The following is a 123,830-nucleotide window of genomic DNA, read 5'->3' on the forward strand; positions in this document are numbered from 1 at the left end:
GATGGAGAAGAGCAGCGCCTCGCCGGTGGCCGCCACCCCCGCCAGCATCAACGCGACGCCCGACAAGCCCAAAACGGCGGCGGAACACCGGAAGGTAAGGGCGGGGCGGGCCGTGCTGCGCCGCTCCGGGCCGGGCCGGGCCGGGCCGGGCGCTGACCGCCGCCTCTCTTGCAGTCCTCCAAACCCATCATGGAGAAGCGGCGGCGGGCGCGCATCAACGAGAGCCTGGGGCAGCTGAAGACGCTGATCCTGGACGCGCTAAAGAAGGATGTAAGCGGCGGGGGGGGCATGGGGCGGGGGGCGCGGGGCAGTCCGGCGGGGCCGTGCCGGTGTGAGCCCCGCCTGTGCCCGCAGAGCTCGCGGCACTCCAAGCTGGAGAAGGCCGACATCCTGGAGATGACCGTCAAGCACCTGCGAAGCCTGCAGCGGGCGCAGATGACCGGTGAGCGGCGGGGGGGTGGCGGTGGTGCTGGGGCTCCGTGCTCTGCTATGTTGACCCGGGTGCAGGCACGCACCGTGCTTCCCACTTGCGTCCTTGGCGCTGGGTTGGAGCCCTCAGTCAGTGGGCGTGGGGGGCGGTGGTCCGGGGTGGCTGCTCTGTCCTGCGAGGTCTCTGCTGCATGCCTGAGACCTCGGTGTTGGGATGCACCGTGCTCTCTGCCGGGATCCTCAGTGCCCGGGAGCATCCTCCCTGCTCTCAGGGCTGTGGGAGGTGCCACCAGTGGGCAACTCGTTGTGTCCCCGCTGACCGCCCTGTGACTCTCACCCCACAGCTGCGCTGAGCACAGACCCTACAGTGCTGGGCAAGTACCGCGCAGGCTTCAGCGAGTGCATGAATGAAGTGACTCGGTTCCTCTCCACCTGCGAAGGTGTCAACACTGAGGTGCGCACCCGGCTCCTGGGCCACCTGGCCAGCTGCATGACCCAGATCAACGCCATCAACTACCCCGTGCCGCCTCCGCCGCTGCCACCGCCACCCGCAGCCTTCGGGCCACCCCTGGTGCCGCCAGGTGGAGGCGCAGGGCCGCTCCCAGCTGTACCCTGCAAGCCAGGTTCTGATGCAGCCAAGGTTTACGGTGGCTTCCAGCTGCTGCCTGCCTCTGACGGGCAGTTCGCCTTCCTCATCCCCAGCGCTGCTTTCGCTCCCGGCGGGGCTGTGCTGCCCCTCTATGGCGGTCCACCCACGGCTGCCACTGCCGCCTCGCCCCCTGGCCCCTCACCCGGCACCGCTGACTCAGTCTGGAGGCCCTGGTGAGGGTGCCAGGCACCGGACTGGACTGAGCACCGCACCCCGTGCTGCTGGCACGGTTGTACATAGGTTATACGTTCATATTGGATTGTGCCTTTGTACCATAGCACTCCCTCCAACAGTGTTTCGTGTTTTACACGAGATCTTTTTTCTCCCCTTCCTTTCCCTTCCTTATGTGACACCAAAGATCGGGATTTTTTTTTTTTTTTTTTTTTTTTTTAATACTCTTAAAATAAAAGAGTCTCTTCTGTTTTGGAAGGCTTTTGGAGATACCTGGAGTGCTGGCTGTGTGCTTAGAGGGAGCCCAAGGATTGTGCTGCTGTGGGGCTGGAGCTGTATGGCAGACCTGGCCCCCTTTGTGTGTTGGGAAATTGCCTGGCCCTTTCCCTGCCCTGGGCAGATGTAATTCCTGCTTCCCTGGGAGCAGCCTGGCTTGATCTGACCTGCTAGAAGTGTTGTGTTTGCAGACCTGCTGTGTGTTCTGAGGGAGGCACCTCTCAGCTGCTCACATGCAATGAGACAGATTGAGCATGGAGCCTCCTGCCCAGACCCCAGGGGCCTGTCCCTGGTGTAAATCACCAATGCCTGCAGCCCGGTGATTTACAGGAGAGTGCCTGCCAGCGTCTCGTGTTACAACTGTGGGACAGGCCGGACGCAGTGCTGTGTCTCTGGGCTGACAGGCTGGAGCAGGCGGTGCTGGGTACCACCTCCACCTGGAGCTGGAGGCACGGAGCACGAGTCAGGCTGTACCAGATGATTAATGCTCTGCATGTGGTTTTGATAAAGTTGGGCATTTCCTCTGCTTTAATATGGAAAACATATGTCAGGGGGAGCGAGATGGGGCTGTGTGGGCTGCCTGCCTCTCTAACTGTGAGCTGCAGCTGACCCTCCTGACTTGGTCATGCCCCATTTCCAGGCAAGATGTGAGCCTAGATAGGGGCAAGTGGTGGTCTCGGGTTACAGCTCACATCGCCCTTCCTAACAAGTCCTCACTCAGAACGGGCAGCTTTAAACCGTGCCAGGATCCATCAGGGATTTCTTCCAAATCCCCTACAGAAGCGTGTGGGGTTCTGCCTGCCTCAGCCAGGTGCTAAGCTGCATCCAGGTGTTGGGGAAATGCAAGCTGCTGTAGAGTGTGAGAGCAGACAGGGTCTGAGGCCTCCCCTCTCTGCATCTTCCTGATGTGAGAGTACTTCTTAGGGTGAATTTTGGAGGGGGAGAGGAGATGTCTGCAATAGTCTCCACAGGGCTTACAGATGAGGATGTGCTTGGTGATGGCTGTCTTCTGAAAGCAGCTGCAGAGGATGATCTCCCAGGCATGCGGGTGACGATCAGCATTCTTCTCTCCTTTTTGTATGTAGATTTCCCTGTATCTCCCAATGCCTTTGCTTTTACTACTGCTTTCACTGTGGTATCCAGCAGCCGGGCTTTATGTGCCAGCTCTGTGTATCTGGGGCTGCCTGCCCCGGTGTCACCTCTGCACTGCTGCTGGTGACATGGCAGGACCAAGCCTGCTGTGCTCTCAAGGGGCCACTTGCAGGACCTGCCTGCTCGGGATTCGTGTTGCCTGGTGCTGGTGGGAGCTGCATGCATCACCTATAGCAGCTGTGGGTACTCCAGCTGAGCAGGGCCCTCTCCTGCTGGGGAAGCACATAAAGAGGAGACTCTATGGTAGGCTGATGGGACAGCCTATTAGTATAGATCTGGGAATGAAAGAAAAGACGAACTGATCTGCTAATGGGAGTTCAGATTGCAGATAGTGTATTTGCTGTATGCTGGGCTCTGGCTTCACTAAAGCTTTGTATTTGCTCAGCCCCACAGCCTGTTGACATGAGAGATCTGCTTGAGTTTGTGCGATTTGAAGGGATCAGAGCTATTCCCAGGAGCTGTGCTCTTGATGCTAATTCACTTAAACCCTGGCAAATTTGGATGACAAATGTGGGCTGGGGGGTCTGTGGGCCTTTATGCGCAGGAGCTGCCCTTTGGGTACAGCCAACGCCTTCACCCTGGGGATGAAGTGTGTAGGAAGCCCCGTGCCTGGCCCCGTCCCGCACTGGCGATGGCATGCGGGCTGCTGGTGTTGCACACCTGCCTATGGCCCCTGCCGTGCCCCGCTCACCTCCCTGCCTGCCGCAGCCCTGTGCTCCACCGGGCGCTGCCGCCCGCCCGGGAAACCTGTCATTAAAGTCAATTAACTTTTCCCACACTCCTCGCAAGCGGTGTGCAACCCCTCCTCGCTTCCTCCTTGGCTCTTAAGTGCTACCATATGGCACGGGCCCCGGCCCCCCCGCGCCCGCCCTGCCTTTGATTCCAGTCAGACAGCCAGAGCTTTATGATTTAAGCCGAGAGAGCCCTCGTACCAAGCCCTGGGCCGCGCTGCGGCCAAGGTGGTTTTTTTAGCAGGCAAGGCTGTTTTCTGGCAGGAAATGAATAGCTCCCAGATGAGCTCAGGAACCTGAGAGGTCGTGAGAAAAGAGCGAACCCCCGGCGCGGTGGCGGGCTGCCAGGCGGCAGGGAGGGAGGGAGCACACCCGCGGCACACGAACCCGCTCCGGCCCCTGCTGCCGGCAGCCGCCGCGGCCCCATGCCGGCCGCCCGCCTTCTCGCACTGCCGAATGGCCTCGGGCCTCGGCCGCGCTTGTGCTAGGGACCGCCGGCTCTGGGCCTCGGGCTGGAGTCCAGGCTTGCGGCCCCAGGGGCGGCAGAGCCGCGACCTGGCCTGGCGGCACGGCGAGGGTTGAGGGGATGAGGGATGGTGGGGGTCGGGGTGCAGCTGGCTGGGATCCACCATGAGGGAGTGGGTGCTCGGGGCTGGGACGTGGCAGCCCCATGGATCCCAGCTGGGGTGCACAGCCCTATGGAGCGGCTGGCATCTGGGACTCCACAGCCCCATTCAGCAGCCTGCTCCTTCCCAGCCCCCTCGCCATCACTCAGGAAGCCTGCAGTTTCGGCTTACCCCAGCACCTGCCCTTGGTAGGTGGGTGCCCTAGGGTAGGGTGGGGAATGGGACCTGTGATTTACAGGGGTGACATGTGTTTTACTTAAAACAACTCAAACAAAAGCAAGGTTTGTTTTGTGGAGCGCAGACTTCCTGGTGGGGTCAGCCCAGACAAATGACTCCACTCTGTTTCATTAAACATTTGTGGCCAGCCACACCATCAGCTGGTGCTAGGGGCTGTGTTCCCAGCTGAGCTGGGACATGGGGGAAGCTATGCAGCTGGAGGTAAGGGTGTCTGTCCTCATACTCCTGCAGCAGGGAGCCAGGTCAGGATGGTGTTTCAGGAGGATGGAGTTGCTCCTCTGAACTGTCCTGCTCACAGATGAGGCTGGGACAGCTTGGCTGTGTGACAGGGACACGCAGTGCCCTGGTGCTGGAACAGGGCTGCCCCATAGGTCTCCCACCCCCAACAAACACCATCTGACTCAGATGCTGCTGCCAGAACCTTACGCAAAGTCAGCCCTGGGCCAGCCACAGAGCAGGAGCTCCGCAGGGTCCTTCCACCCAGTAGGACCTGGGGCAGAGCTACCAGGTCTCAGGGTAAATACTGCCTTGTTATGCGTAGGGTGCACTCATACCCTTTCTGAGGACAACCAGCATTTGTTTGGTGCTTTTGGCTTCCATGAGCTGACGAAGTTGGAGGGCTGTCGGCAATGACTTGGGGCTGCAGAAGCTTTTCCTGCTCCAGAAGATGGGCTGCAGTCCTACTCTCTGGAAAACATTATGGGTTCTTGAAACTGTAAAACAATTTGGCTGGTCTCTCTCCTGCTGACGTTGGAAATCTGGACAGTGTTTGTACCAAGAGAGGCAGCAGGATGTGAGGACACATGCTGAATCCTGCAGCTATGTGCCGTGCCTGGCTCTGCTCCACAGCCTTGCTGCAGCCCTGGCTCCTTGGCAGCACCGGCGCACACTGGTGCCAGAGGGGAGGCCCGTGTGGGCCAGAGCCTGCTGCCGCTTCACACCACCTTCCTTTCTCCCACAGACAAGCTCACTCCTTGCTGTGGAGTTCTGCACATCCCTTCCCCCAGGGCTGCCTGCTCCCGGCTCCTCCTGAGCTGTCATTGTGCTGGGAACAGCAGGGCTGGCAGCAGCACAGCCCAGGCTGGTGTTTCTGAGCGGGCTCCAAGCAGCTGTTAGCACTCGCAGGCGGTGCTGGCACGGGCTGGCTCCCTGCTGGGCCCAGCTGTGTGGGCAGGGGATGCAGGGACAGCCCCAGCAGGACTGGGTCCCCGTGGCCTCTGGAAGCTGAGTTCATCCCATGCTGCATGGAGCTGCCAGCGCTGGATTGTTGCCTTTTCAGGAGCACAATGAGGTTTATCTGGAGGTGCCTCAGCCCCGGCAGGCTGCGCACATTGTGTTTGCTCAGCCAGCGGCACGGCCGGAGCGAGGCCGGGTCACTGTGTGCCGCTCCCTGCCCAGCAGCCCCCTCCTCACAGGAGGCCTTGTGCAGTGAGCGAGGGCTCCTCATCGCTCTGGAGGAGCCCACAAGCTGAGTCACCACCACCAGCACCACCACCGACATCTTGCCAAGGGATGGTTTGCAGCCAGCCCCTCATGGCCAGCCACATCCCTGTCCATAGTGGCCACACGTGGGTCACCGGTGCCAGGCTGCAGACGGACGTGTGGTAACCTGCTCCTTGCCCTCCCTCCCGGCTGCCTGCAGCATTCCCATGCAGGGAGGCTGAGCACACAGCAGTGTGTTCCGCTTATCAAGAAGATCAAGAGGCGGCTTGATTACAGCCAGAAGGGCCTGGCTGCATGAGTACCATGGCAGAAATAACAGGGCAGGTACTTCAGAGCTCTTTAATCTAGCAGGGAGAAGCAAAACATGAGCTGGTTGCTGCACATCTCTCGCAGCCTGGGTGATTAGCTCCCCAAGGAGAGGCAGGAAAGCAGAATGCTCTCCCATGGGCACCGTATTCTCCTCTGAAGCATCACCTGCAGCAGTGTATTTTACCTTAAATTTTCACCTTGCTCCAAAACGCTCTATTTTATGAGCACACACATCCTGATGTGAACACCGCTATCTTAGGGGTCAAACTGGCCCCATTGTCCCCCCACACCTGGCTGCAGGGATCTTTATCCCACTGCGCAGCAGAGCTCCAGTGTCCTGCTGGCAGAAATTTATCTATCTGCAAATTTCCTCTCATTGAGAACAGCTGGGGGGGCTGTGGGACATGGACTGATATGAGAACTTGATTAGGGTCGGGGCAGGCAGCATAGGGAGACGGAGGTGGCTAGCAGGGAGCAATGCTCCAGCCCTTAACCTCTCCTCGGGAGCCCGCAAATTATATCTGTTAATGGATCAGCCCCCTGGTATCCTACAAATAAGTCATCTGGCTAAGTGCGTGGCAGGCATCTGTTACATTTTCATCACATTTAATTTATCTTGTGATGAGCGTTAACTCAACGAGTCCCAGGAACAGCAGGTAAAGAGCCACACCGGCATAGCTGGGCAGAAGACTCTGGCTGCAGAACAGTTCTGAAGAGCACAGAGAAACATTTTTTCCTGCTTCCCTATGGAAATGGATAACCCTCTATGGAATAAGGCTGGGAGCCTTTGTGTGTGAGGGACAAAACACCCCAGAGCAGTGATATAGTTCTAAAGTCCCTTCCCAAAGCCCCATGGCTCTGTGAAGGACGTGTCAGCCTCTCCTGCTGCCTCTGGGCACGCACAGAACTGTTCCTTCATACCATAGCACTGCACTGGTCACCGCACCATGTCACTGCAGTGTCACCTTGCCTGCCCTGCAGGCAGTGGCCAGGAAGGCAATGCTGCCATGGGGCTGGGGCACGCCGGGCAGCTCCCTCGGTGCCAGGAGTGATTTACGCAGTGCACCCGGCAGCAGAGTCAATTAAGGTCACATTTCTGTGTCGCTAAACAACAGGCGGCTCTGGGTTCGGTCCCACTGAAAAGAAAACAAAAGCCACCCCTTGAAATGGGGTCTTTGAGGAGGTTCAAAGGAGCACAGCACAAAGGGCGGGCTTTGTGGTCACCCCTCATCCCGCGCCGCTTCCAGGGCCCTTCCCGACCAGAGACACTGCTAATGTGGCAAGTGGGAGTTTTTAATTGTCCGGCACAAACAATGCTGGCATATTTAGGCCGGCCTCATTACAGAACCATCCAAAACACTTGAGAAGCATTCCCACCACTTAGCATAAATAGCAGAAACGCTCTTTCACAAACGGAGCAGGTCCCATCTGCTCCCAGTCCATCCTCACCTTGACTCCCAGTGGCACATCCTTGCCCACCACCACTGCTGGCCCCACTGCTGACACTATTGCTGGTCCCATTGCTTCTGCTACTCCTGGCCCCACTGCTGATCCCACTGCTGGTCTTCCTGCCGACCCACTGTTGACCCCATTGCTGGCTCCATTCTTGACCACTGCGATCCTACAGCCCAATCAGTGCACGCAGTCTGTGCCCTCAGCCTTGCCAGTCTCCCCACAGTGCCTCCACCCTGCACACATCCCTAGGACGCAGGCATGGGGGGATCCTGTTTATCTGGGGTGGGCCCTGGCAAGGAGCCCCATCAGCACACAAGGATCAAAGTGCAGTGGCTCCTGGTTGATACCTGATCCTGAAGCTGGACGGGAGCTGGGAGGCTGCCGGGTGCCTCCTGCTTGCATGGCAGTTCGGCTCTCCCTCTTCCCCTCTGCCTCCCTCTGCTTGGAGCCAGCACACTCCCCACGCCTCACAGTTTATTAAAAATCCGAGGTACCTTGGAAGAGACAACACAATGGTGAACTCAATACAGCTGCCTTGTATTAATGGACTGCCCCTTTTGATTTTCGAGTGGAACTTTTGGCAGAACACCAGCGTCAAAAAGGGAAAATGGCTGTAAAACTCAGCAAAAGGGGGGGATAAAAAGGGGCTTTGATCAGAAGGGCTTGAAGGTGAACGGCGGCGGTGCTGGCGGTGTGCTGGGGGCGAAGTGCGGTGCTGCAGAGGGAGCAGGGCTGAGGGCTGAACGGGTTCAAAGGGCTCCGAGTGAGAAGCAGCACCGGAGGATTATTCACTTTCTATATTTTCACTCCTGCAGCACACATGGGAATCTAATTGGCCGGGACGAGAAATATAGCCAGACAGCTTACAAGCAGGCTGGAGAAGACAGAAAAATATTTGCAGCTGCAAGCCATTAAAGGCAAACCCAGCCTCGCTCCTCCACTTTAATTACCCTTCTGTACGCTTTCCTCTGCGTACCAGTGCTAACGTCAGTTCAAAAACCTTTCTGATCTTAAAAGGCCGAGCGCAGCACCTCGCTGCTCCTAGTGCTGGGCTGAACACAGCAGCAAGGCACAGCACGACAAGGCACAGCACGGCATTCCCTGTGCCAAAGCCACTGCATGGGGTGCTCTGGGCTCCACGAGTGCCTGGCGCACTGATGCCAGCACGGCCAGAGCTGCCTGCATTGAGCAGCAAAGAGGGATTTTCTGTTCTTGAATAGCAGCGTGCTGCTCCCAGTCCTGTTGCTGCTCATTTCCCTTTCCGCCAGCAGCAGTGGCACCACAGCTGTTATTGCAGGTGCCTGCTTGTGGCTCAACACCACTCTGCTGTAACCAAGAGTGGGACTTGCTCTGCGCTGCTCCTTGTCAGTGCTGTGAGCTGACTTTGCAGCATTTTTAATCCAACTACAAACATGGGAGGGATGCAAGTTGGCTGAATGGGGCAGTTCTCCTTGGTTATTCTCAACCTTCGGTGCAACCCCTCTGCAAATGCACCAACAGGAGAAAGGGATGCTTGGGTCTGGGGAGATATTACAGTTGGGCTTAAAGCCCAACTGCATCCCTGTAGATGAGGGACACAGAGTGCAGGGATCTGCAGGAGCAGTGGAGCTCACCCGGCTCAGCCGCACTCAGCCACTTCCCGGCCCCGCTGAACCCGGGGCTGGGGATCCAGATTGGAACCACATTGAAGCACATTTGCAACGAATTAGGCCGGCAGCCAGCAGTGCTTGCTTGGCCGTGTGTGCAGCCAATCTTTGGGGATTGTCAGCTCCTCCCAGGTTTCCACAGCGGATGTTCCCCGGCCAGAGTGCAGCTGGGCTTTGTGCGGAGCCCAGGAGGAGGGAAGTGCGGGTGGGGATGCACTGAGCTAGAGGGAGGCATGGAATGGGGGTGTCACCTCTCCCCTCAAGGTGCATCCAATGTGAAATTGCTTCTGGGGGTAGCTGAGAGCAGGGCTGCCAAGAGGTGGTGGGTCAGGGGCAGTGGGTCTGGGCACAGGACTGCTGTGGGTGTCCAAGGCAAGGAGCAGTGCTGGCAACTTGCGTGACAACCTGCCAGGAAAACTGTTCAGATCCTAATTCACATTGTGTTTGTATCGTGTTCTCTTCCAGCTTAAAGAGGGAATATGGGAACCTTGTGAGGGGTTGTGTGCTGGTTTGCTGGTTGCTTTCCTGGTCACGCACATCGCCTTAGGAAATGATGCCACAGTGACAGACACTAGTTCTAAAAATAGCTCCACCCCATTTCCATTGCCATTTTTTCTAATAACATATTCCCACTTCAATAATAATGCTTAGTGATTAGTGGTGGGTGCATATTAAACCAATGGCAGAGCAGGAAATTGGGCAGCTTCCTAAACACTGCAGCGTCACGTTCCTGCCTGCTGTGCCATGCTGTGCTGTGCTGTGCCATGCCTTGTCATACCATGCCATGCCATGCAATGCTGACAGCAGGCACATGAAGGGGACACCGCTTGCCCTGCTCAGCTCGGCCACCCCAGCCCTCAGACCAGAAGCTTTTCACCAATCCAGCCCCAGCCATGCCCAAGGGACACCCTGGGTGCAGCTGGAGCCCTGCTGCACGCACAGCCATGACATGGTGCTCAGCCATGGCTGCTTGCTGGGGGCCCCAGCAGCACTGCGGCTCTGTGATAAGGCCATGTCTGCTGTGAAATGACCTCGTGTTTCATGAGCAGGGATATTTATGAAATGACAGACAGCTGTGCTAATCTCTCTCTGGCAAGCAAGGCTCGCCCTGCTCTCTGGGGAGATGCCAGCAGGGCAGTGCCTGGGCATAGCCAGGGCAGGCAGGCAGTGGGGGCAGCTGGCAAACTCTTCTGCTGCACTGAGGCTCAATGCCCAGACCCCAAACCCACATGCTCAGTGGCGAGGCTGCAGTACTGGCCACAGCCCCACTCTGTGATGCCCACACATTACTGCTGCACCGAGGGAATGGAGAGGGCTGCAGCCACCTGAGCAGTTCCATCTGGGGGGTCTGAGCCACCCCTGGCGTGGCACAGCCCCCGGCTCACTGCCACTCACAGCCACTCAGCAGCAGCCTTCCCAAAACGGCTCCCCTAGGGTTTTTATCACCCGCATAGTGCTGGCGAGGGGAGGGAGGCCACCACCGGGGAACATCTGGGCTCCATTGCTCATTGTCTGGCAATTAATGTCAGCGCTGAAGACAGAAGGGACGTCAGATATTAAATAAACACGACCGCACTCTGCAGACCAAAACAATCCCACCGGGGGGAAGCGCACATGCGCACGCACCAGTGCTGCTGCGGCACAGCACGACCGGACTGCTGGCTGCACACGTGTGTGCACAGCCCTGCACGCTCACAGACTCCCACACAGCTCGGGTTTCACTGCGAGTGGGGCCAGCGGGACAAAAAAAAAAAACACCTCCTTTTCCTTTCTTTTTTTTTTAACTTTGTGTTATTTTTTGTTTTCCAGCAGGCAAATTGCAGCTGCAAGTGCAGAGACCTTAGGGCTGTGCCTGTGGGGGGCTCTGTGCATCCAGCCAGTGAACGATGGGGACGCGATGGTTCCCCCAACCCACCAGGCTGCCTAAAGGCTGCTCCCATGGTGCTCCCCACATTCTGCTCCTGCATGGATGCGGATGCGTTAGCTCAGGGTTGGACTGGTCTGGGCTCTGGGAGCTTTTGTTTCCCTGCAGAAGCCCCTCTCTCCTTTGCCCTCAGACCCTTTTCATATGAAGGTCAATGGGCTGATGATTAAGCAGGAAAAGGGCATGAAGAATCAACCAAATTAAATCTTGTGTGCAAACAGGTGGGTGTGAAATTTCACTCAATGGACGGTGTTAGCGGGGACCCCTAGGATCCTGATTTCCCAGGGGAAGGCTGGGCAGCCTGAGGGGGATTTGCTACAAAAACCCCAGACACGGGAGAATAGAAAAAGCCTTCTCAAAAACCAATATTGACAAGGTCCCTGTGTTTGCACCCTGGCTTTCCCTGGGAGCACAATGGGAGGTGATTGTTCCGGGCGCAGCGGGGAGGGGACGCGGGGAGCTCAAAGGTGAGCAGCCCCCCCAGCCCCCCAGTCCCAGCCCCTCTGCTTAATCCTCTGCTTGCCAGAGCTTTGAAGTCGCCAGAGGTCGAATATGGGATGGAAATCACGTTAGCCGCGCTGGGTGATCACAACGCACTGTGACACAATGCTGCGTCCCTCCGGCGCCGCGCACCCAGTGGGCACCAGGACGCACCAGGATCCGCCGGCACAGGCTGGGACACACTGGGACTCATTGGGACATGGCGGCTCAGCCCACACTTGTGGCACTCAGCATAGTGCCTCCAGCACCAGCACATAAGGAATGACAAGGAGCAGCGTGATAGAAGGAGGCTCATCCCTGGGATTAATTAGCCAAGGCTGCAGTGCAGAGCGATGTAAAACATGAGTCCTTTGCTGTGGTGTGGGGCACCGGGGCCGTCCCGCAGCGCTGCACATCTTGTAGGCATTAGCGTCACGTCGTAGCAGCCTTCACAGAAGGATGTGGGGTTTATGGGGTTGTAAAGTGCCTTGTTCCTGGTGTAGGAGCGGCACTGCTGTGTAGAAACGCTCTCTTGGTGCATGAGGCTCAGGGAGGAGACATGGGGCTTGGAGGTTCTGCTGTCACTCATAGGACGGCATGTTTGTAGTTGCCCTTCTGCACCCCAGCACATGACACACAGCATTGCATCGCTATTGCCTGTTCGAGGTCAGAAGAAAGATGGGGAAGGTGATTTTGTGGTGCAACAGAAATGTTTAACCATAGATTCAGAGAGCTGAACTGGTTGTGTCATGGAGTCTGCTTCCCATGTAGCCGGTGTCTCACGACGTGAAATATCAGCGTGGCACATGGAAAATAACCTAGCATAGTTCTGATACAGCTGTATGGGATCAACATGCTTAGAGATCTCCATCAGACCCAAACACTGTCCTTCAGTTTGTCATTCCCACGATTATTCAATAGACGTGAACCTGTTACCTTCAACTCTTTGCCTTCAGTGGAACGGCTTTCCAAATGGAGAACCACACCACCAGGAGATGTCCGGGAAGGCATTTCCCACTGCAGTCCCAACAAGCCTCCTTATGAGAAGACGTTGCCATGGTGCAGAATGCTCCCCAGCTGCAGCTCCTGAGCATCTGTGGGCTCAGAGCCACCACGGCTCTCCTCGCCTGGGGCTGGTGAGGTGGGCACCCATTCCACTGCATGGCATGGCGTGGCATGATGCAGCATGGCACAGTACAGCATGACATGGCATGGCACAGCACGGCATGATGCAGCATGGCACAGCACAGCATGACATGGCATGGCACAGCACAGCCATTGCACAGCCACATTCTGCATAGTTTTTCCCTTCCAAGCAGCCTTCTGAGAACACATCTGCTGTGCCCCTATCCTGCACCGGAGCTGAAGATCTAAATAAAGAACTTTTGTCTTTTTATTAAGCATTTTAGGAAACGTGACTATTACATTCATATTATATTTCCCTGTTTTGTACAAACACGTTGAAGTCAGCACTAAGAGGATTACGTTTATGGCGCACCAATCTCTGCCCAAATGGGCTGACTAAAAAAACTCTTGTTAAACAGTATTTTCTCTAATGCCTGTTGCTTTTCTTCCCTGCCACAGTGCTCCGACATCCATGCAGGCTCCCTAAATCCACCCTCCTCGTGAGCTTTCAGATCAGGACTCTTCCTCCCTCCACCCCCTCCGGATCCTTTAATACAGCTGAAGATGAACATTAGCGCTTGGTTCAACTGCACTGGAAAGGGAAAGGGCAGATTCATCAAAATCTTTATACCTCCATAGAAAAATGTAGCCTTTTGCCTTTCCTCGAGTGAATGCCTTTTCTAGAGGGTATTCATTAGGGCTTGGGTCTGTTTTTGCAGACAGCTCCACAGATGTTGACATTTTTTTTCTTTGCTGGGTTAAGACGCCTTCTATAGGCTTTCATTCTTCATTTGTTACTTCTTTATTATCGGGGGGGGAGAAAGGGGGGGGTTACCCTATTTTTTTCCCTTCTTCCTTTCTTCCCAAGGAGTTGACTCTGCTCTCTGAAGAGAGCAGTGCTCGCAGCCTCATTATGCTCCTGGCCCTTTCTCAGTGCTGCAGGGCCATTGTGGTGAGCAGCAGGTAGCGGTGGCACCGCAGGGTCAGTGCTGCTTTGTGTGCCCACAATGGGAAGAGTCGGGCGCATGGCCGTACCTGGGCTCCTGTGCCCAGGTGCTGGGGAAGGGTTTGTGGAGAACCATTGCCCAGCATAGGGGAGGAAATAATGCTGGAATGAAATAAAGGAGGGAATGATGTGTTGGGACTGCTGGGTATGGCTGGGTATCTCACCCTGTGGTGACACCACTGCCTGCAAACTGAGCTGGGAGGTGCCGTCATCACAGTTCCCAAAGGAAGCGTGCTGTGTTTCTGGAGATGTTTGCCCCAAAATATTGCCAGGAGGGATGCAAGCATCGGTAAAGGCATCATAGCCCAAGTGGCACTTCAGGGCTGGAACTAAGGAGCACAGAGGTAATGGTCCCAGCCACTCACAGATGGGCTCATTGTGTCGCTGTGCATTATCTTGGGGAAAAGAATAGCTCCAGCTCTGAGAGCCTCCTGCCCCTTCCCACACTGTCCCAAATGACAGCCGCAGGTCTGCAGAGCTGCATGGGGCAGCAGCGATCTTTATCCAGCCACGCAGCAGAGCCCCAGCGTCCTGCTGGCAGAAATTTGTCTGCAAATTCCCCCACATTGAAAGCAGCCTCAGACACGGGCCGGGGCGAGGACTTGATTAGGGCTGGGGCAGGCAGCGTGAGGAGCAGTGCTCCAGCCCTTAACCTCTCCTTGGGAGCCCACGGAGCTGATGCTGTCGCTGCTTCTGGGGCTCTGTAAGAGCACAGCAGCTTAGCTCTGGTCGCGCTGGAGCAGAGCTGTGAGCATTGGGGTTTACAGCCCAGAAAATCCGGGCTCCAAAGGGCTCACCCCCATGGGGGAAGGAGGCGTTCCGCCCTGCCCAGGGCCACTTTTATGCCATTGTGCCTTTTCAGCGTTGCATTAAGGCGGCCAAAGAAGGGGGATTTTTAATGGTTCCGCGGGAACAAAGCGGGAACATTGGGCCCAACTTCATTACAGAATCATCTGAAACGCTTGAGGAGTGTTTCCCACTAATTATCATAAATAGCCGAAAAAAATCTTTCACTCCCAAAGCAGGTTCCATCTGCCCCGCCGTGTTTTCTCACCTCCACTTCAAACAGCGCTGCTGTGCCCCCGCACAAAGGGGAGACCCCATCCCTGCTCCCCTCGCACACGGGCACTCTGAAGAAATACAAACAGGCCGCAGATTAACGTCACTCCTTTGCACCTTAAACAAACAGGCAGCTTCCGCCCCTCCGGGAGAGCCTCAAGAAGATGTGCTGAGCTCGCCGTGCCCTAAGCGCACACGCAGCTCCTGTGCCCAGCCATCAGAGGTGCCTGGGAAGGCACGGTCCTGCTGGGATGTTACAGGGCACAGGAGGGTGGCTGTAGGGGTGCTGCTGTCAGACCCACGGACCTGTGGGCAAACACCTCCGGCTTGACCCCATCTTCATGGATAACGATAATTAATAGGGGAGCAGACATGCCTTGTGTCTCCGAAGACCTTTTAAGATGTGATTATGTTGTGCTAATCTCACCTCCAAGCACTTCCATGTTTAGGCTGCACCAGGCCATTAAATATCGCCAAACCCAAGGAGCCCCCCTGCCATCTTGAGCAGCCGGCCCTGCTTTCAAACCCTCTAAATCAAGCACAGAGCAGAGCCCATATGGGCTGCCAGGAAATAGGCTCCCTTCCCTCATCTGCGTCTCATTAGCACAGTGCCAGGCTCCGGGGCTGCACGCTCTGTCCCGCACAGATGTGCTGCCCCGCACTTGCCTCCTGTATTTCACAGCCGTCGTCGGGACTTCAAGGAGCAGCTGAGGAGCAGTAACACTGCACAGGCTCAGCAAAGCGGATATCCAAGTCCCTAGTGCACAGCCACAGGTATGTGCCCTAATGCAAAGCGCCAGCCCCTGCTTTGCTCTGGCACAGTGTCAGCAAGAAGCTGCCCCGGGGTCTGGAAAACAAGATGTACAATTGCATCTCCATTTTTTCACCAGGCTGCTGCCCGCAGGACAGTGTGCAGTCCTGTTGCTGCCCCATCCTCTGACCACTCGCACCAGCTGGTTACCCTGTGCTGCTGGTGGGCACTGAAGTGACAGTGAGGACAGCCCTGGCATGAAAACATCGCTTTGGTTGTGCGCAGTAGAGCTGCCGGGGAGGCTTTAATATTTGTGAGGATGAAACTGAGAGTGCAGGGAAGAGGTCAGAGCGTTGTGTACCACTGTTGGCACGTCCCATGGAGCTGGGCAGAGAAGCAGCTGGGATGCCTCGCACCACACGGGCACCTGCCAGCAATGGAGAGATTCAGCAGGATCCCTACCGGCCTCCAGCCCGTGCCCTGAGGTGTGCACCCCGTGGCAGACCCATGGAGGGCCCCAGCTGGCCCTGGAGAGGGGTCTGCAGTACCTCGGCGCGATGTCTTCTGGCCCTGGCGGTCCCGGACGGCAATGGATAAGTTGTGGCAGCCACTGCCTGTGTCGGGATGCCACCTAGTGTCGCTTGGCAGAAGAAGGTGTCACCGGGCCGCGACACCCCGCTCATTCCCCAGGCTCACAGCATCTCCAGGCGCCTCCTGGGCGGGAATCTAAAACCTCTCGGATCCTGCGATGCCCGCCCCTAGGGGACTGTACCACTGCGATGCGCCTCTGCAGCCCGGCCTGGGTGTGTGGCATCCAGCACTTGGACACTCAGCAGCCTCACTGGTGGCACTGGGGGATCGTGGCCTTGGGCAGCATGGTAGAGGAGAAGGGTGAGCTTCACCCCCAGCAGCATTGCACACACCTGCAGCACCAGCACTGCCAGCCCGAGGGCAAGGGAGATGCGGCAGTGCCGTGGGTTGGCCCACGGGGAGAAATCTCTATGGTGGTGCCCACCTGGAGCCATGGATGGGGAGACTGGCTGGGGACTTGTGTGGCCTTGCAGTGGAGGAACATTGGATGCTGGTCTCTCTGTGAGTGCTGGAAGAGCAGGAGGCACTTGTCGTGTGATTGCTGTCCACATGGTGGTTGGAATTGGTGATGTGGTGGGAGCTAGAGTGGATAGTGCACGCTCTGGGTTGGTGATGGAGAACTTGGGCAACACTACTGGTGATGGGGAGATTATAGACATCTTGGGTAGCGTGGATGGTAATGAGGAAATCACGGAGGTCTTGGGAAGCCCAGTTGATGATGAGATGGTAATGGAGATTTTGGGCAGCGCGGATGGTGATGGGGCAGTAATGGAAGTCTTAGGCAGCACAGCTGGTGATGGAGTGGTAGTGGAAATTTTGGACAGCGTTGTTGGTGATGGGGTGGTGATAGAGGCTTTGTACAGTGATGGAGCAGTGGTAGAAATCTTGAGCAGTATGGTTGATGGTGATATGGTGATGGAGGCTTTTGAGAGCATGGTTGGTGAAGGAGCAGTGATGAAGTTCTCTGTCGGTGTGGTTGGCAACATGAAGGAGGTGGCCATAGGCAATGGCATGGTTGGCAGTGCCATAATGGGAAAGGCCACTGATGACAGTACAGCCTGTGCTGCAGTGGGCACGTCTTCAGGTGGCAGCGAGGGTGGCATCCCTTGTGATGATGTGGAGCTGAGAAGTAGGGATGGGATGAAAGAAACCGAAGGAGGCAGAGTAGCTGGGCAAATTAGCTGGTTTTCCCTCAGTGATATCACTGCTTGCCCCGCCAGGTGAGGTGGAGTCTTACAGGACACTTGGGAGGACAGTTTAACTTTCTCACTGTTGCCCTGGATCCAGCTGTGCAGGTAACAGAGATTACAGTCACATCTCCATGGGTTTCCACTCAGATACAGTGAGCTGAGCCTCTTCAGGGGGTCCAAGAGTCCTCGGGGGATACTCTCTAGCTGGTTCATTCGGAGATTGAGAGTTTTCAGATTTGGGAGAGGAGCAAAGACCTCATGATCCAGAGCAGAGAGCTGGTTTGTGTCCAGCTGGAGGTCCGAGAGCTTGTTGAGCCCAGTGAAGACCCCCCTTGGCAGGGCTGCTAGCTGGTTGTGGGACAAGATGAGTTTGCCAAGAGATGTGAGGTTGACAAAGATGCCATCGGGAAGTGTGGCTAAACTGTTCCTGCCCAGGTCCAGCTCCCAGAGGTGTGGCATGGTGTCAAAAAGGCAGCAGGGGAGCTGTGTAATCTGGTTTGAACCTAGAGTCAGCAGCTTCAGCCTGTTTAAACCAAAGAAGCTGTGGGGTGGGAGAACCCTGATGAGGTTGTTGTCCAGGAGGAGTTTTTCCAGGTAGGTCAGGTTCCTCAGGAGAGTAGGTGGCAGCACTCTGAGCCTGTTCCTCTGCAGGCTGAGCTCCAGCAGCCCCCGCTGAGCATCCAGCAGCCCCTCTGGCAGGTCCTGCAGCTCGTTCTCATACAGCCGGAGGACTTGCAGCTGGGGCAGTTTGCTGAAGACATCTCCAGGCAGAACGGTGATCCTGTTTCTAGCCAGATCCAAAAATGTCAGATTGGCAAGAGAATCAAAAATACCTTCTGGAAGAGAAGGGATCGCATTGATGTGCAGGGACAGCTCTCCCAAATTCTCCAGCCCTTCAAAGAGGCCTTTGGGGATGCGTCTGATGTGGCTGTCTCTCAGCTCCAGCCTCTGCAAGTTTGGAAGGTTCTGGAAAGTGCCCAGAGCTAGTTCTTCTAAGGAGGCACCAGAGATCTCCAAATCCCTCAGTTTCTCCAAACCATCAAAGGCCCCAGATTCAACTGTCTTGATATTGTTGTTAATGAATAAAATCTTGGTCAGGTTGGGCATGTACCTGAAGGCGCCTTTCCTTATGGCAGTGATGCTGGTTTGCACAAAGATCATCTCAGAAATGAAGGACTTTGCAATCTTTGGGATCTCCTTGACATCATTTTTGGACCCTCTGTAGACCTCCTGGTAATCTTTGGGCATTTCATATGGATCTGCACCCAGGGTTTGACTTTGGCATTTGTGGGGATGGAAGCAGAGGAAGAAAAGGAAAAGGAAATGCTGCTTCATCATCCTGGAAAAAGGGTTCCAAAAGTTGGTTATGAAGAACAACAAAATGCGAGTCCACAGTTCATGAGCTGTTCACACTGTCGTTCAGCAATCAGCAACCCTTCTATTCACGTATCACAGCAATAGAAGGAAGAGACCAACGCTTAGCAGGGCAATAGCTCACCCACACAACAGCAGCAAACACTTGCAAACCTTCACAAGCAAAGCTTCAGAGATCAGAAGTGGTCCCAGGATCAGGGACACAGGGAAATAGATCCCAGAACCGCCTTTCCCAGCACATTTTCAAGCATTTCACGTCACTTACCTGAGTGCTCCCAGACAAGTCCAGCTGTCAGCACGCTGCGCTGTGCAGGGAGTGAGGCACAGGACAAAGGGTCCCATCACCTGGGGGGATCTCCTTATCCGTGGCCAGGCACGGGGCCTGGCTTTGGGGCTGCCGGGGGAGATAAGGCCCAGCACAGTGCGGGGAGCAGCCCAGGCACCCCGGCGAGGATGCAGCCTGCTCCCAGGCGTTATCTGCCTGCACCACTTGGCCATTCACATCCAGGGAAAGCCAAACTTCTCTAGACCGGCAAGGTTTTCCTTCCTCAAGAAGCAGCTGATGTAGCTTAACGGCACTGCTCCAAAGCCTTTTGTTTCACCAATAGCAAGGATGAGAGCTGTGGCCCTGCCGGGCAGATACACAGACAGCCAGCACTGGGTGTCCTGGCAGCTGGCTGTGGGCTGGTGTTGGCCGAGAGCATGAAGAGGGGCCCTGCTGGGGACACCTGGGGCTGCTGGCAGGTGTGGAGGAGCTTGTGGAGGAAATGCCCTGTTTGATTCGGGGAATTGCTTGAAATGACAAGCAACGAAATGCTTCCTAGGACGAACTGCAGTTAAACATTTCTTTTTTTGTTTTCACTTGCTCTTATTTACGTTCAGCTAGTGCTTCGCCTGGCTCTGTTTCCAGGCAAATGGCAAAGCACACCGCGTTCTCCCACGTGTCTCACCGCGTTCCAGTGCCGACCCCGTGAGGCTCGCGCTCCACGCACGGTTCCAGGACCGGGACGAGAGCAGCCTGCACAGCCGGGCGGGCGCCGCTGTCCCCGGGCCGTCCCTTCGCTGCCGGTGCCCGGATCGCCCCGGCCCGTCGGCCACGAGGTGGAGCCGCAGCACCGCACGGCACGGTACGGCCGCAGCGCCGTCGGGGCGAAGGGCTCAGCTGGGACCGGGCACCCGGCCGCCGCCGGCAGCAGCACCCGGCAGCAGCGCCCGCGTGTGTTTGGGCAGCGGGACATCGGGGCACCCAGGCACGTCCCCACGCGATAGCAGCCGCTTTACGTGCATCTTTCCACCCTCTCTTGTGGGAAATGGCTGCACACGGGTAATTAATATCTACTTTTTAATGATATTTGAAATACACGAGGAGAGTGTGGCTGGGCTGGGCGAATAAATGCTGGTAGCAGTCCCGCTCCTGAGACTGGTGACCACGGTGGGGGCATCAGAGCAGAACACGTCGTCATTCCCCAGGCTGAAATCGCTGCACCAACCCGCTGAGCACGAAGCAGAGTGCCGTGCCCTAAGGCGCAGCAGGGACACCAGGTGACACATCCTTCTCTCCATCCCGCACCGTGACCAGGATGCTGACCCGCAGCGTGCCGCAGGAGGAGCGCAGCACCCAGTCACCCTGGTACTTGGGCCCCAGCCGTGCTGTCTCCCCAGGAGGAGGAGGAGGAAGGCGAAGGCTGAGCTGCTGGCAGCTCGTGGCATTGCAGGATATATGCAGGGTGCCCTCGGGGTCGCTGTAGATGCACTGCCCTGGTGTGCCCTCCCCAGGCGTCTGGTCCCGGCCCTGGTGGCGAGCACACACCTGCGGCCGGAGGGTCACCTCCAGGAGGGGCTGTCCCATGAGGGCAGCAGGGCCGGTGCAGGAGGCTTGCAGGTGGATTAGGGGCTCGGCAAACACCTGCAGCCAGCTCAGCAGGTAGGCGAGGCGGCAGTCACACACCCAGGGGTTGCTCTCCAGCCCCACGCGCACCAGCTCCTCGTTGGTATCGAAGAAGCCCGTGGGCAGGTGGGACAGGCGGTTGTGCTCCAGTCCCAGTGATGTCAGGCGGGGCAGCTCATCCAGCAGCCCAGCAGGCAGCACGGAGAGGTTGTTGCGGCCCAGCTGCAGTGCTGTCAGCTCTGCCAGCCCATGGAAGGCCTCAGCAGGAAGGTGGGACAGGGCGTTGTGCTCCAGCGCCAGGCTCTGCAACGCCGATAGGTTGGCAAAGAGGCCCCTGGGCAGCGTCTGCAGGTGGTTGCGGGCCAGCGAGAGGTGCAGGAGGTTTGGGGTGCCCTGGAGGAGGGCAGCAGGCAGCTGGGCCAGGCGGTTCCCCTCCAGACTGAGGGAGGTAAGGTTGGTGAGGCCAGAGAAGGTGGCAGGGGCCAGGCTGCCCAGGGCGTTGTGTTGCAGCTGCAGCCGCCGCAACCTCGCCAGCCCAGTAAAGGCACCAGGTGGCAGCTCCACCAGCAGGTTGCCATCCAGGTGCAGCTCGGCCAGCTGGGTTAGTGTTACAAAGGCAAGGGGTGGCAGCCGTGCCAGCATGTTGTTGCTCAACTTCAGGACATGCAGAGCAGTGAGAGGGGCCAGTAGTCCCTCAGGCAGCTCAGCCAGCACATTCTGAGAGAGGTCCAAGGCCTGGAGATGTTGCAGGGGGTGGAAGATGTCATGGGGCAGTGCCTTAATCCTGTTTCCCTGCAGGCGCAGGTCCTGCAGGCTGCCCACAGAGGTGAAGAGCTCCGGGTGCAGAGAGCAGAAGGCATTGGAGCTGAGGGACAGCAGGGTGAGGCTGGGCAGCCCCTTCAGCAACTCTGGGCTGATGGATGGCAGCGGGTTTCCCGACACCTCCAGCTCTGCCAGGCCGGGCAGCCTGCGGAAGGCGCCGGGCTCCAGCTCCTGGATGTTATTGTTGATGAACACCAGTTTGGTGAGGGCAGTGCTGGGGCCCAGCACACCGCTCCGGATGTGGCTCAGGGCCGTCTCCACAAAGAAGAGCTGTGTGGCATTGCCAGGCAGGCCCGCTGGGATCTCCCTCATCCTCTCCTCTGAGCAGAAGACGCTGGCACGGCCATAGCACTGGCAGGGAAGGGGGCAGGGCGAGGGCAGCCCCCAGACCAGCAGGGCCCCCAGTCCCAGCACGGCAGGGAGCAGCTCGCTGCACTGCAGGAGGAGCGTGGCCTCAGCCCCTGCTGCAGGGTGGCTGGGCCCGCTGCGCTCGGCTGAGTGGTAGTGTTCCTAATTGCTCATCCAACACTTCCTTTTGAAATAACGTTCTGGAGCCTGAGCTCCTGCTAAGGGCACATGCCTGCACACGTGCAAGGGCTGAGCTGGAACACCCCATGGTGCTGTGCTCATGGTGAGCAGCACAGTGCTGCGATGGGGATCCTGCCACACCACGGTGGCATCCACATGGAGATGCCTGCAGCTGGGGGGGTTCTGGCCTTATGGCAGTGCTGCAGGGCAGTGTTGGGCCCAGCCTTCCCTCCCAACACCCGAAGTGGTTCCAGCACTCCCTACCTGCCCTACACCCCTGTCCTCAGTCCCACAGCCTACAGCTGCCACTTACCGAGAGCGGCATCACAGGGACAACCACCGCAGGGAGCACACAGCCTGTTGCGAGGAGTGAAACTCTCCAAGAAGGGAAGATGTGTCCTGGGGCGGATGTGGAGGCAGCTGACAACATGTTCCTGCTGGGGTGGAGCTGCCCCTTTCCGCTTATCAGCAACAACAACCCGTGTCCTTGGAGCACTCCAAAAAACAGCCCAGCCCCTGGGAGCAGAGGTGAATCCACATGGGGTGCAAGGGCAGCAGCCACAGGCAGGCATCCCAGGGGGAATCACAGCCATGGCCCCAGCCATGCCCTGGGGTTGTGGCACTGGGTCCACACCAAACACAGTGTGCCTGCATGCAGCAGCCCAACAGGAGTGTCCTTGGGCTCTATTGGTCTCATTGAGGCATGAGACTGTCAAGAGTTCCTTGCCCAGGAGAGAGGACCAGCACAGAGAGGAAGAAGAGCAACACCCTAGTGAAGGGGAACACCTCAGGGCCATTGTGCTATGGTTCAGAGGGCAGGGCCATTAGTGAAGGAACCCTTGGAAGACCTGCTCTGTGCAGCATTGTGTCAGGAAGCTTGCCAAGGTCTCAATGAGTCCTCCAAGATCTGTCATGCTGCAGTGGAATGGCTAAGCCCTCCCTCACCCCAGCCCAGCTGGGCTGTGCAGCCATGATACACTCACCCTGTCCCAGCAGCCTGCATGGGCTTATTCTCACCATGAAAAAATCACTTGAGAGAGGCAATAATTGAAAGCTCCTCTCCCTGCTGGCTTGTACCAAGGGTGCCTCTCACCACAGAGAAGCAGACAAACAGCTCTTGGATTTGGACAACCGTGCTTTAATGGTCACAGAGCAGTACCGAACGGCCCCGAGGCACAGTCCTGTTTGCAGCTGTCGTGCAGGTCTCAGCCCAGAAGAGCATCCATCCCATCACATACACACAACTGCATTGTTGCTTGTGCCAGCATTGGCTCCTGGAGCACCACAAGCAGCACCATGCATTGAGACTCTTGTCCCATAGTGCCATAGCCCATACGGCCCAGTGCCAAACATGGAGCTGTGCCTGTGCCTTGCTGGCTGGAGAAGGCACAGTAGCTGCTGGGGCAGTGCAGTCCCATCTGCCCATAGCTGGACCTCAGGGCTTTGCCCGCCTGCCCTATGCCAGCAGCAGCATTCAGGCTGGGAGCAGGCAACAGGAGCAGGCACAGAGCAGGCACTCTCAGGGCTGGGAATAGGGAGAGGAGTGGGTGCAGCTGTTCTGGGCAGGGCTGCAGTTGGTGGATGCCCAGGGCATACGTAGTCCCATAGTGCTGTTGGCATGGGAAACACAGGCGTGTGAGGACAAGGACTCTGCTGGAGGCAGAGGAAGATGCTCCACTCTTGCCACGCTGCCTGCAGGCAGGGAGGGCAGCGTGGACGCGGCCAAGTCACTGGGGTGTGCCACCATGGAGCACACCAGGCTCCGAGCCAAGCAGAGGCAGCCCAGCCCTGCAGGGCTAAGCTGCAAAGGCACACACAGCCCTGCTTGGGATGAGGCTGTGTGCTTAGATCCTGGCCCCGCGTGATGGCTTCACACCTCAGCACAGGCTGTGGCTGAGGGCATGGGGTTGGGGGCAACTCAAGGAAATGATGTGAGGTGAGGGAGGGGGAGTCCCAGTGCTCTGTGGCCAGGCTGCTGCTCCCTGCTCTGCTACTTGGCACCCTGTACTCTGGCTCCTGGCCCCAGGAAGGGATTGAGTACAGAGGCAGGAGGGGCTGGGGACAGGGGAGCCAAGGGGGCATCCATAGTTGACACCCTGTTTGCAGAGCAGGGGCACGGTGAAGCAGAGCAGCACAGGAGACTTGGCACATGGTGTGATGCTGTCCATCCAGCTCTGGGTCACTACTGCCCCCGGGGCTCATGGAGGATCAGGCTTCATTGGGTGCTTTCATCCTCATCAGCACCACATGGCTCTTCTTTCTGCAGCCGTACACCACCAGTGCCACGAGGGCACAGAGCAGGGCCACGCACACCAGCACGATGACGGCCCCAACCACCGCGCTCTGCGTGCGCGTCAGCCCCCACCACCCCCTGCCTTCCACCTCCTCTTCCTCCTCCCGAGACACAGGGGTGGCCGGCAGCGTGGTGGGGGACCCCGACGGCAACGCTTCCTGGGAGGGGCGGGCAGGCAGCGGGCTGCTGGGCCGGGCAGTGGGTAGCTGGTCCTGCTGCAGCTCGGCAATGGGTGTTCCCCGCAGCGGGGCCGGCTGGGCGCACACGGGGGGGGTCTCACCCACCTTGCTGGGGTTCGCCTCCAGCCAGGCACGCAGGGGCAGGATGGCCTGATCACAACGCCACGAGTTGTTGTGCAGCTTCACCTCCCGCACGGCAGACAGCGGGGAGAAGATGCCTGCGGGCAGGCTCTCCAAAGTGTTGGCGTGCAGCTGGATGTGCTGCAGCCTCGGAGTGGCAGCGAAGAGGCCGCGGGGCAGCGTCTGCAGGCGGTTGTTCTGCAGGGAGATGTTCTGCAGCTTGGGCATTCCCCCCAGCACCCCAGCATCCAGCCGGCGCAGGGCGTTGGAGTGCAGCGAGAGCTCGAGCAGCTCACCCAACCCACGGAAAGCCCCCGGAGCCAGCGATCGGAGCTGGTTCTTGCTGAGCACCAGGAGTTGCAGCTGGGTGAGATTGCTGAAGACTGCGGCGGGGAGAGCGGCCAGCTCGTTCTCATAGAGCCACAGCTCCCGCAGGTTGGGCATGGGGCCGAAGGCGGCCGGGGAGATGTCGTGCAGGCGGTTGACGTGCAGGGTGATCTTGGAGAGGGCACGCAGCGGCAGGAAGATGCCGGCGGGCAGGGCAGTGAGGAGGTTGTTGGAGAGGTAGAGCTTCTGCAGGTTCCCGTTGTGCACGAAGAGCTCCGGGGACAGCGTCTCCAGCTGGTTCTGGTGCAGGCCCAGCTCCTGCAGCTCGGGCAGCGCATCAAAGGCGCCCACCGGGATGTGCCGCAGCCGGTTCTCATAGAGCCGCAGCACCTGCAGCTGGGGCAGCCGCTCAAAGGCGCGGGGCGGCAGGCGGTCGAGGTTGTTGCGGGCCAGGTTGAGCTTGGTGAGGCTGGCGAGCTGGTCGAACAGCCCCTCCGTCAGCTCCCGGAGATTGTTCCCGTGCAGCTGCAGCTCCTTCAGGTTGCTCAGGTGAGCGAAGTGGTCGGGCTCCACGCGGAGCAGCTGGTTGCTGGAGAGGAGCAGTGACTCCAGCTTGCCCAGGGGCTGAAAGACCTGCACCGGGAGCTCCTGCAGCTTGTTGCTGGCCAGGCTGAGGTAGCGCAGGTCGGGCAGGTGCTGGAAGGCGTCGGGGCTGACGTGCCGCAGGTCGTTCTTCTCGATGCGCAGCCCGATGAGCAGGGAGGCGTTGCCGAAGGATGCCTCGCCCAGCTCGGTGATGCGCGTGTTGACGATCTGCAGGGTCACCGCATTGGCGGGGATGGGGCTGGGGACAGCGGTGATGCCGGCGCCAGAGCACTCCACCTGGGCAGTGCGGACGCACTGGCACTGCTCCGGGCACTGCCCGCGGACGGGGTGGAAGCCCAGCAGCAGCAGCAGCAGCCACCAACCTCCCTGCTCCATGGGGCCTGCGGAGAAAAGAAAGTAGGAGGCTCACCGCCCACCTCGGGATGGGTGCTGCCTTCCCAGGGCTGGACACACTCCTCCCCAGGAGTTCTGGGCCAGGCAGGGCAGAGCCGGCTGCGGCGTCTCGCTGTCACACCACAGCTATTAGTGGCATCCCTGGCGTGCCCCGCTCCTCCAGCAGCTGGGAGTGTGGTTTCCTGTTTTGCAGTGAGCTTGGTGAGCTGGTCTTGGTGCTGCTAGCCTGCCAGCATCCCCAAAAGGTGGAGAGCCCCAAACCAGCAGTCACCAGCACCAGAAGAGCCCAGGGCTGCCACAGGAGCTACCGGAGGAAAAGTGCTTTGCTATGCCATCATCTATCTGCACATACCAAGGACATTCTCCTCTCCATCCTGCTCTGGAAGCCCACCCATAGGTACAGCAGCAGTCTGTGCCTGGCTGGCAGCTCCCAGTGGCACATGGCAGGAGGAAACCTGCGCTTCCCAGGCACAAAGCAGGGCTCAGCCAGGCACGGCTGGGAGCTCACAGAGCGCAGGGAAGCGCCTGTTGCTGGAGGGGAGGGAGGAGCCCTCTGCAACCAGCACGGCTTATGGCTCACATATGGAAACAATCTGCATCCCAGAACAGTTTTGTTTATAGCAAGCAGCTTATAAACTCCACCAAATGCTTTGCACATCAAAAGCACAGCTCATGTCACTCCCTGTAAGTGAGCTCGTGGAGCATCCAACTGGAGGGCAGTTCAGGAAAGACAGCTGAAAGCAATTTACCTCCCTTTCTCTTTTAAGGGACAAAAGCTTGCAGACCAAGGGGTTGAACACCCAACCCCTCAGCATCCGAGTGATTCTAACCTCAGCCCCCCTAAATTTCTGCCCCTCCTTTCACATTCTTTATGGGTTATCGTTTAAGAAACTTTGCCCCCCTAACTCAGTTTGTTGAACCCTTGTAGGATAAATACCTCCAACTCACCAAAAGGTGCTCAGTGTGCACACCAGCCAGCCATGCTCCCACCCCGCGGTGATGTTCTGGGGGCTCCCAGGGGCCTGAGGGCCGCGTTGGGGATGGGGAGGTTACAGCAGAAGGGAGACTTACCCATGTCCTGCAGCCGTGAGCGCTGAGCGAGCACAGCTCCGTGCTGGCAGGAGCGCCGAGTGCGGTTCACACTTCCCCTCCCAGTATATAACCCGTCCAAATCAATGAATCAGCACAGGGGCAGCGGCGGGGTTACGGAAATCACTGCAGCAGAGCGGCTTCCAGCTCGCACTTCCTCAGCAAACAGAGTGATTGACTGGGAGATGGAGTGGCTGGTTTCTTGCTTGTGAACCCTCTCGATTGAAGACAAGCAGTCGGCCCTGAGAACACGCTGTGCACGTCAGCCAGCACGCTGCGTGCAGCTCAGCCCTGCAGCCCCCAGCACGCAGCCAGGGATCGTGACTCCTTGGGGCACCAGCTCTACTTTTCCTTTGGCCCCACCACCAGCCTGGTTGCCTCATGCCCACCTCTCCCAGGCAGCCTGGTCCAGCAGCAGCCACAAGCAGAGGTTTAGGAGATACGACCATGGGAAAACCAACACATATGGAGCCTTGTTCTGAGCCAGCAGCAGCCCTGTGCTAACCACGGGGCAGCGGGACTTCCCAGCTGCCTCTAATCCCGTCTCAGCCCACCCACATTTCCGCAGCAGCTCAGGTCCCAGACACCCTAATGAGCTGCCTGAGATGGGAACAGCACAGTGTTGCCTCTGAACACACTCCTTAGCACAGCACGGGTGCTGGGTGCAGCATCACTTGTTCTCTGCCACTCTGTGCAGCATGCCACGCTGGCAGGGCTGGTGGCACGCAGGGGAAGGGGACCCTGCAGGCTGCAGAGATGGAGAGGGCAGTTTGCAGCTTGACTTGGACCATGAGAAGAGCGTGGGAGCGAGACCTTTCCAGCAGCTACTGCCACATCACATCTAGAGGGTGTTCCCAGGGGGATGAGGTTGGGGCCTGGCTGCTGTGGGACGTTTTGGGGAGTGCGGGTCCCCTCCATGCCAGGGAAGCACCCAGCCACAATCTACCCTCACAGCATCCTCTGCTGCTTGGCTGCCCATGCCCAGGAGAAAAGCTGGGATGGAAAACAGGCATTTTGAAAACACTGTCCGCAACTGCTTTACTTCACATGCTGTTGATGCAGCAGTTTTTCCCAGTGATGCCATTCCCAAAATAGACTCCCTGCTTCCATGAGTGATGCACTGGGAGGTCAGGCAGCGGCTGGGAACTGCCCTGCACCCTGGTACTGAGTGGGACTGGCCGGCCCTTATCAGCCCTTGTCTGCCAGATCTGGCTGCCCACTGCCAGCACTGCTGGGCTGCTGCCCACTCTGAGTCACCCTCCAGGCACACGGCTTTCAGTGAGGCACATAGAAATCAAAACCCAGTGTGGCTGGAAAAGCACCACTCCAGACCCGGGCCGACAGAGGAATGTCACACTCAGCATCTTCCAAGCAGCGTGGTCCCAGCAGGGGCAGATGCAGCACATGGGGCTGGGGCAGAATGTGACTGCACCCCCCAAACCGTTTTGGCAGGAAGGGTGCTGCAGGGCATGGTGCACAGGGACCAGCCCTAGGGCATTCCTGCAGGGACAGCATGGGCAGGGGCTGGCATCACTGTGCACTCCCTGACTACAGGCAAGGGAGAGGAGCAGAGACAGGAAGGGAAGGGGCGCTCGCACCCTGGCACCCCCAAGTCCCAGTGATGTGGTGTCACCATGTTTTGCCTCACGGTCCAGAACTGGGACAGTCCCGGCTGCATCCGTGCTGGCCCCATCCCAACACATTCACACAGCTGGGGTAGCAAAGCTGGGTGGCTCTGAATCACCAAGGGACTCGAGACAGCTTGGAAAAACACAAATCACTGCTAAACTTAGCAGCTTGTGGGCTTGGCCGGAGGAGAGCATTACTCATCTCCCTACCAGCTGAGTGCACCGCGCTCACCCACACAGCACTGGCAGCCCCACCACTGTGCCCCCCCTGCCCTGGGGTCCCCCTGGGCTGCAGAGGGATGCAGGGATGTGCTCCTGACAAGCAGAACCTATAGGAACCTCCTGCTCTGAGGTGCATTTGGTGGAGGGAGTGGACACCCTCACACTCCCTGCTCTCTACAGTGCAGGTCTGGGACAACCCCAGGTATTTTTGACTCCTGCAAACTGCCCTCCCTGCTCTGAGAAGCACCCATTTCTCACAGGGGCTTGGAGTGGGGCCAAACCCAGCTGTGTGAAGGAAGGGTGAGCAGGGTGGAGAGAAGCAGAGATCACAGAATCATAGAACTATTTGAGTTAGAAAGGATTCTTAAGTGCCATCTGGTTCAACCCCCTGCACTGAACAGGGACTCTTACAGCTCCATCAGGTGCTCAGAGCCCCGTCCAGCCTGACCTTGGGTGTCTCCATGGTTGGGGCAACCTTTTTGGGCAACCTGTGCCAGTGCCTCACCACCCTTAGTGTGAACAGCTTCTTCCTTACATCTAGTCAAAACCTCCCCTCCTTTAGTTTGAAACCATTTCCTCTTGTCCTATTCAGACAGCAGCCCTGCTGACAGTGCATCATGCCAGGAGGGATGTTCTCTTGAGGCAGAGAACTGCAGGTCCTCAACACACAGGAGCAGGTTGATATAAAGGAGCAGGAGAAGAGCAGTGGGGATGAAGAATATTTCTGCAGACTGAGATTTTTTGGGTGCAAGGTGGAAGAAACTGGGCATTAGCGCTGTTGCCTGAAAACAGTTTTTGAAAAGCCATCAAGAACAGGAGGTGCTGGCACAAAAACCACACAGGTTATTGCCAAGTTAAGCTGCAGGAGCTGAAAGTAAAGCTGTGAAAGTCCACAGAGGAGAAAGCTAAACTGATGGTGTAGTGGAAATGCGGAGTCATGGCCTGAAGCACTGATTGAGCACCTGGTGGGAAGGCAGGGCCAACCCAGGGAGGTCAGGTGCATGCAATGTACCTGAATGATGGAAGGGGAGGAGCCAGGATGCACCCCTTCCCAGACCTCATTTAAGGGTTGGCAGTGGAGGTGAGAGTGTCTCTTACTTGGGATTCCTGCCTACCTGATGCTTTCCAGAGGTAAGCAGTTCTTTTCCTTTGGTTCTGTGTCTGTTGTGTTTGGGCATGTTCTCATTTGCTGTAGCTGAAGACTTTCCTGCTCTGCTCTTACTGTGGTACTTTCCATCCCGTTATAGCGTTACAGATGGACTCCAGGACATAGAGACTTACAGTTGCTCTGGGAGGCATAGGATTCTGGCAGGGGCCCAAAAGGAGATACAAATAGCATTACAGAGAAAATCAAAAACCTGTGCACGAATGTGAGCCAGCTTATCTCACTCATCATCCCCAACCTGGAACTCCAGCATATCCTCTTGGAGTTGAATCAGGTGGATGATGTCTTGCAGATGATACTGGAGAAAGAACATATGTTGCAACCGTCATCTCTCTCCTGCCTGTGTCTTTTGCACAGTATCATTGAAAAATAATTGGTATCTAAAAGAATTAGTTTTTTTAAATGTCTAAAAAAAAGAGAAAATATCCTCCCCTGATCTGTCTTGGGTCTGGTGCTCTTCAAAGACCTGGACTGGGGGACTGAGTGTATCCTTAGCCAGTTTGTTGATGGTACCAAGCTGAGTGGTGCAGCTGACACAGAAGAAGGGAGGAATGCCATCCAGAGGGAGCCAGAGGAGGGCTGTGAAAATGACCAAAAGGCTGGAGCATCTTCCTCTATGCAGGGAGGAGGAGGGAGCTAGGAAGGTTCAGCTTGGGAGAGAAGGCTACAGGGAGATCTCACTACAGCCTTCTAATACCTGAGAGGAGCTTGTAAGCAGGAAGGGAATCAACTTATTACACTTTTGAAAGTGACTGGACAAGACGGAATGTTTTAGTTTTTTGTTTTTTTTTTTTTTTTTTTTAACTAAAAGAGGGGAGATTTAGATTAAATACTAGGAAGAAATTCATTACTCAGAGGGTGGCGAGGCTGTTGGTGCTCCATCCCTGGAGCTGCCTGAGGCCAGGGTGGGTGGGACAAGCAGCCCATGGTGGTGGTTGGGGCTGGGTGGGCTTGAAGGTCTCTTCCAACCCAAGTCATTCTGATACTGAGGGCTGAGCAGCAGGATATATAGGCTGGAGTGTGGCAAGGAGTGGCCTCCCATTTGAGAGGCACCTGCAGCCCTCTCCCTAACCCCCACCTGCCCTTTGTGAGAGCTCCTACCCAGGGCCAGGCACTCAGGCCCCACAACCAGTTCAGCTTGAGCTTGGAGGGGCAGGGCTGCTCACAGCTATGGACAGCTTATCTGCATCTGCCCCAGGAGTTGGGATCCTGCCTCCAGAGAACTCATGGGCACTGCAGGGAGGGTATAGCCAGGAAACAGATCCCTCCAGGACAGTACACAGAAGGGCTGCCCCCTGAGCAGGACTCAAAGCCAACATTTCTGCATACAAACTCCAGTGGGGCTGGCTGAGCTGGTAGAGATGCACACCACTGCTCCCGGCTGCTCTGAGTGATAGCAGCAGGGCTTGGCCTGGGCCCAGGGCAGTGCTAGCCTGGAAGGAATGCAGGGACTGCAGCCAAATCCTCTGTGAGCAGCAACAACCAAAGCGGAAAGAACTTGTCCGAGTGGGGTGCGGGTGCTGCAAGCTGGGGCAGGACAGGCTGGAGCAGGGCTGAGGGGAAAGCTCATTCTGCACCAGCCCCTTCCCCAACCCAACCTGGGAAGAAGGCTGTGGAGCTACTCCCTGGCTCCAGGCTCTTATCTTCTGAGAGAAACAAAGGCACAAAACACAAGGATCCTTCAGCAGCAATTGCTCAAGGGGGGCCCAACCTGGTGCCAGCATCCCCAGGTGCAGCTGAGATGACCCTTCTCTGCAGCAAAGCAGGGCTGTGGCAGTGCATCCCACAGTGAGGCTGTGTGAAGGCTCATCTGCTCAGGAACACCCAGCAAGGGATGCAAATTCAGGTTTTGATTGAGAAAATTGAGACAGTTCTGAAATCCCTAGGAAATGCTGCATGCTGATAGCACAGCTGCTGAATCAGCTGCCCCGGGTGAGATGTTCTGTCCCTGGGCAGGGGGAGAAACTCAGGCAACTCCCATAACATCATCAAGAGGATCCCATGCTTCTGCCTCTCAGCCAGTTCCCACACCAGAGCACTCTGCTGGAGGTCCTGTGGTCAAAGCCTCACAGCACATTTGCTGCCACCCAGTTGCTCCTTGCCCCTGGGACAGGGAGGAGCAGGATGTGAGATGCAGCTCCTGAGGGTGCCAGAGGGCTGGGATGAGAGTTACAACTGTGCTCCAAGTTAGCAGTGATGATGGTAATGCGTCAAGCTTCCAAACAAGCTGCATACAGTGAGACTCATCAGTCACCACTGCAGGTGGTAACAAAGGTCCTCAAACAGCTGCTATCTCAGAGGTGAGGTGAGAAGAGCAGAGGACACTAAGGGACACAGGCGCAGCACACAGGGTTGGTGGCTTGCAAAGCGCAGGCAGGGACCCAGCAGGAGGAAAAAGCAGAATGCAGGCAGACGTGGCTTGCACCTACTCCCAGTCCAGGATGTGATCAGCCACCCCACCATCTCCCAGGGGAGGTTTAGATGGGACGTGAGGAAAAAGCAGCAGGGCTGGGGAAAACCTTGCCATGTGCTTTTCCTGAGGAGCCCTCACTGCTGGGAAGGCTTGTCGTGTTTTTCCCAAGTAGCCCTTGTTGCTGCCTGCCACCTGCTGCATCTGTGTGACGCTGAGCTGGAGAACCCCTTCCCCAGGGTGAACAGAGGTGGGATCTAAGTAAGGATTTCCTCTGATTTTCCGGGCTGGAGATTTCCAGAAAGGACTGAGCTATGCTGGGCAACAAGCAATGAATCAGAGGCAGAACAAAACATGACATCTCCATCAGAGGGAAGAAAGGAAGACTCTATGAAACACCCCATTGCTCCAGCCCTTTGTTGTCTGCTGACTTCACTTCCCCAGTCTGGCTCAGGAGTGGGGAAAGCCCGATGACAGCATGCAGAGACAGATCACCGTCCTCCTTGTGCCTCACTGTATGCAGCAATGTGCCAAAGCCCCCACGTGCCAGAGTGCAGCAATTGCAGCTAGTGAGCCACGGGAGACACGCCAAGGCAGAGCTGGCCTGGTTTTGGGCTGGGACAGCCAATGGAAGGTTCAATAGACAGCAGCTGCTATTTACCTGCTGCTCTGCACCCAGCCCGCACACCAGATCGGACATGCAGAGAGCCAGCTGGAAGTCAATACTACTGCTATATGCCAACCAGACTGTTGCTTTCTTAGGAATCAGCGTGCATTCAAGCGTGAGCCCCTTTCCTCAGAGCCGCACCAAGGGAGGCAAGGACCAGTGCAGCCATACAGTGTCCTCACTCACCTACTCACCCCTGCCTGCTGTACACAGATGTGTGCGTGGCACTTACATGACAGCCCTGTGGCTGGCAGGCACTGAGTGGTCAGTACAATTGTCCAACAAGAACTAAATTTGTGCTAAGTGCCTCCTCGCAAGCGCTGACAATAACCCAGAGCCACCACTTGTAAAGCACTCATGTTCTTTCTGTGCTTGTCATTTAGCTACACTGCAATAAACTGGTGTTTCTGTTCATGAATACCATCCAGCTTGCTCCTCCTTTAGAGATGGCTCTAGCTACTGCCTGGCTCACTAAAGTTTAGTAGACCTCACAAGCAAGATGGTGGTTATTTAATGCTACAGAGGCCCACTGCCTTCTTTCACAGCCTACAAGCAGTTTATTCTCATTGCCTAGAGCTGCATACAACAGAGGACAAGCTACAAACTTGCTGCAAATGCCAATGTTCTTAACCTCAGGCCTGTTGAGCACCTTCTTCAGGCTGCCCAGGAGTATCCCTGCTTCAAAAAACCAGGCTCCGAAAGGACTCTGAGGGCACTGGGTCTCACACCCAGGAAGCCACACGCAGAGGCTCATTAATCCAGTCCCAGCTTCTGAGCAAAAGGGAAGAGCTTTCAAGAACGAGTCACACGGTTAAGATAAAACTAAAAAGTGAGAGCTACCAAAGGAGTATTCACCCCAAATGAGTCTACGTGCAAACAAGGATATTCATCTCACTCAAAATATTTGTAAGTACTAAGACCAAAAGTCTCACTATTACCTAGAGTCTGCCTTTGTGTATCAGGGGCTTGAAAAGGCTGGAAGTTGGGGAGCAAGCCTAGGTAACGAGAACAGTATACTGACACTGAATCTGCCTTTCTCACACCTGCATGCTGGTAACTCCAACGAAGCACAGCTCAGTTCCATGCTGAAACTGGGGACAAGGCCAGCAGCTGCCTGGTCAGCTTCCAAACAGGCAGTGGCACCTGCTGACACTCAGCCACAATGCTGCAGAGCCCTGGGTATCTGCATGGCACACCACTTTCAAGCCACACTGCAACACAGGGCAAGTTGTCCCATGCTTTTAACATCACTGACAAAATTTAGGGATGAAAGCATTTACTACAAAGCTGAAGCGTCAGGAATGTGACAAAGTTTCAAAAAGAAACAATAGAATTCATCACAAGTGTACGTTTAGACCAGCATCTATCTTTCCTCTAAGATAGAGGAAGACTGTATCAGCTTTGTATGGTTGACATTACCTTCTTCCTCACACATCCTGCACCGGGGCAGAGAATAGAAGGCAAAAACAAAGACACTTGCATCATACCGTTCCCCCCCGTCACTTCCACTCCCCCTTCCCTCTCCTGCTCTTTTTAAAAGCTATTTTCCACCATGTCCTCCCAAGGATACTGTTTGTTTTCTCAATAAGGACACAAAACACTGCAGGCAATGTGAGGCATAATAATATTTGGAGTGCTCCAGGCAACCTTTAAACAACAGTTAAAGCTGTGCTCCCGTGTAAACCTCCCTGTGCTGTCTGCATGTTTTCCTCACCCACAGAGAGCTCCCTCTCACAAGCCATCACATGGAGGGGCCACATCCACGGCTGTGGTGTGAGCACAGCAGCCAGGGCAGGGCAGCAGTGCAATGCAGGAAGGCGGCAGCACACTGACTGAAGTGCAGAGCTGTGTGTGGAGGTGGACGTGGATTTTCTTTCGGCTCCCCATCTGTGTTTTGCACACCAAGTGCCATCGCAGTGTGCAGTGACTGCAGTCACTTTTGGCAAACGTAGATAAAAGCACATTTTCGTTATACTGTAGAGACAAAGTGTTCATGGTCCCTGCTATGGAGAACCAAGCCAACTGTCCAAAATGCTTTCATTGCAACGCTTCTAATCCTTTCTTTACAAATTTTATGAGAACTACAGGCTGTGCAGGAACATGTCTGGAGTGCAAGAGTTGCCTGGTTTTAACCACCACATACAGACTGAGCAGAATGATGACAATCTGGAGTGCTAAAATCAAACTGTGAAGGCACAAGAATAGCTGACAACAAACAATTCTGGTATTAAAATAGGGCTGGGTACTCCTGTAAGCAGGTAATTCGTCCCACTGGGCAAGAGTAGTCAGAACTGTTCTTCTGCCGCTGTTGGTTTCTATGATGTTGGGAGAAGTTTGGGTTGGAACATCTAAGAAATGAGAGCCAGAGCCTTCAATATCTTCAATGTGTGAATAGGTAAAACCTGGAGCTGCTCTTACAACTGGAACCGATGTAGGTGTGCCGGTATCTATGTCAGACACTGCTGGTACAGTTGTCTCCCAAGATGATTTCAAGTGCTCCATCATAAGAGAAGTCGAAGTCTGGGAATAAGTTGACTTGAACATCTGGTATGTAATGGCTGTGGTTGGCAGGCACTTCAGATGGTGATCTGTTAGAGCCAGAAGAGAAATGTTCCTTAATGAGAGTGGGCTGTCACACATTAGAGACTGTGCTTCTTTTACGACCTCTGTGCTCCTCTGGAGCCACTCTCGGAAGCCAAGAATTTGGCAATCACATTTCCAAGGGTTGTCATCAAGGTAGACTTCTTGCAGCTCAGGTAAAGTGGTAAATAGATCTTCAGGAAGAGACCGCAGCTCAGTACTATTGAGGTAAACTTTCTGGAGGTGCTTGAGATTATGGAAGAGGCTTCCTGGGAGAACTTGAAGCTTGGAACTGAAAAGGGAAACGTTCTGCAGTTTCTGAAGGCTCTGGAAGATGCCCTCTGGCAGACTGGAAATATTATTTGTATGCAGAGAAAGGCCGCGCAGTTCTCTCAGACCGCTGAACACATGCTCAGGAAGAACACTAAGCTCCGGATTAAAACTCAGCACAAGAAGCTCCAAATTTGTCAAGTTACTGAATACAAAATCTGGTATCGTTGAGAGCTTTGTGTGATACAGCCACAGGCTACCAAGATTCCTCATTTCTCCAAACAACACTTCTGGAAGAGACTTCAGTGGGTTCCCATATAAGGTCAGTTTAGACAGATCACGCAAGTGCAGAAAGAGCCCAGGGGGCAAAATCTCAAGCTTGTTTCTGGAGAGCGTTAGGCTTCTAAGTTTATGAAGGTGATGAAATACATCAGGGGCAATAGACTGAATGTCATTGGAATGCAGAAAGAGTTCCAGCAGCTCCCTCAGGCTATCAAATATACCAGACTCTATTGAAGAGAGCCTGTTAAAGTACAACATCAGCTTCTCAAGCTTAGTTAATGCACTAAATATATTTCTAGGCAGAACTGCCAAAGAATTTCTTGACAAATTCAGTACTTTGAGTTTGGCAAGTTTCTTCAGCACACCACTGGGAAGTGTTCTGAGTTGGTTTTTGTTCAAGAAAAGCTCCTCCAAACTGCTTAGTCTGTCAAACAGATTCTCTTGGATGGATTTCAGCCTGTTATTTTCAATGATCAGTTGCTGAAGTTGTACTGTGTCATTGAACACTTCTGGAGGAAGTTCAACCAGATTGTTATCTAGCAGTTTGAGGGCTTTCAGCCTTCTCAAGCCTTTAAATGCCAGTGGTGAAATCAGAGCGATGTTGTTTGAAGACAAGATGAGATGCTGCAGTTCTCCCATCCCAGCAAAAACATCCCGCACGTACGTTACGTTAGTGTCTGTTATGTGAATTTTTGTCATATTGCAAGGAAGATTTAATGATTCCAGGTCTTTTATGTGAGGACCAGAGCACTGAATCGCATTTTTGAAAGAGCAGTCGCATTTCTCAGGACAAACAGATGCCTCCAGCTGGAAGAAAAGCTTGATCACTACTGACAAACGAATCACCAACATTCTTGCTGAAGCACCAGAAACATCAGCTGTTACAAGAGATGAGAGAGTGTCAGGATTTGATCACAGGTAGCTAGAAACATAGCAGACAAAGCTGTAGGAATACACCATAAAATCTGAAATTTCTCTTGGCTTGAAAACCAACTTCAAAATCTACTGCTGCTGACTGCAAATGTTTCGAAGGAGTTCAGCTTACACTGAGAAGTACAGATAAAGCTCTTCTGTAAATCAAGTACTCCTTGTTAATATTTGTACTAGCCAAGGATGACTAAAGCATATGAGAATCACAATGAAACTGCTTAAATAGTCAAAGGACGTATTTATTTGAACTGAAAGGTATCATTGCTAAGTTGTACAGAGAAAGTCTTAAAAGATCAGACAGCCCTGCACCAATAATATTTTTATTGTTGGTTATCTAAAAGTATAGTTTCAGCATGCAAAAATAGATAACGGAGGTAAAAAGGGCATCCTACAACTCTTGCAATATTATATGGTCAAATTCAACACACCGCACAGCTCTGTAAAACCATTTCTCAGCACTTGGAAGCGATTGCTGCTTGGAAAAGCTCAAGAACACACATGGAGCAACAGGCTGTTTTTGAAAAAAATACACAAGAGCTTATCTAACAAAGGACGGCAATAAGCCTCTGATAATCAGCAAGTCTCACTTGAACAACTTCACAGTACTCCACATTACCAGAAGTATTATAAATGATGAAAGGAAAGGAATGAAGTGTTATGACCTCAGCTAGAAAGCTGGATGAATAAAGGTAGGTCAGCATGAAACACAGTCAAAACTCTGAAAGTTGCATCAATTCCCGAACAGGAAAGCAATCATTAAACCATTGTAGCTGTAATGATAATATTTGAAAGACCGAGTCAAACAGAAACCCTTCACAGTTTACATTTACTTCCTTAGTGAAATCAACAAGTCCAAGTACATTAGAAACCTGAACATCAAGGAACTGGCTGAAGCACAGGAGAAGCAGCAGCTGAGATTGCCACAGACAGGACTGGAATTGCTGTAACTATGTCAGTCTTCAGCACTAAGACCACCACGATGGGAGAACACCATCCCAGCATACCCACATTTATTGCTGCTTTTTAAGGGATGGGGATGAAGCTCACTCAGACGAACCCGACAGACAGACCTGGGTACAAACCTGATCCCTTAAAAAGGAGTAAGTAGGGCTGAAAGGGGACAGTGGTCTCAAATTCTCATGTGCTTCTCTTGTGCCTGAACTGATGACAAGAGCATAAAACTATCGATCAAAACCAGCTGCTGTGTCAAAGAAAAACTAACAGGGAGAATTAAAAAAAATAGATTCTTGGTTTGGTTCGGGGAACTGAAGGCTGGTAAAATTAGCATCTCTTCCTAGAGAAGGAAAGCAAATGGCACGTGGCGTTATCAACCGGCAACGTGGTGCTGCAAAGCTCGCTCTCACTGGGCTTTCCAGACCTCTTTGAATGACACAGTAAGTCAGGAAAAAAAAGCCTCAAGATACCAAACTTCCAAAGTTCTCTTTATGTCAAACAAGAAGCTGCCATACAATCTGGGAATCTTATCTCGCCTCCTAATTGCCATCATTCATAACTGCATTCATGGTTGCTAACTTTCTTGTTTATCCTCAAATTAATTTGGAAACATGCAAGAAAGCAGTTTTGAACTGTGCCTTAGAAACTTCTCCGCTTTTTAGAGGATCTTAGAAGCACAGCAGGCAATCAGGCTTCACCATGACTCTGCTCTTGAAATGGAAAGTGAAACAGCAAAATGCATCCTCTAGATAACAATGCTTCACTCACATCTGCTAACTGCTGTGAACAGCAAATGAACGTTTCAAGCTTCAGAGCAGATTTTGCCTACAACAAGCTGTGGAAGCAACTAGTTTGCACAGGTTGTATGAAACTCCTAAAGGAGAAGTTGAGATCATTCAGGAAACAGGAGAAAATCTGAAGTCTCAACAAATCCAACAACACAAGGTACGTCTGACAGCACAACATGTACCTTAACCAACACAATACAAATTTGGTTAGTCAGAAATCTGAATTTCTGAATGAATTAGGATTGGAAAGAATTTTCAAACTTGTTAGACACTTCACAGCAGTCTACTAAACAGATGCATTAAATTCTGTAGGAAGAAATGCAGCCATTTCAAACAATCAAATGCAATTGATATGTACCTTCACAAGGCTGCTTTTTTACCTTCACAGGATTGGAGTCAAAGCAATGCGAGGAATGCTTTGGCTAAGCAGACCGGAGCTGATCCATTGGGCTTCTGTTCTTCCTTCGGGTCTTCTACACTCACAGACCAACAAAACCTAAAGCCTGAAAGATTCTGAAGAGAGAAAAGCTGTAAGTTACCAAAATCTTCACTTGAAAGTTTTTGAAATTAAGTCCTTTGTTAACCAAGCATTTGAAACACCTTGTCTTCTAACTGGAAATAACATGCACTGTCAATAAATGTTCAAACACAGCATGAGCTGCAAGGTGGAAAAGATGCCTTCACTGCAGCATGGTTTTTCTGAAGATGACTGTGACAACAGCAACAGCTCACAACTAGGAGAATTCATGCAAGAATCTTTTTCAGATAATGCATCTCACACTGCAAAGGCCACAAAGACCATTTGGATAGAGGGTGGGAATGAATCTCTCACCTCCCAGGTCTGGCTTTTAAGTGGCTTTCATAAGCCACCAGGTGAAAGTGAGATGTTACCCTGACCCAGGCAGCAGCACTGTCACACACACCACCAGCACGTGGACGCTTACTGCGCTGCTCCCAGCTTCAAGAACATGAAGGATCTGAATAGGAAAATTCGTGACATCAGCAGGAGTTAAACCTACATTCTTTGGCACCCCCTGCATTAGATTTAATTGTATAACGAGTGATTAAAAAGAATTTCATGAAACTAATGAAAAGAGTTAAAATATCTGTTTGCTTTAATTTTATTTTCAAAGAGTTTCAGTCACAAAAATGATTTACAAGACTATTTACAATTCTATTATACAATTATTTATGTATGCCTCTTGACAGGGTACCATTCTAGAGCAGCAATACATATTTTAAATACAAAGATGCAGAATCATTTCAGGTTTAAAAACAAAAAGGAGGCTGAGCTTCTAGAGAGTGCTGTAATGATGATTCTTTTAATCTGTATTAGGACTGAGGAATTCATGATGAGTTGAGTAATTTCCAGCTCACGTAATTATCAAAGAAGATGCAGTTTGTTGAAAATAGATCTAAAAACCTGAAGCTTTACTGTATAAAATCAACATATTCAAGACTTAAAAACTGTCAAAACCCCCCAGCTTTCCCTTAGACATACAAAAACCTAAGTTTACAATTCAGAATTTCATGGGAGAAATCCTACAGAACTTCAGCTCTTGCAATGATGACCAACATGAGCAGTAAACACTTGCAGCATAAGAAAAAGGACTCCACATCTGCTTACTACGGTACTGTATCCACACACGCAGTGCAGGAGTGTTCCCCCAGTTCGGGGTGCCTGCTCAGCGCAATCTTCACAAAGGAAAAAAATAAATAGAATTAAAAATTCAACAACTTCTTAAAAGTGCAACAGTAAAAGTTCCCAATTTAAAGTTACAATGAATGTGGACAGCCAGTTCTGTGGGTGTTTGAACTGCTTCTACTTGAGCGTTGGTCGCAGCATTTTCTTTCTACAGTAGATTTAGCTCTATATTATGTGAAACTAGTGACTGCTAATGAAGTCCAAAGGGAAGAAAACAAACCTTTAAAAATAACCCTGAGGGATATACAATTTAATGATCTTGCGATGTAATTCTAAAAAGTAACATTTATTACTTAGCAATTGCTCGTCTGGGTAGACCAGTCCTTTAAGTATGTGTATAAATTATATTTAAAAATCAGTTTATTTACAAATCCTAATACATCAAAGTAAAATACGTACAGATTAAAGTCTACATACACAAATAATTTAATAATAAATCAAACTCCTCAACATAAGGCCCAAATATACAGCAGGAAGAAAATGTCTACTAAATGTCTATTGGAGCTCACTAAATTGGTCTGTTTGTCCAAATTTAGACTTCCAAGATGAACACTAGAAGAGATTTTTCACTACAACATGGATTTCATCTTACATCAGAGCAGTTGCATGCATTTCTGAAAACCAGAAAAACTAAACTGCTCAAAATGAGAAAAATTATAGGTGGCCAAATTCAGCTCTTGGGCAGAAAGGCATTGATCCCAGTAATTGTAGAGGATGCAAAAGCTTATTTTGTGGCTGCCATTACAACAAGAGAAGTTCTAGGAAAAGCTGATTTATTATCCTGGACTAGATGGCAGAAGCAAATAGGTCAGAGCTCAAGCATGCAACCTCAAGAACATTCACTGATTCTGAATGCAAACCTTGAAGAAACTAGCTTCCATTTGCAAAATGTTCAAGTGCAACAGGTTCGTGACCCATTAACCACTCAGTTAAGTAGAGAACACATGGCAATTTTGGTTTTATTAATAAGAGCTCCCTAGCATGTTCTCTGGAAACAAGAATAAGTCATTCCCTCCTCACCCCCTACGTACACCTAACAAATTAGAATAATGATTGAAATGTTAGCTTCATAAACCAAATAAGCTGAGAGAAATCAGCAGATCAGAGAAAGCATGAAGCAAAAGCATATCAAAGGGAACGACTTCTTATTCTTTCACTTCTGATGGAACAACCAATCTAAAATGATCACGGAAACGGAGCACAGCAGCGTTGAAGGGCTCCCAGGTCCAAGATGCAAAGCTTCACAACAGCTGTAAGCTAAAACAGATTTCTTTAAATTCGAATGCTACTTACACAGCTTAGAATTATTCTTCATCGATTACTCCGTGCTGCAGATTTCATAAAATCAGCACTGTCAAAAACTGGCCAACTGACTTAGGTTCATGATCAATGAGTTTGTCCATGATCTCAGACCCCTTAAAGCTACCAATGCTGTGCGATGTTTGTGACACTGAGAAGCCAGGAAAATAAGACTTTTACATCGCTCTGTTGAATGAACGCTAAGAAAACCACTTCCCCCTTATTCTCACTCCACCCCCAAAAACAAACAAAAATATCAGGAAAAGAGTTGACAGCTGGACTGGCGGATAGCACAGAAGCATATTTATGAGCAGTGCTAATAGCTGAAACCCCCAAGTTCCAGCAAAAGTCTTCCAAACCATTTAGCACCACTAAAAATTCCCCATTGGCACAGCACATTCAACACTGCAGAAACTGTGATGTGAGCAGTGGGGGGATGCTGCCTATGCTGCCCTACAGCACAGCACGGGGAAATTAGGGACAACCTGAATAAAAAAATCAATTTATTAGAATAATTCTGGAATCATCTCCACAGGAATTTTAAAAAATCAAATCAGAATGCACATAATTCAAACTAATGCCAGCCAGTGCGGGATAGCCAGGGCCTTCCTTCTATTCTCCCCACAAGTCCTCTAAAGGACACGAGTTCCTTCTCTAAAGCATGATGACTTCTCTGGATCTGAGATCCCTTCTCAAAGGAAGGAGTACGAATCAGTTGGTTTCACCTGGTCAGAACAGACTGATCAAAGTCAGTATTGTTATCATCTTCTCAAAGACACCATAGATTTCTCTGAAAGTTCAGCAAGCTGAAGATGGTTTGGAGAGAAGTACTTTGTCCATTATTCGAATAAACAACAACAAAATAAACCATGCCTACTTCTACATTCTCGCAGATCTATTTTTCTAGTGGTCTTGTGTTTTGACACCACCTACTGGCAAAGTGATGCATCGCCAGACCAAGTGCTTAAGCAGCATTATTAGTGACACAAGGTTTTGTTTTCTTGGTGTTTTTTTTTTTTTAAATGATATCCATTATAAGCTTCATAGCTCTGCAGATTTTAACTCATCTATTTTCTCTTAATTTTGTCTCATAATAATAATCATATAGTGCTTAAGCTACTTTAAGTCACTAACAGCCTCTTTGAAACACACGCACAAATCCAAGCATGGGCACGTGAAAAGATTCCTCCCTCCCACTACACCCAATTGCAGCAACAGCTCTGGCCTTACTACTTCAAGATAATAGGAAAACTATTTAAGATTTACAAATAAAACATGGTCCACAAAGTGATAATCCAGCCCATCTGCTGGAAAAAACAAGGTCTGTGGAGAAATGCATAGCTAAGGACACTAAAATATGAGACAGCAGTGTTAGATTCTCTGAAAACTTTGAGAGTATGGAAAATGCCTCCTCCTCTGAACTCCACTGAAGTCCTTCTCAAGGATTAGCGAGGAAAGCAGCTAAGAACCCACTCAAAAGGAACATGCTTTCTTCTTGAGCACAGAGCATATTGCTTCTGCAGCATCCCCAATTCCTGCTGTGGTAGACTAAAAAACTAAACTTCAAATCCAAACATTTACAGCTGGAAACACTCCTTACCAGCAGGGACAAACTTAGAGGTACACACAACAAAACTTTAGCACCCCTTGGGGCACAAAGCTTTTCAGCAGTGAATGTTAGAAAACAAAACAAATAAGGGTATGACAAAGTAATTACATGCCTCTAGTGCTATCATGAAACCATTACATCATAGGCCTTACAATTAACACGTGTCCCTGTAAGGAAATCAGAACAATGATTGAGATACTTCAGGCAAACAAAAGGAACCTCTTCAACTGCCCTGCAGTTTAACTCTTCCAATACGTCTCATTAAGGAATAATGAGTTTGAAAGAAGGGGGAAGGAAACAATCATTTTTGTTCTGCCTAAGGTAGCCTACATTTTTAAAATGTACAGCCATAAAATGTCAGGCTCTGAACTTTGGATTCAGAGAGATGAAACAGCTGGAAAAATCGGGATTACTTAAAGTTTAGGATACCGCAATTTCAAATAAAGCCTGAAAGTTACATTCTTCTCAGTTCTCCTAAAGACACATGCCATAAGGTCCACCGTTATGTTAAAGTGATGATTTGATATGAGCCATTCTCTTGGGATGGTACTTTAGCTTCTGTTGTTGTTCTGGGTTTTGGTGGCCATTCTGGATCAACCAGCAGTTCCTGAGCTAGATGCATATACTTGGCTTTTGGTGCCTTCTCTCTATAACCAAACAGGGAAGAAAGGAAACAGACTCCACAATGATCCACAGCCTCCTGCAGAAGGGAACAGATTTTAAAATTAGAATACCATATAAGAATTAATGTAACAACACAGTAGATCACTAAACAAAAAGCTGCTAATTTTCTTGTGTGATTGCTAGACCTAGAAAGTACAGAACAGAAGCTCTTCTGTCAAGTCATCTCTTCTACACTACAGCAGCAATGATATGTTAAGCACGTTAAGAAAAAACAATTGTTCTACATTATAGTAACATTTAAGGTTCACAGCAGCTTTCATGCATATCTTATAACAGTTTTAATAAACAGGGGTATAACGATAACTATTTAATGATGCCACCATTGAAGAATAAGAGTCTGTAAAATTTAGTAAAATTACTAAAGATTCTCCAGACACTTTTTGACAATTACTTGTTTAATTGAAGGCATCCAGCCAGCCACAAGAGGCAGAATTTAACTTGCTGATACTGGGAGACCTAACAGTGCATTCAACAGTGGGAAAAAAAGTCCTACAGACAGGTAAAATAGCTGCAGAAACAGACAAAATTACCGAACTTAAGTTTTCTGTCCTGTTTTTCACCTTCTAGTTCTAAACATACATAACTTAAGTAGCTGGAGAAAAGAAATTCTACATTCTCAAGGCTCAATTCCTCTCACTTCTCAGTATCTAGAGTCTGTATGGATTACTTTTCTATGGAGATATATTCTAGATGGTTTTCTTCATGCTCTCAATGACTATAAATTGGTGAACTGAATCTGAGTCTTAAGGCACAACCTCCATTCTTCAGTGAGCACACAGCAATTTGTTCTTGAAGAGCCCCGGAAGGGCAAATGCACTCCTGAAGTGAATTCTTTAAATAAAATTTAATGCTGAAAATAAACCACTTGTTCTTAGCAAGTACAACCAGCTAAAAGCAGGAAGTCAGAGGCTTAACACAGAAAAAGCCAGTTTCTACAGGATTCACACACATTTCCTTTGTGTATTAATGACAAAGGGGCAGACTTGACTAAAACTCACAGTCAACTGAAAAGCAGCTTTTTTTCCCCTCAAGCCTACTAAACCACCTGTAGTAGGGATAATGGACTTCTATCTACTATTTTTTCTTCAATTTTTGCAAGCTATCAATTACTGTTCTAAAATCATCAAAAACAAACTAGTAAAGAGCTGGATTATGCTCAGAGTCAGCAGCGCTGCTGCCAAGCAAATCAAGACACTCCCAGACCTATCATGCTTATCTATGACAATGCCAATGAAATTTGCTAATAAGCAAACTGAAGATAAAATGGGAATAGGCTTAAAAGCAATTCGCTGGGTTTGCTTCTCAGCTCTTGCACAAAGAGCTGAGTTCTGTGTCAACAAGGAGAGAAATGCAAAACCAGAAGCCTTTCCTTCTAAAACTCGGGTTAGAGAAATCTAAACAGTCTTAAGCTTAAGATAAGGCAACAGACACTTATAGATCATAAAAAAGACAAAACTGAGTTAATCTGCATGCACTCAAATGAAGACAGCAAAATACTAGTCTCCAACCTGAGGCGGCTGGGGTATGGTGAGGCGATAGTCTCCTTGTTTGTCTCGACTGAACACAACCTTCCAAAGGATCATATCAAGGAGGACATTCTGTGAGACATTGCAGTGAGTAGGAAGAGTTAAGAAACTAATGATCACTGATTATTAGTGTGCACATTACAAATAAAACCTGAAATACTGTGTTAGACATCATTCGGTGCCAAGCAAAACGGAGAGCTTATGTTATCTGTCAGTACTTAAGTGATAAACATTTTCATTTCTGTGCTCAGAGGAAATTTAAGAATATGAACACATACTTTAAATCATCAATAAGTAGCAATGACCAAAACGGCATGCACTGATACAAACAAAAACACACGTTCTTTATGTGTTTCAACACCAAAAAAAACAAAACACACCCTGTGAAGCACCGCAGACTTTACTGCTTGAAGCCATTTTGCTTCAAACCACCTTAAACACTGGAACATCTCAGCACTGTAACAGGCTGCCCAAGTGGTTGGGGACTCTCCTTCACTGCAGATACGGAAGACCCACCTGACACCTATCTGTGCAGCCTGCTCAGGGGCCTGCTTTGCAAGGGGGTTGGACTAGATCTCTAGAGATCCCTTCCAGCCCCTACAATTCTGTGATTCTGTAAACATCTCAGCATACTTCATGCTGTAGCTGTGCTTTGTCTGTCTGCTTTAAACACCAGTGGCATGCACAGAAAAGCTTCCAGAGGCTGCCAAATCTGAGCCACCAGCAGGAGCTGTTTCAGATTTTGGAACAGAGGGCAGAAACTGAGCATTCTATTCTGTACATCTAATTATTCCCATACAACCAATCTCAGCTATGAAGGTGTGAACCATGGCATTCAAGGCCTTCAGTCTATGACTCTCTGATCTCTAAATAGAATCTGTGTTTAACAGTTGCCTAAATTCTGCCATTGAAAAAAGGGAGCTGACTAATTGGACTTTTGTAACGGATTTTAATGCCTGGTACAAAGAATGTGCAACACTCTGCACATCTAGTCTGGCATCCACATGGAAGGAGCCGAAGTTTCACAAAGCGTTTCAGAAAACAGGTTTGGTAGAAACACATTTGGAAATCATTCCTGCTTTGGAAACAATTAAACTACACAGGATCAGAGAGAAGAGCATCAAATAGGAAGCGTGATAAGAGAAGAAAGATCCAGTCTTTCCCTGTATCTCATCACGATGAAGCATTTACAGGGCAGTTACCAAGGAATTAGTGTTAGCAGAACAAAGAACAAGTGTCTAAAGAAACTATTCAGCCAACAGTGAAAGTGGAATAAATAGGCTTAGAAAGTCAGATGCAACACTTCCAAATAATGTCAAGAAAACTAAATTCCATGATTCTATTCCACCACTACAGCACGTAGTAACAGCAAGAAAAATAGAAAAATCAATTTTAAAGGAATGTGACACATCATCTTAAGAAGTTGTTCTGCTAACAACAGTAACTAGAAAAGATACCAACTAAAACTTGCAGAGGAAGAAGAGGAGATGGGTTTCGCAATACTTGGGGAAAGCAAATGCTTTACAGGAAATACATTGCTTAGGTCATGTTTACTAGAAGCTCAGAGGTTTACAGACTGATGTGGCAACTGACAAAGCCCAGGAGAAGAGCCTTATGAACGTTTTTCCTCAAGAGACACACACTATGTGGAGGAACACACTGTGAAAAATCACTCTTTCTACCTGAACTTTTGTGAAACATCTACAGACCTACAGAAGTTGGAAAGATCTTCTGCAGAACAAAGCTTTTTTCAGCTGCAAGGTAAGTAAGGTAATTTATTTCCTTTCATTAACTTTATCATTGGGCTGAAAACTAACTACAAGTTATTTCTATCTACTGACACAAAGCTCAGGTGATTACCACCTATGTGAAAACAATGAAATCTATATTCCAGTAGGAGGGAATATAATAATATACCTTGCAATTTATATTTGGAACAACATTCTGAACTCAAAGACTTGATAAAGTATCCCAAGAACTTTAGTTGATGTTACTTTTAATGTTGTGATACTTGTAATGTTGTGAATAGAAGGGAAAACTTAGTCAACCAGAAAGAAAATTCATTCCAGAAAGAATAAATCAGAAAGAATATTATTAAGAATATTATTAAGAAAATTACAATTAATAATTAGTCATCTTCAGAGGCCAAAGCAGTATGATCCCAGCAAACATTATTCTAGTTACCTTGATAGCAATCCCTCACACAGTAATGGAAAAACTGACTAGAAGCTGCAGAAAATGCTTTGCAGTAAAAATGGATAATTGCAGTGGGTAAGATAGTGTTTAAAGGTTTTTTCATCTTGCAGAAGAAAAATAATGACTACTGGCTGCAACCAAAAACCAAATGTGTTCAGGTTGGAAATAATGCGTCATTTCAACAGGAAGAACTGACCACAGGAGTAAATGACTGGCTAAGAATTCAGGCTATCTAGCAGATGTGCCTCTGTTAACACAGATTCTTAGAAACTACAGAAGGGTACCTGGATGAAGGACAGGCCGATTTTCCGATCACGTTAACTATAGAGTCAGAGCAGAGGAGGTAAAAAACATCCAGAACTACTGATGCTGGACAAGCTCGGGACTGAAAAGAGCAGATCTGCTCAAACATCTCTACTTTTGCACTTAGATCAGATTATGCAGTTAAACAGATAGACCTGCACTATTCTGAGCAGTAAGATGCACGTATGATGCCACTGAATGAAGATGGGCTTCCTGAAGGATTTTATACAGCAGTGATATGTTATTCTGAGATCCTTTAACAACACAAATAAATATGGAGCATTCTGTCCTATGAAATAGTTGAAATAATTTTTTCAACTTTTCACTTTCCCCTCCTCACCTCTTTTCTTTTTTTTTTTTTAATTTTCTTTTCTTTTGTTTTTTTTTTTTGAATCAGATGGGTTTTAAAGTTATGCTTTTAACACAGAGAACATTTGACACATTAAGTCCAGCCTAGAAGGACATTTTTAGAAAAGCAAATTTAAAAATCATTGCTCCACTTCCACTGGCATGCTGTGGAACCTAAACAAACCTAAACCAAACCTACAGCCTAGGAGAAACACTCAACAGTAAGTATTTTCCATGTGAGTTTCTTACCTCCATCAGCACGGATACAATTGCATTGACAATAACAATGATGAGAATTCTCAGGCGCCACTCATATGGCACACATACGAGCTGTGAGAAGAATTGGCAAGACATTAACACCACATACATGAAGTAGTGAAAACGTGAACTCAAAACTGGCTCCAAGTTATAGATTCATGCATACATGTAAACAAATACACAAGTGCATATGCACATAAAGTTGGATGTAATTAATTCTAATACTTATTGCAAAATCCTGCTTCTCATGCTTGTTATCTCTCTGAGAACATTTTAAGGTCTTTCATCACTCCTTCGGTTGAACATTCAACATAAAGTTTTAACAAGAAAGGAGGACACTAATTTAAGCATTTCACTTGTGCCTCTATACACAGGTTTCAAGGAAACAACCTCCCCTGTCCATAATCATAAGTTAAAACTCTGAAGGGTCAAGTTTCCCCAAGAGGCAGCCAGCTGTCCCAGGAAGTACAGACACATCTGCTGAATCTTACCTCAAAAGACATGTCAATAAGTTCAGAGGGATGCAACATGATGAAAAATAAGAAGACATAGAGAACTATCACAGAAGTAACAAAGAGAACTGTAAAAGAAAAAAGAAAAAAAAAGTATTTTATGTACTTTAATCAAACCATCCCTCAATCAGAGTTTTAGAGAGGTGTGTATCACAGGTTTATTAATCTCTGGAAATATTACTGACCTATAATCTTCTCCCAGGTATATTTTTGCAATACAAGCTGTGCTACATGCTCTTTATGAGTCATAAACAGATAGAGCAAGAAGACTGAAGTATTTACTTGCTGGATTGATTTAGAAACCTTAAGTCCACCAAGCCAGAATGTTTTAAAAGGAAATATACAGCAAGCTGTCAACTAAGCAACATTACTTTATCTCCTCCTTATTTGTGTAACATACATATATAGGTGTACAGACTTACAGAGCCTTGTATCTGTGTCCATACTTATAAACTCAGAGCCAAAAGCAAATAAAAACTCTTGTTACTAGGTCACAAATAAGCACCCAACTTTCTACTGAGCATTTTTTCAGTTTTCTACTACCGAGCTTTAAACAGAGTGATGAGTTCAAATTTCTGCAGACTAACCAAGTAATAATCTACTACAATGTACCAGGTATGTCCTCGAAAATAATTTAACAGTACCAAATAAATGCAGCAAACAAACATGCCAACAAATTTAAGATTAGGTTAGTGTAAAAAGCAAGGAGTTCAGTCATAACAACCCACCAGAAATGCCACGAGTCAATGAGAAAACTTCACTCAGTGCAATAGCTGACTGAAGTGAACTGGATTTTTCAATCACGTCCTCTTTTGAAGTTTATTTTACATAATTTACTTTGAAGACATAGATATTCTAGTCTTACAGAAACAAAATAATTATTAACACAAATTTCTCCATACACAGCTTGATACTTCCCTATTTCTGACTATGATTATCAGAGGATGATTGTACTATGTTCTCCTAGTTACTGCTGCTGAACTGGATGTGGAATTGGAAGCAAGCCATGGATGAGTACGTGCAAAGAAAGTGACATGGATTTTTTTTCTTAACTACATATAATGTGATACCTTAAAATATGTAACTGTATATAGTAAGAAAGGACTTACAATTTTTGTAGCATGGTTGTCTAAAGGGCTTTCCTTTTGAAAAGACAATTGCAACTATGAGGTACTGAAAGCTGGATATAAAAAACAAAGTTGTGTTTTCATAATTTTTAATGTTATGTTCATCATCAAGAGTCTCGTTCCCACCGTGTGCAGAGCTGATGTTTGTGGCATCCAATATATTACATGCACTGCAACATAAACATTTAAGACTGAGTTAAGAAGAAAAGCCAAAGAAGGCTGAATCCTACTTGTTAGCAGGAATAATGAAAGAAATCACCACAGTAGGTTAAAAAAGCATATCCTGAAAACCTACTATAGATAGTAAGAATTAGCTCAAGCCTGACGCAGGGAGGCAGCAATTGTGAATTCTGTGCTTCAATTTCTTTTGTGCTTTCAGCAAGTAAAATCCCTTCATGAACTGCTTAGGGACTGTCACTTTATACAAACTTGGGAGACAGGTAAGAAAATACGGCAAAGTAACAAAATATGAAATTGCTTTCATTTTCAGAAATATAATTTACTTGAACTCAGACAGGAAAACAAAATTTTGTAAGTATAAATGAGTCAAAATAGGCCTCAACCATGAACTTCTAACTTTGATCTCAGACGTCCCATACCTGAAGAATCTTCAGACCCTGCAGTCTGGCTCTGACCCAAATCTGCATTTCAGTCATTGGACAGCATCTATATATTAGGTACATGCTTTTAGGTACATTAGGTACTAATGGCCAGCAACAGAAAAGCTGCAGTTACAAAATGGTGGATAAAAGCAACAGCATTACCGGCGATTCCTTTTCGATTGATACCAAATCCTTTAAAATATCACTGAAACACTTACTCAGATTCCGGTGTCCAACGTTCAAACCAGGGCTGCTGCTTGACCCAAAGAAACCCAACAGTTTGGAAAACAAGGCAGATGATGATCTGAGACAAAACGGAGCACAGAAGTGGACCTGAGATAAGGCCTGATGGAGGCCTTTGCGCAACTAGCTCCTTCCAAGCAGGGTTCAGGCTCACTGCAAAAGGGAAAAAAATATACACCATCTATTGCATCATTATGATTTTCAAGAGTTATCCTGTTCATACTCTGTGGAACTGAAATGGCTTCCTCATGACATCTCACACTTTACACTTGGAAAATTCACCTCCATAGTCCCAAACTGCAAACGTGAAACCACCCAACCAAGATTGTACCACCTCACATGAATGCCACAGTGCCATTTGTAAGCTGGTTACCCCTTGCAGCACTGGGCAGCTGGGGGCAACACAGAAACCATGTGACAAGTAACCGGCAGTGTGCCCAGACTAATTCCAGATAGGGCAACTGTAAGGTTCTACAGCACATTTCCCATTTATCTGGTGCAAGCACTTGTTAACTAGCTTCCTCAGTTGTAGTCCTCCATTACTTCAAAGAAGCAGCTTCACTGAGCTTGAAAAATAGAATTCTAGTGTTAAGCAGTAAACTGAGTGCTAGGGTCACAGGTGAAATGAAGTACTTCATTAGATGATAGTTTGATAGATACACACTTTCTTGACAGAAGTTCAACTAATAAGACAAGAAGTCAAAACATTTGAGAAAGATCATGCTGGAACAAATACTGTTTTGATTCCAACAACACTTTCCTTACATCACTCCAGATTTCTGACTTCCTGTATTGTGAAGAACTGCCTTTCTAAGCTTACGCCCATGACCTGCTTCTTGCACAAGGACATATCACAAACTACAGGTGAATCTGATTCAGTACAATGGTTATTGTTATTTTTCCAATACAAATACTGCAATAGTTGTAACATCTAAACTTTGCACATCACAGTGCTTATTCCAATGAGCAGTAAGTGGTTAAAGAAAATCTGACAATGCAAAAACTGCTTCACAGAAGCCACCAACAGCAGTTCAGCATAATACTTACTAGTGAATACAACCACCAAAATGATTGCCAAATCAATGAAGAGAAACTGGTGGTCTCCCAAATTGCTCAGGATCTAGAGAGAAATCAGAACTGAAACATCAGTAACTGCTTCAACATCAAGAAGCATCTTACAGTGAAACCTACCCTATAACAAATCAGTCTCTTTCCAACCTGGCTTCCTTTACCTGCAGATCTTGAGTACAATTCACAGATCAATTCCCAAAGTATGAATATATGAAAATTCCAGTTTCAAGAAGCCCAAGGTGACATTTTTTTGTAATTTAAAGCTGATAATTTTAAAATAATATTTTTTTATTCTTTAATGCATTTTTAGTCAACTTATCTGGACTTCCAACTTTCTTCTCACAGACATTGACTACAGCCTTTTTAAAATACACACAGCATGTTTTTCAAACAGCATTAAAATCAAGTACTGTGACTAACAGCACTTTCAATCTAAAGAAAGATTTCTGAATGTGCTTGTTGTGTATTCAAAGAGACTTGCAACAGTTTATAAGTATGAGCTTTCAAATCTGAATTACACTGACATTGCTTAATCACAACTACGTACTTACAGAATACAGCAGAGTAACGCTGATGTACTGGATAATGCTGTACAATGCCATGAATTTAAATACACAGAAGGAAGTTATTAAAGCAGCACGGCCTTCCCTGTCAAAACAAACGCAGTCACGTGACTAGAAAGCTTTACAAGCAAGCAGAAACTTCAGTTTAATTAACTGCAATTAACTACATCAGCAAGCCTTTCGAGAAACACTAGCGTGAAGACAGAGTGCTCAGACACATGGAGAGAAAAGGAGGGTCAGAATGGTACACTTTCAGGTGCAGAGCTGTGAGGATGCCCTCTGAACTGAGCCACCACCACACCGCAGCGTTCTTTGATTTCATGTGGTTTTCCAACAAAGCTTTTAAAATGAAAGTCTGCTGGCAAATGCTTCTATATAGCACAAGTTTATCATGTGGATTGAGTGAAAAGGCATTCACAACTGCCAGCCACAGACGTGCTTCTGCATATGCATGACTTTGTCAGCTCCACGCAGATTAAAACAGATTTTTCTCTGGCTGACCTCTATCCAAAACTACTAACTGGATTCCAATTCTAGAATCAAAAATTGGTCAAACCCCACAGAGGAAACCTATTTTCTACTTAATATGGTGCTGAGAAGCAAGGCTATCTCAACAATTTTACCACTTGCAATCATACACGCACTTTATGGAAACTCCAGTAGTAACAAAGACATCAAAAGTACTAAAACTGTACAACCCTCTCTTAAAATGAACTTTACACAGACAGGACTTAAAACAAAATTAATCATGCTATTGCAATTCCCTATTCAAATCACTTTCAGTAAAGAAATAACTACGAAAAATGTATGGCTGGTCCTTTAATTCAGCTGGGCCTACTATAACATCAAACATATTATTAACACAGAATATACAGAATGAGTGACATGGATACATTTACGTTCATGGTGGCGATACCTGATCAGCTTTGGCACGCAGGAAATACTAGGTGTCCTGGAAGTGAATGGTGATGCCACAGAAGCCTCAAGTTCAGACAAAGATATACCACCATGTGCCCTCTTTAGTGCCTGCCAATTCATATTGAAATAGAGAACATTTTAAAGCATGCTTTCAGCTAAAAAACTTGAGCAGTTCCATATGCAAAATAAAAATGTACTTACGCCACAGTCATTTGCACCATCTCCACACATGCCCACATAGTAACTACAGAAAACAAATACATGTTAGGGTTCTGGACTGCTCCCAGTCACGGTCCATTTAACTGATTTCATTAAGTGCTTTTATATTATTTGATATATTCCATGTTTGTACAACCATAAGTGACCTGAGACGCTAAAAGCACTTACTGTTTACATTATACATATAAGGACACAGATAAAAGTAATGTGACTTATCCAGTTCAATCAAATCAATAGTAGTTATCACCTATCATCCCAAGAAAGTCTAAAGCATCTTTATCTCAGTAAGTTGATATTTCTCTACTATGTTATACAGAAACATTTTCATAAAGATAACCCTAAAAGTGTCTATGAAAAAACCGCCAAACTTCTGAAAAACCACAAAGGTAAGAAACAGTTACGTGAGCAACAGTCTCAAAGTGAACAGTTTGAGCCTTGACACTGACTAACAACGCACTGACAGTGAGTGAACACAAGGCATCACACTAGTACTTCTTCAATACCTACATGTCACTCAACAGATTTGCTCACTAAGCCAAGAAATCAGATTTATAGATATGCTATTCGGTTTAGTTACTCATCACTTACAATATCACGAAGCTTGTACAACATACATATTCACAACTAACCAGCAGATGGCTGTACTCTCATTCAGCCCAGCTGAAGGGCTTATTCACCAACCCTAAGAAGTTATCTCAGCCCAACCTTTTTCATTTGGTGTAACAGCTATCAGCACACATCAGCTTTTTTCTCACCGCACAAAACATGCTGTCAAGCTGCCACCCCCTTCTATACTGAAAGAAATACTTACTCTACATTTTGTAAAGCTTCCACCAACTGAGTTTTCTGATCAGGAGCCATGCGAGCAAACACAGTGCCATGTAATACGAGCTGAAAGAGAGAAATTTCTTAGTGCTCAGAAGACCAAGCCTGTTCTTCATTAAAAGTACCCAAATTCAAGTAAAATGCTCACCTTGGGTACCAGGTCCTGAAAATGCTCCAAAATAACTGCAAATGACTTTCCATTCATTGCAAAATGGTATTTGGTCATCTGAAGATCCTCAAGACTTTCATGGACCAATTTAACTGGAATATCCTATCAAAAGGAGTTTAATATTCTAGCTGTAGTGCATTTTTCTAGCATGTAGTGCATATTCACAGTATAATAATAACAATAATCTTGAGGATTATTCACTCTAGTGAAGGCTTCTATGAGCTTCCCTTGAAAAAAAAGTCTCATTCTATTACAGCATTTATTTAATAACAAGAACATATGGCTTAATGTTCCCATAACATGTAGCTAAAGCAGACTCAAATTGAAAACTAGCAAAAACCCACATCTGCACAGCTAAAAGCCAAATCTTGCAGAGAAAAGTTAAAAACAAATTAAAAACTAGCTCCCCATGTTGTTTTACTACTTTTCAATATTTTAAGGTCTGCAAGTTAAACAGTACAGCAATTTAGAGTTGCCACTTAATGGCAGACTTCCTATTTAACAGAATAATAAAAAGTTGGGGGACAAAGAGAAACTGAGCAGCAAAACCAAGTGTTTACACACTAAGGGCACAGCGACAATCAAATTACCTCTGAGTTTATGGCTGGTGATGAACTAGTGCATCTTGCAAGGGTATCTGCATAATGCCAGTTGATTCTGGCAGCCTGCCCATCCTTTGGAGGTAGTGCTTCAGCAATAATGACCTTATCCTGAGGTAGAATCATTCCACAATCTCTGGCCACAGAGATAGCAGTTAACATGTTATCTCCTATGAAAGAATTGCATTTTGAAAGGTTTGAGTTAAAGGATCAATACATCCATACTCAACATAAAAGAAAAAGCTAACGAAGCCAGTTTAAAAGGAGGAGGAAGGCTGTTTAATACACCACTGACATCCTTAGAGCCAAACAAGTCACAGGCAGATGTCATATCATATCCTTTACGTTCCTCCACTCACTAGCATCACTCCCAGCTAAAAATGGTACATACAAGACAAACTCAGAGTTCTACTGCCACCCAATTACAACTCTATATTTGTCTGTCCTGTATATTATAAGTTGTAATATTTGTGACTTAAAAAAGACCAACGTTACACAGAAAACAGCACAGACAAACCCAAAGCCACAAGCAGGTTAAGAAGCCATTCTTCCAAAACAAACAAATAAATAAATAACTTTAAAAATGAAGTAATGTACTATATACATTAAATTAGAATGGTAGGGATGGACTCTCAGGAGGTCACACATAAGAACTCCTGCTAAAACCTAGTTATGAGATTAGACGTGAACTTTCGCCTAGTCCAAAGATGTTCAAGGTTCTTCATCCTTCAATTCAATAAGAAGTAACATGTTAATATGTTAATTCTACAAAGTAGAATTAACCCCTTAATGATTTCAGACCTCTGACTTACCAAAGCACCTCTTAACCAAAATGATGTGTAGTTTCGTAACAGCTTCTGGACGTCATTCTTGCATAAACATAGCATTATCCCAGTGTATCAACACAAATATTTTTACTTCATACACTACATTCAAAATAAATCTGTTCAAAAATAACTTTTTTTTTTGGTTATATGAATGTTTATGCACTAACCTGTAACCATGACAGTGCGAATGTTGGCTTTATGCAAATCTTCAAGTACAGCAGGGGTTTCTTGCTTTAACTTGTTTTGCATTATAATTAACCCCATAAAATCCATGTTACTTTCAATAGCATCCCTGTATGAAAGGAGGCAAGGAAAAGAACATTGGAAGAATTACAATTATTTGACATAGTTTAAAGAACCTGACCTTATGCTTATCAAATAAAAGAGACATTTATTTTAACTGTGCAAAGTGTGAAGAATTCACTTTTTAAAAGCGATCCAAGAGAACACCACCATTTCCATTCATTTATGCTCATTCCCCATGTTTACACTGAAAGTAACAAAAGAAAAAGAAAGTGTTGTTTCTTCTCATGCACAACTGTCTAGTTTTTCAATCAGAACTCTTTCTAAAAGATCTGACATTCCCCGAAAGGAAGGTTGCTCTTGGAAAAAATGCTCTGATACAGCATTCACTCAAATTTCCAACTGTTCAGAATGGATGTCTAATTTTTTTTCCCGATTAGCTGAATCAGAACATACAAACTACCCCAGTAAATTGTCAAAGTAAGGGAGATTAACAGTCATTAGCTAATTAAATGACCCCTTAACTTCATTTCATATGAAACTCAGTGCATTTACAGGTCTTGTGTATGCTACTGCCACTCTAAATTTTTGTAACACTATTAGAGGAAGACCTCCTTAAGTTCCTACGTAGTGCTCAGGGTTCAATTAATGAACATACAGAACTGCATAGCAAGACAAAAACAAGCTAAAGAAGAAGAGTAATCGGATTTAAACCAAAGTAAGCATAACAGGATTACTCCAAAGCGTGCAGTTTTTAAAGCCTGCTGTTATTTAGCTTAAAGGAAAAGAAAAAAAAAGCAAAGCCATTCTTACCTATTAATGGTCTGAACTTTGTGCCATGTAAGTTTAGACTCCAATTTTCTGTGAGCCAGAGCAATGACTCGGAAGCCCTGCTTAGTGTATTCTTCCAGGACACTCTCAAAGTCAATAGGAACTTTAAAAAGGTCAAGTTAAGAATGATTAAAATTAGTCATAACACAGCTGAGCTGCACAAGAGAAAAATCAGGTTGTTCCTTTACCTGTTTCCTGCTTACACAAGCTTGCAATCACTTCAGGGGCACCTTTCATATAAGCATCCATTCTCTTCTCCCCAAGAATTCTCGCTATTACACACATGCGTTGCAAAACTGAAGAAAATGGAAACTGGCGCACAATCCCAATTTCATAAGAGGTCTGTGCAACAGGAACAGAACAACAAAAGGGTTACATCCACAACTTCTGAGAAATAATGATTTATTGAAGAAGAAAACCAACAGCACTTACCGAAAGCTCAAATAATTCCTAAGGAAAAAAAAAAAAAGAAAAGAATTCCTGTAAATATTTCAGTATTTTTCCAAATATAAAATATTTAAACTTAATATTGGTAACATAAACTGGTAAACCAATTTATATTTACAGCACCCTCAGTCCCATTACATTTGCAATGGATTGCAATGGAACAAACGATGAACATGGATATACTGTACTTGTTAAGTACCTTTTACTTTAATTGAGATATATTAGATCTTGATTAGAATTTCTAAGACTTTTCAGTCAAACCTGTGTCCACTTAAACCATGTAAATTATTAAAGTAGCAAAGCATTCCAGAACAATGTCACTATTACAGAGTAACACAAAAGTCATGTAGCAAATTCCAGGAACGTTCTTAGCTACTGCACAGTAATAACTGCTGTGTGTACTCTGAGATCTGAACAACAAAAAAGCTTCTAGCTACTGCAGAAGAACTCACAAAGCAACCAACTTGCTGTATGTCCTCCTGCTACCTTAGAGTTCTTGCTTGCATTCCTTGTGTATAATAACATCCTAAGTACATTTTATTTAACTCAGCACTGACATTAAAACACGTATCTCTAAAGGTACACGGTTGGCAAGAACCACAGTAAGCTCACCAAAGCACTTTATTAGCACACTGAAAATTTGGTAATGATACTAATATTCAAACGTCTGAACTCAAAAAGTGTTACTGCACTCTATAACCAGTCTATTGGTGTCACAGTGCTGGCAATCAGTCTGCTTATCTATTACAGTACCATCTGCTGAGCCACTTTTTGCAACAACAGCTAAAACACGTCTTCTCTATTTTTGCCATCAAGAAAAACCACCAAACAATTCCATAACTGTCTGAATAATATCACCCAGATCAGCATACACTAAAACATACTTGTGTAATTTAGAGGATTAGTTTAATTTGACAAAATGCTTTGAATCTGCATACCATTTCTTGATTAGTTGCTTGCTTGGATTCTGGAAAAAGTTGTTTCGAAGGTCGCACCACCGTTGGCATGATTCGATTATGAAGTGCTGTCTCCTCTTCCGTTGCTTCTTCTAAAATCTGTATGAATTAGTTGATCATTTTTAATGCATTCATTAACTTCTATTTTTTCATAATTTCCAGGAAACAGTCTTGGAAATGAGCCCAAAGCGCAATGATTTGTTGTGAAAGTTCAATGTTCAATGTCCTAATTTAGCAGTTAACCTAAGGCTCATTTAGCTATTTTACAAGTTAATTGTATACAGTAAACCTCTGCTGCAATCCTTACATCATCAAAAGCAGTAAATGAGCTGCTCACGTTTTTTTCATTTCTATGAATTGTTGCACAGTGTAATTTTTAGAAACACTTTCAAGACCTCCTTTCCACGTTGGCAGATAAGCATTATCAAAAGCCTGCTTTTCCATTACAACGTCACATAATACCACAGCTTGTATTTGACACTTAAAAATTAATAAAATGGTGACTTATTCTGAATGAAAGAAGCACTTACCCAACCTATTGCTTCAAACATCTTCAAATCAAGTGGATCCCCAGAAAGCACCCCTTCAATTTTAGTAAGGGAATGACAAGTTGCCATGCAAGCAATAAACTCAGACTTCAGCAAGCTCTCACTGCAAGCCCTCTTTTCCGGCGAAAGGAAACTAAAACAATGAAGTTATAACATACTTAGCACTATAATTATTTACTATGAGCCAATTCAAAAGGTTTGTTTAGATTAACAGAGGATTATTGACTGCACAAGTTTCTTCACTATTTTCACACATGACAGAAGACGGATCTAGTCTCTAGACTGGAACCTTTAGAAATAGTCAGAACTCCCAACTGATTCGAAAATATTAATTCATACTCTAGTTTGACTCCCCTTCTACAGAGGCTTTGTCACTTTAAATGTAATTCAATTAGCTAAGCCAATTCATCTCAGCAGCCCAAAAAGTCATCACTAGGAGGACAGGGCTAAAGAAACATGCTGTATTTTAACTACATTGTTTCTTCAGTACGAAGCTAATGAGATCTCAGATTTTAACTGATTAAATTCTCCCTCATCCTCTTCTGATTTATAACTTTCAGTACATCTAAAACATTTTTTCAGTTGCATTCTTACAGAATACAGCTTCTAACAGAAATGCAAACTTAGGAGCTCAAATTAAATCTTCCTCTGCTGAAGATGCTACAGAACAACTAAATACCAAATCTGCTATCAACTGTTATCCTTACCGAGCATTTTCCACCCGCTGAATTCCCCAAAGATCCAAGCCATCCTCAGTAAGTGTGCCAGTCTGCAAAATGAACCAATGGGAGGTGGAAGAGAAAAAAAAAATTCAGAATGAAGTTGTCCTCGAGTGAAAACAAATTCAAAGTTCATGAGCTGTATCACACCTGAAGAATACATTTTATTTCATCTTCACGTAAAAACTGAAACTACAAATAGCTGCCTGTTAGCTTTTTGCTAACTAGGCTCCTGTTACAAAACCTTAAAAAGCATTGAAAGCAATCGAGCACCGACTTGAGGACCAAAGTAACAGATCTTTAAAATCCTGACATGATAGCTCAGTATTCTCTGCCTTTGGAGAGCGGTGACAGAAAACAGGTACTGAACCCTCAGTACTACTCTCCTGCATGACTGAAACAGCAGGTGGAACACATTCACAACAAATATTTTCCCTGTAAATATTTTTGTAATATAAGTTCAGTGTGGATTCTTAAGATTTCAGAAAAACATCTAAGAAGAAAACAGAAGAGGATTCTGCCTACACCTATTTCTGTCTTTCAACTGTGCTTCTGTTAAACAACAAACAATTAAACATTGGTTTGACTCTTCATTTAAGTAACTTCATATGAGTAACAAGCGTGACTTCACAGTTCAATTTTCCAGAAGCCTTTGTGCAAAACAGAACCCCCATAATTTTGGTGTGTCAGTCAGGACTTGGAAGCCTTTAGATGAGACAAAATTTATGTATTACATAAACTTTTACAGCAGATCCTAAATTGAGGGAGGTAACTGACAGTAAACATTGAATACCTGAGAGTTAACAGGTGACCTACACCCAAATGGAAGTAACGCATTTCTCAGTAGTCACCAGTCTACGAATTCCCTCTTACTATACACTGCCTCCTCTTAGCAACACTAAATTTCAAAGTTCCACCCACCTTATCAAAACACACAAGATTCAGCTGGCCACAAATATTTATCCTTTGAGGGCTGATGCAGAAGATGCCAATTTTTTTCAACCGTCTTTGTGCATAAACGATGCCTGCAGTCATGGCAGCAGGAAGCGCTGGGGGCACCGTGATCGTGATAATGTCGAGAGATTCAATGACGATGGTGTGAGCTGGAACCTGCAACAGAGGTCAAAGTTAATGAACAAGAACTCAGTGCCACTATCTCACTCTCAGCAAAGAGGCTGTCCTCTCACTCCCAGCAAAAGCAAAATTCGTGCTGTGCTTTCCCTAGAATAACAGGATCTGGACTGCCTAGAAACCTAGCATAATCTCCACCCACCACAAACAGCCATGATAATCCAGTCCTAATATACCCTCAAGCCATAACTTCAAGTTTTCTCTTTCCCCTGCATAACTTTTAAGCACTGACGGAACAATGCAAAAAAATTTGAAAGAAAATAATTAGAGCTATCGGTTGGCAACATCTTGATAGGGATTTTTCCACCCATAGCACACTTTAGAATTGTTGTATGAAATTTCTTTGAACTGAGAATCAGACAGATAGCAATTTTATGTCCAAAAGGTAAAAGAAGATTGACTTGGTAACCCACTCAAATTACATCACAAGATATTCATATTCTGCTTTTTTACTGAATCTTATTCTCAGTAGGCTTGTTTTTCTTGTTTCTTTGATAGAAAATAAAGCAAGGATATTTTCATTTAAAATCTAATTGTTTTTCATCATCCAAAGTGCTGGAAATGATAACCAATGCTTTTCTAAAATAAGGTTTTCTTGGACACAAATACAGTGAGATGACAGCATACCTCATTTAAGATGCTATTGACAATGGTGTAAATAAACCCAATGCCTGCCACCACCACCAGAGACAGGAGAAACCAGTAGGCATCTCTGTAGAGCTTAAAATCAGTTGGCTTTGGATACAGTATGGAACGAACAAGCTGTCCTTTAGCAGTATTAAAGCCTAGAAACAAGAAGGAGTGACTTACTAGATGCATACACAAGAACAAAGCTTTTCAAATATATTAAAAACCTCAATGAAACCCTTAAGCTACTCATTTCATTAAGACTGTTTCCCAATAGACAGTAGCAGATGTTTTGCAATACTTAAATTACAGTGCTCATATTAAGTGCTTCATTCCGATGGCAAGAGCACAGAGCTGATTTAAATCTACCCCCTTCTACAAGGAAAGTAAACACCCAAATGGTTTGGCCTGAAAGCGTTTGTCGTATTGTATTTTGTCCCTCAAAGTGCAAACTCAGTGGGTGTATATACTAGCTGGAAGTGTCAGTCCTTGTAAAAAGAAAATGAAGTTATTCATAAAGTCCAAATGTAAGTACTTAAATGGTAAGTCTCCATAAGCTCCTTTAACAGTCAGAAAAAAAGGGATTCACAAGAAAACTGCAGAGCACTGAGTTGTCTTTTAGAGAAATCAACCGCTCGATCACATTTAGATGCTTACATTAGGAGACCAGACTTGTGGCTTAGAGTCAGATGACCAGACACCCTGAGATTTTCTTTGATCTTTTGCCTCAATACAAGGGAAGGCCATAACTGGTGTCAAGTCTTGTATGCCTGAAACATTTTGTATATGCTTAGATTTCCAAGTCTACTACTAAAACCCCAATACAATTGTTGGGTCTACTGGCTCCCTGATAGCCTCTCTTAAGTCTGTGAGCATTACAGGAAACACTAAGCTCTCCAAGCCAACATTTGGCATACAAAATTCTACCAAAACAAAGGAGCTGTTTCAACAGTCCTGAAGAGGATGAGTTCATTACAAGATGAACAAGACTTGAAGCCTCTGGGCTTTGAATTTGTTACTGCAGGAGAGAAATCATGGACCTGTTCAGAGTTCAGCATGCCATCATGTAACAGAGTACTTAACCACAAATGCTTTGTAATTCATGAGCGCCTTCATAAAACAGAATCCACAACTACTACAGTCGGTGTAGCTGTTTTGAATAGAAGAAGCCATCTATCAAAAGCCAAAGCTTTAAAATATTAGTAAAAATAATCACTTCTGTAAATAAATAAATGCTCAGGTTTCTTAGGCAAGTGTTAAGTGCACTGACAAACTGGGCAAGAAAAGCATTTTGCATTGCCAATAGTTCCACTAAAATAAGTGATTCCCCACCATCAACCCAATCCAACAGTACCCCACATCTCTGAAAAGAGGCATACATAGTGCAACACATTGTAAAAATATACGTAAAGGGTTTAAAAATACAACCAGGTTTTAAATTTATGTTGAAGATTGAGTCATTCTCTTGTCTGCCAACAGATTCTCACCACACCATTATCTAGCTCTGTTAGCACAGCAACAGGCATTTATCAAATCAGTTGGGGTATAATCATTTATCCAGGCTTTAGCAACATTCAGTGCAATGAAATGAAATATCACTTCACGCGCAGCTATAAAACTGAGTGTTACACTAATAAGTGATAAGCTTAAAAGTCCGTTCTCACCTGTTCTCACTACCAGAGCTTTAACTAATTCTCCAGTATAAAAACGGGTTTGGATCACATTGGTTCCACAAAACAAAGTGTGTCGCTTATGAGCTTCTGGGCTGTATATTTCATCTCCCGTTGCTTTTGGATATTCTGAAGGATTTGGTAGATTAATCTTCGTGACAGGAACGCTTTCACCTTAAATGGATAAACAGTATCTAAGCAAAATCAAAGAAGAACACACATTTTCCCTTCATGATTTCAAGTGGAGAAGTACAATCCCACTTCAACACAGGTATTAGGCAGTCTTTCACCTATTAATCTCCGCTCACCAGGTTCCTTATCAAAATTCTACCTAATCTTATTCTCTATTTTCCCATACTGAATTTGTCCCTCTTACTTGAAGTTAGAGAAGTGCAAAATACAGTTCACAAAGAAAACAGGACGAGCTTCCTTTCCTCATCTTTACTCAGAAAAACCAAAAATTGAAGGAAATTATTCTGATCTCCTCTGGTGACTGAGTATATTCAGACCAGGGCAGCAAGCAGTTTTATCTGTTGCTAGCAGCAGCATGAGGCTTGGGTATATTCAAGGACCCGAACATGATGAAACGCACCACCTCTGAACTGCAATTTTCTAAATGCTGCCAGCCTGCCACATTATCCTAGGAACAACAAGAAGGCCATTCTATTCATTGAAGCTGTCTGACAATGACATCAGGTTTCAGAACATGCAGGCACAAACTTATTGAGGTAATCATTTGTTTAAGAAACAGAGTAGAACAGTCTACTCACTACGATCATCCTGGAAGCAGTTAAAAAGTTTGTGCTAAATTTTTTTTGAAGAAACATACTGCAGAATTTAATCCACACTGAGAACAGCAAGTCAAGAGGCAGGAGGACTCACTATTAAGAAGAAAACTTTTCAACAAGAAACTATTAATCATTTTTGGAGTTGCCAAGTTGTACCAGGTACCTGTTGCATTAAGTGCCTAAGTACTGATGAGTGCAATCAATGGCAGGAACATACACATTGGAGCTAAATAAATATACTCACTTCTGTAGAGCAAGCTGCAAGATAAGCATGCACACAGGTAAAAAAAGTCTTCAGCCATACAAGCATAATAGGTTTATTTTACCTGTTAACATGCTTTCATTCACGATACAGGTACCACTGAGAAGTACTGCATCACAGGGCATAATTGTCCCGTTAGATGGAATCAACATGATATCTCCAGGCACAAGATTGGTAGAAAGGATTTCTTCAATTTCTAAGTGAAGGAACACAAACAAGTTTACCTGAAAACAGTCACCACAGATCCACACAGTTCGTGTGATATTTAACACTGTGTTCCATTTTATTAGAGGCATCTTGAAAATTCTTCAAAAAGAGGCAAAAAAAACCCCTAACATGTTGATAAAACCAGTGCCATTATAGATTAACTTCTAGAGCACATGGGTATAGTTTATCTAACAAATGAAAATAGTCAAGCTCATGCAGAAGATTAAATAAAATTCATTAAAAAGACAGAAGTACAACAGAAAGGCATGTCTTACAAAACAATATCACACACTGCAACCTAATAATCTTCAGCTATTGTGGTATCCAAATGAGCAGAAGTCCAGAAATCAATTTCAGCCTCTGCTGGTTAATAAACTGCAATGGAAATCCAATGCATGCACCTCTTTAGACCAAGAAAGACATTACAATGATAACCACATACCTGGGAAGGCAGCAGATATGACCTGGAATGGTAGATATGACAAAGAGAAGTACAAAACACAAATCTGACACTTGCTAAAAATGCTATCTAGAATAATCCTGAACAGATGACCACCATATTTCAATTCCACTTTGCAACTTCTTTTCTCATGCAATTTTGCTACGAATTGCAAACATTACAAGCAGGAGAAAGAACAAGTATGCATCAAGTTCAAGCTCATATTTAATAAGCTACTTAAATTCAGCTGTCCAAAGAGCATGTGAAATTTACCTTGATTTCTTCTGCAGACAGAAACCCTTACAATGCTGTGAGCTGCTACCATGTCATGTAACATAACATATTGCTGCAAAGAGGAGAAAACAGTTCAAAATTTCAAAGCACAGCTTCTCCTCTTCTAAATGCATACTGTACTTCTACAAGTGAAAATTATAAGATTCTTTACTAATTCTTCTACAGCAAAATATTACTTTAAGCATTTGTATCAAAATAGTTTAGGAAATTTATAGGCAAATACAGTTCAAGTAAATCAGCCTGTACAGATTCCTACTTTCAATAGCACTCTTGGAACAAAATACACACTGCCAAGCAAATTATAAAAACATTTGCTCAGTAAGATACATAGCAATAAGACTAGAGTGAATGGACTCAAACTGTGCTAAGTTCAGGTTTGTTAATAGGAAAAATTTCTTCTCAGAAAGAGCAGTCAGGCACTGGAATGGGCTGCTCAGGGAGGTGGTTGAGTCACCATCCCTGGAGGTGCTCAAGAAATGTTTAGACGTTGTGCTAAGAGAGTAGTTAAGTGGGCAAATACTGATGGCAGGTGGACAGTTGGACTGGACGATCTTGGAGGTGATTCTATGATTCTATACAAAAGAATTGCAGTATTTATATAAACTTTGATGAAAACCTTATTATTATTTATTTTCCCACCTCTGGTATTTATTAAGAGACTGCAATTTAAGGATAGTTACTACTTCATTTTCCATTCACTACAGCTAAGTCTACACAGAAAATGCATCACTAATTTAATAATCCACAAGTCTGTGTGGTCCTCAGTTACACTGGACTTTTTCAAAGAGGAGGGAACAATGCAAGAAAGAATCAATATTGTCAATACAATCCAATACATGTGGTTGCATCTGAGTTCTATGTGAGGTAGCATTTCTGTTATCTGAGAAGGAGGCAGGTCAATCTGATTCAAGAGAGTGGGAAGTCAACAGTAAACTGTCTCAAAAAGAACTGTAGATCCCAATTCATCCAACTCAAAGAAGGAAAATCCGTAACAAGATTCTATGTGCATAGTTCTGAAAAATTCTAAAAGATTCATAGAATTTCCACATAAAAATTATCTGGTAAATAAAAAGCTGAGAAGATGCACGTTTACTTTGACCTTACCTTTCTAACAGTGTAGAGTGAGCTAACAATGGATAATACAGACATGATCACAATTGCTAATGCATAGTAGTGATATTCATCAGTGATCCACAATATCACACTGAACAACTGAAAAATGTAAAAAGGATTGAGAACCTAGAAGAGTGAAAGAACATTGAAGTTAAACCAAATGGTCACATGCATTCTCATTCAGAAGAGTCAGAATAATTCTCCTCTACAGAGGAGATAAAACTTCCAAATGTTTTTGTTTTTAAACGTGGATTTTGCCTGTTTTGTCAAATTGCTCCCTCTTTTTCACAAATTCAGCCCTCCACAAGTAGCTCTCATTAAAATAGCATGCAAGTATATGTATTGAAGATTGTATGCACTTTCCCCTACACCTCAAAGCAAAAAGGATAGGTATATCTATTGCATAATAAATTCTTATTTTCAAAGCTATCACCTCTTAATTATTAATAAACATTCTTATCCGTTAGCTCAGCTCTGAGAATTTCATTGTTCAAAATGTTCTACCACCTATTATCACATGGATAACAAATTAGCTACTCAAATTCATACTATAAAAGGGAAATGGAACAAGCAAATCAAGCGCACATGCAAGAACACATTAGATTTTATGAGTATGCTGTAATGTAAAATACCCAGGCTGATAAAGCCACTGACTGTGTTCACCATCAAGTCTGAAATGAACCATAAAAACAAGACGCATAGCCGCTCAAAAATCCCTGGCATGTTTTTTTCATGCCCTTACTAGGGCACCACACTGTGAACTGCAAAGAGTTTGGAGCAAAGGCCTTGCAGATTTGGAGCTCTTAAAAATAAAATTCCCTATCATTTTTCTTACAAGTGCTGGGCTCTCTGAGGTTTTCGTTTCACATTATCATTTGAATACTAGTCTAAGAATCGCTGCACTTAAAATAACTTTTAATGATACACATTTTTGTTCATTAAAAAAAATGATCTTACCTCCTTAATCAGAAGCTTAAAAATGGAAGGCACTTTCACAGCAATTTCATTTATTCCAAAGAACATTTTCCTGCATTAAAACCAACCAAAAAATATACTTAAAATTTTTAAAGATCTTCTTCATTTTGAATTAATTCCATTAATACCAGAAAATGATAAAATATCATTTAATCCATGGCCCCTTTTATCACATTTACTGTTTCAAAAGGCATTTACCATTATGCCTGTCCAATGAGATGTTACATACTTCCAACGTGAATATAATTACTTTTTATTTCAATTTAAACTGTATTTTAGGTTCTTTCATAGATTTCTCTAAGAACTTTATTTAGGTCCACTTTTAATAATCATATCATTCTGAAACTCTGTATGTGGTTTTCACCAACTTAAGCTCTAGCTTTAATTCTTAGCCTTGCAATAAGATGCTGTTTTCATGGTTCTGTACCTTAGTTTTAAGCACAGCACAAAGAAGGGCAAATCATGAGAAGGAAAGCAAAAAACTGATCTCTGATGGGATCTGATCTGGTTTAGTAAGATTGACATGACTGACATTAATCTTGAAGAAAAAGCCACAAATCAACAGAAAATGGAAGGAGCAAGAATATGCTTCCATATTTTAAACTGAGAAGGTCTGACACGGAAAAGAGGAAAAAAAAGCCAGAAATGCAACAAAATGCAAAGCTGTTTAGTTTAGGCAGCAATAAATTACAACACCAAAGCTTATGTACATATAAACGTTTTGAAAATACATCCTCCAGCTGGTTGGATTCAGATTCTACACTTCAGATTCTCTTCTCTGGGCATTCAAAGCTTTGCTCCCTGTCAAGATGCTCACACATTTAGTCTAAAATCACATGCTACAAACAAAATACTTTTTCCAGTTACTTCTTGCTAACTCAAACTTTAAGAAGCAGAAATGTGTTTAGCTCCAACCAGCCACAGGTACATCCATGCAAACTATGGGACAAACCCCTCATACTAACTAAGCTTTTAAAATGTAAGCCAAAACTTGGGAAGCTTCATTTGTATCTTCCTAAATTAGTTATAATTAGCAGTTAATTAAGAAACTGTAGGCCATGCCACTCTCTACTGACATCCAATATTCTTTATTAGCTATGTAGCACTCTCTGCTGTCTTCTAAATTTTGTTAACTTTATGAGGAGAGACAATTGGATCAAAGCAGTTCTTCCCTCAAATATTGTAACATTACCTATAATCATGCATCTCCTTTGTCAGTCCTCTGCTGTGTTCATTATGAATTGAAGAACAGAATGTAGAGTCATCTAATCCTCTAAGTAGAGGAAAAAGTCAGTGAGTTATTTCAGAAACCTGATATTTAAAACATCAAGTATTCAGCAACACAAGAGAGTTACACCCTTAATTAATGCTCTTCTAGTTACTGTGTCACACAACTGTAGATACAAATGCCATCTTAAAAGCCTTATGGTTGACTTGTCTTACCCTGGAGGACAGTCATACCTTCATTTCAGTAATAGTAGGGATACATTTGAGAAATGAACTAAAATACTAGCATAACCAATATTCAAATCCTCTGAAGTGTGCACAAGTTTTTTAAGACATTATATGAAGTAAATCAGGGCTAGGCAAAGTACAGTCTACATTCCAAGTGCCTCCTTTACACTGTAAGATTCATCTTCATAGGACTCCTACGTGCTGTGAAAATCAATGCTGTAAATTAGATGACCCTCAGATAAGAAAGAATGTGTAAAATACCATTGTTTATAGCTACAGGATTGTTTGAATTGTTTGAACTAACAAGCTCACTTAATTGAACATATCACATCCAATGTCCACATGTTTTTCTAGTGGACATAATTTGGATGCATAGGAAAGCATCATTATCTTTTAAAAGGCTTTCACAGATGACACAAAAAAAGAGCACTTCTCAACACAAGTCTTTTACTATACTGGAAAACTTCAGTTATCTACAAAAAGGATTCAGAGTTGTGTCCCATTGAAGAAATACCCTTTCTACTGCGCACACACATAGTAAGAATTATTTCCATTCTCTAGAACATGGGGAAAAAAGTTTAATACCCTCACTGTTGCAAAGGCTGAAACTATGCTTCTACCAGCTTCTGGTGAAATCATTATGAGAATATAAAAATGCTAATAAATAAACTTCATCACGGGTTTACAAGTTTTCCTAAATTATATCAGGTTCAAAGATTTTAAAGCATGATTTTTAGATCAGCATGTAATTCTCTTCTAGTAACTGTGCCCTCCTCCCCTCTCTCCCAGTTCTCCCCCTTCTCTCCCAGTTTTGCTCAGAAAAGAAACTTATTTTAGTTTTCAGTCCACAATGAGAGAAGTTAGCCTCACTCCACTTAAGTGTTGCAGTGCTGAATTCCCAAGAGATTAAGAAAATCCCAGTATGCACATACTTTATTACATCAACTACTCATCAACTCACTCAAAGTTTCATTTGACACTAGCTAAAACAAAACAGACATACAGGGTCAAAGGTGCATCCTCTTTGGCTACACAGCCAGGTCTGATTTAGTTTAAGAACAATTGCACTTGCATTTCCTGTGTTTAAACCAGGGTTCTTAATGCTACATTATTATAAGAACAATGATAACAAAACTCAAGCTCTCACAACTGAATTAGTTGCCCAAGAAATCTTTATTTGCTTCCCTTCTGAACTGTGATTAGTGTTTATGAAATCAAAGCATTCTGTCTTCTGGATACTTGCATAACTGCCTGTGCAGACTGACTTATCTTCATTATACAGTATTATACTTAGAACACAACTGCAGCTGTATTGCTTGCCTTGGGATCTTACTACAAAGCCCTCAGTCTAAAGTCCCATCTCTTTGCAAATTGATTCTCTGCCATGTTACTATAGAAGGAACTGATCAGCAGCTTAAGAAAGACATCCCAGTGAAGGCAACCAGTATGAATGTTTAAGAATTCTTTTCATGATGTTTACATTCTTAAGTTCAATTACTATATCCCAGGTGATACCGAGAACTTCCCTACATGATCATAACTAATTCACTGTAGAAAGTAACTATACCATACTCTTGCTCTCACTTGACTTTGCCCAAAAGTGACTCTGTACTCTGCTAGTCTCAGATGAGGCTCTTTCCTCACTTCAGCACCCAGCTGTTAAGTAGTGGATTCCAGCTCAGCTGCAGTACCTGACTAAATAAGTGGTTGGTCAGGCTGAGTGATTCCTAACATATCACAGCAGTGAAAATCGGGCATATTAGCAAAAATGTGACTGAACAAACACTCACAACTTCACAGGCATAGCTGAGATTTTTCAGGGGATTATAACTCGGCTGAGCTATCACAAGAACATCAAAAGGCACAGCCAAACAGCAAATGCCAAATTTTGAGTCATCGCTTTCATGCTGAGGCACGACACTTATTTCTAACCATGTGGAGTTGTACAAATTTTCCCTGTACCTGCACCATTGTAACTTAAGAGACTTAACATAAAAAATGTATATGAAGCTTTTATTTACAAATGAAATGAGACACCTCCATCTTCCCAGAGGAGTTCTGAATTTCATAACTGCCTGTTTGATGATCACTTCTTGTAACTTGTCACTGCTGATAACCTTCCATGTTATTCATTCGTCTGCAGAATAAGTTTCACAGAAATTTTTAGTTATTTTACCTCCAGTCACTGGTCTGGAGTCTTTTTTTCTATATGTACTCCTTGTAGCTTTTAATGAAACTTTGAATCATGTGGAAAAGTACGTTTCTCATTCAGACTTCCTGTTTTAAAAAGTAGTCAAAAAATCAAAGCTTCTATCTTCAACCCTGACGTCGTGGAACCGTGCTGCTGGGTAAGAGGAATTACAGCACATCACCTTCAGCACATAGCCTGTACGGTCCACTAAAAGGTGTTTTCCATCACTGCAAGAGACTTGATGTTACTAAAAGCCACTGCTTCCAGTTCAGCTTGGACAAACCTACATAAAGGTGAGCAACGAGCATTCGGTGAATTGCCCTCTTCCTAGGTACTCCTGAGTCTAGCTCAGCAGCTATGCAAAAAGCTTAAGTTATTCCAACAGAAGGAAAATATTTTACAAGTTTATGGGAGAACTGCTGTCTACAAAAAGCTGCTCATAGTCTCAACCAACACTCCTAGAACAGGAAAAAAAAAAAAAAAAAAGCCTGCGGTGGCACAAAGTACGTTACCCTATATAAATCATGCTCAATCAAGGTAGATTAAACAAAAACTCTATTTCCAGAAGTCACACTGTGTTAAAATCTCCCTGCTCTCACAGTGGTTCAAAGACTCATTGAGCTAAAACAGCTGGTCAGAATATGGCATTATTTTTCACCATGCTTTCAGGCATGCAATAATTACAAAAAATGCAGTTTTAAGTAAAATAAGAAAGAAATATTCCTACCGTATAACATCAAAACTTTGAGCTGAATCATTCCAGAAATACTTCACGCTGTGATGTGTGAAATAACGAATCTGCAAGGGCAACAGACCAGGTTTTAAACTGGCACCACTCGGCACCTCACTCTCCACTGACTGCATTTTGAACAGCAACAGAAAATGAATTCAGAAAAGCTACTGAAAACTGAGTGGCTTTCTTTCAAAATAATATTTCAAACATCCCAGCAATGGGCTACTGTAGAAGAGATGTTTTCTACCCGAGGAGTCTGTTAGGCTTTTAGAGAAATGAAATAACTGATGCGTTACTGCACTGTGTGTGTTTACACCACACACTACTTGCAGATGCTCTGAAAGTTAGCAAGTGAAGCACTGCTCTACTTACAGGCAAATATTTTTTCAAATAATTTTTATTCTCTTCTGCAGCAGATTCACAGAAATGAACAGTGTGGCCATTTGAAACCTTGTGTACAATAGGGTCAGGATTCTGTAAAGGACTGGCTCCCAAAGAAGGCATAACGCGAACCTTTGCACAAAACCATATCTTGAATTCATCCTTATGAAAAAAAAAGAAAAGAAGGAAGCTATTACAACATTTCAACAGCATTTTACTACAGTAGCTGTAGCAACGAGTCAACAGATAACAGTCTAAACATAATTATAGAAGATAACTTCAAATTGAAGTCAGATGCCTTAAGAATGCATTTAATTCCACAATTCTGAAATAATGTTTTCCAAACTAAAAGGATTTGTTATTGCTTTTTTCTTAAGCAATGAAACCTGGCACTTGAATTGTGACACATTCAGTCCTTCAGAAAATACTAGATTTGTTCTGTAACAGGAAGAACAACGAGATTTCTGTGTGTGCAGCTTCACACACTCTGCCACTTAAAAGAATTGAAGATGTACCATGAAATCATAAAGATCCCACAAAGTAAAAATACAATTTGATATCACACCCTTGGATCTAGACTTTCACCTTCAAACTTAAAATGGTTGATGAAGAGTCAAAAAACTGAAAACTGTATCAGTTTATAAGAGCAAGGTATCTGATCTGCAGCTTTCAATGAAAATGTAATTCATGTATTTAATTCTCAAAATCCAAAAGCAAAGACTTTGTTTTCACTATGTCCTCTGCAAACAGCTGTCACTCTTCTCATACAGGCAGCAAAGCTAAACACAGTACTAAGGAGCACAGTTCTTCAACACTACAAAACAAAATTGTGTCTACCAGACAGACAAGAATCTGTGTAATTCAGCAAACAGCAAGAGGGATGAGAAACAACTCCTAACTTGCTCAAGCACACCCTCCCATCTACAGACTTACGGTTGTTCTCAGCAGAACCACTTCACAGTCTTTAAGCGTAGTCTTTTTGCACGTTGCTTTCACACGCCACTGAGGCATCCAGTAGAGGAGGAGGAGGAGGAAGCCACCAGAACAGATCACTCCTACAGTAACTAGCACCAGCTTCCAATGACATAATTCATAACCATAGATCTCCTGCACGGAAACAGAGAAACAAACACCAATGACCCCCTTAATGACTCTGGCTTAGGAAACTGACATTAATTTTTCATCAAATGCAATACTTAAAGGGAAATACATCTGAAATTTATTTTCTTCCTTTTACTTTTCTGGAGGAGGAAAAGATTTTGTAAAAAATGATGGGGAAGTAACAGAAAGGACTGTTTAGCGCAGTGAGAAATACAAAGGTCAGTTAAAGCCTCAAAAAGGCAGCACGTACACATGGTTCAAAACATTTCACTACAGAACCTATCTACTTTGCTGGACTGGTCCATGAAGACTTAGGCTGTAACAACCTGCCTTAAGTCTCATCACAACTATGATCAGCATAAAGCACAAGCCAACCAAGCACTTAAGAAAAAAAGCAAGTATTTGTTTTTAGTCAGGTGTCAGTTTTACCAGATAAGCATTTGATAAGCTAACACACAGTTTCAAATTACTGGTGCTAACATATTTTCATACTGTTTTCTAAACACCTGTACTAATACTTGTAAAATACTACTACTAAGTAAAGGAACCTGGTTATTTTGTCTGCTATTCAACAAGAAATGCTATTGTGAAACATTAGAGACTACAAGCAGCACTCTCAAGATTCTGCACCTTGCACCAGCTGGAAAAATCTTTGCAATAAAAAACCCACAAAGTATTAAGTGTGCCTTAGTCAAAGGCATGTACCAACTTAACCTGATGAGAGCTGGGAACAGAACACAATTCAGTGGCTTCCCAGATGCAGTGCTACATTCCTGAGTTTCACATTACATCATATTGTATTTCCTGCTGCAAAATGGCAATGACGTTTCCCATTGAGTCCCACTGGCACTGTTCACATTAACACCAACTTTTTGCACAATTCTGGGGATTTTCATTAAGCATTAATACTGCCTTTACTAAGAAAAGGTTTTTCAAGAGGTTTATTTTGTAGACTTCCCAGCTTACAAAAAAACAGACCAAACCCATTCTGCTACCCCTACAACGCTGGAGCCAATACTCACTCCTTAACATGAGAAACAAAGAGCTGAAGAATAGAAGGAAATACTAGTGCCTCTTTTGAAGAAAAAAAAAAGTATAAAAAAGCAATCCCCTTCAAAAAGGACTTATTTTAATGATGAGGCCACATGCAGTGCAGTTTGACTTTTTGTTGTAAGCTGCATTTTGCCTACTCTCCATGTCTAAGGTGGTCTGATGAAGAGCAGCTTTTCCTAGCAGCGTGCTTAAAGAAAGAACAAGGAATTCAACATGCAGAACTCCACCATTAAAGAAAAATCCCAAGTATTTTCTGCAGTCTGTAAAGAAGACTTGGAAAGTAAAGATCAGCTGACACTACTTCTGTCAAATCTAGCTGCTGACTCCTCCTGGATGAACAGTAAGAGATATCTTTGCTTTAGTCAGAAGCAAAGTTTAAATGCTACCAAACACCCACAAAGATGCTCTCCTTGTTTCAGGAAGTGGAATCTTAACTACATAAACATGAATATGCAAGAGTAAGCAGAGCCAAATTTGAGGTAATTAAATAAACTGTTTTAATCAACACGAAAAAAGCTTCAGGGATTGGAGAAAAGAAAAAATAACCTTGTTCCACTTCCATTTGCCTTTAAAATATTGTTAAATATCAGCTTTGCTATCTGATTGCTGACCTCAACCAAGCACCTCTGCCAAGGCTTTCAGCAAAAAACATTACCTATCTACATTACAAAAAACATTACCAAGACTACATCTCATAATTACAGAAAGAATGAAAAAGTGTAACTTTATAAAAATCTTGTTTTAAATTGAGAGAGGGCACTTCCTGATGGAATATGCCCCATATATAGACCAAAATTATAGAAACACATTTCTTTCACAGTATAAAAACAGAATGCACAATTAATTACCATCTCCTCCTCCTCTGCCTTATTGACAAATTTCTTTTCTTCCTTCTCCATGTTTAGTATGATATGGAACTTCTCAACGTGAGATATGGAAGACCTTTAAAACAAAGTAATAAAAACTTGAAGCAACATAACTGATAAGTATTAAGTTGTCTAGAGGCTTGTTTTAACTTTAAGTGCACACACATGAAACACAATGACAATATATTAACATAGATCTTGAATTTCCACTGCAGTAGTTTCCTGTAGCAATTTACCTTGATCCACCTTGGTTACTCTCTACATGCAGCATACCACATTTTTTGTACATTCTACAAACTTTATGAAAGAAACATAATTTAAAACTGTGAAAAAAAAAAAAGAAAAAAGCTTAGAAGTAAGTAGAGATTACACACTCTTATCATTATATGCTGTAATGGCTTCAACCAGATGCTTTCAGAAGCTAGGCTATTTTCCTGAAGGAAAGGCATTGTAGCCCTGGGATGTGCACTTCTCAACTAAGCAGGAAAAATTCATGTGTTAAAACAAACAAACAAGAAAACAAACAAACAAAAAAAAAGACAGAAAAGAAGGATAACATTAAAAAAATCACAGTCTTCACGTTCCCAGTCTAATGTTTCTAAATTAAGTCATGCTTAATGGTTAGTTAAGTTTTATCTTCTTTACGGTTCTTTCACTGCTATTTCGTGCAGCTCTACCTAGTGGAGGTGTCCCTACCCACAGCAGGGGCACTGGAATTAGGGCACCTTCAAGGCCCTCTTCAACCCAAGCCATTCTATGATTCTCTAACTTATATTAACACATTTGCCTCTTACAGTAAATTCATTGTAATTGCAAATCTTTGGGGTGCTCTAAGGACAGATTAGAAACGTAAGTTACACGACCACAAAAAAGCAAGAGAATGCCACGATGCCTATGTGATAAACACAATTCAATAGATTCCTATTCCTGTAGAGAAGAACTACAGACATAAGGGTATCACCACTTACTATGAGGCTAACCAGAACCTTCAGCATCATGAAGAAAATAAGAAGTACCAAGTCCAAAAGCTAAATTTTGGAAATTAAAACTGCATCAAACTTTCATTTCACTTCCTGTACAAGTTAACTATATATGATTTATAATTCATCAGCCCCTATCTTTTTTCACAGGACCACTTACCACCTAAAGATACCAAATAGCTACTGCTTACCTGTCACAGCATGGATTAGATATCATTCTCTGTGTCGTCATTAACCTTGTTTTCATTTACTGCACATACATCCATCTCTCTGAAGACAGCACTTATTACCATAGCATGTAAGTAGTCCTAAGAATTCACTCTCATAGCATAGCTAATATAAAGGTTATTGAAACTGTCATTTTTCATATAAAAACTGGTTCAAAAAACCCCAAAAAGTCACAGTTAAAGCCATCCACTTAACCTCACCTCAGCTAGTCAATGAAGACTAGGAGGCAACTACTGAAAATACTTACATTCAGTAGCATAATGACAGAAGCACAATTGTTAATGAGTTCCTTGCTATCATTAAGCCTTCATCACTTGTACAAATCACATCACCAGACTGCAAGCCAGCTCCTCTCAAATCCACCTCCTGGACTGAGACAGTTTCATCCACCAACATCAACTTCAAAAGCCCTTTCCAATCCACTCCCCCAGTTTATCAGCGTATCCTTGCACAGCTCCTGCAAGCTACTGTCACCTCTCCAGCTAAGCCAACAAGTGACGCAGGAATCCAACAACCTTCTTTTTTTTTGCCGTTCAAATCCAGGGCTCCTCAGAAATCTATTCTCACCTCTGAGAAAGGTTCTAGTGGAAGAAATGCACACTCAGTGCTAAGGACAACACACCACACACAGCTCTGTCACAGATGAGAAATGCAGCACTTCAGGAATTCAGTGCTCGATCAAGCTTTGATTTTGCTCTGTATCAAAGGAAGCTCACTGCTTACCAGCAGTCCCCCTTGACTCAAACACCAGCTCACAACTGTTGTACTGTTAAGCTAAAATTTTCTATTATGGTCCAATACTGAACTCTACCTTTCTCACTGCAGATTTATTTGGAATTAAAGCTATAAGATATGCACAGTTGATACTTCCTTAACTGTTAGGTATGCCATGCAAGTTCTAAAACACTTTCTTTTTTTTTATTAAACTGACACTTTTATTCACTAAGCAGCTTTTAATCAGGGAAGAAATGCCCAAGGAAACCAAATAACTGAAGACTGTCCTAAGTTACAGGAGCACACAAAGCCCTAACGCTGCATTCAACAGTGAAGAAAATGTTGCACCTTTTCCTGAGGTACTACACTGATAACTATTAGTTGACCTTTGCTGACTGAGCAAGCAGAATGCCAGGCACTTCTACCAGAATGTTTATAAGCAATAAACATTTGTAGCAAAAATGTAAAGATGGTAAAGGTGAATTTGTGGCACATGTATTGAGAAAAATGATGTTAAAGAACTACAGTAAGTTTCAATCAGTACACTTGAAGGTATAAGGCCTACAAGCTTATCTGAAGTCCCCTTTCTGATAGGTGGCATAATTAATAAAATTAATAAAAATTAATAAAAATCAATCAGTTCAAATGTCACCTTTCAAGTTTGCTTTGCAAGGAAAGAAGTAGAAAGACCTTCCCAGTGTTCTCCACACACTTGTCCTAATTCATAATCCTTAAAAAACTAACTCAGCTCTAGCATATGTCATTGCTATCAGTTTATTCTTCCAGGTTTTTTCCGTTTCAACTGGAAAATTCACAATAGCAAGAGAAAAACATCCAGGGCTATAAAGACTGCAGATACAAAAACAGAAGCCTGAGACCTCCTGCAGTCGCTGGGAAACTTAAAATAAGCTTTGCGGATAAAAATAAAACTTAGTGACAACTCAAGCCTGAGGTACAATGCATACACACATACGAAAACACTAAGTTTTTACACACACATTTACAGTCTGTGATCATTCATCAACTTAAAATTCACCAGTAACTGAGCTTACATACTTGTTTCTTACATATCCCCTATTGTACTGTTTCCAGAGATCTGTACGAAACCCCAAGACAAAGGAAAGTTTCCCTTACCACCAGGCAGTCCAGCAGCCGTCCCCTGCACTTGCATTTGCCATCATGAGTTACGAGGCCGTTCTTAATAACTGCGACCCTATCTAGAAGGGAAGTCCTGACAAATGAACTATTTTGTCTAAAATCTAAAAAAAGTCTCCAAGGGCTTTTCAAACTGTTATCAAAAGATTAACATATCAAAGAAAATTTGGCACTGCTTGGATTGTGCTTTTTTTTTCCCCCTCTGCTGTGCATGAACAATTGCAATCCTGTAATTGGGCTCACGGAGAGGCAGTACTTCCAGGCATCAGCCTGCCAGTACAGCTCATTCTATTCAAACCACAATTGCCTCACAAGGATCCTACAGGCAGTTTCAGGTCTGTGCATGAGCCCTGATACTATCTGCATAGCTGAAAGCATATGTGCTTCTGACCAAACAGTTCCTTGTATTTACAGCTGTCCCGAGTAAAGACTACAAAATTCAATTTAAGCTGAAAAACACGGACAAAGAATGCAGTTAAAAATACATACACGTTTCTCACCTTAAACGTTTCGCAGTTTATCACAGTGATGACAAAGTGATTGCACATACCATGCTAGAAGAGCTTTAGGAATCAAGCTCTAGAAAGCTGAATCAGGTAACCTGAACACTGCAGAAATCACTAATGATGCTGTACAACGATCAAGCAGCACTTGCCTTGGGAAGATGCCAAAGGGCAAACCCAGCCATCCAGCACAGCAGGCAGGAAAAGCCACAGACACAAGCATGAAAAAGGCCAAATTTAAGAAACACATGTGCAGAGATGAGCACACATTATCTTCCTCATCTGCCTGCATAATCTTCACTGAATAAGCCTAGCACCCATATTGCTACAAGATGAGAATTAGAACAAAAAAAAAAAACCTCCTGAACAACCAACCCATCTAGAAAAACACGATGATAAAGTTCAAACACGAATCATTTCAGTAAAACTTAACCTGGTGTCTTAATAAGCAACCCATCAAGTTTTCCTGAGGCCAAAAGGATCCATTATGGTATCCTCAGGGGCACTGAAAGACTAAACATTCCTTTCCAGAACTTCGTAACAACAAATACAACCTCCATTAGGAGATCATTTTCAAGTCCATAGCTGTGAAGCAAGCTTCCAAATAGCTTTATGTCAGTACAGGTCTTTCAGATCTCTAACTTTAAAAAGTTTCTTGAACAGTCCTTAACTGTAGGCAGCACCTGGTGAGAGCAGACATTCAGCTCTACCCTGACTAGCTGTCAAAGCACAGAAAAACCCTGTGTTGTTCTGAAAATAGGAAGCCAAAGGCTCAGAAATTAAGAGTATCTGCACTTTATGGACATTCTTCCAAATCCTTTATCAAGAGAAGGAATCACCCTACCAACACGGCAGACCTTACAAAGGCAGTATTCATTACCAAGCATTATTCTTGCTCCAGCAGCATGCCATTTGCACACATTTACAGTAGTTACCAAAACAGCTCTTTGTGCACTGTGGCAAAGGCTTTCAGCACTGCATCTGATGGACCTACAAGTGGTAGCAACTGCCTTACATACCCAAGACACCAGCTGATGCTCCATCTCTGCCATACTGGCAGCTATGAAATCAAAACTGAAGAGCTCCTCAAACTAGAATAGCAAAAACAGGCCAGAATAGGCAATTCTCTGAGAACACATTCAATTCCAAATACATGCAACTTCTTCAGAAAGATGAAAAAACCTGGGCTGTGGCTGACCATTAGCAGCAGAGAATGGCAGTAAGTTTTCCAAACCAGAAGTGCATTCTTTCAGCCTTCCACTGAAGTCAGCAATTTCAAAATTTGAATCTGATAGTACTCATATGTATACTTCTTATGCAGCTACTTGCAGTAAAAACAATCAAAATGTTTTTTCAAAATTATTCCAGGAAGATTATGAACTTTCACAACAGTCCACAAAAATATTTCTTCACTGGAGAAAAAAGCTGGTTCTCATCCCAAGGTCCCCTTTGCCATCCTGCTCCAGAGACTGCCAGGTCTACACACCACTTGGCAGCACTCCCCACACACAGCTGCATTCAGCAAGCTGTTGTTTCCAACGTGCGCATAATATTTAACCTGATGTCAGAATTGCTAGAAGTAGAGGAAAGAAGTTCTAGGGATAATTTAAAAGGCCATGCTCGAGAAAAAAAACACACTTATAAATGGGCCCAAAAAATAGAAGGAAAAGTCTTATCAGCTATTACTGCTGGAGCCTGCAGCTCCTGCCAATGCCCATTGCCAGTAAGTTCCTCCAACAATATCCAAAAAGCTGAGTCTGAAACACTCAATTCATTCAGTTCATTCAAAATGTACTGTACAAATAAATAAATGGACAAGTACACCAGTTTAAAAGGTAAAGTCAAACAAAGTCAAATGATTTAGGAGCACACTACTCAAACTGCAACGCATAGCATACTGCACACTAAAATAACTGAATAAAGAAAGCTTAAAGAGAACATCTCAAGCCCTCAAGGGCTAAACCCAAGCTTCAGCTCAGTGTCTTGGAGAACAGTCCCATACTTACATTCCAGTCCCTCTCCTTTAAGTAAGAGGTGCTATTTTAATGTATAGGAAAATAAAGTACTATTTCCTAAAATTTCTCCACTGGCTGCTTTTGGAAAGACTGACATAACCTGCAAGCCCTGAAAATGAATGAATAAAGGACAACTTTTTTTTTTTTTTTCAACAGACCTGGAATTACAAATGCTCAGAGTTGTTTCTAAAGGCTATAAAACTGCCTAGCTAAAATCCATATTATACCTCCTTGCCTCTAAACCCTACATTTCACCAGAACGCATCCATCCTTCACTCAAGGCATCTCCTCCAAGGAAAATTTCCAGAGCTCCTTTCTACAGCTTCTCAGACTCTAAGGAACTTGCGAACACAGATGTACCCACAGTAGGCACTCTTGCATCTCTGATGTGCACCATGATTGTCCTACCAACAGTGACAGCTTCCACTCAGTTTCCACCATATTCTGCTCCCAGAGGGATCCACATCTGAGCAGCAGTACAAGGCTAAAGGCTTCTCAAACCAGCTGGCAAGAACAACAGCACGCACAAAATCCTGTCTTTGCCTGCCCCTGGAACACAAAGCCATGTCACTCAATACCATTTCAAAACTGAAACAGATCACATACTTTATACCTGTTATACAACTTGCTCAAATCCTGGGGATATGGCATTTTATGACCATAGAAAACAAAGCTTACAACATTCTAACTTCAACATATACTATCACATCTTAAAGTAATAGCAAAAGCTTTACAAATAAATTTAACATTTATTGTAAATTTGGAACCCAAATTATAGAAACAAAAGCAGCTGTTTAGAAAGGCACCTTCAATCTGAGGAACGCACCTCAGATGAAGGGAAGCTCCTGCCATTTACAGATCTTCCTAGCTTGTGGTTGCACCTGTAAATATGGAATTAACCACATCATGTATAATCAACAGTTGGGTAAAATGTTAGCTCTAAGAACTATGGAATACCAAAAATCCTCCAGCTATATTTTGAAGTAAGACTATAATTTGTACCACAAACAAAGCTTAACACTTTAGTCAACTAACCCAGCTCTAACAATAAGAATGACATAATAGTTTCATGAATACATGGAAATTTTACAAGTACACGAGCTAAATTTTAACAAAGCCCTCCACTCAATACCTATTTTATCACTTCCCATCTTGGGTTTTCTGTTATAATGCAAGCTTTTGTTTCTGTGTTTAGGCTTAAGGAAGACCATTGTATCCAACAATCACCAAACCAAAACTGTATTTACATTTGTAGAGTGTATTCTTTGTAAAGTATACTTTCTGCAGGCTGTAATAGCAATTGCAATGTTTACAGTAAAATACATGCTACTTTAAGGAAAGATAATTCTACAAGTAACAATAAACTCAGTATAATAATACATCATAAAAACAAAGTGCCACAGCCAATACCATACTGAAAACTTACTCTCAAACTGGTCGGTCATATAAAGGACAATAAAGGACATATAAAGTCAAGCACTTCATTTCATCTTTGTGCAATCTCACTCATCTTACTTCAAGCAGCAGCTACTCCAAATAACGAAAATTTTCATCTCATAAATCAAGCATCAAAAGTCAGCGTTCTCCAGAGCTTGCTCCCACTCACAGACACAAAGAAATGTAATTTTTCCTTGTTTTCTTTTTAAATTACAGGATCTTTTACCTGGTTGCCAAATGGGAAAGAGAGTCTGTGTCACAGTTCAGAAATCCAATAGAACATACACTTATTTTAGATACTTACTGTTTCCTTCCTATTTTGGAAGATTACACTGGATGTTAAGATTATAATTCAGAGATTTTTGACAACAGAGACAAAAAAAATGTTTTATTTATTCTTGAAAAAGAAAGCTAAAAGCATTTAAAATACTTTGGGTAAGGCATGGTGCCACTACACACAGTGTTAGCCTTCAATAGCTGGGCACTGAAGCTGCTCCCAAAAAGACTCTCCACTTTCAACAGGCATGAACTTGCCAGTCCTCCTATTTGGTTGTACAACCAAGACTAGTGTGGCTAGATAACAGAGATGGCAATGATGCCCTATCTGAGCACCAAGAGAACCACAAGCCCCAGAGGAGAACTAGGAGCCCAAAGACCCCAGTCCAGCAACAATGGGTCCTTTCAAGGAAGCATTTCCCCTCAGGGGCTGTGCCAAGAGCCCAGCCTTTCCTGTGTGGCTGCCGCCTTATTGTGCCGCGTGGAGTATCTGCTTCCTGGGATATATTTGCTTTTGTGGTATGGATCCTCAGTAAAAGGAGGCAATGACTTTTTTTCCGCTTCCTCTGAATTCTTGGAAAATATTTTTGAGGTTAACATCAGAGCATTTGAATAAAATTACACGGAGATCACCAAGTGAAACCAGATCTATTACAAGGGTTGAACTCGCTGCTAGAAGTTTGGACATTTAAACCTTGTCTCTTTAAAGGTGCATCTAGCTGGCATAGTCACGATGATGGCATATTTAGAGAACCAGCCATATTCATTATTATCAAGCAAACTGCTTTGGTGCCTTTATTTTCTCCTTCATCATAACATAGCCCAGTACTACCTGTTGTTCTCTGTTGATCATTCTGAATGAGACAGAGCTGTTGTTCTTCATACTGTTCTAAAGCCACAATGTAAAAGTTACTTTCTTTTGAAGTACAGCTATGCAACTGCTAAATGCAGTCTTCCAAATTAATAAAAAACAACAAATCGCACTTACTTCTAAAATTATTTTTACATAAAAATATATCCATACAAGTACACTAAATTTCAGCACTTAAACCTGTACTATCTGACATTTACTGAAATCACAATTCGTCTAAGAAAAGTCATTGACACAAAGCATTAGGCTTGCACCACATTCACTTCAGCTGAAATGCTTCAGCAGAAAGAGCTCTTCTTCTATGCAACAGTAATACATTCACCACATTGCTGGAAGTGTAAGTATCATATAACAATGTTACACATTGAAGTTAAAAGGTGTATCAAAACATAATTCAAGATGTCAAGCAGAAAACTTGCTTGTCTTGTTTGAATTCTAATAACTAAAACAATAAACAACAAAAAACTGCAAACAAGTTTCATTCAGAGGCTAAATTGCTGTGGATCAGTGTTTTCTCATCCACACCAGTTTATATAACCTGACATTTTAGTTCCTGAAAATGATTAATTTACTCTCAAAACTACCGTATGAGGTAAGATGAGAAAACGGGGAAGTTATACTTTCTGCCCATGAGCTTAAGTTTGACAAAAGCAAGAAGAGAACAGGAGTTCAGGACTGTAACTTAGAACTTGAATCTCAGGCCAACATTAATCTAGCTACTATGATGTCCCAGGCATTCAGAAGAGTCCTAATAACCCAGAAGAGCTTTAGCTATTTAGTGAACAGCCATCCCCTCAAACAAGAACTGCTATAATCAGTGAAATTAACTGAATTCACAAAAAGCTATTACAGTACGTTTTGCAGCTGTCCTTAAATAGCACGGTCTAAATGATACCTGTGTACCTCTTAGGAACAGTAGGAAACTGCTACAGCATTAGCAGTGGGAGACATCTCCTGTAGAACGGAAACAGACTGCAAACATCTGACACTCGATCTCCCTTCAACTGCTGCAGTCTCTCAGCACTGATTCTGACAGTCAGTGAAGATCTTCTCCCACTAAGCAATAACTGCTGGCCATGACTCCATCTATACGTAACTTTCAAGCTGCACAACTATCCAAAAGTAGAAAGCCTCCTTGAACATAGTACAATAAGGATGTCAGTACTTGAGTTACCTTTCTCAGATTTCTTTTCCTTCCCAATCTATAAACATTTTTTTAAAGTTACTAGAAGATACAATGGAATCAGTCTTCTGTGTTGTAAGGAGAACAGCTTATTTTCTTTATGATAACAATTCAGGCTTGGTTTTAAGAACATTAAATGTATCACTGAGCACTCTTTCTTCCTTAAGCACTGACCTTTCTAACTGGAATATCATTGCTGCCCAGACAAATACTCAGAAGCAGCCCTGGCAGATTAACTCTGGCCCAGATGCTTTACTCAGATCTTCCCCATCAGCTTTCATTTTCCAGAAATATTATGTCAAAACAGAAGCCAGCTTTTTAAAGCACGGTAAAGACTGCCTCTATCCTCTGTAAACATTAAATGCATAAACAGATTTCACTCTAGGTGCTGTATTTAATCAGCACACGATAAGGCTTTCAAATTAAGAAATATAAACTTAGGTATCTAAAGCACAGATACAAAGAACCACACTTTGGGAATCTAGAATAGGTAAGAGGTGAGGATTTGGAATGCTAAGATGATACACCATAAAAATACCGTCACACAAATTTATCAACCAGCTGCCAAGGTGTGGCTTGCTGTCCACAATATTGAAGCATCTCCAGGGAAAACGAGCTTTAAAAAGAGATGGCAACCATTCAGCAACAAACCAACAAAAGCACTTTCACAGGCTATGCACCAACATATTCCCAGCCTGATACAGATAGCTTTTTTGAAGCTGTTGGCACACCAGCACAGTCACCTAAGTCTATGTTACAGCCAAGCGTTACTTGACTTCAGCTGGACAGTGGACCACAGCACTTAATACACCACTGCCTCCCACAGTTCTGTGCTGTATGGTAATGGGAAGCACAAGAAACTGAGGCATTCTATATTTGTCTGTTGATTCAGACACAGCCAAAACAAAGTTACTTAACACTGAAAGATGAGAAAAATACTACTGTGATCCCATTCTGCCAATGGAGTTATACAAGCGGACAACTTCCAGCAGAGGCAGCAGCCACTTAACGCATCAGATAATCACTACTGAAAGGAGCAGATGCCAAAAACTGGTAGCAAAAATGCTACCAGCATAGCAGGAATGGTTTGGGACACCAAAATTCTTCATAATGCATGCACAGAATGCAATTATGCCAACAGTCCCACGGCTGACAACAGCTCTCTCTCAGGGGAGCAGTTAGCTGGATACAAGAATGAGTGCAACGTCCAAACTCTCCCATAAAGGGCACGCAAATTTGTGGTGAAACATTACTATAGCAAAGACATTTCTACTGGAAAAGACATGGCCAGAGGCAATTCATACTGCAAATGAAAAACAACATTTGTAGGTAAAGTAACAAAACTCACCGAGGTCCGAGTACAGCTTCAGACAAAGGAGACTGCACAACAGTGCTTCTCAGAGCACTTCTGTTCACTCATAGACACTCCACCTGTCCCTGCTCCACACTGGAGCCCTCTATCCACAGACTGACCTTGCCCAAGCACCAGTTAGCTCTCGCTGCAGTACAATCATACGGGACAACCAACAGGGAGAAGCCATGCTTCACTCATTCATTGCTGGACACCCAGACTTTAAAAGCCAAACGAGTCAAAACCATTACCGCCTTTTCACATCACAGAGCTTCAATATTGCCAGTACTGAGGCTCAGTAGTTTGCCTCTGGCAATGAAACATGCCTACGATGCAGGAAAGTAATGTCAAAACCCTCTCTTGAAAGAGTACCCAACCTTTTTGTAGCCCTTGCCAAATGGAAGAACTGAAGATAGTATTAATCCAAGGAATGCACTCTGCAAGACTGCACATTTGACAGCCCTTTTATGTACCTGTTTGAATTACCAGCTGGCCTTAAAAGAACTTTTTGCTGGCTTGTCAGACCTGAATGACTGCTACAGGGACAGAAGTACCAGTTTTAGACAGCAGCCAAAGACTGCTCAATCCAAGGGAACAAACCTTTTGAATTTACTGGGCTTTTGATCAAGCCTTTAATGTTGTTTGCCATTGCCACAAAGTTGTCAGGTTCCTCTGCTTTCTATTATACAAATAGTTTTTGTATTTGAGAAGCAGAGATCAGAAAAACCATCCTTCAGCTCAAAGAAAATATTAGAGCAATTCAGAATAGGACATAAGGAAATTCATCCGTGCCTAAAATATATACAGCTCAATAAATGCTGTTAGTGAAGAAAAGTCACATAGGTGATGCAATGTAACTGCAAGGTACAACCTCTTATTGGAAGCCAACCCTTATCTACATCACTGAACTTCCAGGTCCTGCTATCTACTGCTGCTTTAAACGTATCCTCCCAAAGATAAGCTCCTGCTATTGTTGATTCTAATCGCTGTGGCAGATCCAAAGGACAGAGTTCCAACAGTAAGCATACCGTTCTTCACTGATTTGGAAGCACAGGATGACACCAAAATGCATAGAATCGAATTAATTTTTTCCACACATCCCAGTTACCGTAAAAATCAATCACTGAAAGAGAAGGAATACTCAGATCCTTTGTTTCTACAGACAATCTACTGCAGGCAATTGAAAGCAATTGTAAGAGTGCATGAAAATAATGATACATAACACAGGTTGGCTACACTGTCAATTGGACTTTCCACTTCGGAGCCTCTCTGTGCTCTCAGGCTACCTGTACTGGTACATGTACAAAAGAACACGTCCTTCAATGATCTTCAAGGCCAACAGTGGACTCTCCCAAGTATGACTAGAAGCAATTACCAGAAACTACTGAGACTTCTAGAACAGCTGAAAGCTCCTAGAAGCTCTGCTTCCCTGAAGTTACTGACACACTGCTGTCCTGTAGCACTTCCACAACTCCGACAGCACAAGGCAACGTGCCCCATTTGCAAATAGGGGCACCAAGGCCACAGTATTCCCAGACTACCTCAAGAAGCTCAGTCCTCAGACCTCTGCAAGGTCTGAACTCACTCGGTAACCCAGATGATGGAAAAAAAAGAATCTTGTGCATTTTCTCCTCCTTGTCCCTCCACAAACTACAACTAGTATCCATCAGCGTAGGACAAAAGGTACAGCAAAACAGAGCTCAGTCTTTTCCCCAAACTAAACCAACTGTACTTGCCTTTCTCAACATATGAACTTCTTCTTAATGGCCACAAATAAAAAGATATCTTAAAATACTGCTTTTGCTGTAAGAAAGTTGAAAGCACAACCAGTGCTTTCCTTAAGGAAATCTAATCCCATGTCAATCTGCCCATAATAGTAATGGAGAACAGCATTTCCTTCTTACACATCTTAAATACTTTAAACCTCTAACATTCTCCTTAACCTCATCTCTTGCCAAAACAACTTGGATTTTCTTCCATGTTTATGTAGTTGTTTCCTCGATCTCCAATCATCTGCATTTCTCTTCTCTGAACAATTTCCTAGTGGTCCAAATTCCTCGTCAACTTTGGCACTCAGATGCTGTCTGCACACTGAAACTATACCAACGATAAACCTCACGTCTCACAGACACTGCTCCAGTTTAAACATCCCAGCAAGATATTTGCCTTTTCTGAAAACAGCACGACAGTGACTCATGTTCAACTTGTGATCCAGTACACCCCCTGGTCCTTTTTCCAGCACCTAATCAGTTATTCCTCACTCCACATTTGTACAACTGCTAATTCCTGCTTAATGCAGTGCTCTGCATCTGCCTCCAGGATTTCAGCCTATTTTTCAGGTCATTTTAAACTCTCATCATGTCTTCCAACACTGCATTTAATAAGCACATTTAATCAGCCATTTGACTGGTGCTTTCATGAAAGGTCAGTACATCCAGGACAGAAACAGTCAGTATAATCTCATTTCAAAGCTGAATCATTAATTACTGTCCTCTGACCAGGATCACCTACCCAATTTTACATTTTCCAAAGTCCACTTTCCTCCAGACTTTGTGTCCCTATGAGTCCATCAAAATGTGGAAAATCTCAGTTTAAAAAGAAGAGACAACACCACTACTGCCTCACCATATCCACAAAGTCTTCTCCTCTGAAATAAAACAGTATTACACTTTTGATGCAATTAGCTCCCGCACGTATCAGTGCACGCTGCTGTTCTGCTGCTACTTATCTTCCAAGCACTTGAAAATACAATGTTTGCCTGTTTATCTCAGTTTTTTCCATCCACTGGGATTGTGAACTGTCAGACATCAAGCTTATCTTCTTCAGCTCTCTTCCATCACAACTCTCTTAAGAGATGTCCTTTATCGGTTTTCAGTACTTCGTGCACCTCTAGGAACCTTTCAGCATTTTTTGATCTTTTTAAAGCCACTCTGAGAATTTTACACTGAAGCTTACCAGGGCCAGCTGATGAAGAAATATTTTACGTCATTACACCCCAGTGCAAAATCACAAGTATTCACACAAGCCTTAAGATTAACCACCTGCATAGAACTACATTAGAGGGGACAAGCAAATTAGGTGACAAGCATTTAAATGGTCTGCCTCTTCTGCAGATACATACTTCGTCCACTGAATCAAGAACACATTTTTCAGTCTTCCTTCTCCAATTAATGGACTTTCACAGGAACCGTGTCACTTCTGTGCCCCCTTGCCAGTTGCTACTTCATTTGCATTTTGACCACAGAGGCCCTGCCAATCTCACGCACAGGGCTCCACGCAGACAGTGCTGAACTTCCTTGCTTAAGTCACAAAAGAGACAGTGCTTCAAATTTTTGCATGGACCACATTCATCAAAACCAGGCAACAACAACAAACCACCTCTCCTTTGTTATTTAAGGCTGCCTTTCAGCTACCAAACCAGTGAAGTTTGCTGTGCTATTTCACTGAGGAATAAGGGTGTCAGACTTGAGGCTATAATACAGCTACAGTTTACTACAAACTGAGCTTTTGTTCTTTGCTTAGCAGATTATTTAACAAAGGAAATAGCTTTTTTTAATGAATGAAAAACTATTTTTAGTATAGTATTGCATAAGAGTGAAAGGGAAACACTTCAGTATTACCATAGCTTCAAATGTTCTCTACAAGATCTAATTAAGAAATTAGGATTCTTGAATAAGAATTTGTGTTGTATGGACTCCACTACCACTCAAAACATAATCACACTGAAGCACTAATCAAACCACTGGGTTTCATTTCCTCACTGAAAAGCACCAAACAGACTAAACAACACTTTGCCTACTACACTCCATGCTGTGATAATCATCTCAAACAAAAGCACACTGAAGTACCTACTCAGTTCTCCCATGCCAATCTTTAAGCAACCCAAAGGATGAGTCCACCCAAATCAACGATGAAGTACTCACGCATTATGCCAATGCTGTTTGAATAAAGAGGAAAAGAAATCTGAAAGTTCCTCTTTCTAGTTTGCAAGATGTAAAAGTTTTACAAAAATTACTTAAAGAACATTCTTCCACTGTGTCATACAGGAATGCAATCTCTTCCTTTCATGCCAGCTATCACCAAGCTCTTAACAAAAAGACGTTTAATGAGGAATGTATTCTCCCCAGTCACTGACAAAGCTACTGGAGCGCATCTCTCAACCCAGAGCTAGAAGCACTGGCTCCTACAAGAGATCTGAGACAAATCAAAATAATCCTCTGCTGGGATTCTTCAGAAATATGCTTAGCAGTACCTGAACAAGGAAAAGTTAATGATGAACAGGCATGATGAACAGCTGGCATTTCCGTGTCATTTCCCAGTTCTTGTACAAATTTCCTCTATCACATGGGCAACCACTGCAACATGGCTTTGACAATAAAAACTCATTTCCATAGAATGCCCACGGAATAACTGGAATTTGGCTCCTTGCTGCTAAGAGCATGAGTGGTATTGACTGCCCTGTACTCCACACAGAAGACAGCCATGATGCTATAACCTCAAGGCAAATGATAGAAATTAATCTTAGGGGCCATGTCAATAGTTTTTTGTTTGTTTGTTTTTGTTTTTTAAACATTTCTTAAGGATTCCTTAGATTCATAAGGATTCATAGAAGAGTTTGCCTCATGCACTACACCTGCCACATGCTGTGCTAGCAGAAGACTGAACCACAGTTTCTCAATCTTACTCAGCTACCGTGATGGAACTTCCCTCTGTGCTACATGCCCTTCCTCCAACACTAGGCATGGCATGCAGCTGACCCAGCACAGTTTTGCTCTTCCCTCCTCTCTCTTCAGCTAGAGATGAATAAGCACCTGCCCCAGACATCAAACCCTCTTTGGGTTTTCTGAGGGGAAAAGATCAAACAAACAAAAAAATGAAAACAACAGAAATAATCACATACTCTGGAGGACAGCTAACAGAAAGAAAGACAGGATGAGAGCATGAGCTCAAGAAGTTTGAAGGACACTACTGCAAAAAACCAAGCAAGAAACCTAGAGTAATACTACTTCTAGAAGGCACTGAGGAAGTGACAGCTGCTGTCCAGCAGCTCTACTGGAGTCTGAAGAGTTGCTTGCAGTCCTTTCACTAAGCTTCTTTCTCCTCCTGACATAGAGCTTTAACCAAAATCAAAGTCAACAGGATCTCAGAGCTTTGTGGATGGAGAATGTATAAATCGAAAGGTGAAGGAACATGGACAGCCAGAACCCTACAAGGGGTTCTGAGATGAAAGGGGAACAAATAAAGATCTGGAGATGTGCACAGCTCACCATGCTAAAATCAAATGTGATACCCTATAAGCACATGAAGTTGGACAGAGTTGCTCTAAAAGACGGAGACACTCAGTTACCATGGTAATAGTAGCACTGTAGGGATCCAAGCAATGTCAAAATCAAAAGGAGTAACTTGTAATAGCAATGCACAGAGTGCAATAAAAACACTGTTTAAGAGTTTAGCCTACACACTGCTTCTTAAATCAGCAGACACTAATCTAGACTGGAGACATATCGAAATGAGATGTAAGTAGCAGCAAATTACACACTAAACAGAAAGGTGGTTCTGATGACATGCCTTCATTCGCAGGTTACCTGTAGCAATGCAAGTCTTCCTACTTTGTGTCTCGACTGCACACTGCTCCAAGCCACGGAACACTTAAGCTGGCAGAGTACAGAGGCAGAAAAGCAGCCAGGGCAAGAGTTCATTTCACAGCAGTACCAGCCTGAACAATAACCTGTGAGAAGGCATTCAGCCTGCCCTCAGTTGTGCCACACTAGACACGGTCTTCCAAATCACTTATTTCATCACAACTGAAATGTTTACCCATTTTCTGAAAGACTTCAAAAGCTGAGTTCCTTCAATGACATCAGATCTCCCTAGTTGATCGAGGCTCTCACTCTGCAATGCCCCACGCTGCCAAAAGTAAAAGTTATTCCTCACAGTTCTTCCTCAACAATGGTGTTTCACCAGGCCATCTTATCAATATGTTTCTCAGAAGTCAGGAGAGCGAGATTAGTAGCAATAAATCTTCAAACCAATTCCACAGTTCCAAAGTTTACACAGTACATGTTCATCAAACACTGTAAAGTCTTATTTGTAGCTAACTAAAAGAAAAAGCAGTTTACAGAAACAGCATGTATAGAAACTGTTGATCACGGCCTGAACCTCTGATTGACCACCTGAGCAACGAGTCAGCCATGGGAGCACAGGTGAAGGCAATTCACCTGCGCTACCAGAAGGGGTGGAGCCTGGCTGCACCTCTCCTAGATCTCATTTAAGTGTTTACTGCCACTGAGGAAGGATTTCTTTCTGGAGATCGCTTCTTGTGGAGTTTACAGCAAGACTGCAACACTGGTGAGCACTTCCATTTATTTTTATTATCTTCCCACTGTGATAATCTTATTAGGTCTAACCTCTGTATACCTACTGACTGTACACAGCAGTACCCTTAGTGCCACACCACATGCCAAGACAAAAATCTCCTCATTGTACATGCAAACAAAGGTAAATTGCAGTTACCTATGACAGCAATATGTGTGGACATAAGGTTCAGCACAACATGACTTGTAACATGCACTGTATTAAAATAACACCAAAAGGGCTCTTCATCCACAAGTTCAAGAAGTTCAGTGTTCAGCTGTGGAAACGTAGTACCTTACAACAGTCAGATTTATCTTAATAAAAAGCAGCAACTCCCCCAAATGTAGTGAAAACTGAGGGCAGAAAAATGTAGCTAACCTGTCTGAAGAGCCAGTGTGTGGACAAATCTCATACAACGGCTGAGTCACCTGCAAATTGAGGAGAAAAAAAAAAGCAGTCAAGAGGAATGAACAAGCCATGCAAAATTTGATCTTATTTGCATTAGCAAAGAAAATACTACATGGCTCTAGTGAGGGCACACAGCAAAGAAAGCATTCTGAAGAATTCTAAACCCAGAACAAAATTCTAAAACCACCACACACAAGGAGAAAGCAGGCAGCAGGTACAGCCAGCCAGGAGCAGTGACCACACAAAGCAGTCTGGATGTCAAGCAGCCCCTGCTGCTGGAGGATTTGCTATCTCAGCTGAGGGGAAACAAGAGCCTCTTGAAGTGCTGCAGGCGTGGAGCAGCCAACCACAACCCTGCAGGTACCTGGTGCTCGTGCTGCCAGCACACGGCTGCCCAGCAGTCTTCCAGAACCAGAATGGCGGATATTAAAGTTCTGCCTCTTCACCTGAAGTATTTCAAGGAAATCCTACCGTTGTAAAGAAGGGAGTTGCGCTCTCCATAGTTAACATTGCGTTGGAACTGCTCTAAGTTCCAAAGCAAAGAGATCCTCATTTCAGCTACCAACGTGACTGTGGAGGTAGCTGAAGCTGGAAGCGCTATGGCCAATTATGGAAAATACACAGCACAACAACGGGCCAGTAAACCACACCAAACTTCACCGAGCAGGAGAACACAAAGCCAACGTGTGCCTTTATCACAGCAAAGCAAGCCCCTGACATTTTCCGGAACCCGGCAATGCCGCCCAATCGATGCCACCGCTCTGAGAATCGCCCCATCACCGCTTCCAGCTCCGTCTCTCAACGCGGGTGGCAATTTCCCAGAGGCTCAAGGACGCGGCGGCGGCTGTCAGGGGCCGCAGCCCAGGCCCAGCGGACGGAATCGCTCCGCTGACAGCAGCATGGCAGCGCCACGGCCGCTCACACGCGGACGGGCCCACCTCGCGCGCCCGGCCGGGAACTTTCCCTCGACGCACGACCGCCGCAGCACCGATAAGCGAACCACAGCCGCGCGGCTCGACAGGGCACCCTGTGCTGCCCGGGGAGCCGGGCGGCAGCCGGAGCCGAACGCAGGTTCCCCCCCGGGGCGGCCGCCGCAGGAAGGCCCCACACGTGCCGCTGCCCCTCCCGCTGCAGAGGCGCGCGGCGGGCCCGTCATCGCCGGCAGCAGCCCCCGGGCTACGCTGCAACCTCAGCGCCCGCTCCTCAGCCGCACCTGTCGGCGGAGAGGCTCCTCCGCACCTGCTGGGCCGCGCCCGCCGCCACCTGCGCGGCCCCACTCACCGGCGGCGCCTCAGCTGAGCCCCATGCCGGCGGGCGGGCGCGGGACCGGCGTGGGACCGGCTTTCCCCCGCCCCACCCCCACCCCCGCCCGCTCGCCCGGCGCCGCGCGCGCGGCTGCCTCGCGAGGCGCGACCGGATCCGCCGCCAACCGGCTCCACGCGCCGGCCGCGCTGGGCGGGGGCAGGGAGGGGCACGGAAGTGACGTCGTCGCCGCCGGAAGAGAGGGGGGCGGTGTGGGCGGGGCTTCGCGGGATGGGGGGGGGGGGGGGGGGGTGTTGGGGGGGGGAAGCGGGGGTTGGAAGGGGGGGGGGGAGGGCCGCGTGCTGGGGCCGGGCAGTTCCGAGGCTGCGGCCTTTTAGGGGTGTTGGCCCCTCAGGTACTGCTGAAACCTATGGGCAGCCGGGGCCGCATCAGGGACGTTGCGGCCTGAGCCTCACTGGAGTCTTCGTTGGGATGCTAGCTGCTGGAGTAGCAGGGTGGGTTCTGCGTGAGCTGGGCTGCGATGCTTTGGGGCTGGGCTGTGGTGCCTTTTTCCAGATATTTTTCCACAAAGGCAGCTGTTGCTGCAAGGATGTTATGGAGCAGTGAGATAGAGGGGCGGGGAAGCAGCTCATGGAAACCTCCCTGTAAAAGGCAATTGTCCTTTGGGAAAGTGTTGGGAAATTGCAGCAGAAGCACCACCTGCAAAGGGCTGCGTTGGCTTGAGCACAGCCAAAATAAATGGCCACAAGTTGCCCAGGGCCTGCTGTCCACAGCCCAACAGGAGGGCAGGGGGCTAGGCAAAGGGCTAGGCAAAGGGCTAGGCAAAGGGCTAGGCAAAGGGCTAGGCAAAGGGCTAGGCAAAGGGCTAGGCAAAGGGCTAGGCAAAGGGCTAGGCAAAGGGCTAAAGCAGCATGGCTGACTTCTCCTGCTGTTAATTACTACCCTATCAGAGTATCCACCTTTCCAAGCGCTTTACTAGAAATTACTTTAAAATTTTCCAGGTAGCATATAAAGTTCACGTGGCTCCACTAAACATACCTTCAGGTAACTGACAGGTTCTTTTTCCAGATCATAGAATCATTAAGGTTGGAAAAGATCTCTAAAATGATAAAGTCCATCCATCTCCCCACCCCACCACACCCATTAATCCACATCCCTCTGTACCACACCTCTGTGCTCCTTGAACACCTCCAGAGACAGTGACTCCACAGCCTCCCTGGACAGCCTGCGCCAGTGCACCACTGTGACTCTCCTGCCACACACCAACACTCTCTTGAAGAAGAAATGTTTCCTAATATCTGATCCAAAGCTTCCCTGGTGCAATTTGAGGCCATTAGTTCTCATCCTAAATGTGTCACCTTTCCTCCCAGGGAATGGGGTAGGACTGAGACCACAGCACAGGAATTCATGTTTCTGCTCTGTCTGCCCTGCAGATGAAGAACTTCAAGCAGAAGAAGTACTGCTAGGCAAATGAAGCAATATTAATCTGGCACAACTTGCCACATTTTCACAGTGCAGGCCTCTGAAGACTTCCTGAGACACAGGCATCTATGTTGGGATGCATCACATAAAGATTTTGAAGAGCACTATAAGCCATTCAGTGGTCTGTAAGCCATAACAGAATTGTATTTATTTTCATATAATACTGTTTTCTTTCTAATAATGCTCCTTCCTTCCAGATTAAGGGAATTGGTCAGGGTTAAGTCCTATCACTTGGAACTGCAGCAGGTGCAGGAAGGGTAACAGGCTGAGCGCACCATGGCCATTGCCCCAGCTGCGCACTCACAGTTCTTCCTAGGCACCAGTTCCAGTAATCACACATCTCCACGATGAGTCAGCCAGCAAGGTGAGCCAACAGGAAGCCGTGCCAACATAATGTAGAAAAGGAAGTTTTCTCTTGGCCCAATGAGTTGAAGTGATTCACCATGCAGGCTAATAACTCCTGTATCAGGGAACAAGAGAAAAAGAAAAGGAGAAGCAAATCTGCCCCTTCTGGAAGCCATGCACAGATTAGGTGTAATACTGAGCTTGCTTAAATCAGAATGATCCCCTTCCTCACCACAGTATGTGTTCTTACCAAAAACACTTTTAAAACGCCATTTTCTGTTACTGTGTTAACTTTGCTAATGTCACAGTTTAATTATGTGTTGGCAGCATGCTTCATTAACTTCCTTACTGCTTTTGCCAAGGGTTGGGGTCAGATTAGCCATATTTTGGTAACTGCTTACCTGGGACACAGCAGGTATGTTCCAGGATAAAGACTCAACATTATTCCCCTAGTTCCGTGTGCAGGCTTTCCAGCTCTAGTTTTAAAGATGGTTATAAACCAGTGTTTTTCATTCATTCTTGTTACATGTAGAAGAAGAAAAAAAAAATCCATTAAATATAGGTAAATCATTCTGTCCATTTTCCACATGAAGAAAAATTCACTGAATAATTTTTTTTTTTTCCCCCTCACTGGAGTGTTGCTGTCTGTGTCTGACAGCTAAATTACTACTGTGTTTTTCTTTCTGCTTTGTGGAAACACCACTGGGTGGAGATCTATCATATTGGCTATGTATATTTTCACTACATTTCCCTAATTAATTACCCCTCTTTCCAAACTGTTGATTTACCCATTGCTGTCAGCTTTCCCAATTTTCATCTATATGCACTTCTTTATTGTTGCCTATCCCTCCCCTTCTGAGCAGCGTGTTTTATTTTAAAACCAGAAAAATCTCCTTTCATGACACTGAAATTGTGTCACAGAATAACACATTTGTGAAGAACTCTGCCAGTTTCCATTTGGATTGCACTGAAGCATTTCCTCAGTCTTTCTTACCCATAATTTTTAGCAGTTTGGCACTTTTATAGCACTAAATGCCCAAACACATTGCCTGGTGGAACTCATCACTCAGTGCACGGGATGAGGCTGCAGTAACTTCCAGAGAGTGGCACACAGCGCAGTGCTGTCCTAAGATTCTTGTTGGCTTTTCTGTATGTGCAGTTGGTTGCATTACCTTTATAACTTACCTTAAAACTATTGCACAGCTGTCACTGCATCTCAGCACACTCAGATCACTTCTTGAGTTGGTTGACAAAACAGTCCAAAAACTGCACTTCCTTCACAGACTGTGCAGTCTGTGCATTACATGGAAGATGCAGTGGAGAGCACAGGGAAAGAGACAGCTACGTGGCAGTGTCCAGCACAGGCACATGAAAGCAGGAGGGCTGAAATAGGCATTGTTCTGCCTGGCTTTTGAAAGAAAAGCGGAGGCAACTCGTGTAAATGGGAGCAACAGACATCCAAATGTACCCACACACAACCGTGGTGAGGAAAAGTCAAAGATACCTTTTGGACTAAGTTCTGCCTGGTGGAAGAGTTTATCATGAATATTATGAAGTTACTGCTGTTAATCAGAAACTCTTATTCTGTCATTCCCTGGTAAATAAGAGAAACAAGGTTTGCTTTGATACACACATGTACATTCACCAAAATTATTTTAGTCATTTTCCATTAAAGATTAACTTCTCACAATATTTTTCAACCCATTGCATATTCCAGCATATTATCCTTATCTACCCTCAAAGTTTTCCCTTGCACCTAATTGCTTTTCTTTTTCAGTCTCCAGCAAATTTGAACATGTTTATTGCTTCACAAGCCTCAAACCACGCAAGCTTTTATTAATTCAAAAAATTAATTTTGTGGTTGGCATGTTCCCTCCACCCATCTCCTTAAGCTGTTCCAGCTGCTTTCCAGTTCTCTTGGCACGGCTCTGGTTTGTAGCACAGGAGATGACTGGCAGCCCTGGCACTCCGACAGCATTGCTAGCTATGCCTTTTCTAGGAAAGGGACAGGTCACAAGATGTAATGAATCATGTCTTATCACAAATCCCTCTGTTCAGTTCTTTTAAAGCATCAGGTCTTCAACCTGGTTAGAAATAATAAATAAATAGAAATAGCAGTTTTTCCTCCATTTGATTCTCCTTTGTGAGATTTGTTAACAAGGAAACGAGCCAGGGCACACACTCCAGCTCTGTCACTGCTTTTGGAGATGTTACAGCCATTTACAGCCAGCGTGATTAAAAATCGTGGGAACACACCAGCAGCTTGGGGCTGGAGGACAAAGTAGCTCTAACTGTATGCTCAAATCAAGTCCAGCAGCCTTTCTTAACGGGCTTCCCAGGAATACTTTGATTTCATAGCCATATATATTCCATCTGAATGTACTCTGGTGGATCTGAACTGAGTACAGGTCCCAATAAAGCTGGGTGTTACCGACACCTTTATGACTTCCTTTGAGTAGAACAGTTTCTGCATGTGACACTGAGTGCTCCCTTCCACAGCCTTTTCCCAGTACAGCAGGTTTGCACTCCTTTGTGACCCTACACTTTCCCCTTGGGAGGCACAGATGTGAATGATGCCAATCAGCTACGTAGCATTTAGTGAGTGCCATTTCTCAAACTGACTACTGTACTTTATATGTCTTTCCACTGTTATCTCTCATCTTCAGCTATAGATTCCTGAGGTCTGTTACCTGCTGCGTAGTACCTAGCTGCCAGGACCAAGGGTTGTACATACTTCTGCAGTACAGAGAACAAAAATCTTTTTGCTTTTAGAACATTTGTAAGGCTTTCCTCCTTTGTACATGATTTCTAAATCAGCAAACACAAAAGCCTAACAGGAGATCACATTTGTGTACAAAATCCATCTTGTGCCAAAACTAAGATATCCAAGTAGCAGAGAAAATAAATCAAAACCCACTGTTTATTTATTTGGTCTCCTTAATATGTTAGTGTGTTCCACCCTGCTTTTTCTGGTAGGACTGTATAAATAGGAGCCTTATCTCAGAGTAGGTTCAGAGACCCACCTCTGTAATGCACAGGCACACAGCTGGCCACATCTGGCCCTCAAAGCTGGAAACACACCTTTGCCAGCACTGTGCCACCCAGTCCTCCCCATGGATGACCACAGAGACTCCTGGGGGACACATCCAGCCCCATTTGTTTGACTTTCTCGGCAAGGAGAGTCTGTTCCTACTTTTTTTACCTTTGTTTTTCCTAACCTCAGCTACTTCCAGGCTGGGGCTCACTGCCAGCAGTGGATCAGCAGGGCTGGCACAAGCACTGGCACTGGTGCCATGCACTGGGTGCTCCCACACATACCTGGCACCTGGATGGAACAGGGGCTCCTGAACCAAGTGTCCAAGCTTCTGAGGGCACAGCCAGATGTACAGAGTGCCCTGTGAGATGGTGGTGAGCAATCTGCAATTGCAGTTTTAGTCTTTTAGATGAGTCATACACAGCCACAAGCCTTTAAATGTCTCCTTTTAAAGTTTCTTAAACTACACTAGCAAGTCCAAGTCGTTAAACAATTTATTATCACTTCTCTGCCAGAGCATCTTGTGAAACAGCTTACAGAGCAGATTGTACACAGTACCCAAGACTGTCACAGCTGAAGCCTTTCTTTACTTGTGTCACCCTATCCCTTTTCTCCTTCTTCCAGACATTCAGTTCTTCTTGATTTTAAATTATTTTGCCAGATATTTTCATTACAACAGCAGCATATCTAGTAAGTCACCTCTTTACCAGCAGTCTCAGTAGAAAGAGAATTCATTGCTCCATTTATTGGAGCAAGATCTTAAACAGTCACATTTACAGTAGATAGAATAAATATCATGCTTTCCCATTCCTGTAGCTAGCCCCACGACTGCCAAGCAAAGCAGCAAGGAGGCTGTGCCTGCTTCCAGCCTACTGCTCAGGTACATACTGGTAGAGCAACTGACTTTTCTAAGAAGTATTCCAGTAAAACCCAAGCCAGCACAGACATACCATAATAAACAAATAAATAATAATAAACAACACACCATAATAAACAAATAAATGAAATGCAGGCAAATCTCAAACACAAGAATTGAGAAACATCACTTTTGCCTAAAGAAGTAAGTTTTCTTGCATTTATTATTTGGCTGCAAGTGAAGAAACAGTTAAACAAGTCTGCCTCTGCCCAGCCACCACAGAGGAAAGATTCAAATTATCGAGCAGCTTTCATAACTGGAAAAGCAGATATCCTCTCAAGTTGGAGGATGCACACACACGCTGCTAATGGACCTCACCATCTAGCAGCACAATGTTTTTATTTTATATTAGAATTGCTTGAAAATGGGGCCTTTAATACCTCTATTGTTGAACATTTCTCCCTGAAAGTATGTTTAAAGGACTTTGATAATCAGACTCATTTCCTTAATTTCAAGCATATCTGAAAATGTATTATCCCAAGCTGATGGCATCAAAGAACGAATTAGGAATAAAGCCAAGTGAATAAAAACAAAGATATTTCCTTTCAGTTACTGTGCTGCCTTCACAGGCTGCAGAGCATTAGATTACTGAAATACCACTGGCACATTCTTCAAGATCTGCTAAGATCAGTGCCTTGCTTTCATATCTTCAGCATGGAACAAGAATGCAATCCTTGTTACGCTCAGTCTAGCAAAGGCTCTTCTGTGATGAGCAGCTTTAAATATGCAACACTGGGAAAAAAGTCTTTGAACTAGTGTTGTCCGCATTCCTGGTTTCCAAGACATATTTATCATAGCAAAGTTGCACTGCTGAACTGAAAAATAAAAACAGCACCCTGGCTTTGATGACCTTTTTAAGGAAAGATCAGGCAGCACATGCAGCACTTGCGTTCACCTACTTCTACGTGGGTTGTGCAGAAGCTACTGCAGCTGCCCCGCATCCAGCTGAGGGCCTGCACACACCTGTCTGCTTCTGATAGGATCTGGCCCAGAGGGGACCACGAGACTTGGACAAGTGCATAGAATCATTGCATGGCTTGGGTTGGAAGGGACCTTAAAGCCCATCCAGTCCTAACAGCTGCCGCGGGCCGGCTGTCCCCCACCAGCTCAGGCTGCCCAGGGCCCATTCAGCCTGGCCTTTAACACCATGTAGCTATGATCCAGAACAGCACCCTCACCGGCCGCGCAACCCACTGTTCTTATGATAGCATTCCTACAGCATGTTTTCATCATCTCCTACTACTCCCGCCTGAACCCTCTTCTGGGTGGGACCCGACAGCCTCACAGCCCTTCTTTGCACACACCCTCGCTGCAAAGGCCCACCCAGCTCCAAAGGCCAGCCGCAATATCACGGAAAATGGCCACGGTGAGCAGGGCTGCAGCACAGCCAGCACCAGGCACTGCATAACGCATGTGGACTTCACACAGGGAGAAGGCACAGCCACAGTGCTCTGAAGTGCAAGACGCAGCCCCATCTCCAGCACAAATAACTCTCTCAAGCCACACCGGCTTGACTTTGTCCCCACAATACCCAGAAGTGTCTGACATGCTTCTGAAGACAGAAGGAGGATTTAAGGCACCATGCCACAGCCCCTCAGCTGCAGGATGAGGAATTCTTGCCTGTGGGATACTCACAATGTTTCCACAGATCTGCCAACAGTAAATGTGTGATGTCTGAGAAGGGATGAAAACAAGCCTCTGGCAAGAAGGCAGTGTTCCTGCATTGGCAGTAATTAAGCTGAAGCCACAAAAGCACACAAGCTCATCTCACCAGCTAAGATTTGTTGCAGCTTTACCCAGACTAAATTCTCCATCCAACCTTAAGTTAAGCCCTGTTACAGCACAACAAGAAGAGAAGCTTGGAGAACACCAGGGCAAGCTGTTAGCTGGGAGCTCAGGCCCACCTTCTGGCTTCAGCTCTGCTCCCGTGCCTTAGCTTTGCCTATCTATGAGAAGATGGGGGAGCACCTCCTAGTCAGGCTGGCAGGCAACCCCTTTCGTTCCCATGCACTCAGGTGAGAGGGATTCACTACAGCCCAACAGAAACCTACCAAACTCTCTCCTTGCCTAAGCCTATGCCAGAAGACAGCCTCCCCGGTGCTCTTCCTCCCAGGGTTCAGCAGCAACCCCAAAGGTCCACTTCCAAGCAACAGTTCTTGCTGAATAAGTAACCCCCAGATCCCTTCTGTCATCCTTTGCTCCCTGAGGTCCTTCCTCTTGCATCTGTAAAGTATTAGCGTAAGAAATGACTCTCTGCAGCCCCACCCTGATGAGGCAAACTCACCTGCATCCTCAGGATAGGTCATACCCTGACAACCATCTGGCTGCTTAATTGCTCCAGACATTGCAAGGGCTGTCCAGACAGCACAGGCCTCAGGGCAGGAGAAGACAAGTGGCTGGAGAACAGCAGTGAAGCAGCTGCTCCCTGTGGCTTTCAACCCCATGCATTTGGGCAAGCAAGTGGAAGCATGCTCACAGTGGCTAGGTAGGAATGTGAAAGAGCAGAGCTTGCGTGAGAATGCTTCTCACCACCACATACGTGTGCAAAGGTGTGCGCCCACCTACACACTGATCCAGGTTTTCTTCCTGCCGAGGGGAAGGAATGCTGATGTAGAAGGCTGGTGGAGAGCTCACCCAAAGGGCCTTGTTTCCAGAGAATTTGTCCTTGCAACCATGGTGGTGTCAGCCTTTAGTCATGCCAGTGTCCTTGGCTCAAGCACCTCCTGCACCATCCCAGAGCAGCAAGATGCAGCAGCAGCCGCACAGGAAAAACCTTCTTCTCAGCTCTGCTTGCTCACAGCATTCCCACCCTCACCATTGTTTTGGGAATAGGTGGAAAATGTCAGCAGGGCGCTGGGTGCGGGGGGAGGGGTCAGGAAAAAGGAAAAACAGATGATTAGATTTTTTTAAATCAGCCAATAAGTTATATTAACTTTTCCACTGACCTTCTGTTGGGTCACATTATCAGGCTGGTGAATATGGTTCATGAAGATAGCATTATGCTCAGATTTCAAGCTGTGTAGAAAGTGCATCCCAAGCAGTTTGCCAAAATGGAAACGTCAGCTCTGCCAGAGGGCTGTGCTGCTGGGAGGCAGTGCTGCACGTTGCCCTGTGAGGGAAGCAGGATCCAGCCCCTACCAAATATCCCATTCCAATTCCTTGCAGCACTCTCTCCATTCTTACTTAAAAGGCCCAGATCCCAGGAGGGTGAGATTTTGCCAACTGTGCCTTTTACTGCTTTTTCCTTGGCACTGCTTGCAGCTGTGACGGCACTGAGGTGAGAGACAGCTGCAGGTGCTGGGCACATACATGGAGTGGGCAGCACTGCATCCCCAAGCAGCACCTCACCTTCTGCATGACCACAGAGCTACTTGCATTGGCTTCTTGTGCAGCTGCAGTGCTGGAGCACCAGCAGGGAGGCTGGGGATGTTGGTGTCTCCCAAAAGGCACAGACTGGTGCTGCACTCGGTGAGGACAAGGCAACCGTGCCTTGGCAGCTGGGGCAATAGAACAGGGCAGGGGGGAAAGTGTTCCCCAAGCTGCTGGGGCAGAGCTTGCCAAAGGCCTACACTCATCACTTGCAGTGGCACAGTAGCATCATGACCCTGTCCTGGTCTCCATGGAGAGCTGCTTGGTCTCCCTCACCCCTGCTAGCCTAGTGAGGCCAAAATTAGCCTCCCCTCCGCGTGCGCTGAGTAGAAGAGTCACAATTGTATCTCAGGAAGACATTATTGTACTCCATGAGTCCTATCTTATCAGTGAGAGGAAAATAGGACTTTGACAAATTGCCTCTGCTGCAGCTGGGGTAAGCACATGATTCTCAGGAGTCGCCCACCCGCCAGCACTGCCACGGCCACTATTGTTCCCATCCCAGCACTGCGCGGGGCCTGGGCTGTGCGACCCTCCTGCTAGGAAGGAGCACGCAGGGCCCCACGCATTGTGTTTGCAGCCGGCGCAGTGGTGGGGAGGCGGCTGGGCTTGGATTGATCCCTTTACCATCAGCTCTGAGTGCTGATAAGGTGACATCACCGGCCAGAGCGGGGACTTGAACCTTTTTGCAAGGAGATTCTTATCAGTGGACTCTGGCAGGGCTGCGTTCATGCTTCAGCCAGCAGCTGAAAGCAGGGCCACCCCATGAGTCTTTGACACGATAGGAAGGGTTTGTTTTGCCTCACACAATGGCTGCTCAGATCCTGTCCCACAATGCTGCAGAGAAGCATGAGGAAGCCTCACAGCACATCAAAGGCATGACTTCTCCACCAGGGACTGAGGTCCCTGTAGGCATGAAGCACCCACTAAGAGATAAGTGCCATTCTCAGCCTTGGGTCTGCTCCCTCTGGTCTCTGAATCAATTCCTTCTTTTGGCCCTTCTTCATTGTGGCAGTGCCCATACTCCCGCTGTGCTGCACTCACCACCCACCACCACACTGGCTATGGTGCTCACTACGGTGCCCCTACCTTCACTGCAAGCTGCTCCACTGCGTGGGCATGTTCCTGCACAGCCCCCAGTTCAAGTGAGGATGAGGGAGCTGTGCACAAAGTACAGAATCATTAAGGTTGGAAAAGAGCTCGAGGATGAAGTCCAACCATCAACCCTTGTCCCTCAGTGCCACATGTCCATGGTACTTGGACACTTCCATGGATGGTGACCCCACCACCTCTCTGGGCAGCCTGTGCCAGTGCACCACCAGTCTTTCCAAGAAGAAATTTTTCCTAATATCCAACCTAAAACAAGTACTTGTTGTCAGAGTGCTGACAGCTTCCTCAGAAACATCCACGAGAGGACCTGGCCCTGCCTCACCAGGCACAGCCACTATCCAAAATTTGATTTATAATAGTGAGACACAAAAAAGTCACTGGAGCAGATCAGGGTCCACCTCGTCCTGGCAAACCTGGGCCAGGTCATGGCCAGAGCAGAGCTGCGTGGACATAGCAGAGACGGCAGCACAGTGACCTCCTTTCACCCACCCTTCTGCTCCCTGCAGCACAGCCCTGCGACTTCCCGAGACAGCGGAGGCAGCCCCAGCTTCTTGCTGTCCCCATATCATTCATCTGAGCTCTGCCGCCCAAAATATCCTACAGCGATTTCCACAGCTAATCTGGGCTGCCTCTGAGTATGCCTCTAGCCAGATCAATGTCAGACCTGCCTGTCTCTGTGCTCTGAGGCACAGTAATGGTGCTCCAACACCACCAAACCCATCACATCTTCTTCTCAAAACTCACCCCACTCACACTGCCCCAGGACCACCCGCCAGGCACTGCAGGGGCCCCAGCAGACATCTTGCTGCCACTCCAGGGAGCAGCTGGGGTGCCCACCACTTGTTTCACTGTGTGTTATCTTATCGCCATAGGAAAGGCAATACAGCAGAAGAATTTCCTCTCCTTTATCTTTCCAGCCTTTCCATTGTCTGGTGTCTGGAGTTCTGAGCCTCACCACTCAGCAATTCACACAGGCCCTTGGAAACCTGGTTGCAGAGTTCTTATCAGCCTGAGCTCTGCAAAGTCTCCTTCTGCCATGGCAGGGTCTGGCCTCCCAGTGCCCCATCCTCACTTTGCAGCACATTTCCCACTGCCCGAGAGAGGTGCCAGCTCTGCTCCTCACTTGTGCAGTGCAAAGCAGCATAGAGCTACACAGGTCCCCATCCCAGATCCTCTGCAGCTCTGACACAGCTCAGGCCAAGCACCCGCCGCCTCCCACCCAGCTGCAGGGCCAGGGCAGCAGGGCACAGCCCACAGCTTTGAAAGCTTCAGACAAAGCAGTACTTTGTGTGTCACAAATACATCAGCGTGGGCTGCGAGGGCCCCAGGATGCCACACACTGCAGCTGCAGCCTCAGCAGCGTGCAGGTGGCCCATGGCACTTGCACATGCCCAGTGCTGTAACGCAGCCTGCCTGCTCCCTCGCCATGACTGCACCCACAATGCTACAGCTTTTTCTGGTCCACACCACACATCTTATGAGGCACCAAGTCACCCTAGAGAGGAAGGTACCTAGGCACAGTCCCTTTTTCAAATCCCAACTGGTAAGGGAAAGCCATTCCACACCCATGTTCAAAGGAGGGCACAAGCAGTCAGTGCTGGACAAGAGCCGCTTCTTCCCATAAAAAAACGGAACGGGCTAGAATTGAAACTAAAATTTTTATATTTCTCCTTAGCAATGCAAGCAAAGCGCAAAGCAGAACTAATTTAGGTTTCGATCCTTCTTGTGCACTCCCTCGTCCTTGGGCAATGTGAGGGAAGGGCTGAGGAGAACAGGAAGTGCTGGCTAAGTGAAACTTAGGGTGTTTAACAGAGGGACTGCCTGGTTTCCCTGGGACCCGTGCAGTGGCATTTCGTGAGCATCATCCTGTACTGCCAGAAGCACAGCCACTAAGCCAGGACAGTCTTGCCCTCAGTGCTCATCCCTTGGGGACATAACACCTTTTGGAGTGGCCCAACACAGACCCTCCCCACCCACCAGACCCTGGCAGTGATCATGGCCTCTGTTATCCCTGCATGCCCAGGTGAGCATATCCCCAAAGCTGCCTGGGCCAGAAGCTGCTGCCAGAAGTACGAGGTCAACCAGCTGCGAGGCAGGAGGGCTGCGAGGCAGGGACTTCCAGTTGCCCTCTTCTTGCAGCAACAGAAGCCTGGCTGGGCTGTGGAATTGCCCACTGGGACATAACATTTCTGTTTCTTCGTCACAAATGTTACGACACCAAAGTGACAAAAGTGCAGGGGGACATGGCTAGCTCAATGCAACAGCCCAAAGCCAGGTTTGCTCCCCACAGCAAGCACAGGCCTTCCATACCAACACCATCCCAGGGACAGGCCCTTTTGCATAGTCACAAAGAATCAGTGGGACAGAGTTCCTCTGACTCAGGAGCAGCTCTTCTTTTCCTCACCCTCACAGTGACCTCCTTTTGTGTCCCAGGATGTCGGACACTTCTTGTCTCTGGCTGGGCAAGGTCGTCCCCTAACGGCAGCAAAGGGGATTTCAGCATCCTCCAGAGAAATACTAAGCATTAATGGGCAGTGCTAAGACCGTACAGCTGTACAGCACTCGCCCAGGGTCCCAACTTCTGGTCCTCTCATCCAGGAGCAAACAGGCACTGGCTGGCACACCTCCTGTGCTTTCTCTCTCTATCTTGAGTTCCCCACCACATCCCAAACCAACTCTTCAAGTGGCAGCACAACAGGCAATATTAGCAAGCAAAATAAGCCACTAGCAAGCAAAGCAAGCCCCTAAGAGGGGAGAGAAAGCTCTGGGTGCTGTTATACTGCAAACTCACAGCTGTAGCTGGTCACAGCCCGCATGCTCCCTCCATGTGAGCAAATGGCACTCAAAAATGGAAATTTGATGCCTACAGAAAGCACTGAGAGAGGCAGAAAGAGGCTCACCCAGCAGGTGGCTGCAGCAAGGCACAATGCCTGCTTTGTGCAGTCTCGTGGCAGCAGCAAATTTTGCGCTGCCTCATGCCTGGCAGCTGCTCAGGGATGCTATGCTGAGCTGTCAGCACTGCTGGCCCAGCATTCCCCAGCAAGGGTAAGGCAGGGCAGATGTGGCTCATCAACAGACCAAACCACCACAGGAAAGCATTAAAGCACTAACTGAGCCACAGTCCTTGACTATTATTTAGCTTGCCTACTGCTCAATAGCAGCATAAAACATTAACAAGCTTTTGGGTCCAGAACTCTTATTTATAATTCTTCCTCTATTGAAGCAAAAGCCTTTTAGCACAGCAAGCAGCTGTCTGCATGTAACACACTTCAGCAAACACTGCTGGCTCAGATTTATGCTGTCCTCCATTCACTCATGCAGATACCACAAGTGGCTCAGCAGCTTCTGCAGCAGAAGGTTTCTGTGAGCAAAAAGCAGAATTTCTCAGGGCCTGCTGCTTTGGATATCAGTCATTCAACAAGATTTGGGATGGCCTATCCAACAGGGAAGCTCACAGAGACCTAACTATCTTGCTGACAAAGCAGTAGAACTCCAAGTATATGCAATGTGAGCTAAGATTTCAAAATGATTTGACAAGAGAGAAGTGGAACAGAAAAAAATACGAAGGTTGCTCCAACGTTAGTGTGATGGATAATATGACAAGTAATAGCTTAAGATAAGGCAAAAAGTAAGGGGCATTTCTGGGCAATTAGGTCCCTGGAATAGCACTGGGCACAAAAAGCACAACCCACTCCTACAGGGGTGGGAAAGTCTGGTAGGAGACCAATTTAGCTGAGGCACATTCTCTTCAGGAATGAAAGGCAAAAATATTCTCCAGAACAGCCAGACATAATAATGTCTTCTGAGAATCCAATGTCCTTTACGGGACATTGACTTAAAATATCATCAACTGTATTCATTCAGTGTAATTATGGCTGGCAGGGAAGTATCTTCCCTTCCAATTATGAAATTAAGAACTTGAATGCAGAGACTCGAGGGAAAGCAGGAGCCAAGGTGAGAGCTCTGCTGTCAGGGGATCCTTTGCATATACAGTGCAGTGAAATCAGTTACAGAGGACCAGCGCACAAAGGGTCACGAAGGCAAAAGCAGTTTGCTTTCATGACTCACATCTGCTGTGGCTCTACTCAGCAACTGCTTTTGTATCTCCATGATTAAGGCAAAGGAAAAAATTACAAGACAGCATTCCCTTTTTTAGTATCAGAGACCAGCATCCACATCTGTTACTGCGCTCCACCACCTAAAAGCAAAGCCCAGATTGACTCTGTGAGCCTTTCCACTCCTATCATTACTCCATGCTGTAAGAGGAATGAAAAGCACTGACCACATACACAAATATTTTCCAGCAAGGAAAACAAGGAAGCTTAAGTCCAACCCCAAGTAAGCAGAATCTTTTTAGCATTAAATACTAAAGTACATACTGAAATCTGCTGTTAATTATACTTCTGAGATCAGATAATGTGTAACAACAGGCAGCAAGACAACATACACAACAATACACAAAGTAAAATCCTCACCATGTTTTAGGATAAATGAGCACCAGCAGATTTTTTGCCAGCCACATGGAAAAGAGTGTTTTAAATTACCACGAGGAAATCACAAAAACAACTGATACCAGCTCAGTGTGAAGGACATAAAGGCAATGCTTCCCTTAAATGGTGTTCCATGCTCTGCTTTAGGCTGGGAAACAGGGAGTGGTTTCAGAGTAGATTTCATAGAATAGGGCTGAGTAGAAAAGGAAAGATGGCAATAAAAATCTTTGAAGTAATTTTTCAACACACTCAAGTGTCCTGTCAAATCAACAAACAAGCTTTGAATGAAGAAAAAAAAAAAAAGGAAGAAAGAAACCAGGAGATGAGCAATAACATCTCACAAGGTAACAAATGTCACTCATTAAGATTCAACGGTTTATAAAGATTTTAGTCAGTTTTACAGGGCTTGCTTAAGGAAAAAACACTCCTGCACAGCTCCATCTGCTTCCATTGAAAGGACATCTCAGCAGTGCCCAAATGCCCGGGCTGGCTCCCAGGTAACACAAATGGCCTGGTCCTTTTTTTTCTCTCAGAAAAGATGAGCTCCAAAGTATCAGAGCCCATTCTTATCCCCCGCCCAGGCCAACCCACAGCGCAGAGCTCCCAAGGGGAGTTAGCGATGCCCACTTTAAAACTCTTCCCTTAGTCCACGCCTGCAGGACAGTGACGAGCCTGCCCTGGCAAGGCAGGCTATCAGGGCACGGCTAATTCTCCAGATGCTTAGTGATCCTGCGAACTTTCTCCTTCTTGTTCCTGTTGCCATGTTTTTTCCAGGGCTTTCCTACCACACTCCCCGCATTGGGTGCAGGCACAGACACGAGGCCACTGCCAGGCCGGTATCCCATCGTAGCTCGGACGCCTTTCATCAGAGCACGAACGTTCTCCTGGAAAGGGGGACACAGTCACCAGTGACTGATGAGAAGATACGCAATCACAAGGATCTGTCATACATTAATAAAACCAGACACAGGCGAGCTCAAACCCTACAAGACTTGCTCAGCCCCCAGCTGCAGAGCTGCAGGAAAGGTCAAGCCACGCGGCTGAGTGAAGTCTGCCAGTGCTTTCCAGTTCTGCCTGCGGCCGTGCCTCACTGAGCCAGGTCCTCAGTGCTCAGCACCGTGAGCAGAGGCGGAATGTTTACCAGACACAGAGCTCCAACAGACACGAGCTACGGCGCTAAGATCGATTCTCACAGTCTCTGCTTTGCACACAACACATTGTCTTTACAAACAAATCTGGCGTCTGTGAAAGCCAGAGACTAAAATAACTTGCTCAAGTCTGTAGTGTGGGCAGCACTGCTGGGGCTCACAGCCAGACGTGCCAGCACTTTGGCCAGACAGAGGAAGAGTCTGGTAATCCCAAAAATTCTTTTCAGGTCACAGCTTTCTGAAAAGCTGTTTTTGAAAAGAGTCTTAAGTTCTTGGTTTCAAAATGCGTGACTATCATTAGCAGTGCTGTAACAAACACTGTTCATACCCAGCTAATCAAGCAGAACGGATCACACTGTCTGAAACATCCTCATCACTGCTAAACGCTCCACTCTGATCTTTATAAGGTATGCAGACTTCATCAGTTATGGATTTGACATTTAATTCCAAGTCATTAATAATTCTTTTCAGTAGTGTAGGGGCAAAATGGATCCCCGTGGGACCTAACAAGAACCACACCAGAGAAACTTCCATCTTCCACCTCACTTTCAGATTTTTTATCTAGATTTTAACTCAGATTCCATGTTCTTGTCATCCGATCCCAGGTTCTGAATCAAAACGACCACAAAGTACTAAGTCAATTTGCCTTAAAGAAGCTTATTATGTCCCCTAAATAAGAGATTTCAAGAAAGTAAAGTTAGCTTGGAGGACCAGACAGTCCAAAACCACCTTGTTGGTTACTGTGTCCTTTCTTTGTCCTTCTCTTGTTTGCTCAAGATTGATGTTAGGCCCATAACAACAAGGGCAACCCTGCTGCCCTTTTAAAATGAACTTCTGTGTACCTCATTAGCTGTCTTTCAGTCACCTAGGACATTCCTAGTGATTTACAAGACAATAAAAAGAACAAAGAGATATTGATTGGGTAGAAGTTATGTGCAGAGCTGGTAGCATGAAAGAGCATCAACTTAACTCAGTAAGCCTTCACCCTCAAAACCAGTATCTGTAACATATCAGTGCTGCTGTAGTAACTCCTAAAAAAATCCCTCCCCAGGTTTACCTGGTGGAAAAATGATTTGTCCACTACATTTTCAATTTGTTTTGCTTTGGTATTGTTTTTAGGCTTCTCTGGTCCACTGGCTTGGACAGTTCTGCTCTCTGGACACCTTTCATGCTGGTGCTGAAAACCATCCGGATCAATGCCAGGAGGTGGATGGCAGTATAACAGCTTCCCCTGTGGAAATAATGGTACGGAGTTAACAAAAAAAAAAAGAACAACTCCACAGCTAAGAAGGGCCCTGGAACTTCAAGGGACTCGTGCTGGCAGACTGTCAGCACATCTGGTCTCTTTGCCCAGGCATCTATTGGCTCAAGTTTTAAGTTAAAGCATCATTCTAATCCAAAGCACAACCTTCAGCTGTTTCAGCTGCAACACTCAGCTTCAGACAATACAGGACAAGTTTCTCTGAGGAGTACTGGAGGATCCTATTAAAAAATACTCAACAATAAGTTGCTGACAGGTGCTATAGAAGCATGCAGTACTACAACACTCAGAACTGCAGTCTTCTGCTATATAAATACTGACTCAACCAAACAAAATGGTTTCACTTCCTGAAGAGATTCTATCTGCTTTAAAAAGATGATGATTCCATTTGTTTAAAACATAAAAATAGCCTGATTTAAAGCATATTTTGATGTACATCAATTTTATCCAAAAGGATTTCACTTTATTGTGACCCTTCATGCTCCAGTAAAAGTTTCAGTTCACCTCCCAGCAGGAAAGAAAACCCAAATGTAGTAAGAACTTACACTGACATAGTCTTTTAGCACATATCGAGCTGATCTCGGCTGGTCTGGCTGACCATGGGCTGTCATAAAGCCTCTCATATCTGCAAGACAGAAAAATGCCACCAGGGAACCTGCTGTTTTATCATTTTTGTTTTAGGGCCACAGAAGATTCACTGCATCAATGAATCAGACAAGGTAGATAAGCCTTCACTGCATTCTTCAATCTAATTCAAGATGCAGATGATGGGAAGTATCTAAAACAATGAGGGTACCAAAGAACAACTTGAAGGATACAGCATCGTACTTGAGACTGGCAGGACATTTCATGAACCAACACTACACAGTCACTACATCTGCTGGATGAAATTGGCAAAGCACCATTATAACACATGAGACCAGCTGTTAACAGAGGCTCTTTGTGGGAGGAGGGTAAGTCCTTTTGGGAAGCTCAGTGCATGACAAACCTGACGTTAAAATCTTCTAAGGCTGCTTTTCAGGACCATGCACATAGTACAGGAGACAGGTTTTAAAGGGATCATCACTCACATCCATATGCTGTTAGAAGCTCTTCAGCTGTTGGCTTTCGATCTGGATCCTCATCTTCCCTTGGCCTTATGATATTTATTCCATAGGTTGCTTCCAAAATGTTCCGTGGGATATGCTGGCAAACATGAACTAGTGAAGGAAACCACCTTGTGATTTTCAGCTACAAAAGTAATCTCTGCCCACGTCACTCTAAGAGCACAGGTAAAAAATTGCTTGGGATCTTGTTGCAAACCAGAAAAGCAAGTCTGATAAAAGGATAAACAGAACAAACTTAAAATGAGACAACAAAAGACAAACACAGCAGGGCTGTTTTACATAACATGCATCCCCATTGCTCTCAATGCATGAACACACATACACCTAGAAGGGCTGTAACATGCTACATCCCATATTCCAGATCCTCTTGCAGCCATTCGCACAAACCTCATGCAAAGGATATTAAAGAAATGGGTGGAACATGGTCCCTCATCTGGTCTATAGGTAGAATTCCAGAACAAATCATCTCTGCTTTGGTGGAGACGAAAGATGGCATCACCAGACCAGGGCAATCACAGAGGCACAGGCCAGGCTCCACATACAGAGTCTACACAACAAATAAGCAATGAGTCCACCAAGGCAAGTCAGTGTCCATGGAGGAAAAAGGAACAAGAGATCAAATGCACTCATGAAACAGAGATGCAAATGAGAATAAGCAGAAACTTTACTAACACAGATGTCTGCCCTGCAGGCCCCAGACAGTGAATTAAGAAAATCCTATGCAGAACACAGCAGCACTTCCAAGGTTCCTAAACAAGGTGCCCAAATCTGGGTAGACAGATCTCCAGCTCGCCAGTCTGATGGGCCACTGTCAGAGGAGAAAGCAATCCAGAAATCTTTAGCTGTGGACATTTTGACATCAATGGCAGACTGCAGAAGTACAAATGTCACAATGTCTACTCTATCACTGGAGCTGCCAATTCAAAATTATGTGCGTGGTTAATATGAAGAAGGCAGCATAACTCAACATGTTCACAGCAGTAAGGAAGGACAAGAAAGGATGGTTTGAAGCTTGACATTCAGCTATTTACAGGAGCATTTAGTTTTAGGAGGTTAAGCTACCTAAATAAGATGTGGAAAATATCTCCATAGCACAGCTGCTCTCTTGAGACACTCTCAAAGCAGAGCAAAAGTATAGAAGTAAGGCCTGAAGTTGCAAAATGATATAAATTGAGACCACCCTCTCTAACCTAAACTCTGGTGGGCAGAGATCAGACTGGCAGAAAGAGTTCTCAGTAAGTTCATGTGGTAATTAATATTCATTATGATGTTCTCTTCTACCATAGAACTAAACAAATACAGCAAAGCTCTTTGTCAGCAGTACCTGGAAGTGCTTCGTGCGGCCTGGTGTTGCAGACACTGACACCTTCTTATCTCCAAGAATTGTGTTGATTGTTGAACTTTTGCCAACGTTAGGGTAACCCACCTAGATGACAAGTGAAGGGTAACAGTGACACTAGGCAGGATCGTGCTCAGACACAAAAGCATTTTAATAAGTACTGAAAATATAGGCAAGCAGTGTGGAATATTGCATTCCAGCAACTTCAGAATTAATCTTTCCACAAAACCCTTAGTGGTTTACACTTGCTAGTTTTTCACCCTTACATCAAGCCAGGCTACAGCATGACTGCTCCCCTTGAAAGTTGTACGGATTTAAAACTTAAGATTTAGCCAGTCCCATTTTAAGCATGAGACCCAACTCACCAGTCCAACATTTATTTCCCCATCCTTCACCCTTGGTCCACTGTGCAGGGTTTTGAATATCTCCAGTAGCTCATTTCTCTGTACCAGATGGCTAAAGTTCTTGACATTCCTGTTCTGCTCTTGCACTACATGCTGCACTGCAACAATATCAGTTGTGCTTTCCATACTCTTTGGGGCAATAGCATTTACTTTGTCCCCACCTTCATCTTCAGAACAGGTTTGCCAGTCATCCTCTTCATCATCCTCACAGTCTTCATATTCATCACTACTGTCATCGTCACAAAGCAAACACTGGTTTTCAGTTTGTAAAGCACTGCCTGTGGATGTGCTTTCTGCACTATCTTCTGCAGTGACATCATCTTCTTGACTGGAACTTTCCTCCTCAGAATCACTCAGGTCATCTGCTACACTGTCAGCATCCAGTTCCTGTGTAAACAGTATTTCATAGGTGAAAGTTAAACACTGCACACAGAGTGCAGCTGTTCACTGCACTTGCTGCAGCGTAAGTCAATCATCTTTTTGTCATTCAGATCCCAAGGGCTGGCAATTAACTCCTAATGTTGCATTAGGGGATTTAGGGGACTGAAGTAGGACGTACCAACAACCAGTCCATGTTAGGAGACTGAAAAAAATATTCCAAGGGGTACTGTTAGCATTGTTGGGAATTTATTAGAGGTCTCCGTCTTCAGGAGCACAACTGTGTTGTGTGTGCTTGTTGCTCACACTATATCTTTACATACAGCAGCAGCTGTAGGCATTCAAGACCAGGATGAACAGGGCTCTGGGCAGCCTGAGCTGGTGGGGGGCAGCCATCCCAAGGCAGGGGTTGTAACTAGGTGATCTTTATGGTCTCTTCCAACTCAAGCCATTTCACAATGGTTAAGATGACTAAAAGGTGCTCCAGTTCGTTCTCCATTTTACCCTCCCCACTTTTGCCCCCAAATCAATTATTAAAATGCTGTTTCACAGCCACGCAGGTCATGAGAGAAATCCTACCCTGAGTCCGTGCCTTTCCTAGAGAGGAGCTTAGATATGCCAGAGATGCAAAACAAGTTACTGGTGGCAGCCAGCACACGCCTGGTTTGAACTGCTCACCCACCTTTACTTCTCCAGAAAGCCGCCTGCACTCTGCCAACGCCGACCAGAACACCACTTTAATGCCCTCCTTCTCAAAGAACTTTGCCCAGGCTGCCCGCTGCTCTTCACTCAGCAAATCCGCTTTGTTTATCAGGATCATGTTCTCCTTGTCATTGCTGACTTCCTTAACATAACTTTCCTGGAGAAAAACAAGGGAAAAATAAGCTTTCAACTCCTCACCCAGGGTAAGAGAAAAGCAGCAGGACAAGTTACACCATCCAGCTCCGTGCGAGTGCAGTAAGATTTACTGTCTCTCTCGGGCTAGATGGATCTGGTGTTGTGCAGACAGCTACAAGCACAAAACTGAAGCACTCAACTACTGCAAAACACGCTGTTCCCGGCCACAAGCGCCAACATCTTGTCTACTTAGACTGGTGACAAGACATTAGCCAGCACATCACAGCAGGGACTCCTAAGAGCAGCTGTTTGAGCAATCTTATATTGCCGTGACGTGGCATTGTACAGATTTTCATTACAAAGTTGTCCCTTCAATAATTTTTAATCCTTTTTTCACTGCGGTGATAACTACCATCTTTATTCCATCTCACTGCTCATTCCATCACCCACAGCACAAAGTTCAAAAGTGAGGTGATTAAGCATGGGCACTTCTAATGAGTAAGGAGGAGCAACATGATATCTGCAATGTCATGCCTGCAGAAAAAGAACTTAAAAACAATTTGATGCTAGAACACTTGCTGAAGATATTCAGTTAAGCACAAAAGTAGAACAGCTTCATGGTGCTACGCGGCTTAACGTATAAAAAAATAAATCACATGCATAAGCTCTCAGAAATTAAAATGAAAACGATCAGGAAGATGGTTTACTTACCAGATCTTGGCATCTAAAGAGAAGGGGGTTTCTAGCATCCACAATCTGGACAACAATATCACTAAAAAAAATAAAAAGAACACTGAAATACTCCTGTTTATACTGTCACAAAGAAAGAAAGAATGCTTTACTCGCTTTCAGACTTTGCTATGAATTTCACTTATTTGAATTGCATTAACCTATTAAGTACCTTTACTGAATTAACAAAGCATCTTAGCATTCCACACGTCCCAAAAGGATGTTTATGTCACTAGCTAATATTGCTATACAGTGCTTGTCTCACTCAGCTCGTTCTCCTTGTAAGCAAAGGGAAAGCAAGTACGCTGATTCTATTTGTCTCATGATCCTACTTGCTCATTTCTGTTATCTCAGGACAGCTCCAGAACACAGCTGGTTGAATGGGGGAATCAAGTCCCTAATCACCATGCAGTTGGATAAAAAAAATAAAACAATCCCTCCAACCCCAAGGGAGTCATCAAATAAGTTACATGGGTACAAAAAAGTACTGAAGAGAGACTGGAAGAAAGCTGACACTATGTACTCTGATAGGATACAGAAAATTGTTCAATCACACAGCTGGGTGACAAGAAAAGACTGACAAGCAATCATATTTAGCCAGCAAAGCGAGAGATTGGAAGACTTTCCCACTAAGTTCTAAGATGGCACACATACTCCCCCTACCCTAAATAAAATATCACAATAGGAGCAGAAAGGCATTCATAACACACTGCAGCCACCTCAGGATACACACTCGCAGTGCACACGGCGATGCACTGCAGGAGATGCTCCCAACCCAGGTCTCACACTCTTAGAGCCCCAGTGGAACCCAGTACAAAGCCACTTCTATGAAAGGATAAGCTCTCCATGACCTCACTGCTGAAGTATTTTTCAATTTTAAGAAAATCAGAAGGGATGCTCTCAAACTTAATTACTGGTGGAATTAAATGCCTCCATAAGATTAACTTAGGAGATAGCACTCCTATTGTATTCCAGCTCTGCAGAGCAAACAAAGCTATTTCTGTGATGACAGGCTGTTCTCTTTTGTGTACTGTTGCAGTTTCTCTGCATGACAAGAAGCCAAAGAGCAAAAGGCTCTTTCTTTCCAAATGCTACTTAGTTGTTCTTCCTTGTCTCTCAGCCCTGGGAGTTGGGATATAGCTGTGTGGTTGAGAGAGGGGGGCAAGGGTTAATCTTGGCAAGAGACCTCAAAGAAACATCCTCAAAAGATGCCTTACACGTGGTTACGGAAAAGGCCAGGGGCAGCAGCATCTGAATGACCCTCAGAGACTCACAACAAACAGACTGCAGAGTTGCCATGCTGAGACCCAACATGCACCACAATCAGCTGCTCCTCCTGCCATCAACTTTTGATCACTTCAAAGCAAAATCGCTTTAGAGCTGATAATGAAATACTTACTGTAATTGCATTTCCTGTGCTCAGACACCTGATATTTGATTTAAAGGCTTCAATTCAGGGGAAAAAAAAAAAAAAAAAAAAGAACAATACACAACAATTTTAAAAAGCAAATAGTTTTGGTTTTTGTTTTTTTTTTTTTTACCTTCTTTCAATGACTCTCCAAAGCTGACGCCAGAATTCCAAGTTTCTTTCAAATGGGGTTAGAATTAACTTTTTTTCTTCCTCAAGGCTATGGCAAAACAGAGAAAAGACATCACATTTGGCTTATGTCAGGCAATGAGCACAACACCAATTCCTCCTTAGAGCCAGAAGGCTTTAGTTACAGAGAGCAATAATCAGAGTTGAGCAGTGGGTACTATTTCTGCTAGCAGAAATAGCATTAGAAATAGCATTGGTTCAACAGGTACACAATGGCTCCAGACTGTAAGAAGGGAGAAGCAGTAAACTATGGAAAGCACAAAAACACGCAAAAAGAATGCTTGTAAAATCTCAGAGCCACCAAGTTTCACCTTTGAGAAAATAATGTATTTTGGAACAGTACTTGTCTATGCAATCTTTAACTCAGTGTTACTAGAGCATGAGTGACTTTGCTCAGGGTAAAGTGGGTTCGTTGTGTGCATGCAATAACACAACCCAACCTGCCAAGCCAGCCAAGACAGCACGAGAGCAGCACAATCTGCTCTAGACAGGGCTGGCAGCATCATGCTACAGAAATTCAGGGCAGCATTGCTGCTCTTAAACAAGATGTTCTTCGTTCCACAGGCAAGAGCAGAACACAACGCTCCATTGTGAACATCAAGGAATCACAGGGACAAAGTTTAACGAAGCATTTTAACAAACCAGATAACAGAATCTGGAAAACAGGAAGCAGCAAATATGGGTATGTACTACAAGAATCTTGGATATACTCAGTATAAGAACATGCATACAGAAGGGAACTACACAGAGCTCATGATAAAGATGTTCCTGAGCTGTGGCTGGGATGTCCAGACTTCAAGAATAAGTGCAGAATGCCACTGAGAGTAAGTCATTTTTAGAAGTCTAGCAAGGATAAACACAATCCAGCTCTGCCTGTGTCTCAGATTCCAAACAGCTCATCTGCCACAGGCACAGCAGCATACTCACTGGGCAAGCTGTCGCCTCCACTCAAGAAAGCTCTCTCTCTCAGCTTGCTTCAAGTCTTCAGAACTGGTTGTCCTATCCCAATATGGCCTGCAACGAGCACATTTTGGAGTGAATGGTCAGTTTTAGCAGTTATACTACATACATTATTGCAATATACATTCCCGAAGAACACAGGCACCACGCACTCACCTACACTGACATGGCTGCAGTTCACACATGCACACATCACTTTCCTGCAGCTTCAGGTACTCCTCCATTTCCTTGTTCCCTCTAAATCCCACCAGCTAACACAACAGGCTGCTGTCCCACACACAACAGATCTCACAAGACTGGTTTTTGCAGCTAACATTTGCAGGGTGTTCAATCAAGGTCCACCACACAGAGAGAATCATAGAATCATCTGAGTTGGAAGTGACCTTTAAAAGTCACCTAAGTCCAACCCCCTGCAATGAACAAAGACACCCACATTTCCATCAGGTGCTCAGAGCCCCATCCAGCCTGACCTTGAGTGTCTCCAGGGATGGGGCACCACCACCTCTCTAGGCAACCTGGGCCAGCACTAACCTTAATGCAAGAAAACTTCTTCTTACACCCGACATAAATCTTTTCACCCCTATTTTGCGACTATTACCCTTGATCCTATTCACAACAGACCCTGCTGAAGAGTCTGACCCCTTTCTTCTTACAGACCCCCTCCAGATACTGAAAGGCCGCTCCCAGGTCTCCCTGTAGTCTTCTCTTCACCAGGCTGCACAGCCCCAGCTCTCTCAGCCTGTGCTCACAGGTAGGTGTTCCATCCCCTGGATCATTTTTGTGGCTCTCTTCTCTGTGGATGCACTCCTACAGGTCCACGTTATCTCCTACACTGAAGACTCCACATCTGGGCACAGTACTCCAGGTGAGGTCTCATCAGCACAGAACAGAAAGGCAGAACCTCCCTTGACCTGCTGGCCACAGTTCTTTTGATGCAGTCCAGGATACAGTGGGCATTCTTGGGTGCAAGAGTTCTAGAAAGGTTTGCTAGGTGGGGACAGCCTGCAGCTCCAGCAGTGCCAGGCTTTGAGCTGTAAACACATCCAATCAGAGCAGACATGCTGGCACTGGCACATCTGCAGGCAGCTGCACTGCCACTTACAGCAGGTTCGTGTAGGTCAGCAATAACTTCAGAGTACCGGTGAAACAACGCGCCATCCCCAGGCCTGCAGCTCAGCCTACCGCACAGCGTAGCGTTGGCCCAACCCTGCAGGACCCACCTCCGAGGGATGCGCAGGAACTGCCGGTTCTCCTCATGCAGCTGCCGGACGTGCTGGGCCTCCTGGGCCGTGAGCAGGCCAGTGCGGCTCTGGGCAGACACAAACTGGATGTTCAGGCGCTCTGTGTAGCCGGTAGGAGAGACCATGGCAGCGTCACCCCGAGCCAGACGCCCGCCGCCACCACTCCCGCCCCTTCTGACCCTTCTCCGGCTCCGGACCCCACGGCCCGCCCTCGCGCCCAGCCCCGCTCCCCTCCCCGGCCACCTCTCGGGCCCCCGAGCCCCTCACCGGCCACGAAGCGAGTGCCGGCGAGCTCCGCCGTGGCCAGGAACTCCTCCAGCGGACTCTGCTCCACCGCCGAGCGCCGCTCCGGGCCGCTCTCGCCCACCACCTCGCTGGCGTGCAGCTGCCGAGACAGAAGCCGCCGTTACCTCGTGAATGCCGGCTCCCCGAACCCCCTTCCGCACCCCGGCCCCTACCCATGACGCGGCGCCGCGCCGCTCCGAGCCGCGCTGCCGCTGCAGAGACCGGCCCAGTCCCGCGCCCCGCTTCCTGCCCATGCGGCCCGCTGGACCCGGAAGTGCGGCCGCCCCGCTTCCTGCGCCCACCCACAGCGCTCCGCCGCTCCCCGCCGCCCCGGAGCCGCGTTCCGGGCGCTGAGGTTCCGGACGTCCCCGCACCGCCGCCGGGGGGCGCGGAGGCTCTGAGCCCGGCCGTGTGCGCGGCGCTCCGCCTCGAGGAGTTCGCCTGCGTTCGCGCCCGGCCGCCCCGCCGCCCGCGCCGCCCCGGAGTGAAACCGCTGTTCGGGTTCTTCATGCAAATCTCGGGAGTCGTTCAGCAACAGCTGCTCGTTTCCAAGCGCGGTGACACCAGCGCGTTTTGCCTCAAGGGAACATTGTTCTTTCTGGGCAGCTTCTCCTCCGTTTTGCTCCCAGGCAGCCCTGGGAGAGCTCAGGACTGTGTCCGAAACATTCATGTGACGGCCATTCATTATTCATGCAGTTTCACAACGCTCCTTTCAGCGGTGTCACCAGCCCCAGCCCCACGAGCAGATATGACACGACCCCCCCCAGTGACACGAAGACAATTCTGCTCTGTGTGGGGTTGCATCTGCCAGCGCCCCCCTTGTCCTCAGCTGCATCCCAGCCCGGGCAGCGCGGCCGGGTGGTGGCCTCACCCAGCGGGTCCAGAGCACAGCTGGGACAGAGAGCCCTGGTGTTGGCAGCGGAGCCACACGGCGTTGGCCATCCGCCCAACGCCCTGGGGTCACAGCGCTCAGGGAGCCTTTGGGAACGGGCTCGCTCCTCTCTGGAGCAGCAGCACCGCAGGGAGCTGTGCGCTGCAGGCTGGGCTCCGGGATGGCAGTGGCCTCGCTGCAGCCTTCGGGTGAGTTGTTTAGACTGCACTTATTCCACAGCCGCAGAGATACAGTCCTGCCTGGTGCAGTGCGGGAAGGTCAACCACACGGCTGTGTGTTGCTGCGGGCAGGAAGCTGCCGAGGTGGCTGCTGCTCTCCACTGCTGCCCGCTGCACGTCGGGCAGAGGACGCTGCCCCGATGCCGCTCTGCCCCTCTGCTGCAGGGGGAGGACCGTGCCCGGTATAGCGCCGTGATCATCCCCAAAGACTAAGGGAGGGTTTGCACCCCGTTCCCCACTGCCTAATAATAGCAGCAGGAAGTGCCGGGGCCGCCTGTGCAGGAAGTAGGGTGTGCCTGCCCTGGGTGGCTGAAAAACAACTGCAGCAAGGGGTGTGTCAGTGTGCGAGGGGACGCACGGCTGTCCCTGCATGGCCCTCTCTCCCTCCCGGCATGGCTCGTTCCATACTCCGGTCCATCGGGATGGGTGGTGCCGCCCTTTGGCACTCATGCAGGTTGGCAGGAGGTGTCAGTTAAAGGCATTAATGACCTTTTCCTTGAAAGCAGAGCATACCTCATGCTGTCTGTCCCCTGCTTGACTGGCACACCTCGGGCTGCCTGAGCACCCAGCAGATAGACGAGGCCAGAGGAGCAGTGTTGGCACAGGGAATGCAGCACCCATCCTGCCCCTGGGCCTGGGACCCACTTTGGCTTTCCATTTAATGGGAAATCCTGACACTTCCTTTGTCTTACTTGAAGCTGAAACTTCAATTTATCACAATTACAGATCCACTACACCGCTTTATTTTGAAAAAATACCAAAATGCCCGTTTGAAATGCTTCATTCTGTCTGTCTGTCTGCTGCTGCAGCAAGACGAGAAACACTGCTACCCAGGCTGTGCTCATAGCTCACACAATCAATAGATCCCCATGCATGTGGCCTCACTGCATCCACTTTTCCCACAGGTGCACTGCCTTGGCAGAAGCATCACATTTCTGCTGCTCTCCCCAAAGCCATGAAGACCCTCACCCCAGCTCCAGCAGTGGGGCACCAATGTCAGGATCGTGGTCCAGCAGCAGTGAGGAGGAGGAGGTGGAGCAGGGCAGGAAGGGGGAGCGCTGCCAAGAGCCATGCGCAGCACTGCATGCAAGGAAGGCCGGGTTGCTCAGGAGAGATTGTATCTCACAGACTTTCCCACGCCACTGAAAAGCTCTCCAGGCGGGTGCACAGGGGCAGGTGATGCTCAGTAGCCGCTGGTGTGTGACACAAGTAGGGAGCAGGCTGCTCTCCTCCCCGTGGGTGACAGGGCTGTGCATGCCCTGCAGAGTGCTGTGCTGCTGTCCTCACAGCGTCGGCTCCAGGATGGGAAATGAAGCAGAAAGAGACCGCCGTTGGGAGCATTAACAGAGCAAGGGGGCTGCAGTGGTGTGGCACAGCAAGTGGAGAGGAAGTCTAGTGAGGAATTGAGTGGAGATACTTTCCATCCCCAGTCAGCCCTCAACCACAAGGCACCAACCTGCAGCTGGGCCACGGGCAGCTGTGCTTGGGCTGCTCCCTGCCCAGCACTGGCTGTAACCAAATCCCCAGCCCAAGCAGGCAGTGCAGAATGGAGATACCAAGCACAGAGTTCACGTGTCACCCTACGCCCTTGGATGTGCTGTGTTTTCAGGACTCCTACTGTGCTGATGCATGTGGCAGCACCAGCTGCTTGCAGCCCTGAGATTGTGGTCGTCCCATGCACTGCTCACAGCCAGACATGGATTTTCTAATGCTGCAAGATGCTACGCCAGGCCTCCCTAAGACAGGAAATGCCCCGCACTGTGGGCACACATCCAGCAGTGTCTCTGGAAGCACAGACACAGGTGTCCCCTACAGTGCTTTGGGGCCGTGCTCACAGAGCTGCTTTTGGTGCAGGGCTGTGTCTGAGATGGAAGCAAACAGCAACGCTGTGGTTAATGTGGCACCGGGTGCTGCGGAGACATGCAGTTCCCGAGGAACCTGCTAGATGGCATAATGTCATGATAATAAATAATATCGCTTTATTGCAATTGATCCGGACTTTATAAATGATGTGGGAAACAAGTAAGTGTACTTTTGTACCTCTTACTGCACTAAGAAGCACTGCTCCCATTCTGCAGAGCATTCATTCAAATGTGACGAAGTGCCACTCTCACTCTCTGCAGCTCCAGAACGGGCACCTTTTCTGACAGAGGATGCGATACACGGCCCGAGGAGCTCCACCACGACCCGGAGAGCAGCTTCCCACAGCCCTCATAACGTACGTGAGCGTGTTCACATAACCTCAGCCAGAAGCTGCCAGGGAGCTGCTCGTGTTCCGCCGCTGCACACCAACAGCGCGAAGCATTACTCATCCGTAACAGCCGGGCTTCGCTGCAGGCACCGCGGCCGGACTCACCGAACCGGAGGGAACGCGGTGTCGCAAGAGCGCGGCCGGCAGCGCACGCTCACGCGTGGACGGGCGGCAGGGCGGGACGCGGCGGAACGGTCCCGGCTCCCCCCGGCTCCCGCCCCGACTCCGGGCGGGGCCGACGCCGCCCTCTGCCCGCCTCTCGGCGGGGCCGGGCCCGGGGCTCCGCGGCGGGCGGCGCAGAG

At 46.3% G+C, this 123,830-nt stretch overlaps 7 protein-coding genes and 1 long non-coding RNA gene across 11 annotated transcripts; 1 reads left to right on the forward strand and 7 right to left on the reverse strand.

Moving 5' to 3' along the window:
- The first annotated feature begins 1 nt into the window (after nt 1).
- HES1 (hes family bHLH transcription factor 1) lies at nt 2-1,437 on the forward strand. The gene is made up of 4 exons (XM_042820859.1): nt 2-94; nt 175-270; nt 355-442; nt 774-1,437. Exons 1-4 carry the CDS (start codon nt 2-4, stop codon nt 1,253-1,255), a joined length of 759 nt encoding a protein of 252 aa, XP_042676793.1. The 3' UTR covers nt 1,256-1,437.
- Nucleotides 1,438-16,227: 14,790 nt separating this feature from the next.
- On the reverse strand, nt 16,228-18,498 carry LOC122161434 (carboxypeptidase N subunit 2-like). Its single transcript, XM_042820875.1, has one exon. It carries the CDS (start codon nt 18,496-18,498, stop codon nt 16,228-16,230), a length of 2,271 nt encoding a protein of 756 aa, XP_042676809.1.
- A 1,492-nt stretch (nt 18,499-19,990) lies between these two features.
- On the reverse strand, nt 19,991-22,292 carry LOC122161415 (carboxypeptidase N subunit 2-like). 2 transcript variants are annotated; one of them, XM_042820852.1, is made up of 3 exons: nt 22,176-22,281; nt 20,453-21,769; nt 19,991-20,392 (listed from the first exon to the last, which is right to left on the reverse strand). In XM_042820852.1, exons 1-3 carry the CDS (start codon nt 22,185-22,187, stop codon nt 20,144-20,146), a joined length of 1,578 nt encoding a protein of 525 aa, XP_042676786.1. In that variant the 5' UTR covers nt 22,188-22,281; the 3' UTR covers nt 19,991-20,143. The 2 variants fall into 2 exon arrangements, with proteins under 2 accessions (XP_042676786.1, XP_042676785.1); XM_042820851.1 differs by having other exon boundaries at nt 19,991-21,769; nt 22,176-22,292.
- Nucleotides 22,293-24,056: 1,764 nt separating this feature from the next.
- On the reverse strand, nt 24,057-26,855 carry LOC122161435 (leucine-rich repeat-containing protein 15-like). Its single transcript, XM_042820876.1, has 2 exons — nt 26,852-26,855; nt 24,057-25,767 (listed from the first exon to the last, which is right to left on the reverse strand). The coding sequence occupies exons 1-2, from the start codon at nt 26,853-26,855 to the stop codon at nt 24,071-24,073; spliced, it is 1,701 nt and encodes a 566-aa protein (XP_042676810.1). The 3' UTR covers nt 24,057-24,070.
- A 7,660-nt stretch (nt 26,856-34,515) lies between these two features.
- Nucleotides 34,516-39,765, reverse strand: LOC122161266 (platelet glycoprotein V-like). The gene is made up of 2 exons (XM_042820564.1): nt 39,124-39,765; nt 34,516-36,971 (listed from the first exon to the last, which is right to left on the reverse strand). The coding sequence occupies exon 2, from the start codon at nt 36,943-36,945 to the stop codon at nt 34,999-35,001; it is 1,947 nt and encodes a 648-aa protein (XP_042676498.1). The 5' UTR covers nt 36,946-36,971; nt 39,124-39,765; the 3' UTR covers nt 34,516-34,998.
- Nucleotides 39,766-39,857: 92 nt separating this feature from the next.
- On the reverse strand, nt 39,858-94,206 carry ATP13A3 (ATPase 13A3). 3 transcript variants are annotated; one of them, XM_042820562.1, is made up of 34 exons: nt 94,155-94,206; nt 92,844-92,893; nt 75,381-75,474; nt 73,312-73,485; nt 72,370-72,540; nt 71,992-72,062; nt 68,811-68,891; nt 67,601-67,670; nt 66,635-66,769; nt 65,510-65,582; nt 64,655-64,786; nt 63,535-63,714; nt 61,871-62,028; nt 61,034-61,222; nt 60,101-60,162; nt 59,376-59,526; nt 58,828-58,944; nt 57,875-57,892; nt 57,631-57,784; nt 57,425-57,545; nt 56,536-56,660; nt 55,533-55,711; nt 54,922-55,044; nt 54,760-54,839; nt 53,931-53,973; nt 53,728-53,837; nt 52,800-52,896; nt 52,225-52,297; nt 51,153-51,330; nt 50,315-50,502; nt 49,185-49,273; nt 48,685-48,765; nt 45,571-45,660; nt 39,858-44,078 (listed from the first exon to the last, which is right to left on the reverse strand). In XM_042820562.1, the coding sequence occupies exons 3-34, from the start codon at nt 75,429-75,431 to the stop codon at nt 43,881-43,883; spliced, it is 3,762 nt and encodes a 1,253-aa protein (XP_042676496.1). In that variant the 5' UTR covers nt 75,432-75,474; nt 92,844-92,893; nt 94,155-94,206; the 3' UTR covers nt 39,858-43,880. The 3 variants fall into 3 exon arrangements, with proteins under 3 accessions (XP_042676496.1, XP_042676495.1, XP_042676494.1); XM_042820561.1 differs by lacking the exon at nt 94,155-94,206 and adding an exon at nt 94,087-94,154; XM_042820560.1 differs by lacking the exons at nt 45,571-45,660; nt 94,155-94,206 and having other exon boundaries at nt 92,844-92,887.
- Nucleotides 94,207-95,797: 1,591 nt separating this feature from the next.
- LOC122161607 lies at nt 95,798-105,580 on the reverse strand. Its single transcript, XR_006169229.1, has 3 exons — nt 97,149-105,580; nt 96,365-96,481; nt 95,798-96,078 (listed from the first exon to the last, which is right to left on the reverse strand). It is a non-coding gene; the product is annotated as an uncharacterized LOC122161607 (long non-coding RNA).
- Nucleotides 105,581-108,714: 3,134 nt separating this feature from the next.
- On the reverse strand, nt 108,715-120,421 carry LSG1 (large 60S subunit nuclear export GTPase 1). Its single transcript, XM_042821034.1, has 14 exons — nt 120,341-120,421; nt 120,150-120,267; nt 119,862-119,982; nt 118,609-118,695; nt 117,626-117,712; nt 116,067-116,127; nt 115,201-115,377; nt 114,102-114,527; nt 113,722-113,823; nt 112,801-112,944; nt 112,362-112,485; nt 111,837-111,916; nt 111,088-111,261; nt 108,715-109,766 (listed from the first exon to the last, which is right to left on the reverse strand). The coding sequence occupies exons 1-14, from the start codon at nt 120,419-120,421 to the stop codon at nt 109,587-109,589; spliced, it is 1,962 nt and encodes a 653-aa protein (XP_042676968.1). The 3' UTR covers nt 108,715-109,586.
- Between the last annotated feature and the right edge of the window lie 3,409 nt (nt 120,422-123,830).

This window comes from Centrocercus urophasianus, unplaced genomic scaffold (assembly GCF_019232065.1).
Source record: "Centrocercus urophasianus isolate 14NV4802_14NV808 unplaced genomic scaffold, USGS_Curo_1.0 seq_19, whole genome shotgun sequence".
In the NCBI taxonomy this organism is placed as follows: domain Eukaryota; kingdom Metazoa; phylum Chordata; class Aves; order Galliformes; family Phasianidae; genus Centrocercus; species Centrocercus urophasianus.

Coding starts and splice junctions, on each gene's coding strand:
- HES1 (XM_042820859.1), top strand. CDS start 2: ATGGAGAAGAGCAGCGCCTCGCCGGTGGCCGCCACCCCCGCCAGCATC. Junction 271..354: donor TGGACGCGCTAAAGAAGGAT/GTAAGCGGCGGG, acceptor CTGTGCCCGCAG/AGCTCGCGGCACTCCAAGCT. Junction 443..773: donor GCAGCGGGCGCAGATGACCG/GTGAGCGGCGGG, acceptor CTCACCCCACAG/CTGCGCTGAGCACAGACCCT.
- LOC122161434 (XM_042820875.1), bottom strand. CDS start 18,498: ATGCCCAAAGATTACCAGGAGGTCTACAGAGGGTCCAAAAATGATGTC.
- LOC122161415 (XM_042820851.1), bottom strand. CDS start 22,292: ATGTTGTCAGCTGCCTCCACATCCGCCCCAGGACACATCTTCCCTTCT. Junction 21,770..22,175: donor TCCCTGTGATGCCGCTCTCG/GTAAGTGGCAGC, acceptor CTCCTCCTGCAG/TGCAGCGAGCTGCTCCCTGC.
- LOC122161266 (XM_042820564.1), bottom strand. CDS start 36,945: ATGTTGGTGATTCGTTTGTCAGTAGTGATCAAGCTTTTCTTCCAGCTG.
- ATP13A3 (XM_042820562.1), bottom strand. CDS start 75,431: ATGGAGAAGGAAGAAAAGAAATTTGTCAATAAGGCAGAGGAGGAGGAG. Junction 55,045..55,532: donor CACCAGCCATAAACTCAGAG/GTAATTTGATTG, acceptor TCCTTTTGATAG/GATATTCCAGTTAAATTGGT. Junction 53,974..54,759: donor GAAGCTTTACAAAATGTAGA/GTAAGTATTTCT, acceptor TGTTTTCTGTAG/TTACTATGTGGGCATGTGTG.
- LSG1 (XM_042821034.1), bottom strand. CDS start 120,421: ATGGGCAGGAAGCGGGGCGCGGGACTGGGCCGGTCTCTGCAGCGGCAG. Junction 119,983..120,149: donor CGGCACTCGCTTCGTGGCCG/GTGAGGGGCTCG, acceptor CCGGCTACACAG/AGCGCCTGAACATCCAGTTT. Junction 115,378..116,066: donor TCTTTAGATGCCAAGATCTG/GTAAGTAAACCA, acceptor GTTTTTCTCCAG/GAAAGTTATGTTAAGGAAGT.